At 30.8% G+C, this 135796-nt stretch overlaps 1 protein-coding gene across 1 annotated transcript; it reads left to right on the top strand.

Annotated features, from left to right (window-relative positions):
• Positions 1-21749: 21749 nt before the first annotated feature.
• LOC148284635 (uncharacterized) lies at positions 21750-105556 on the top strand. The gene is made up of 3 exons (XM_088237161.1): positions 21750-22073; positions 91480-91607; positions 103620-105556. The coding sequence occupies exons 2-3, from the start codon at positions 91494-91496 to the stop codon at positions 104709-104711; spliced, it is 1206 nt and encodes a 401-aa protein (XP_088093287.1). The 5' UTR covers positions 21750-22073; positions 91480-91493; the 3' UTR covers positions 104712-105556.
• The last annotated feature ends 30240 nt before the right edge of the window (positions 105557-135796 follow it).

Here is a 135796-nt window from a genome sequence, read left to right as displayed (position 1 = left end):
CCAGTCACTTAGGACCTTCCGTCATCGTCTCTAGAGGCCCACTAATCAATGTCATAGAAATAATAATTAATTGAAAATTGTTCTAAATAACCACAATTACTTTAAATGATTACGAAGGGAAACATACTTACCAAATACACATAACACTCAAGGATGTGTACAATCCTTGCCTGCTACGGTCTGACTTTCCGTCAGCAACTCTACAAGCACACTTGCAGGCTCCAAGATGAAGACTGAAACATGTTACTCTCACACAAGCTTTCCGAAAATTCCCTTCTTTCAATTGTATTTCACAAAAAATAATACTGACATTTTAGTGCCAAACATAATATTACTGAGACCTTTTCAAACTACTAGAAGATTTCTCTTCCTCAATAAATTAAATTAAATGTGACATCCTAGGACAAAAAACAAAAAACTAAGTACGAGACAGTTGCCCAATTCTTTGAAATATTTCATAAAAAATACAAGGGTAAAAAGTACAAAGGTATACACAATACAATAAATATCTCAAGTCCAGTAGAAAACATTTTTATTTATTTTAATTTTATTTTAATTTAATTTTATTTGGGATTTTTACAGCTATTACACAAACAAAATAATAAGAAAAATCTTAACAATACTAAAGCCAATTAAAAAAATCCACTGTAAATATAATGACACATAATATATAAGAAAAGAAGTTTAGTAATTGTATTTGTGTGACGTTTGTATTCATGTGTATGTGAATGTGTGTATGCGTGAATGAATGAGGGAGAGGATACATGTGCGTGTGGGAATGAATGAGGGAGAGGGTGCGTGTGTGTGGGTGCGTAAGTATGAAAAAAATAATGGTTTAAAACTTGTAAATTGTATTAAAAATGGTACAATAAAGAGCTTAGTAAAAAGTTAGAAACCTTTTTGTTAAAATTCAAATGACGAAATGATATAAATTGTATTTTTTTTTATAGTATGTTAAATTTCAAAACCGTATTCTGAAAAAAAAGCATTTTATTTAAAAAAAAATTTTTGTTTTTTTTTATTTTTAATTTAACTGATACACATATACTTTATTTATACATATACTTTATTTTACTATTATTTAACGGGCATGAAACAATAATTCACGATATATGACACTTTTGAAAGAAATGCACATGTTGCAAGGCAGTGCAATAGTATTCGAAATTACTAGTCGGGATACAAAAATAAACAATAAAAGTGTTCTTTGTAAGGCACTATTTTCCTGCCAAATCTTTTAATGTTAATGATTTGAATGCGTCCTTTACAAAATATATTATTTAATACGCGAAATATTGATAAATTTAGTTTTGGCCCGAATACACAGGTTACTAATATTATTTACCTTTGACACAACCGCAAACTCTTTATCCTGTCGGTAAAAACTCAGTAAAGTTTTTTTTTATCAAAGTTCAGCTAACCGAATAAAATCATTTAACGGGTCGAAAGCGATCGTTGCTCATAGCATACGGTTCACTGGTGTAGAATGTTCATAGATTGTAGATAAATGACCCACCTACCTTTGATTCTGTTTAATATTAAAAATTAATTAAATTGTATCGTATTATACTGGACTTATCATTTAGTTATTCGAGCTAAAGATATCAAAACAATATGGTGATAACGTTTTCCATAGCACCAAAGCCGCGTACAATATAATCTCATTATTTAAATAAATAAATTGAAAATTTCTCATACCACTGACATGTAGATATATTTCATTTATTTATTTGATCTTAAAACAGTGCAAACACAATTATGAAGCTCTTAATTTTAACTTAAATCGAATTATTTTTGAACTATGATATATATTAATTGAACGTAGTTATGCAGAAAGCAGCCAGCCATAGAAAAGTGAAACTGAGAAAATAGCACTTTTGTGATACAAGTGAATAATCAAATCAACACAACCGTTAGAATGTTTTTGACTTTAACAAATGATACGCAAATATTACATTAGTTTTTTTTAATATTACAAACAAATACTCAATCTTTTTTTAGACTTTTAAAGCACCGTCAGATTTTTTTAGTGCTGTGGGTGTTTTCTGCAAATTGAGAAATGCCATTTTTGTGATCGACACCATTTTCAGAAGGTGATTATTACAGTTTTTTGTTTGAAAGTGGTCTGACTGTTTTTAGCAGATCATAAAATTGACCACTGCACCCGATAACATGAATATAGCATTTTTTCAAAATTGTGGACTGGCTGCTTTCTGCATAACTACGTTCAATTATAACTCTTTGTAAATCACCGGTTTAGAGTGTAACGCTGCTATATACGCTTTTTAGGTAAATTACGTTTTCGATATCGTTGATAAAATAAACTGCATATATAACGAAAAACAGATAAATCGATATAAAAAAACAGAACACGTTTTTTGAACAAAATGAAAATCGGCTATTATAAGTACCAAGTTAGATCTGCAAATACCTGCTATCTGCATCCGTCATTTTTTATTAAGGGGACCAGAAAGGTTTAAACGGCCGAAAACTGGGCGAGATTCGAATGTCGGTTGTGGACGAACAGATAAACATAAACAAATTTTCATTTTTGCGTGTTTTTTTTATGCATTCTTGATGAACAAAACAGGCTTCGAAATTTCCAAAAACATTAATAATTGGGAGGTATATTTATATCTAAAGGCGACCGAACCACTCACGAACTGCTTTCTTCTTGTCGCGATTCCGAATGGACGAGTTGGAATTTTTTTTCTTAGCGCCATTTTTTTGGTGAGATCTTTTTCTATAGAATAAACCTAAATTTTATAAAGAATCATCAAAATTAGAGCAATGGCGGCTAAGAAATAAAAAACGTTGAAAAATTCAAGTTATCTTTGGTTAAAACGGTATATTTTTTTTTTTTAAATGTAGACATTATTTGATTTATTTTTTATTTGACACTTTTTATACATATACAGTTTATATACATATAAGGGCGGGCATATTGCTTTAAGGTAATTTCTTCCTACCTACCCAAACCGTTCAGTTTGAGAAAATTAAAAGTACATGGACGTATTGAATCTTACAATTTTATGCAAAAATTAAAAATAAAGATTAAGAAAATAAAAATACACAAAAAATTAACACTATTAAAATACTATTAAAAAATTAATACTATGAAGAGAGAAAAGAGAATGGAAAAGAAAAAAGAAGGATAAAGGAACAAATGAAATATTTAGATAGTGACATTTCAATCTTGACTTAAATGTAAATAAAGAAGGGACGTCTCTAACATTAGTGGGTAGATTATTCCACAATCGAGCAGCTACTACTGTGAAAGAGGAGGCAAGAAAATTAGAGCGATGAAAGGGTATTAAAAAGGTTCTCTCGTTACTAGAACGAAGAGATAGTCCGTGTTGTGATAGAGGTTGCAAGAGCTCTCTCAGATAAACAAGCGAAGTGGGATTATTTAAAATATTGTGAAGAAGTGATAGAATGTGAATGTTACTTCTATGCCTGATACTGAGCCAGTGTAGTTGCGTGCGATATTCGGTTATGTGGTCGAATTTGCGAAGATCAAAGATATATCGGATACAGACATTGATTCGGTTTATGTAATACATCTTTGTCTTCAATAAAAAAAAGTCTATTTCAAGTCTACATCTTTAGCCGTTCTTCAGTCATCGCGGCAAAACTAGAGGAAAATGATGTTTTTCAAAGTTTTTTTTCGCCAAAATGTTTTTAAAATATTGTATTAACCGTTGTGTAAAAAAAAATATTTAGATTTTTTCGAAATTTCAAACCTTTCTGGTCTCCTTAAGAAAGTGGTCTTTCAAAATCTTTTGAAAAATAATTTTTCGATTCCTTACCTGTGATGGAATCTCACTATTGCCGTGCTACAACTAACAAAAAATACTTATTGCCAGAATGCTCCTCAAGTGAAAGATCTCGGGTTATTCCATCCTAAGAAAGATTGATGAGATAAATGTTCTGCTTATTCTGTAGGTATGTTCCTGATAAGGACTATTAATAAAAATCATTAATTTATTTAAACGCCCATAGAGCTTCTAACATCTTTAATGTAGAGGAAAGCTTAATCCAAGAATGAAAAAATGAATAATAAACAATCGGAATCAAATTTATTTACAGTAGATTATTCACAGTCAAACAGTAGGTACTCACTGCTCCCAAATCTGATGTTAGTAGATTTACTACAGAACAAAACTACATGTTCACAATCTAATTTTTTAAATTATAACTAATAAAGACGGATCTTGCTTAATTTGAAATAAAGTTGAAGGCAGGGTTAACGCTGAAGAGTTTTTAAACATTTTTTATTTGGTCTTCAAATAGTACAAACATGAATGTCCTAATATCAACGTAAATCTAATTATCATTTTCGTTTATCCGGGATTCTGGTACTATTTCGCAAACACAAAACTGTATTTTTCATCCGTCTGGACACGGAAGAAAAATTACAGAAATTAAATTTAATGACTTGGAATAACTTAAGTCCACATTACTTGTTCATTATTAATTGGTATGAAAAGCTGCCATATACATTTCAATGTTAACTATTTAGGTAGATAAACCTGCTTAAACATTAAAAAGCTAATTAACCAAAAACATCACTTAATATTTAAACTTGCTAATCAGATTATTATTAAGATCAAGATCACACATTCTTTTAAAAGAATTTTCATTTTTTTTTATTGCATTTATATTTAATTTTTCACAGTCTTTTTATTGCCACTCGTATATTTCACTATGGTGTAGATAGCAAAGTTACACCCTAAGCCGACAAAAATATACACAACATACTTAACTCGGTAGTCAAATGGCAGAAGGGACCATCTGTAATTTTTTCCGTTGCTTAGTTTTCAAAAGTTTTTATGAATATTTCAGTAAATGCTCAGAAAGAAAAAAAACAGCGTCATTGAGAAAGGTAATTTATTATTAAAAAATATCACTGAAATATTTTATTTTGTGGAGTAAAGTCTTCAAATTGGGTCTTATTTCAGCTCCCCTGAATTTTTTTGAAAATCACGGTGTTGGGCCAGACGACAAAACTTTAGAGGAACATTCTCTCATTAAAACACAAAAAAACCGTTCTTAAAAAAAGTAATTAAATATTGTGATTTGAAAATTGAGAAAATCCTTAATATTTTGAACTAGCACCCCTTCCATAAACCCCTATTCCTCCCCTTACCCAGCCACTTTCCTAGTCCGCGTCCGGTACGTATCGCTTCATTGGTCAAATAGGTTTTTAATGACAATTATTTTTATGGTTTTAAAATTAAAAAATGCTATTTAAAAAAATACATAGGTATACTGTCTAGGATATTTTTAAAAGTACGCCATAAAAAATATTCCTCTGAAGTTTTGCGGTATGGCCCTGAAATACCGTGTATTTAAAATGAAATTATACATTTTTCTTATCTTATTTCTATTGGTATTTCCTCATGATATAAATGCAAAGCTCGGTGCATCAACAAGCTATGTGTTTTTTCTTTTATGTGAAATTTTAAAAAATAATCATTTGTAGACAAACACAGGATTTGACGCTCGATAGATGTCTGGCACTCAGCCGGAAACCAATGCCCACTGTCATCTGAACTACTATCATCTTAAGGATAGTGCAGAAGATGAATCGTGCATTTCCTGTACGCAAATAAGAAAATAATAAAAAACCTAAAATATTGATTACCTAACACGGATTTCAAATTGCTGACAGCAAGGGAAAAAGAAAATGAACTCAACTCCCCACTTGGAAGTAAAGTAAATACTATGGGCAACTGCTACAAAAGCAACCGCACCCTAATATACCATCGGTAGAAGATCAGTAGTTCAGTAGAGTTCAGTTGATCAGTTCATACAAATCTATAACGGATTCTGTATTTTATTATTCAAGATGTAATAAATACAAAAAATACACGTCGTTTTTTTTTCTGTCATTTTCAACCGGTGTCGGAGTAATTATAAAAACGCTAATATTTATTTTAAATGATTAAAAAAATAAAAATTGTTTGCACACAAGAATATTTCCTTGGAATAGTCCTTGGACTGGCACCTGAAGCGTAAGACTGATCATCATAATTTATTGGAACAAAGATAGAAAACCGCTTTGAGAGGGGAAAAAGGAAGCCTTTGCATTAATTTTAGCAGTCCTGTTTATTACATACACAGTCTAATTTCTTTTGAGCATTATATTAAATCATTTTGTTTTATTCTACGTCTTTTTTATAAAATTGGTTTAGTCTTTATTCGCAAGCCGCAAGCTACAATCAATATGATTCCTAGGGGAAATGAGAACACTTCGGATTCATAAAATACTAGGGATGTAAAAACACAATGCGTTTGAATATAAAGCAGATACCTGGCTATAGGTACGTACATATTCTTTAGCCATATAATAATATATTGAACGAAAGGGCTTTCTGGAAAACATTTCTAGAATACTAACTAGAATAAATTATTGCTCGCTTTCGCCAACTTTTTACGCGAGTCAAACAAACGCATGAATATTATTAATATTTAAAGCATTACTTTTGTGGTCAAACATTTTATCAAATGTTAGTAAATAATTTTACATAATCACATACCGACTTTTTTATGTCTACCGGTTTCGAGACGAACTCGTCTCTTCGTCAGGACACTAATTACACCAACCTGCAAATCCCACTATACACCTTCACCATAGTTGTAGTAGCACAAAAATATAAAACCAAAGTGCTGTCAGGAAACATGCCGTTAGTAGCCAACATCAGTGCGCGTTGGTTACGGTACTCTTATAGATAAAAATCTTGAAAAAGGAAATTTAATGGAGGCAAGTCTCTTTTGTAGTGTAGTGGTAGGTTCCTGGAAAGGTCGACATTAAATATTGGTTTAAAACGCTTACGATTCAGATGCCCTGGGGTGCCAGTCTAAACAACTCTCGCGGCACGAGAAAACGGTTTTTCTCGTGTATTTTGTATGTTAAGACACGATATAATACGGCCGCGAGAGCGTTTGGAATACTAGCCCTGGACTGGTAACGGAAGCGTAAGATTCAGTATCTTACATTTTGTAACAAATAATTGAGATACGCTGCATTTGCTGTACCAATGTAGTGCCCTATACACCATCGGGTGCGGATAAGGATGTGATGATGATATTTGAAGGAATAACGTAACGAATAATCTTACGTTACAGGTGTCAGTAAACATCTTAAATATTACAATAAAATAATAAATACATTAATTTGAAATCTGTGTTGGTCTTACTTTTTGTAATTTTCTTGTGCCTTGTGTTTATTAAAAAGACCGTATGATTTCCATATTAAATAAGTAAAAATCACTTTGGTTTAGCAAACATGCGTCATGCTATTTTTCCCATGGTTCTATGATTTTTTTCTCGACCCTGTCATTCTTTGCTTTGCTTAGGTATACAAACAAAGCTTTTAACAAATATTTTTTTCGTACTTCAGTTGGTTTCCACGTGTCTAGCGTTCCTTTATTATTATTTAATTTCATTTTTATCACCAGGTACCCCCGAAAAGTCAATATGTCTTCCCGCAGGGCCTTGTTTCTTATTACTTCCTCTGGATTTTCAAAAATTACGCCACACTGTGCGCACTTTTGATTGCAGTTCAACCTCTCGTCATCAAACTCGGGACAGTCGTGTAATATACCGAGGACGTTCTTAGAGATAATCTATTTGATGATTGAAGCGAAGATTCAAATTTAGTTAATTTAAATGTCAGCTGAAAAATCCGTTTTTATTTTTTTATTTTATTTTTATTTATTAATAAAACATATAAGACATGAATATCATGATATTATATTCCCAGGAGTTGTACGAGAAAACTCATTTGGGACGGTACATAAAAAAAATAGTACATTTCTTGTAACAATACATAGTATACATTTAAACAATAAAAATTTAAACAAATTTTAACAATCTATGAACTTAATATTAAAAAAGGAAAGAAAACATTTAAACAATCTGTGAACTTAATATTAAAGAAGAAAATAAAAACATTCAAACAATCTGTGAACTTAATATTAAAAAAGAAAAGAAAAACATTTAAACATTCTGTGAAATTAATATTAAAAAAGAAAATAAAAACATTTAAACATTCTGTGAACTTAATATTAAAAAAAGAAAAGAAAAACATTTAAACCTAAAACACAATATATAGACTATTCACAGAAACTGAGCTAAAAACTATCACTTTCAAAAAGATTCAAGAAATAGGTCTTCATTTCTGGTCTTTGAGATTTACCACTCGACATTTCATTTTTAAGGTCATCAGGCAGTTTATTAAATTGTATACGACCAATGTATTCCAGAGACCTTTTGCCGAACTTCGTGGAACAAAATTTAGAAATGTGAAGATTTTTTGCATGTCGTGTATTATAGTTGTGAATTTCATGATTAAATGTAAGTTTTAAATTTGTGTGAGCAGAAAAGTTTATGATGTTTGAAATAGTGTTAGTGATGTCATACAGTGCCATTACCTTGAAAGGAAGTATTTTTGTGTTACGATAAATATCCTTGACATGGGAATCCCATTTCAAACCAAGAATGCTTCTCAGAGCTCGGTTTTGAAGAACTTGAATCTCAGAAATCTGGTTTTTGTTAGCGAAACCCCAAATACAGCATAAATAGGATAGGTGAGAATGTATCATAGCGTAATAGACGGCAAACAAATTTTCGTGATAAAATTATCGTTTCGAGGTGAAAACGTTCATTAAACCAAGAAATTCCATACCTGCAGAAAAACATCATGACGCCACAGCTAACCACCAAAGAAATTCTTCTTTGAAAACAAGCAGACGGTAAACGAAAAGTTTTAATGGCTTCGAATCTTCTGCGTTGCATTTTTATTTGTTTTTCTTTTGGTATCTTCTATGAAAATAGAACTGATTATTATAGAAACAACTTCTTTAAGCTGCTTTTTCGATTGTTAACGAATTCTTTATACTAAATAACAAGGGTAATAACTACCACTTAAAATTCATTGTGTATTGTATTCTTGTATTTATTTATATATTCGCCCAATGGGCATTTTTATGGACACATTTATACATAGAAAATTATTATAAAAAAGTAGAAAGACTCAATGGTTTATAGTAGACTTTGTGGGAGTTGAAGCGGGAGAGAGATGTTTATAATTGAATTTGATTCAGTGATCGTTTGAAAGAAGACAACTTGCTATCAAAGAAATCAAGACTGGTATGTTTGTTGGCAGATCTAAAAATTCTGGGCATAGGGGAATGAAAACCATAGTTAGTTCTATAGTTATCGCTATGAAAGAGTATGTTTTGTCTGAGGTTTCTAGTTGGGATATTTAATTTTATTGAGCCCAGTAGTTCAGGCGCATTAAAGAGTGAGTTGAGAATTTTAAATAGGACTATAAGGTCGGATTTATTTCGACGGTCTTGAAGAGAAGATATATTCAAAGTAGTTTCTAACTCATTATACGTATATTATTATAAATTTAAATACGTATATTATTATAATTGTATATTTATATTATAAATTTTATAATGATTACTTTTATGCTGCAGAACAACGTTAATTGATTATATTTAATAGTTCATGTTATTATTTAAGTTACCCACTAAGTCTGGAGACTTTTAAGTTGGACATGTTTTTTAAAAACAGGCTTGGTTTACACACGTACATATAAAATGCACGTAACGATTCATGGAAAGACATATGATCGATGTTTGTCTAAGAGACAGAATTAAAAATAAAGAAGTAAGTAATTGGAGTTGTAGATATCATGGATCGTGTAGCAAAATTAAAATGGCAATGGGCGGGACACTTGGCTAAGAAAAATGATGATAGGCGGACACCAGTATAATAAAGTGGAGACCATGGGTAAACAAAATAATTATTGGAAAGTCACCAAAAAGATTGGTCTATGACATTGCCCCGATAACCGGTAAAACGTGGATGATAAACGCGGGTAGCAGGAAGGAATGGAGATGTTTGGAAGAGGCCTTTATCTGGCAGTGGAAAGAATAAGGCCGAAGAAGAAGAAGAAGATATAAAACACATTCAATAAAAAACATATATTTTAAGGTGCCAAAGAGATATTTTTTCTTCTTTTTTTTATCATGTAAATAATGGGTTTCGAGAGATTATTGAACAATCTTCTCCAAAGTAATTAAAATCCGTGGAGCGACAAGGAAACCCTTAGTTTTCAACCTAGTGTTGCGAGTATGGGGAACTCTTTTATTACAAATATTTTTACAGTTTAATTTAATATAAGTCAAAACGTTGTTTTACCGGCAAGACATCTCTGAATTTAAAATATGCAATTCGCTCACATGTTTCGCCTCACGGATTACACAATTCGGTACAATCTCCCTTAAGAGTCTCACTTGAATATCATAAACTTTACCCAGATGAGACTGGAAGGTGAGACCCCAAACACGCACTCCGTAAGATATAATGTATTCAATGAGCGAGGTATATTATACATCTTGATGTCGTTTTGCTGTAGTAAATAACTTTGAGCCAGTACTTAAGTCTGTCGCAAATTCCATCAATATGAACTTCTCAACTAAATTTTGAATCAATAATAACTAATCCTAAATATTTATGATATTTACGAATTGTCCCCGGTTTGATTTCTCAAATTGATTTTTCTAAACAGGGTTGTTAAACAAAAGAAAGCTAAAATGATAAACAGCATAATAAAAACTGAAAAGTGATTTTATAATGGGTTTTGCGAGTGATTTCCCAGAGCAAAAATAATTAATTATGAAAAACTAGCTTAAATCCTTACAGTTTAATCCATCCTGATTTGTATCCCGCGGATTAAAAACAGCCGTCTAACTCGGAAGGGATGTGAAAAATCGCAGAGATGTTAAATTGACCGATTTCGGGAAACGATCAAAGCCGAATAATACCGGAGTTGGGAACTCGGGGGATTATGGTCTTAAATCCTTTCTACTTCGGACCTCTTCCCATCACATGCGCTACTTGCTCGGTCAGGATAATAGGATTTGAATACCCAATTTTGGGCTTACAACAAGAAAATCTTGAATAAACTACGGAGGCGCTGTTTTTTGGCACTAGCTTGCATAAATAAACAAAGCTCAGATCAATTTTAAATGTCGCATTTAATCCAAATTCCATTAATTTTTAATATTTTTTATAGTCTACGCTTTATTAACATTTGTGTGTCTGTGTTTTATTTATTATTTATGCAACTTCGTGTCTTCTGTCAATCTCTAACTGGGGTAGGAGCTCCACCAACCCTCAACTGCCAACATCCTACATACGAAAATCAAATAAGAATTTTTCATCCAGTATCAACAATGATTGAAAAAATAAATTAAAGCGACTTTACAGTTCGGACTAGTAAATTAAATTAAATGCTATGTTTAAACATGAAATCTCTTTGTTTTATGAAATTATTACTTTCGCAACAAAGCCAGATTGCATCATTTAGAGACAGTTGGAGTTAATGGTATTCTGACAAAAAAAATTGTCACGTTTGCCTATCATGATTGAAGTCCTGCATTTGATTCTTGCTAGGGTGGACGTGAAATATTTATTTAAAAGGTGGATCTACACTTCAATATTTCATTGTTCCTGGGCTGACACCTGAAGCCTAAGAGTGATCACCTTACCTTCTATGCGCAAAAAACATTGATCAACCAGGCAGCGATTGTAGTACTAATGGCAGTTACTGTTACTGCTGGGTTTGGATAGAGAAATGATGGTGAATTTATTTTAAAAAAAAGTAAAATTTAAACTTGTATTAAATTTTACCCGCGGCTTCGCTCGCGTGGTATTAAGGGAAATCACCTAGTTTGTTTGTAAAAAATAATCATTTTCCCAACAGAATAATACATTTTTTTAGGGTAAAAAGTAGCATGTATCAATTGCCGATCCTCAAACTATCACTATGCAAAAAATACGACGATCTGTAATAAACTACTTTTATGTAAATAAATAAATGAGTATGGCGACGCAATGTTTTTCTGTTTTCCATATATAAATTCATTTTCGTAGATATGAGATTTGTCCCTCAATCTTTCAAGAAGCTTGATCCCTATGATTTTCCAGTACGATTTCAATATGACCGGTTGCTAATAGAACTAAAATTAAACATAAATTGAAAAAAAAATCTAGTTATTGTAACATTACACAGTATTTTTTCATACTTGAGTGTTTATAGGTAATTTATACAAAAAGACAAACTTTCTGTGTAAAATCACATACGTAAACTACATTAAGTTTTTATTAGAAATTGTTTCTTATGTAATCAAATTGTACGGATTTATAAATAGATTATTTAAACACATTTACCATCTATCTACGTGTATATATTTTATGGAGTTTTTATGTACTTAAGAATTTTTAACTTTTCTTATATAATTTTGATATAAAAACTTTCAAAAGAAAAACTTTATCCACTAAAATAAACAATGAGTAGCTTTATCGAGGGCATCATTAAATTGCTATTGTAACTAATATTTTTACGGTACATAATAATTATACGACTTTTATTCTAGTTGTTAGTTATTATAGACATTGTTTCAGACGTCTTTAATAATAAAAATTCGTATTTTTTTTATTGCAAAGCGATTTCTTTATCTTTTAAATTTGCTATTTAGTTATTTCGAGTGTAAACTACATATGAACTTATCGTAATATTTCATTTGAAAATATTTTCATTAGGATATAACTTGTTTAATTTTAAACTAACACCAATGTCAGAGCATCCAATAAAATATTTAATATATAAGTTTAAAATCACTCGCAAACGAGTGGAGACGTATAAAAAAAAAGTATGAGCTTTTTATAATAATGAATCGTCTGCAATTCTATACTCTTTCTGTATAATTTCAAGACACAAAGCACTTATTAATTAATTATTATAACAGTTCTTGCGATAATTGTCATCAAATTAAAATTTTACGCGTCCTTCACATATTATGTTATTTTGTTTATGTTCGGGAGATTGAAAACATCAGTTCTGGTCCTGAAATAGAACCAGAATCCAGGGCGCTCAGGACGAGTGTTTTTAACTCGATGGCAGAATCAAAATAAAGGAAATGTAGTGAAGATGATCAGCCTCGCATTGTCTTGAAAGTCAAAATAATTTATTCCAAATCCAAAGATTAACACGTTGGTAAGACTTATCACCAAATTTCCGGAGAGAGTGATATTTTTCAGGATGAAAAATGATTAAGCTTGTGACTCTTAATACCTCTTCTTCTTCTTCGTTCTTTATGGGCTTTTCACAGATGATCAGTGTATGTCTAAGATACAGAATAAGAAATGAATAAGGTGACGATTCGGAGTCGTAAATATCATGGATCGTGCAGCAAAATTTAAATGGCAGTGGGCAAGACACTCAGCGAAGAAAAAAGATGACAGACGGACACCCAGTATAATAAAGTGGAGATCATGGGTAAACAAAATAATTGTTGGAAGGCCACAAAAGAGATTGGTTTATGACATTGTCCCGATAACATGTAAAACGTGGATGATAAAAGCGGGTGACAGGAAGGAATGGAGACGTTTGGAAGAGGCCTTTATCTATCAGTGGATAGAACAAGGCTGAAGAAGAAGAAGAAGAAGACATAAAGCACATTCAATAATAAACATTTATTTTAAGGTACCAAAGAGATATTTTTTCATATTTAAATTTATTTCAAAAGAGAGGGAAAACGTTTTTAAAAAGGGAATATGGAAGTCTAGGCATTTACAGGGCTTATGACCTGTCATTGGCTGGTTTAAGTGGCCACTTTACACACTGTGCAACATTCACCATTCTGCCCATGTTTGAACATCCACATTTCCTCAACTCTTCCATCTGTTGACTTTTGTGAAGTAAAAGAGCTGAAGCCTTTATCACGTGGGTGAGATTCATCTGGCTGAACCAAATCACCTACTAGGCAACGCCTGAAAACAATTTTCCAATTTTTATACTTCTTATTTTACCAGGTAGTAATTCAGCAATGTTTGAGTATGTCCAAATGCTTGCAGACTGGCTGGATTTTCTCCCTAGGGAGTTGTTCATTTTTAAATTTATTTCAACAACCAACCAATGACAGGTCATAAGCCCTGTAAATGCCTAGACTTCCATATTCCCTTCTCAAAAACGTTTTCCCTCTCTGTTGAAATAAATTTAAATATGAACAACTCCCTAGGGAGAAAATCCAGCCGGTCTTCAAGCATTTGGACATAATCAAACATTGTTAGATATTTTTTCAGTTAATTTTTCTTCTTTTTGATTTCAAATCCTAAGATTAACATGCTGGTAAGACTAATCACATAATTTCCGGAGAGAGTGATATTTTTTCAGGATGAAAAATGATGTAGCTTGTGACTCTTGGTGGCTCTTCTTCTTCTTCTTCTTCGTTTTTTGTGGCCTTTTCACCGCTCAACTCGGGTGTTCTGGCCAGTGTCGAGTTTTTTGTTTTTTTTTTTTACATATTTTCACATGTGTTAGTAATATAATATATACAAGTTAGTTAGTAAGTATATAATAAAACATATTTACAGCTCAACACCATTTTTAAATTTATTTTTATTTTTATTTTTATTGAATATAATAAAAAAGTTACAACATGTTAACAAAAAGAAATATATAACAAAGCAAAAGTACAGAAACAATAAACGAAACGAAATAACACACCAAATAAAAAGCAACCTCTTGTGCTTGCTGTGGGATTAAAACATTAATAATTTAAGAACAAAATATACATATATTTTAAAAAATAAATGAAGGTTTATAAAATACTTTTTTAAAAATAAGTGCATATACATATGCATGCAAATGCGCATGCGTGCGCACGCATGTATAAATATACATACATATACATGCACACGCAAACTCACTCACACGCACATACACTTTCACCCACATACATACTATAACATGGTAAGAAAATAAAAAAAAAGGTTTTCAAGTTACTTCAAGTACTGTAAAAAAATACATTGAAAAAAAACAAAAAAACATGTTTCCTTAATTTTAACATGAAAAACTTAAATGCGATTTAAATGTTTAAAAGCAAAATTTAATTAAGGAGGTTGATAAATAAATATGTTTACCTCATAGAATTAAGAATAGTCCAGAAGGAGCGTAGAATCATATTTGAATACATCGGACTGTATCCAATAATTCCCCCACTCCGGCTTACTTTCGCCGCGCGTATTAAATTTATTGTTTAGTATTAAATTTTGGCATATTAATATAATATTGGCGTCTACGTAAATAACTTAATGTATAGATTTATTTTAAATTCTTTATAGATTTGTAAATTTAAAAAAAAAATGTATTTTGTCAATTGATGGAATATTAAAAATTTGAAATAATTCTTTTGTTGGGAATGTTGATGTTTTTTTTAAAATCACTTTAATTATTAATCTTTGTACTATTTTTACTCAATTTATAATAAGAGGACGGAGGGGATTTGATTTTTTGTAAGGCACTCAAGGAATCCAAACTCTCCGGCTATCCTAATGCAAGAAATCACGTCAATCGGTTGCTCTTTTGCGAAGCGAAAGAAAAACGATTTTTTCCTCTAAGAATTTTCCCGAGGAAGCGATTTTTTTTCGGGATTAAAAGTAGCTTAATTTTCTTCATAGCTCTCTAGCTATCTCTATGCAAAAAATCAAGTCGATCGTGCTAGTAAGTGCGTAGTTGCGACGTGAAGGAAATACAATCAAGCAGACAAACACGCTATCGCATTTATAATACGAGTGTTAGTATAACGTGAAACTTTTTAGATCCTTAAATTGTTCCCAAATATTTAAATATTCCGAAAATATTGTTGATTAATATCAGCCACTGAAAAAGACAAAAGGTTCCTAACGACCCGTAAAATTAATTAAGAAAATGTAATTAAACAAGCCAATTTATTTATTTTATATTTTTGATGCTGTTATCATGTTTGAAGTCGTAAAACACTTTCCGTTATTTCCGAAAATGTCATGGGGCTTGGCATTACGTTGTTATGAAGCAGTTTAAACAAAGTTACTGCTTCAGAAGGAAGCCCATAAAAACCTCCTCATTATAAGCCATTGAAAGTTTTATATTCTGTTTATGACAAACTTTCAGCAGTCGCTACAAGTATTTTGGTGATAAGATATAAATTTATTCTTTACCAACTTATGATGTTGTTCACGATCTTCCTTACCTTTTTACGTAGTTTTTTTAGTAGTTCAGACTGAGTTTTGAAATGAACATTATTTGTTATTTTTATTTTTATTTTTATTTTTATTACGGATAACTCATATAGCGTCTTTTTCGTAATATAATACCTTAAGGGCGCTTTAAATAGTGATTTTATGGATAAATAAATTTTATTTAAGCTTTTAAATTTGTAATTTCATTTAAACAACTTATTTTGCTAGTACATGTTACGAGTTTATTAAAATGATTTAGAGAACAAGTGGGTTTTAAGTTTTTTCCGAAACATCACTTCACTCTCACAGCCTCGCACCTCTGCTGGGAGAGCATTCCATGCCATAGGGCCTGCGACCGCAAATGCGCGTCCATGGAATTTACTGCATCAAAAATCTCCTTGTATTTAACTTCAAAATATTATGAAAATACAAAATTCAGACTTTAAAATTGTCGATTAGTTAAAGATTGATAGTTTATATTAAGAGATTTTTTTTTTAATTACGAAGTGGCTAAAAGTTAATGCACCCATGATGGTTGAACATGAATAAAAACATATATCAAGATTGGGCAGAAATTACATTAAAAAGTCTTGAGAAAAAGTTAAAAGATTTCTTCGTAGTCATCGTAGTCACCTAACCTAACACATTTCTCCTAATATGTAAAAAGTTTTTTCGTTCCATCACTGAACAATTCTTCCTACTTTTTTCGAATCCTGGACTTGATAGCTGCCTTCACCTCATCGTCTGAGGTGTAATGATTACCCTCGAGGTCTCTCATGAGCGGAGAAAAAAGTAAAATTTGCAAGGTGCAAGATCCGAGTAGTAAGGAGGGTGTGGAATCGGTTCAAACTTCAGATTTTGCAGAGACTCTTTAGTTGCGTGCGAGGTGTGTGGACGAGCGTTGTCATGTCGCAAAATTTTACGGTATCCTAATTGATCGATAATAAAGCCGACGCGTTCCTTGGATATTCTTATATAGTTTGCGATACGATTTTGAGTGATTCTCCGGTCATTTTGAATAAAATCGTCGAGGAGTTTGCGATGTTTATCAACAATCATGGCTTTTCTAGGCTTGCAACCATGAAATTTTACTACCAATAGATTTACATTAGATCTATTAATAGCATCGTCACTATAAACAACCTTTTAACGACGGTGAATCTCAGTTGAATTAACTTTTTTAACAGTTAAATATTCGATAACAGCACGCTGTTTAACTCGCACTAGAAAACATTTCCATACTTCTGCTTCTCAAAGTACACTGGATGAAGGCAACGCCTTGAAACCTGCACACGCGTATATAAGGGGAATGTTACTTCCACTTGCTTCCTGGCGTGCTTCTGAAGGACATTTCACTCACGTTCTACACGCATGTGTGCATTAGTTTTCAGCCTACTCTCGTAATAAAGTGAAACATACGTAAATATCAAATCGAAAAGGCACAAAAAAGTAATTACTGTGTCTGACGCTTGTGGTGCGTCTGGCATTCAGATGTGTACTAACATGTTGTAGTCAATCGGTTGGAAAATGGGTTTGAGGAACACTATCAACTCATATAAAGAACGTATGCCCTATTCGGTACATCTCCTTTACTTTTTTATACGGTACTGCGTGAAACGTATCTCCCATGTAAAAATAAATTTTGCTGTATAATTTGTCATCATCATAATTTCCATCTCCGCACCGTACATTAACATTAATTTCTGCAAATCCAGATCAATTTTATTCATGGAAGGTGACAATAAAACGTAGCAACGTAGCAAACCATCTTTGAAACCAATTTTTGTACATCCAACCTACCAAAAATCGAACTAGCGCATGATTGAAAAATGCACTAACCACTAGATAACGAGGCGGATTTATCTGCATTCTATTTCTTGTCTAGGGTTACTTTTCTGTGTCTAGGCAAATGAAAAATACAGTTCTGCATATGAAATAGAATCTACTTGTTTTCGGCTCTCTGGTTGTTACTCTCATAGATACATTTGCCTCGTAGTGTAGTAGCGCTGGAGTGTTCGCTAATCGTGCTTGAGGTTCCGGGTTGGATTCTTGCATAAGAGTAGCCATCGAGTCGAAAACACCCGTCCAGGGTTCTGGTTGTATTTCACCCACAGAAATATATTCTTAATCTACCTGGAAATAGATGTTATTAATAACTATAAAAAATATATTTGATGCTCTTTGTGATTATTTGTTGTAATTTTTTGAAAAACAATGTTTTTAACCACTTATTTTATATTTTATTACCGACCCGTTTTTAACGAGCTTTAACACGAGCTTCCTTGGCAAGGTGTATAATTTTTGGCAATAAATATTATCTTACTTAAAAATCGTAATATTTAAGGGTCGGAAGAATAAAAATGTGTAGGATTTTGGTAGTTTAGAGTTAAAGTTCCTACCCCAGTTAGAAATTGATAGAGAAGACACGATGTTGCTATTTGATGTTTTTTTTATTACATGGCGGATAAATAGTGAATTGTGTTACGCGAGTGTTACGTCGATGGTGGGTTGTAAAGTCTGCACTTGAACTACATGCTGGAACTGAGTGACTTCGTCGAGCCGGACTGACTGACTGAACTGAGCTTGTTAGACTGACTGACTGGCGTTGCCAGGCCCTGTAGTCTTTTTATTGGCGACGTTCCTTTGTAGTTCATTTCTTCATAGTAGACGCGATGTGAATTTTTTAATTTTTTTTATTTTTATTTTAATAGTATAATTATAAATTTTTACAATTTAAAAAAAAAATCACTTGTTATATTTTTACTAAAACTAAAATCCCACCTAGCCACTTTTTGTAGCTTGTACTGGAGAATGATGCTCCCAATTTCATGTGCAATACTGATAGAGTTGCATTTTATGTTATATTGAATTCTATGGAAAATGACGACATTGCTTTCTTCGATCATCGCACTATTTCAGGTAAAACGTTTTAGCACCTGTGCGTTATCCATTATGGCCTATGAACCCTACAAATGTAAGAATTTGTGTCTTGAAGAATTTTATATTAATACTAGTATTGAATTTAAATAAGAAAAGCTAGATATTATTTTGGATAAAAATGATATCACGAACACAATTATTATTAAAAGACGATCACGTAACGTTTTGAAGATTGCAGTTTTAGAATGCATTCAGGATAAGTCTTTAGATTTTTATAAATAGGAAGCTGAGATACGGAACAAAGTACTAAAGCCAATCTTCTCTCCACTGCACTGGATTCTAGTTATCTGCTTGACAAAACTATGTAATACGGTCTTATATCATTACATTATATGGCATTCTTTTTAGTGGTGGGGGTCAGTGCGATGCAAGCTCCTAACGTCACTGCGGCCTGTGATTTATTGTGACGGGGCATATATAAGATGTAAATAAACGGGGTACATATATTAATTACGTTGGACGGTAATATAAAAAAAAGAGCACAAAAAATGGATACTCCATGAATTGAATACAGTTGATTACTGGAGCATAGATTGCCGAATATAATTATAGTACACGCAAACACTAAAAAATACAAAAAACACAATTTGTTTTATAATGTTTCATTTTTTTAAGGTTTTTTTTAACCATTTGAAATGAAGGGTTTGCGTTCTAATATTTGTTAAGATTATTTTACAAATAAATATTAATATAAAAGTCACATGTCTAGTTACAAGATGTAAATATTTTAACTTAATAATTTTAAATGCGTTTTTATTAGATGTAACAACAAAGAGACGATAACTCATAGAAATCAATTAAATCGTAAGCTAATATTATCGTATATTATAAGAATATTATTGGATTCAATTGTATTTTTATAAAAGAATCGTTGTAAGTATATGAGGAAACTTTGTAAATATTTGAGTTAGTTTGACAATGTCCTAACAAGACGCAACGCGTCTGATTGTGTACTTTAGTTTATTAAAAAAAAAAAATAGAATTCTATCAAATAAAACTATTTTATTTTGGATACCATACCAATAATTAAAATGGAATACTGTCAACTAACTGCATTTACAATAAATAAAAAAATAATACGGTTGTTTACAATAATTTAGGTAATCGAATTTAATGTTACATTAAATTAATATTCAGCATGATTTGCAAAGGAACCTTAATTGGAATTTGATTACTATATATGCAGTCCCAAAAATTTTAAGTATTATTTTTTTATATAATGCGCTATATTTGCTTCGATTTTAATATTTTTATTAGTTAAAAAAACTGACCTTCTTTATTTTTACCTGCGTGTTTTCGTTCAATAATTATACTATAATAATATGCAAAGTATTGTGATTTACTTATCTAATTTACTTCCATACTTTTATTTGCTTATACATATCTTAATATTTTTATGTTTTTTTCATGATTTATTTTTATATTTAGTACTTACGGTTATATGGTCGTATTATCATTTCCATTACTTTACAAACCACATCACAATTATCATCTCAATTCCGTTTTTGTATTATTTTCTATCTATTTCAATGATTCTATTGTTTTGTTTATTTGATTATGTCTGTAACTAAATTTTGTATTATTTTTATTTTAGTATTTAAAAATAATTATTTTTTGTTATTTTTTTTTGGATTGTTGTATTTAATTATTTTTTTCTTATTCTTTATTATTTACACTTTATTTTTCTGAATCAACATTATATTGCATCACATATCATTATAATATAATCAATTTTACTATGTTTTCTTTATTCTAGTAAATTATTATGGATTAACACGGGCATATCCTAAAAAGCCATAACAAGTCAATGATATATTATTTATTAATTCAGCATTTACTTTGTGGAACAACCCATTGAATTTATAATTATTACTACTCGTAAATTTTGAATTGATATTACATTACATTTCGAATTTATTATTATTATTATTTTTTAGTTTAGTTCATATTTGCACCTGACGATGGGTAATTTAAAATACCTGAAACTAAACTTCTTAGATTTTCACGGCCGTTAAGATGCACAATATGTTTTTCTGGGTTATTATGCCGTGTGTCGTTCGTACTTTTTACCGACGTTTCAGATCGCGTTACACCAAAAAGTACGAACGACACACGGCATAATAACCCAGAAAAACTTATTGTGTACCTGAAACTAGTTGTGTTATAAAATATTAAACTCTTATGTGGTAAAAATTACTAAGTATTTAATTTTAAATAAATTCAATTAAATATACTTTTAACAAACGTAATTTAAAATAAATAAATAAACGAAAAAAATCTAGATGTATTAAATTGTAAGTCTCGAAATTAAGCATTTTTTTAGAAAAAAATATTAAAATGTAAAAGTCGTAAAAACGTAAATATTTCACTTTTGCAAATTAAAATATACTGACACTTCAAAATCCCCAAAATAAACCTAATAATAATCAACCGAGTTTGTTTAATGTTAAAATACATAAATAGGTAATGTAAATGAATGTTGTTATTCTGTTTTCCTTGTGTTGGAAATCCGAAATAGATCAAATAAAATAAAGGTGAAATGCGTGTGAGGTAAAAAATGTTGAATATATATATTGTATTCTAGCAACGGTATGATATTCCATACAAAACACGTATTCCAATCCGAATACGTAGATACTTTGTATTTTGAAAATGTGTTCCAGGGACTTGCGCAGAATGGGGCAATTCGAACGAATCTCAGCGCGTAGTGGGTATCGTAGCTAGCAGTACTACGCAGACGGTCAGAGGTAGTCTACGCCGAACGAAAGTGCTACGGTGGCTTTACGATATGTTCTCTCCGGGCGCTTGTCATCGTAAAAACTAAACGAATGTCTCTACAAAAAATAAATTAAAACACAAACACCGTACGATGTTTTGTGCTAGTTTTTTCTAACACTCGCTATGGAGATTGTCATTATCGGACTCAAAATGGACTTGAGCTAGGATGCTATGCAACAAAAGTGTTTTGAAACTTAAATGAGTGAGTAATGTTTGGAAAAGAATGTTTAGTTAGCAATTGGAAATTACACACAGACGAATACGGTATTGTGGTGAGTAATATTTTTATGCTTAATTACTTGTGTAAATCAAAGAAATCACAGAAACAATTGAAAAAAAAAATCAATTTTTTAATTTTTTATTTAATTGTATGTTCTATGACAAAAACGCAGATTCAATATTATTCTTATTTGTGGACTCCAAAGGTTATTTTATTTATTAAAAATATTTTTTATGAATTCAAATTCTTTAATTAAAACAGGTAAATATTTTTTTTCTATATGGCATTAAATAAATGAATTTAATACAGCTGTAATGTGATAAATATTTCAGTAATTTAGTTAATAGCTAAATGGTTTAGTTGCGAATTATGTATGCAAAGTTCTGGATTTAAAACCCCACATTACAAAACTGTGCATACTTGTTTTCCTGGGTACTCAAAATAATTATAAATTGTAAAAATAAATAGCTTTTTAGTTAAACAAAAAAAAATATGTAAGGCACTACATACGTATGTTTAAAGTTAGGTACGCCTAAAAAGTTACCTAATAAAGTTAAGAATTTTTCGAAAAATAATTTTAATGATAATTAGGGATGAAATTGTAAAACCTCGAACGCGCTTTATTATACAAAATTCAAGCAGGTCGCATGAAATAAGTTTTGCAGCTACAATTCGTAGGCGTAAGTAAGCCATTTGAATCAAAACCCAAGATCGTAATTTAAAATTATAAGAAATAAAAATATTTTAAATCAAGAATCAAATCATTTTAAGGTGTGACTTATGGAAAAGAAGGATATTTGAAAATCTAGAATAAAGAAATAGTTTATTCAATTTTTTTTTTGGATTACAACAATTCGACACTTGCACCGGCGCACAGAATAAAATCTAACAGGGCCAATAATCTTTTATAACTGTCTTCAGCATGCGAGTAACAAGGCTCACAAGAAAAATATTAAGCAAAACATTTAATAAAACATAAATATTTAAAAGGCGATCTTAAAAAATGTGAACAAAATAAAAACCAAAGCCAGGTTTATACAAAGTAACATTAAAGACGCTTAACGAGTTTAAAGATTTTAAACTTTTTTGAATCGATAGATATTTCAACAAAGACGAAGAACATTTTTGAAGGGCGAATAAAATTTGACGATTTATTTTGACACTTAAGAAACTGTGTACCTAACCTTTACCATTGCACCCATCTGAACATCCATATTGCAGATGTGAGTAAGACCATTCTGCCTATGTTTGATAATCCATTTTTTTAAAAATCCTTCCATCTATTAACATTTGTGAAGCACCTGTGCTAGTCAGGGGAAATAATATATTGCAATGGAAAACCACCTTACAAACAAACATTTCATGTTGACCTTAGCGGAAATTCAACCTAGGCCCTTGAGCATGGTAGGCGAACGCGTCTACCATTACGCGACCAGGTGGACTTATATCCATTCGATTTTATTTTTCAGGATTTTTACCTGAGAGTACCCATCGAGTCAAAAACACTCTGCCTGAACTATTCTTCACCCGACCCGACACACGCGTAATAACAATACAAAAATTTTAATTGTACAGCAAAACTTGAAATTCAAACACGTTTCAAATTAAGGAACCTACTTGTACCCTCACGATTTTTTTTATTGATTTATTTTCTTGTTTTACATGATATTTTTTTCTATACAAACACCTTACTAGGCACAAATCAAGAGAGGCATTCTTTTATATATTTATACAATAGAGAATCGGGTTGTGGTCCCGTGACTAGTGTCTCGGACTCACGGCTCAATGGCCCGTGGTTCGAATCCCACTCTACCCCAACTTGATTTCAATTTCCTAATAGTGAGTTATTTATTGTATAACTCGTTGAAAATGGCCCTGATAATGAAATATTCAGATTTCATCGGATTTTACGTAGTCTGCCTAACTGGTACAACCTATTTTAAGGCAGACGTTTTTATGCGAAATAAACAATAACACGACTACCTACTAGGTAATTTATTATACAGTTATACATTATTCAATTATATTATTTATTATTCAAGAATGTGTTTTAGTAAATTTTCCGATTTTTCTCGACCTAAAGCCAGTTACCAATTTTTTACAAATTTATTGATTGAATCCGAATCATGGTTTCGCAATGTTCGGGTAACATATACAAAATTTTGGGGGGCAAAAACCTGAAATTTCATTGCTCAAATTCAGAGTTTGTGATAGACCTCCTGACCCATCCGTTTGATTCCTGGTAGTGTGGGAGTGTTTCTTGTGGAATTTTATGCCTGAAGTTAATGTAATAGTTTTTAAAATATGTACCTATGTACACACATAAATGTATGCTTACTTTAATCGAAACAGCACAATCGAACAAGTACTGTGCAAATATTGAGTTGAGCAACAAGGCACCTCTACATCAGCAAGTTCCTAGTAGCCCAAAATCTGTACAAATATGAAATATACACGAATACATGACATGTAAAAATGATGTGATATTTAATAAATCACTGTTTTGGTGGGGTGGCCATCTCAAGGCAGTTCTCGGGACCCAAATTAAAAAGCCATTTTTTTTTTACAAATAATTTAAATTGCTCAATATTTTTACTAACTTTTGCAACAGGTGGTATGTTGTTATATATTTCAAAAGCAATGTATACATGACTTTTTTGTCCAAATATAATTTTAGGTGTCACGTATAGTTATTTCATTTTAAGGCGCGTTTCATCGCTAGTATTTGTCTATATACTCCCATAATTTTTATAAGTTTAAACGAAATGTACCTTAGCGTACTGTTGCCTGACGTCCAGGACACCTACTCGTTCAAAGTCCTCCGTTATGGGTGTCTTAATAGGTACCCCGAGTAGAGCCTTGAGTACACTCTTTTGTGACATTTTTAATACATGAATGGCATTTTCCCTGGCCCAACTCCACGCATTTATTTTATATTCTATTAAGCTTTGATACAATGTGAAATACACTTTTATTTAAATCAAAACCTATTTGAGTTAAATTGTCGATTTGACTCGTCCAACCTAAATGAATTACTTCGCCAATCATAAACCCTTGTTTGGAAATAGCAGAAACAATCTTCAAATCACATGGAAAAACTAGAAAGAAAGTATGACGTCATAAGTAAAATAAAAACAGTAATAAACCCTGCCGTCCTTAGGTTCACCACACCTATGTGGATTTCTGGTTTTATTTTTTTTTTAATACTCTAAGCGAGTTTTTACACTGGTTATACTTAAAATCAACTCTCTAGTATATTTTTCTACAGCAAAAGCAGCGCAACGTTATTTCAGAAGATTTTAATGGTTTTTGTTTCTGATAAGTCCTTGAGTGTAAATTACTCAAAATAGCGTCGAGTTATGCAGCATGTTTTTTTTAATTTAAATAAATTGTTTTTTATCCACATCCGCTCCTAAAGGGGGCATACAGACATAACCAGGCGCCTCCAGGAGACCTTAAAGTTGACCAGCACCCTCGCCTCCTCCCATGTCAATAGCGTCGATCAGCGTCCCTTAGTCCAGAGAATAAAGCCGAAGAAATATTGAGTTTTTCCACTGACATTTCTTGGTGGAAATGCACTTTTACTTATAATAATAAAAAAAAAAATAGTTTTATTCCACTTTTATTTATAAATTTTTACCAGTGACTTGGTTTCGTTGTGACCGACATCGTCAGACTATAAACGTATTTTTGTTATTATAATTAAAACCGAAAAATTGTAATCGACGGTCTTCCGGAAGATGGGAGCCCGTAGGTGTGAAGAAGAGGCAACATGGGTTAAGGCTCTTCTGAGGCATACGCGGCACATGTAGAAGCCAGGTCCACCGCCGCACCCTCAAAACACTCGGTTTAGAAGGCTGCTGCGTCCGTTTTTCGGACTTCAATGTTAGCTAGTAAAAGATTATCCATTAATAAACCGGCTTTTACGACATATATTTTAAATATTTGAAATGTATTTAATCATAGCGTAATAATTATTGACTTTTTTTTTTAATGAAAAGGAATTTTTACGTTCTAATGATTTACCCAAATATTTCATTTTGAGGGCCATTTTTTCACTATTAGAAAATGGAAATCAAGTTGGGGTAGAGTGGGATTCGAATCAAGGAACTTTGATCCGTGAGTCCGAGACACTAGCCACAGGATCACAACCCGATTCATTTTATCATTTTTTTACCACCCTTATTTATCATTAAAAAAAATGTATTTCTCGTGGTTAGGTTTGATTTAAGTTTAAAATTTAAATATTATTAATATTTAAAGCATTAACTTTGTGGTCAAACATTTTAATAAATAATATTAAATATTTGTATATAACCACTTACCGACTTTTTTGTGTCTACTGGTTTCGAGACGTACCCGTCTCTTCGTCTAAAAAATCTCTAAAAATCTAAAAAGTCCCTTTACAATTAAAATTTATTATTTTAAAATTTTTATTTAATTTTTTAAAATTTTATGTTTCAAATTATGTCTGAAAATATTTCTCCACTCCATTGATTTTGAAAATACAATTAATTTTTCAAGATCCATTTCACATATTTTTATGGGTAATCGTAGTATGTGATATTTCCTTATTACAGTGGAATTCTATCAAGAATTGTGAATCAATAACATATTTCAGATTAGGTAAAAAATATGTTTAGTCAATTCATCAAACCCGGAAGCTCTTGACAATAAAAACATGGCCATGAAGAAACACGAAAATTCGTTTCAATTAAGTATTTAACATCAATCACTCAAATTAATCGCCAAAACAAACTGAATCCATTATTATAACATTCGTTGAGACATTTTCATGAAAAGTAAAACGCGTTAAAAGTGATACGAAAAATCCAAATATGTTTTCTCTATTTTGTACCTTTAGTGACAAGGGTAAACGGGTGCCATAGAGAAGACAATTTAATAAAAATACTGGAAAAAGACAACGGACGAGCGTCTTTCATTTTCCCGCGCTGTTTATCATTTATTCATATTCAGTTTTTTCTCTATCTACGTTTTTCTTAACAGTTTTTTCTCATTTCACCTCTTGCTTTCGCTGCCTTATACCCGTATGCAGAGACAAACCTTAAGGTGAGGAAAGTACATTCTATTGTCTTCACCTGCGGGTTATTCTCTGCATTTGAAATAAGAATGTACTTTCCTCACCTTAAGTTTTGTTTCTGCATACGGGTATTAGTCTTCGTGAACCTAAATGAGTAATTGAATATTCGATTTGATTTCATGGAACTCTTGCTATAATTAGGAAATTAAAAAAAGTGTGCCACAAGAGGCAAAATTAGCAGTTCACAACGGAGTTCTGATCCGACCCTGATGATGAATGGACTTGCAAAAACAGGGATGAAAGTAGGCTGAATGCTGTCGAAATGGCTGTCGAAATGCTGTCGAAATGGCTGAGACAAGCAATATCGACAAAATCAAGAAAGAAGCTCTGCGCTGGTTTGGACGTGTAGAACGAATGGACAGCGAGAGAACGGCTAAGAATATGTACGATGCGAATGTTGATGGATGCAGAAATAGAGGAAGACCGAGAAAGACATGGCATGACCAAATCCAACAAAGGTCGGAATTATCGGTGCGCGTGCATGAGAAGATGTATGAATGTAGAGGAAGCGAGATCTGTGTTCAAAGATAGAGTGATATGGCGTTCTATCCTCTCTGCCTACCCTTACGGGGAAACGGCGTGATGGTTTGTTGTTGTTGTTTAAATAAATACACAAACATACTATTTACTTATTTTAAAACTCACCTGTTTACATTTTTCGATTCTGTCGGGATATGATCCTTTGTTAGATTATCCCAATTTAACATTATTTCAGTATAGTCATTAAGAAATATATAAGTTATGTTTATTTAATGATACGCAATTATGATAACATACATGAGCTTTATTTTTCACTGAATTTATATTCGGAGGCTGTCGGCGTGAACAAGAGAACGATGTCTTGTATATTTTTCTTTTATAATATATTTACGGCGCCCTCTGTTGGCCGGTTTTAGATATTATATGACATTTAGAAACAGTTCCTCATTTGTTTTAGTCAAGTTTAAAAAAAAATAAAAACCTTTAAAATTATATATACATCTATATTTATATTACATACTATATCAGCAACATTGATTTTTTGTTTAATCCATTAGTTCTCAAAGTTATTTCACTCACGAAAGCCTTTATTTAAATAAACCTTCGCCCCCCTAAACCTCTTCAACGCCCCCAATTTTTTACCTTCCATCGTCCTCCTGAAGGCCTTCAGCGTTCACAAGGGGGCGGTATCACCCACTTTGAGAAAGATTGCTCTAAGCTCTTCGTTTCTCTAAGTATCTGCCTGTCCATGAACCGTAGCGTGTACTTTATTTTTGGAAACTCTTTTTGTCATCTCTAGCTAAGTTTCCATTGGTAATATGCACGTGTCAAAAACCTGCCTTTTACGGCAAATTGGAATATCTTTGTGAAATTAGGACAAACTTTGATAAATTGGAAAAGTTTCTGGTGTCATGTGCCATGAGGCAAAACTAAAATAGCCATTGGCAGGACATTATATGGCTAGACAGGGGAACACTAAATGGGAGCCACAAATATTGATATGGAGACCCTGGGCAAATAAATGGAGTATCGGAAGGCCGCCATAGGCTGACGATATTTTCCAGATTGCTGGTGGTGCCTGGATGCGGATGGGTCAAAAAAGAGATGTGGAAGGAGTTGGAAGAGGCTTATATCTAGTGATGGAGAAGTAAAGGCAAGAAAAGAAGAAGTTATTATGCACAATAAAATATAACGCAATAATGTAAAACTTTCAAGTTTGTTTGTGAAAATTCTTGATGGTAATTTATTTCAGAAATTGAAGACGAGTATACTTAAATTCACAAATTTAGAATAACCAATGATTAGTTTCATTACTTTCGCGACGTCTTTGAGATTAGTATCTTTGCTATTAAATTAAATGCATTTATACGAAAGCCACTTCAAAAAAGATATAAGCTTTTAAAATGTGGTACAAGAAGAAGATATTAAAAATTTCCTGGGTAAACAGAGTCCGAAAGAGGACGTTCTCTGAAGGATGAAAAAAGATAAAGCAAACTTGAGTACTTTGAGCATGTGATAAGAAGTGACAAATATAACATTTTACAAGTCATTCCACAGCGAAGGATTGAAGAAAGCCGCAGTGCAGGTAGAAGGTGCATCTGTTGGCTAAAGAACTTGCGTGACTGGTTCCATCGCAGTGCTCAGTCTTTGTTCACTTGTTCAGAGCAGCTGCCAACAAAGTAAGAATTAAGAAAAACAACTCCACCAGACTTGTTAAATAATCACTATGAACATAACATATTACAGAACTTATCTTAATGGTGAGTGGATCCACCTTGAAGCAACACCACTTGTAGAGGCTTGGAGATTTGTTTTATTGGAACTTCTTAGGCGTTGTCATACTCGTATAGTGAGTTAACAGAGTCATCTTCTATTGTTTATACAGCAAAATTGAATTTTGTGAACGAAAATCTTTTTACTTTTATGATTTTTTATTTAACACATGTTCAATTACATCTTTCCGATGAAAATAATTTATTTTTTATTAAAATATTTACACATTCGTTAAAAAAACAATTACTCGTTACAATACAACCGATTACAATGGGAAGTTAACAAAGTTTTCTTCGACTGTCTATAAAGAAAAATTGATATTTGTGCACGGAAATGAGTATATTTGCATTTACATATATCTTTATCGGTAACCTAGAATTGAACACGTTTAAAAGAAAAAAATGTGTGCATATTCTGCTTTTCGTACAGAAAACTTTATTTTATATGTAGATAATTCCCATTGTAATCGGAGCCCTGGTTCTTTAGTGAAGAAGTTCACATAAAACATGATTTTCCGCTTAAAAGAAAAAAAATATATTTGTAAATATTTAATATTCATTCCTTTACAATTGAAGTTCGTTCTGAACTCGAAACTTCATACAAAACAGGTGAAATATTTTGAAACAATGCTCGACCCACTTGACCCTTCAAAAATTAGTTTGGAAATTCTGAGTTCCTTTAAGGGAGTAACTTTCAGTTTTCAAATACTCCAACGCACTAGACGGAATATTATTCAAATGAAAAAGTTCGATTTAAATCGCGCTCAAATTTGACGATAATGATTTATTATAAACTTTCCGCAACTCATCTCGTTATTTTAATCAACAAATATGTAACTGAAAATAAAATAAATGGCGTTGAACTGTACATACAATAACATTGATTTGAATATTTTGTAAAGAATTAAATTTTATTTTAACGGAGAGGAAAAATATTTATAAGAAGGGAAAATGAAAGTCTAGGTATTTACAGGGCTTATAACCGGTAATTGGCTGGTTTAAGTGGCCATTTTCTACACTGTATAACATTTACTATTTTTTCTGTTTTAACATCCTCATTTTCTCAACTCTTCCATCTGTTGACTTTTGTGAAGTAGAAGAGTTGAAACCTTTATTGATGCGAATGACAAGTCACATGAAAAATGTTTTTTTTTATGTCTCAATATATTGTAATCTTAAGAACTCCCTCGGAAATTATGTAAATGAATTATAAAATATTCTCCATTTCTCTTGCAATATGTAAGTATTATAAAATTTATAAAATTTGTTGACAAACTCAAAATATCGTCGACACCACTTGGTTCTGGAAATATAAACAATTACAAAATATTATCAGGTATTCCTTAGTAGTAGGTGAATAAGTCAGATGAATTTCACTCGTATCAATAGAGCTCCTTAGCTTTACCAAAATTAACGGATGGAAGAATAAAAAAAATACAGATGTCAAAACGTAGGCAAAATTATGAATGTTACACAGTATGTAAAATGGCCACTTAAACCATGAAACGACAGGTCATATCCTGAATATATCTAAACTTCCATATTCTATGTTCACCAAATAAAAATGATCTTTTTTACGCATACATTTTGTACACATTATCTCCCCCAGCAAATCACTTCTTCGTCTAATAATTTTCCACGTAAGATAGATATTCCTCGAATTGTTTCCCCGTTATTCAATCAGAATAATCGGGGTTCTACTGTATTATAGGATAAATATGCTGAAGTATAAATACATCAAAAACAGAGTATATAACTATCCGGAACTTCGAAAAGTTTTGGAGTAATTTGAGAGTGGCTATCATATTAGAAATGGGATCTGGATCACTGAATATTAGATAATAATTGTCAAGACATACAGCTACTGTATAAATCAGTAAGTTGAAGGTCGATCGTCCGTGAAAGCCTGAAACTTTACCAGTTATCAAAGAAAGCTTAATTTCATTTCTTTGTATTCAGATACGCAAATCCGAGCTAAAGGATTTCGGTTCTGTTCGCGTATTGATCAGAATATAATTTGCAGTACTGAAAAAATATTCAAGTAGCAAGCTACAAGACTAAAATGCAATATCAAATAAGTATAAATGAAATTCACTTAACTGAATGTGAAAAAATCTAAGAGGGGTACGAAGAATACTCCAGTTAAAATGCTTTAAATACGACGTGAAAAAAAATAGTTATTATTATCATGGTAGTGTTTATAAAACTGTTTGAAACTGTGTAAAAATTATAATTACTGACGCTGTTTAAAAAATCCGATTTTGAGATATTTAAAAAAAATAATAAAATTTAGTCAATTTGAGAACGAACACATAAAAGAAACATGGTATTGATTAAAACAGATGAACAAAAGCACGTTGAATAAGTAGTCATACGTTATACATTTTATTTAATTGCTGTTGGAAAGAAAACTTTTATTGCGGATTACATTTCCGTCAATTAAATCGCAAAAATTTAGTGTAGTTTTCAAACATTAATAATAAATGTGGTAGCGTCTAAATGTTAACGTACAAGGGAAGTTCTAGCGGATCTCATAATAAAAGTTACCGAGTAGAATGGATACTCACGACATTTTCTCGAGCATTGCTGGTCTTGTAAACACTGAAAACAATTTGATATTTTAATGGAAATACTTTTTCTTATTTCTTCTCGCCGAATACTCACTTTCTCTTTCTTGTATCCGCGTTTTATTGGCGAGAACTTCTCAAGTTCTACGATGATTTATACTTTCTGCGAATACGTTTTGGTTAAAGGTAGTTTAGGAACGGCCGCGTATATGAGTGTCCTATAAACCTAATATTTCTTAGTACCGGTATTTATTATGTTTATGGTACGACTGGGTATATTTGTATCGGAAAAATATATTTCCTAATCCATTACTTACTTCGTAGTGAAATTCCGCTCTGCCATACTTCAGGTAGGGGATATATGATATATTATATAAACGGAAACCTCTGAACAAAACCGATAAATTGTTATATTTTCATTTGAATCGATTATTCCCCGCGGGAGAAATGGTTTTGAGAATTATTGTTCGCATTCATTTATGACCAAAAATGGTGGATCATTGTTTGTGAATCATTTTTTCCACACGAAGAATGTCCAGTGAAATTTCTAATAACGTTGCGTTATTTAATTTAGGTTATTGTTCAATTATACCAGTAACTGGTTCGCCCAGTAAATTTAAGTTCGTGTAGTAAATTTAATTAAATTAATTATACCATGTATTTTTAATTGTTAATTGTTATGGCTTGACACGGGCACAGCCCAAAAAGCCTTATTAAGGCAATTAATATTTAAACGAGTGTAATTTTGAATGAATGGTTAAATGTTTCTACTGATATATTTCTACCACAACTTAGACAATCCACATTTTTTTTTTAAGAATTCATAAATACTGAAAATTCCGTTATTAAATAACTTTTTTTAACCTCTTGTCAGGTTTCCCAAAAACAACTGTACGAAAATAATTAATCTTAATACACTCCCGAGTGAGTTGAATCCAGTATTTGTTTACTAAGATTTAAATATATTCAAAACAATGTTCAATTTTTATTATTGTTGGTATATTTTCCAATTTATATGTATGTTTCATTTTTTAATTATTAATGGTATATTTTCCTATTTATAATATACTAGCGGATCCGTCAGACGTTATCCTGCCCAAACGTTGCTCCTTGGTTTGCCTGCTATTAGATTGTTTACGCACAAAACTTCTTTTAAAAACTTTTTTATGCACAAAAAAACAACATCTTTCCAATTTTTTTGTAAATGTATTCTCCTCGAATGCAACCCTGGTAGATCTACGAATAACATATTTATGCTCCTTTCTTATCTTTTACATATTAGATTAAATATTTTAATATCTACGAACACGCACAGCGCAAACATCTATATTTCTCTGAAAACCGAACGTAAATCGGTTAAGCCGTTTAGGAGGAGTTCGGTGACATCACACGTACAGAGGAATTATATATATAAAAATTTAAGATTTATTCTTCAATTTGTATTATTATCGGAATGTTTTCCAATTTACATTTATTTTTAATTTTTTGATATTATTAATTTTTGAATGTTTAAGCATCATTTAATGAAAAAACGTCCAGAAGGTCCACAGAAACACAGTAATATCCTAGCTAATAGGGACCCGAAACAAAGAACCTCTGTGCATTTTAAAACTGTGAAATAAATGAATAGATAAATCAATAAATAAATGTAGAATATCGATTTATAGAAAAAATCATGTAAAAGGAATTAACGACAATAAAAAAAAATATTTTGTGAATTCCCATAATTTGATAGAGATAATGTTTTATTTGTGAATTATTAATGAATAAATAAATTGTAATTCTTTCACACTACCTTAATACCTTGATTTTGTAGACAGGGCATAGTCCAACCGCAAGTTAAGTTAAGTTACATGGTTTAAACTAGCGATGTATGCGTGTAGATTTGTGCGCGTAGTGTGCATGTGGATGCGTGAGTTTCTGGGTACCATTTGAAAATATTTATAGAGCCAGTGTAGTGCGTTATGTTGCGATTTTCAGAAAAAATGTGAGGCATAACTTGCCAAACATATCTGCACCTTAAAGTTAAAATGCTGGATGTCGCATTTGGTCAATTGTTCGGAGAGCGGTTTGAAGTTGTAAAATTGTTTCAAATGTATCTCTCGAAGTAAAAACACAATTGATTGCTGTTTTTTTGGATTTATAGGCTTTGGAAAAAAAAAGAAAACATTTAAAATATGGACTGTAAAATAACTATGGGACTTCAATGTTTTTTGTTCTAATTGCCCGGCCCGCGTCCTAATTCCTCTTCGGACTTTAGTATGAAAAGTCATGAAGAATATTGAATAAAAAGCAACGTATTTATAAAAATAACATTAGGCAAAAACCTCAAATTACGTGCTATTAATTAGAACATTAATTGTTTATGAAAATAACAAGTATGTATAAATTTAATGACATGTTATTAATAGCAATAAAACAGTAATTGAAAGTAAGCAGTATGTGAAAAAAAGCAAAGTAAAATAATTGAACTACCGGCAAAAGAAATGACATAATGGTTAAATTAATATGGTTGATTATGACAATAAGACTTAATCTTGTCCGTCGCTGCGTCAGAGGTAGTTTGTTATAAAAAATGTAGAATTTATTTGGTATCCACTGCTTTAATGCCAGCAAACCGTTGAATTTTGTTAAAAGCATGATTACTATTACTGCACTTCTGATGTTTTAAAACAAGCTATTTCAGTAGTGGTATACCGGAGGACTCTAATGTTTTTTTAGCATGAAATGAATATGAATATATGAACAAAATGGCATTCATAACTCAATTTTGCAAAAAATGTGACTTCCAGCCTTTCAGATATTACAGTACTCGTACAAATATTATTTTTACGCTTACACAAGTGACATAGTTTCTTTGAAATTTATCAAACGTGCTGCATTACTGGCAGACAAAGCACAGTGCCTCGTCTGCTTGATCTCCAAATCAATATTAAAAAATTATTATAAAAGCAATTATTGAACCACACGTTAACTACTGTAGTAGCATTTTATTATTATCAAACAAAGAAAACATAGATAAACTAACTGTATTACAAAATAAAGCCTTAAGAATCATTTTGAAAAAAAACAGATATACGAGGGTAAAGTCGATGGTAAATGAAATGAAATTATTAACATATAAACAAAGAATATTTTACAATACAATGATATTTGTTCATAAAATTATAAACTCTAATAAAAAAACAGAATTTTGGAAAAAAATTGATCGGAACCAGCATGAACACGATCACAATACTAGAGATAAGAACAAAATTAGACTTCCATTTAGGAAAAAGGCAAAGTCACAAAATTCAATTTTATTTAAAGCAATTAAAAAGTATTACGAAATGGAAAAAAATATTTATGAAGAAAAAAACATATCAAAATTTAAAATAATGGTCAAGACATATGTGATAAACAATTTATAAATTAAATATATTTGCAATGTTATTATTAGAACACACATAACAATATGTATAATATGTGTGCCCTACTTTAAGATTTAAATAAATAAATAAATAAAATAAAATATATTTATAACTAATGTATCATACTATGTACTTCTAGATTACCTTCTTTTCGCACAAAGATACTTACAAGATTACAGAGATCTTATTTGGGCAGTTTACTTCGTTCGGAAATGAGTATTTTTTTTCTTTGTATGTGGGCACCGCTAAGGAGTCGAAAGTCCTTAAATGCGGTGCGCGGTATGTGCTGGGCAAGCTGTATATTCTGCGTTATCTATAAATATGAAAACTTTGACAACAAAATTTTCAGCGTTATGAGATACATATTTTTTTATCCACTAAATTTATTCAATAAAAATCATACCAATAATATATATTATATCACCTTTTTTATATGGATACCTAATAATAAAATGGCATCAATCGTATAATTCAACTACAAACAAAAATATTTAAGGGTTTGTTTCAAGATTTTTATCAAACGAAAACCTATTTTTAGAAAACAATGTACACATTCATTGAACGAAAATAAAATTCGTGAGCAGAAAGATTTTATAAAGCAATCCCACAGTAAACTTTGTATTTGGGACGTTTAAGTTTTCATTCACAAGCCGAAAGTAAAAAAAATTAAAAAAAACTTTGTATGAAATCGAGTGGAAATAAATCTATCTCGTCGTTTAGTGGTTGATGCGTTCGTCCACGATGTTCAGGTTGATAATCTCTCGTCTCTCTCTTTCATCTCTCATGATCAATGGTAGGGTGGACGGGAAATATTGGTTTTAAAATTGAAATCATTTTACCTTCTACTTATCATAAATAATCCAGATATGTTGCAATTGGATCACACTGCCCGGGCTCAGAAAATGTTTCATTCTAAGCTTGTTGAAAATTGAACCTAAGGGCAAATTGAACCCAAATCGAAACAATAAAAAAACGTGGGTCTTTTCACATTTTTTATTGTTTCGATTTTTAAATTAAAATATTACTATGGTAACGGTATTAATATTTTTTTCGTGCGATGTCGGATAAATTTTATACAAAGGTTTAAAATATCCATATTTTGAATTACCAGAAAGCAAGACGTTTCGCGCCCTGTGGGACAAACGGCACGTATGACGTTTTAGCGCCTAATATGTTCACAACGTTTAGAAGTGCAGCCCGCGGGCATAACGCGTGACGTAAAAATGACGTGATGCGAATTGCGACCCGTGTGTGCTGATTTTTAAACCCGAAAATTGAAAATAAAATATTGTTTTGAATACATTGATAGTTATATCGTAAAAATACTCTACAATCTGCAAAAACGCACTAAGTCCTATCTACACAAAAAGTCGAGATAGTTTCTGTAATAAGTCAATATAACATAAATACGTTCAGAGAAAAAGCACCAAGGGACAAGGGACGCCGTACAGGTGGGCCATCAATAACAATATTTCGGATGTATTCAGCGGAGCTTATGGAGCAGTACTGACTAGAAAAAAGGCGAGATTGTTGGTCGGCGACATGATATCCTGGAGATGTCTAATAAGTGATGTCCACGTGCTTCGCTCAGGGGCAAACGTGGCAATAATTATTTTATTTCTTTCTCTTTTTACTTATGAATTATTATTTTACCTAATGTAATACTTACTGGACATTAGATAAAATGATTACATAACTTTTTTAATTAATGAAAAAAAAACATTTCTCACTAAGTGACTGTAGTAGGTACAATGTGACTTCAGTTTGAATTTTTAACTGTGGTATTATGTATCAGCGAAAATGCACTAAGTCATATCAATCCATTTTATTTTGAAAAAAATGTTCTGAAAGTTCAGTTATTATTTATAACACTATCGAATAAAATGGAATAAATGGATCAATTTACAATTTCTTTAAGTTGGCTAACTAATGTTTAGCATAATTGTATATATTTTGACTTGTATGAAGACTCTCCTTCCTTTCATAGTTTAACTTCCCTTACTAATTCGAGTTACCTACTTACGTAGTACGACGTGTTTTTCTGATCGCTCCGTTAAAACTGTTTTAAATATTGTTAATTTGTGAAGTTTTGATTATCAGAGGTGATTTTGGGATAGATTATATATGCTTGCAAATTTTCAAGCAAAGCATTAAACAGAATAATATAATCTTTAGCGTTATTTCTGTGAGTAAAAAGTTTTACTAAGTGAATTGTCACATTTTTGGGATTTATGACAGTTTGCGGGTATGTCTGTTTTGAATTAAATAATTCAACTGATAAAGCAGAGAGTAGATAACGCATTTTACTGCCATCTATTGATAAATATAAAAATAAAAACAGTTACCAATTTAATACTGTATTATAATTACTGAAGGAATAATATCATTAGTTTTTATTTAATATAATAAGATTAAAAATGAATCCACATACTTTGCTTGAGGAAACTAAAATAATAATTGAGGAATTAATACTTGCCACACAGGATCCATCAAAAAAATTTAGCAAGGATCAACAAAATATAGTGAATTTAAAAGCAAATAAAATACTTGCTTTGATGGGTCACATAGCTGTTGATATGGGAGAAAAAAATAAACAAATTGAAAATATGAATACGAATAAAATGCTCGCAGAAGATAGTTATGCAAGAAAACTTACTCTAAATATGGGTACTCTCAATAGGGCGAAGGTAGATAAAAATAGTCTAAACTTTCGAAATGACTATTCTGTTTTAATAACGCCTACAAAAATAAATGAAACAGCTGAGAGTTTACAAAAAAAGTTAACAGAAGGCGTTAAAATATCTAAATTCGGTATAAAAGTGTATGGAATAAAAAAAATATCGAAAAATCGACTAATTGTTAAGTGTTCTAATAAGGCTGATGCTCAAAAACTTAGTGAAATTATAACCAAGGAATTGGATGATGTCGAGGCCCAGGAGATGAAGAAAAGAAAACCTACAGTGATTTTGAAAGGTGTGTTTAATGAATATGATAAAGAGCATTTATTCAATGATTTGATGGGTCAAAATGAAGAAATAAAAATAATTAAGGATGCGCATTTTGAAATAAAGAAAATTATTAAGAGTAAATACAACGATACTTCAAATTATATTGTAGAAACCGATTGTGCATTGAGAAGACTTTTGGTAAATAAAGGTCAATTATATTTGGGCTATCAAAGGATATATGTTGAGGATGCAAACCCTCTACTGCAGTGTTTTCACTGTTTATTCTTTGGACATTCGTCTGCTAGATGTCTCCACAAAGATAATACAAAACCTAAATGTTCTTTTTGTGCCGATGATCATTCTTATAGAGAATGTATTAAAAAAGACAAAAGCTCACCAATCTGTCTTAACTGCTCTAAATACAATGAAAAAAATGATAAAAAAAATGCTGTAAATCATCAAGCAAATGATAAAACATGTCCTATATATAAAAAAATGCTCTTATTTGCGCAGCAAAAAATTGAGTACTAGATATGGCTTTTTCATATATGGATGAAGATATTGAAATCAATTATACAAGAACAACAAAAATAGAAGACTGGATTATGAAACAAGATGACACAGTCACACACTTGACATGTGTCCAAATTAATATTCGATCTGTTACTAAATATTGGGAATCATTCATGATATATTTTAAAAATTGTTTGGATAAAATTGATGTAATAATGCTGTGCGAAACGTCTCTAAAAAGTGAGTTAGTCAACTTATTTAATATTCCGGGCTATAACTCGTATAGTTTTTGTAGAAATAAAAGATCTGGAGGAGGCATTTTGCTTTTCATAGATAAAAATATTGTTTTTCAACCTGAATTAATATGTTCTGTAAATTTTGAGAATATTTTTGGCACACTAACATTAAAAAATAAAACCAAAATTAACCTACTCGCTGCATATCGACCTCCAAATATGAATAAAACTTATTTTCTCAATGAAATAGATCATATTCTTAAAAGTAATTTTCAACATGTGGAAGCAATTCTTATGGGAGACATAAATTTAAATGTGCTCAATACTCAAGATCCTGTGATAATATCATATGAAAACTTACTTGCAAATAACTATTTTATAAAGTGTATAAATGATGTAACTAGGGAAGCGATTGTTAGTGGCAAAATTACTAAGTCTTGTATTGATCATATTTATGTTAGATTGATAAGTGAAAATAATATAGCTGCTTGTGTCACCGACACGATGATTGCTGATCACTTTATAACAGCAATTCAAATTATATTTGATAAAAATAAATCCATGCCTCAACAAAATAATTTTAATCGTTTGTCTATATTATCTCAAAAAAATATTGATTATGAAATAAGGAAATTTAACTGGAACTCTCTTATAGAAGAATCAAATTGTCTTATACTTTATGATAACTTATATGTCTGCTTCAATGAAATTTATAAAAAAAGTAAAAAAAACATACATTTTAAACCAAAAACTAGACCCTATGCTATTAAAGAATGGGTCACAAATGATTTATTAGAAAAAATACGAAATAGAGACATGTTTTATAAAAGATGGAAAAGTACTCCTACAAATAAATCATATGAAAAAGAGTATAAATTGTTAAGAAATAATGTTACTAAATTAATTAAGATAAATAAAACTGCTTTTTATGGAAATAAATTCAAACATTGCTTCAATGATACTAAGAAAACTTGGGACGAAATAAATAAGTTGTTAGGGAAAAGGAGTAAAAGCAGTTGCGATGAAACCATAAATAAATATTTAATAAAGAATGATACTACTCCTAAAAATATTAGTGACGATTTTGTTGATCATTTTACAAAAAGTATAAATAACATGCTACATCATTGTAATAAAAAAACAATTGATGCGTCAATTGACAAACAACCGCAGAGCATGTTTTTGCCTAGAGCAAAAATAAAAGATGTCGTTAATATAGTTAAAAAATTTAAAAATAGTAAATCTGCTGGATTTGATAATATTAGAATGTTTGATGTAAAAAAACATATTGATTTATTAGGACCAGTATTAACACATTTTATTAATTGCATTATACTCCAAGCGGAAATACCAGAATTACTTAAATATAGTATAGTCAGACCCATATATAAAAGTGGTAAACATTCAGACATTAGTAACTATCGACCAATAAGTATTTTACCTGTTTTTGAAAAAATATTAGAAAAATACATAGCTCAAAAATTAATTAATTATTTATCAAAATTTTCTATAATTGATCAATATCAATATGGTTTCCAAAAGAAAAAGAGTACGGAATTATTATTACAAGATTTTTCAAATGGAATAAATAATGAACTAAATAAAAAATATCACACCTTTGTTCTATTTATCGACAATTCAAAGGCATTTGATACAATTAACCATTCAAAATTAATAGACACATTAAATGACATTGGAATCAGAGGAAACCTTTTAAAACTTTTCAAAAATTATTTAACTAATAGAAAAATATGTGTCAAAGTATTAGATGAAAATAGTAAAATAGAACATGTTTCTTCGGGGGTGCCACAAGGATCAATATTGGGCCCTACCTTGTATATAATATATGTGACAGTCATGTATAAACTATTTAATAATGTCAAACACTATGTATACGCCGATGATACTGCTTTAGTTGTGTCTCATAAGGACCTCAAAACTGCAGAGAAATTATTGCAAGAAGACTTTTTAAACCTGCAAAAATGGTCCCATGATGCAGGGTTAATAATTAATTCAAAGAAAACCAAACTTATGCACATAAGATCACCGAACTATAAAACTCACACAACACCGTCAATTTTATCACATAACTATACGTGTATCCATAGTGATATTATGCAACCGTGCATGTGTGAAAATATTGAAAATATTGAGCAGTATGTTTATTTAGGTTTAACTATAGATTGTAATTTTAAATGGGATGTACATATTAGAAAATTGTGTAAGCGATTAAGAGCAATAAGTAATAGAATGTACATATTAAAATATTATGTCCCTGTTAATACTTTACGAATTATTTATTTATCTCTCTCTGAATCAATTATACGATACGCCATAACTTCCTGGGGGTTATCAAGTGAAACTAATATTAATTTTATTCAAACCTTGCAAAATTCTATGATCAAATTGCTACTACATAAAGATGTATACCGCCAGAGACACAATATTTCAATATCATTAATGTATAAATCTGTAAATAAATTATCTGTTAGGGCTCTACTTTGGTACAAATTAATTTGTCAGCATGCGTCGCACTCCGAGTATAAACTCAAGTTGGTACATGATTACAACACCAGGTTTACTAGTATGGAAGGGCTAGCTGTTCCTAGATACTGCAATAAATATGGCAAAAGGACACTGCAATACAGTATACCTAAAATATTTAATATGTTACCAAACAATATTAAAAATACTGAGTTAAATACAGGAGTTCGACGTTTGCTCAAATTATGGTTATTAGAAAAAAGTTTTTTGTATTAGTGATAGTTTTTAATTTTTCAAAATGCAAAATGTAATCTGTAATTGTTTTTCAAGTAAAATTATTGTTAATGTAGGCTAAGTGTAAATAATTAATGTAATTTATAAGAACCTGCTGACGAGTTGTATGTATGCAACTCAGCAGGACTTTAATTAAGAATTTTTTTGTAAATATTTTTTGAAAAAATAAATAAAAAAAAAAAAAAAAAAAAAAAAACGTAGAAGCATTTCTGATCTGTCTTTCCTCTTCAAAATTTTAAACAATTTTATCGATAGTCCATATCTCTTGGAACGTATTTCAATGAATTGTCCCGTAAAGTCAACATGACAAGTTAATTATTTTATAATTCATTGCCTCAAAAAAAATTTGTTCAAAACTCGTTTATTTATCGTAGCTGCTCAACACAAAATTTTGTGACATCAAAAAAAACTTTTTGAAACACTGTAAAATGAAACATTTGTCAGTGTGTAATAAGTTAATGTTCCTTTAAATATGTTTATTTTACTATGATATCAACATTTTGAATTGGTCAACTATATTATGAAAATCCCTCTCCTTCACTCCTCCACTCCTCCACTCTATTTCTTCATGCCTTAACCTTCTTACGAGATCTTTTATTTTTCTCTCATGTCTTATATAATATATTATTTTTCTCTTTACTGTGTAACATGTTCTTTCATTCTATTTGTGAAAAACTTTAACTGGGTGTGTGTACTATTTTTTATATTCTGTATTCTTATATAACAACTGTTGTTTTTCCTTAATAAATAAAAAAAAGTTATTTCCTTACAAACTTTGAATTTCAATTATCTCAGAAGCAGTAATTTTGATTTAAGGCTTTTTCGCAGAATACCCACGATATTATCATTAGAAGCGTAAAAATCCCCTCTTGATACGTATTATATTTTTAACTTCATTCACAACTTGTGAAAATATCACACTGGACTTCAAGTATTTTATCTACTTAACCGAGTTTATCACTGCAACATGAGGTTAAGAAATATTTTAGTAAATCTATGTAAAGTGCGTTAAAACTCGACGAACCGAAAACGTTCTGTCACCCACACAAAAGCGAAGTTTATTAAAGATTTGAATGGACTGCAGTACATACTGTACTTTTTCCCCACAAGAGCAAACGCTTGTCTGTTGGTTACATTGTTTTTCTAATATTTCATTTCAACTCTAAAAGGTCAATTGTACCAGAATATTCTAATGTAAGATTTCAATCATTACCACTTTGAAAACAAACCGTATGGTAACTAGCTTAAAGTGATTTTAAACGGCATTAATTGACAGTATAATTAGGCGATTCCGACTTCGTGAGATGGGCCATTCGCATAGACCGTGGGGGAAAGGAGTTACGAAAGGATGTGATAACGCCAAATGTCACTCACAGACCCGAGCCTACTAGAAGGGCCTCGAACACAGCCTTCGTCTATTCACGCACACAGATTTATACCATTGATAAAACAATAAATTTAATGAAAGTGCCCATGATGTTATTCCAGGCGGAGAGAGATAGCGCTTTGTTGAAAACTTCATCCTATAGATAGGTAGTAGGCAGTTTCGCAAATTTACTTCAGAATTATAGGTCATATTTTATATAAATATACAAGTTCACTCTCTATTCGGAGAGTATAGCGTCCACAAAACGTCCCCGGGCTTCCCTGTCAGTAGCCTATTCCGTGCATTTCGCCTAACCAGTCCAAACCTCGAAGTTTAGACGTGAACTGCAGACAAGCCATCGGCAGTGCACGCTCGAGACTAGAGATCCTGAAGTCCTGTAATGTAGGCAAGCGTGGTCAATGCTCATCTTAAGAGGATATGCGGTGACAGGGAATTTTGATGAATAGGTATTTGAACATTGTTTTTCTGTCATTCTCTCGCAGATACCTCCCCGATACTGTGCGAACAAGACAACTGCACGTCGCACAGTGGGCCCAAATTCACAAAACACGATCAAAATTATTTTTTGGTAATTTATTACTAAAATGTAATATAATAATATTTGGATAATTTATACAGCGTCATTTTTGTGAAGATCACCTCAAGGGCGCTGTACAATAAATAAATATCCTAACACGTCTTGCTGCTACAGAGCGTATGGACGGTTGGGATTCTAGCTCCTCGTCTCCAATTATGATATATTACAATTATGATATATATGAGCTAAATAACAGAACGTCTTGCAGCTACAGAGCGCATGGACAATAAGAAATCTAGCCCCTATTTACATTTTTATTTTCAAATGTTTTATTTGACAATGAAGTTTAGAGTTTAAGTGATATTTTAAAAGAAATAAAAAGAAAATTTATGAAATTAGAATTTAGATAGCAACAAGTCTTGCAGCTACTGAGCGCATGGACGGTTGAAATTCTAGACCCCATTTACTATATTTAGATATTTGATAGTTGATAACATTTACATAATATGATAGCTAACATCACAAAAAGTCTTGCAGCTTCAAAACGCATCGACAAATGGAATTTCAACAACATAAGAATGATTTTAAAAAGTTAATAATAAAAATAATTTAAGAAACGCAATAATAATACATTGAGCAAAGAACTAGTAAGTATGGCAATTAAGTGAACATGTAACAGCACAAAAAGTAAAATATAAAAAATTAAACAAAGATACCATTCCTTAACTTATTATTAAGGTTAACAAGACAATAGAAGATATTCTCAAACTCGTCCCTGTTTTATTTTGGTGTGTAGTTAACAGGATAAAAATGTTATTTTATTCGTTTTTAAGGTTCTGTCATCAAAATAGACAATAAATGCAAGCATAAATATTTATTTTTTATGTATCATAATTGATATTGCTTTAAATATTTATAAATATATATATTTATTCACTATCTGCTGCTATCTTCAACACTAGTCTCCATTTCACAATTAACATGTTTTAAGCATATATTGTTATCTGCATTTTGTGTTCCTTCGCAACTCTCTATTGTATTTCTAAAATATGGAAGTACAAGCAACTCATGCGTTTCCGATGATAACTATTGCTTTTTTTTCTTTGGTGAATTTCTGAGTGAAGATAAATAAAGACCCGATGATATTAAAAGCATATTTAATAGGATATCCTAGTTGGTAATGTTTTTTGAGGATTTCTTCGCAAAACCTCTACGAAACGTTTCATGTCTTTATTTCTTGTTTCTTTCTTGCTTTTCTGAAAATTCTCTGATTAGTAACAAAGTCAACTCGATCACTTTAGGACCCTGAGAATATATAACGGTAAAAAAAAGCTATTAAAAATAAGAAAAAGAATTCTATAATTACCAAGAACATAAATTTAAAATATTTTCACTGTTTCGTAGGCACGTATTCTAAACATGTTTACCTCAATTTGATGTCCACTTAATATTTTTGTAATAGCATAAGCTGACTTGGACATTGACGTTTTATATATATATATTTTAGATTGATCGCTGAGATCTAAAAAATCAGATTGAGGCCGCCCTGTTTTATTCTGATTTGTACTGGTTGATTGAGGCAAAAAATTCTTAAGCTCCATTCGATGTTTTACTATTACTCTTCTTTTTCTTTAAATATATTGAAACTGTAATGACTTGAAATCCATTTTGTAAAATAATCATAATTCGAATTGTGACACATTAAGATTTCTAATACAAACATAATGACCCCGTACACAACTTAGGCTCCAGTGCGTATCTCCAATATTTTTCGTAAATACCTACACTGCTCTTGACAACATTAAAAAAAAAACTATAAAACTGTAAAGCTCTTTTTGAGACATATATATAGTGGTGGTATATAATGTATAAATGTGGAAGAGGCTAGGATTGTATGCCAGGATAGACGTATGTGGCGGTCCATTCTCTCTGCCTACCCCTATGAGGAAATGGCGTGATGGTAGTAGTAGTAGTAGTAGTAGTGGTATATAAAACTGTAAGAAAAAAAGAACGAACAGAGCAAAAATTCATAAACTTTGATCTGAAGAAAAATACATGATTACAACAAATTAGAACGACTCTTTTACGTAAAAAGTATTTCTAAAATCTGGAAAAACTTAGATATAATATTGATAGGTTTTTTAATAGACAGAGCAGGGGGCGGAGGAGTACTATAAATAAACCTGAACAATTTTTTTCGTAAAAAAAATGGTACCAAAATTTGCCGATATTTGAATAAAATATTTCTTTTTAAATATAAGTATTCTGTTTATTATTACTTACTTTATATTAATAAAAAATAATTAAAAAATATAAGCGGTGAAACGCCAGTATATGATAAATGCTTCCGCCCACAATTGGACTACAACTGAAACAACGGGTCAATGCGTGATTTCAGTGTTCCAGCTCCCACTACATGACCACCATTTTTGGTTTTAAAAACGCACATTTTATTCAAAATTTATCTGTGTATAAGATGAAAATTATAAAAAAAAATTATTGAATACTTTACATTTTTTACTTTTTATCGTGAATTATTATTTTGGTTCCACAGTGCGTCGCGTAGGGCTGTTTATTTCTAACTGAAATCGAAAAAGTCAACGTTTTGTTGTCCCGTTTTTAACACCTCAAAACCGATCCGATTTTGTTGTTTTTTATTTGAAAGGGTATTAAAATAAAATTTTCTGTGTCGTTCTTTTTTGCGTTTTTCAAAAATAGTTGTTATATTTGTATGCCGTCCATCCGAAGACACCTGATAAATAGGTACTTTTAAGGGTTTTTGGATGGTTCAACTAGAACGGATCGGAACTACCCATAATAAACGATAAATTAAAAACACAAAACGATAGGGACATGCCAATTGTAAATATCTATATTGTTGAGGAGTGGACGAGGTGTGAAGAATACCTCGTCCTAGGAGGAGGAAAATTGAGTAAGTGGACTGTTATGTTAGGAAAGAAGGTTGCGCAACTCCACTAACCTGCCGAAGATGAGGCGTGGATAAGTATTGGAACCTGGCAAAGCTGGCGGTCGTGGGACGCTAGCACAGCTTGTATAAAACTAATGGTCTTAATGGACGCAGGCACAGCTCGCTACATGAAAGATTTTAACGAAAGAAAACTCACTTCACTCGTATAATGTTATTTGTGTACTGATAATATAATGTTTTTTCCGGCACTGACGTAGAATTATTGAGCTAGGAAATGAGAGGGACAGGTAGGTAGGTATAGATTAGATTGAGGGTTGGTCCGAACATATGTTTTGTAAGAAAAACATTGCTCTAGTGCCATAATCCAGGGAGAAAATACAGGGATAGGTATGGCGTTTCCTCAATCAATTAAGCTATTGAACCAAAAGCGTTTATTTGATTATTTTATTTAACAATTTCAGCCGTTCAGGGTGTTCATTCAAATTTACAAAAAAAAAAAGATTTATTTACTCACATACCTACTGCAACTCGAGGCGGTGAGTTTTTTGTCATAAATTACAAGTATCACTAAGTAAGTCTCAACTTTTTTGCTTACGTTGGTAGTCGAGATTACACAGAAAAGTTTGTTTGAAAAGTTTTCTGTTATTATTATTATAGACATGATACGGTGAAATTTCATTTTCAGATATTTTTTATTATTATTAGTTGCCGCGCAGTATCAATGAACATTTAAGTATATTAAATCTAAAATTCCATTTCATATAGGGCAGTAAAAAAATAGTATGATATGGAAAAAAAACATTTATGAAGAAAAAAAAATCCATTATTTAAACTGAAGGTTAAGAATTTTGTGTAAAACAACTTATTAATTTAAAATATGTTCATTGTTATTATTAGAGCACAAATAATAATATGTTTATGTGAGCCCTACTTCAAGATTCAAAATAAATAAATACATTTCTAGGAAGAAAAGATTTGCTTCATTATTTAATGATCTTGAATTTTGCTTGGACACTATATGAGTTAGAGAAGAAAAAGACATTAAGGATTGGTATTAAGTGGGTGCTTTGAGAATAAGAAAGAAGAGGTAAACCATTAACTGATGTTTTTTTTCTGGGAGGTATATAGATGCGTTAGGACTATGAAGGACAATGAATAGAAGTGACGACTCTCCGCTGTCTTATTTTAAGCCATTTCAATTGCATACGATGGTCAGAAATATGGTCATATTTCATATGACCAAAAATATACCTAATACATGTATTCTGAAGTTGTTTAAGTTTATCGAGTTGCTCGCAGCTGAAATCAGTCATGGAAACATCAGATTAATAAAAATGAGTAGTAATAATGCTTGTTCGAGTGAACGTTTGGTATTAATGGGTAAAAATTAGTGCCTGGTAATAAAATACAAATATTAGCATCGAGACTTTTTTATGAACTTTCATTCCGTTTAAATAGCTTCTAATAAATGTGTAACTAAATGTTAAATTGAGTATGAAATAACTCCGAAATAACCAGCGTAATGTGTCTAGGAACAGTATTTTCTTTGCCTGTTTTGGGAGGTAACACAATATTTTCCCACTGGGGAAAATTTCCATGTGAAATTATAAATCAAGAAAGGCAAACACACCATTGTTGATCGTGAGCCAGACAAATCGGAGCGACAGAATGAACACAAGAATTAAATAAACATGTCGCCCAGACCTCCTTCTCACCCCTGTTTTTCCGTTACCCTCCCATCCTCCGCACTCCTGTCTCGTGTCTCGTGTCCCGCCTTTCTCTCCAGTTCTTATCTCCTCTTTCTTATCTTTATTCCCACGTTTCATTCTCTTTCGTTCCCTCCTACCTTCATCTTACTGTAACTATTCCTGGCCCGAAGCTTCTGCGTCAAGCTGCCGAGCTGTACACCTTCGAAGATGGTGCTTGTTATTTATATCTAGTATCGAAACATGGCAGATTATACGTAAAGAGAAACATATCATAAAAATACACGCCCTCGATAAATATTTGGAGCACTTGTCAAGCAAACAAATTTTTGAACAAATTTTTAATCTGAGTCACATCGAAATATGCTTTAATACAACAAATACATATATAAATATATATATATATATATAAATATATAGTTGGGTAATTTATATAGCGCCATTTTTGTGAAAATCACCTCAAGGGCGTTGTACAATTAATAAATATCCCAGTACGTCTTTCAGCTACAGAGTGTATGGACGGTTGGGATTTTAGTTCCTCGTTTTCAATTAAGATCAATCAAAACTTATAACAGATAGGAACTAGATTACAGAACGTCTTGTAGCTACAGAGCGCATAGACAGTTAGAAATTTAGCCCCCATTTACACATTTAAAAAATTGACGAATAAGTTTATTGTATTGATGATATTTGAAAAAAATAATAATATGAGTAATAAAAAGGAGTAAGATTACAACACGTATTGCAGCTACAAGCGTATAGACGATTGAAATTCTAGACCCCATTTACAAAATTTGGGTACTTTAAAGTTGATATATGAAAGCAAGATAACCAATCATCGTGCAGCTACAAAGCGCATGGACAAGTGGAATTCTAGCAAAGTTAAAATGATATCAATAAATTTACAAAAAATAGAGCATAGTAGGAAATTTATCAAGTGTTCATGCCAAGAAGTAAGCAATAAAAAACTAAATAAACAAAACACTGTTTCAACTCCATGGTTAATAAAGGGAGATAGATGTCCGAAGAGAAGCTTTTGTAGATAGTGGGTAGATACCGTCGCCATGTGATAATTTCTGGAAACGCACGTGTGTAGTTACTGGAGGATTATGCCTATTGTTCCAACGACTTGGTGTCCATTTTGGTCCATATTATTTCGTTTTATGAGACGCAACATTTTATATTTCAACTCCGAAGGACTTCTATTTTGAAGAGTCGATATGGGACATAAACATTGATGTCAAGTTTGATGTCAAGGAAGATTTAAATATGAATGATCATGGATTACGGATGATTTGACCAAATGATGAGAAACGGCAAAAAATTGGGCAAATTTTCTCATATACCATAAAATTCTATTTCAGTATTTACCAATTTTTCTATAAGGGGTAGTATTTGATCAATTATTGTCATTGGCAATTTGGTGTTGGCACAATTGAGAATAATTCATTTCCGCGAGTAGATTTTTTTTTGTGTTATTGTAAAATAAGTAACAAACCTATGGTTTGCCTGACAATTGAACGTTGTTATGCAGAAAACAGCCAGTCTACAATTTTGAAAAAAATAGATATTGGTGTTATCGGGTGCAGTTAAGTTATTTCGATGTTTTGCTAAAAACAGCCAGGCCGCTTTCATGAAAAAACTGTAATAATCACCTTTTGAAAATAGTGCAGATCACAAAAACGGCATTTCTAAATTTGCAAAAAACACCCACAGCACTAGAATAATCTTACGGTACTTACAAAATTATTGAAACTGGTAAATAAGTAATAAGATTCTTGTTTATAATATTTCCAAAAAAACCTAATGTACTCATTGTTTATCATTTGTCAAAGTCAAACACATTCTAACTGTTGTGTATATTTAGATAGATACCATTTTCACAAATGTGCTATTATCTTAGTTTCACTTTTCTATGGCTGGCTGCTTTCTATATAATTTAGTTCAATTACAGTTACTAAACGGTTGAATGAATTAATTTACGTATCTAAAGATACGTTTGACAAAACAAAAACGTATCCCTAACTCCATGAGACCAAGAGCCTTGTGTTGAGATGGGATACAACATAACAGAAAGTAGAAGCATGCATATTTTTAAAGAATACTACAAATAATATTAAAACTTATAATTAGAAATCAAACACTGATTTGAGTCTACTGAACACTTTATTTTATTTTTACAAATATAAAATTGTTTCGCCTTATTAGGGCATTTTTAAACGAATGTGAAGATTATTTGGATTGAATGTCCTTATATAATTCAAGGTACTTAAGTAGAAAATAAAAATAATCTTATGAACTATAGCATGTACATTAATCATAATTGAGGGAAAAACCAATGGTTAAGGGTGAGGCTAAGTGTTTAATAGGTAATGGGGAATTTAGGTATTTATATTTGAATTTCGGGGAAAATATAACAAAGTAAGTATTTATTGACATTCAAGTATGTATTGTGAGATAATTAATGAAGCTTTATAGTTTTGTAAATTTAGATAATTGTTGTCGAAAAAATATCAATAATATTATAATAGGTTGCTGTTCATTTTAATTTTAAAACATGATTGAAATATTATGAGGAAATTTATACAAACATAAATGTATTATTATACAATATTTATATTTTTATATGTTTATATTTGTAAAAATAAAATAAAGTGTTCAGTAGACTCAAATCAGTGTTTGATTTCTAATTATAAGTTTGAATATGGAGTTCTACAAAATAAACACCAAATCAATCAACAAATAATATTTATTACGTAAACGGAAATGTCAAAAAATATCTGGACAGCACGAATAATAGTACTGTATATAAATCTATGTCTAGCAGCAGTCATCTGCAATGGTCTCGTCCCTTAGACAATATCCAGACTTGTACACTCTTTCTGAAAATGGTTTTCGTTTTGGAAAACTTGGTATGTTTATCCAGGACATTAAACACTCTTGGGGCTACAAATGAGATTTTTTTCTAAGCGAAAGTCTATTTATCTCATACAATTTGGGCATACAGAATATTGATACATTTAATTGCACATTTTATCGTTAAATTCATATAACTGTTTAAAAATAATAGTCATATGGATAAAAATATACAAACATACTAAGCAGTTCACATATTTAAATGTCGAGCTGTGAGGGAGTTGAGGTTGATTGGAAGATTTAATTTTGAGCATTAAGGTAGCAAATATACTCTTTATTAAAAAATAAATAATGATGCCTTTAATGGTTGCTTTTTGCACAGAAACCAGGGCCGGTCGTCTACGGAGTACTTCCTTCCTTGAACGTCGAGTGGATATTTCACCTGTCAGATTTTGGCCAAAAATAACAATTGCTTGATTTCATACTCAAAAGATTGATACATTTAAGATTTATGATATATTGCCTGAATCGTCCGATAGTAGAATAAGGTCTTTGGTAAAAAAATAGCGATCGATGTAACCGATTTACTAAAATTATCGATCGACTGGTTTTGGAAACAACTGACTAATGTTCTTAATTTTTCAGACATAAAATGCTGCTTTATATTATACACCTCTTCAAAAGGTTAATAATCCCTTCGAGCTTGTAGAAAAAGGTTATTTTGATGGAACCAGCAGCATCTTGTTTTATGAACGATGTTATTTTAGATCTAAATTTATTGCAAGAAAAGAAAAACATTTTTGAGAAGGCAACATGGAAGTCTAGGTATTTACAGGGCTTATGAGGTGTGATTGGCTGGTTTAAGTGTCCACTTTACACACTGTGTAACATTCGCTATTCTGCCAATGTTCAATCATCCACATTTCCTTAGCTCTTCTATCTCCTTTGGGAGAAAATCCAGCCTGTCTGTAAACATAAATGAAACACAACAAGTAAAAAATCCGGATAATTAACAAACGATGGTATTAAATGTAATTGATATGACATACCTTAAATTATTTCTAAAAAATACCGTATTAAAGTCAAGTACGGGTGGAATAACAATACAAATAATCAGAGACACGATGCAGATAATAGGAAAAAAACAGAATCTCAAAATTAAGGGCATTGGAACCAAAGATAGCAAACTCCCGTTTTGGTGTTCGATAAAAATAACAAAAACTGCTGCACTAACTCCAAAGAGAGTCTTTATGTTAGAAATGTTATTTTCACTAAACTTAAACTTTAAGATACTAATAAATTATCTTTAATAGAAATACGAATCCTCAAAACATTATTTAAATTTCTATGTCACGGTCTTTTCGAAAATTTAGTTCTCACGCCTGTCATTGGTCGAATAAAATGCCTGATGAATATTGCTATGTTTGCTTTCAAGCACTTTTTTCAAACCATCAAAGGTATGATTCTAAACTATATTTGCAACTCAACTCATGATTTTAATTATTGTCATTCTGTAGTTTATTAACAAAGTTGATAAACTACAGAATGACAAAACAACTTTTTGTTTTGTTTTTGAGGTTTCTATCTTTGCTTCCGATGCCCTCAATTGGATTATGTAAAGGTTAGAAAATGTATGAAGAGATGCCCGAATATATGAAGAATGAAATAAGTTTGAATGAATTTTAAAAAATATATTATGTGTACTGTAAAATTATTTTAATAGGTATGTAAGTAAAATAAGTGTAAATTTTGGTTTATATATTATGTATTGTAATATAAGCAAACTTAAGAAATAAATAAATAAAAAAAACATTTGGACACTCTCAAAACATTGTTATTTTGTCTCAAAAACTATCATTTACCCTTAAATTATGATGAGATTTTTGTGAACAATTTTACGGTTAAAATATCTTGGCAAAGGGCCGTTTGGATGTGGACAATACCACAGATATAAGTCCCAGCTCCGTGAACAGCCTCGACCGCGCGGAATAGATCGCGGGGACAGGACGAAAATTGGGCCGCGGTTTACACGCGAGCGATGCGAAAATGAATTTCCGACGGTGATTGTTATGTTATTCACGAAAAATATTATTAATTTTATTTGAAGATGTATTGGAATTGTCGAAGGACAATCATATCGACAAATAATAAAAAAAAACATTCGGCCGTCATTAGAAGATTTTTTGTTTTGTTTAGGAGCGACACATTCACGTCAAGCAAATCGATTTTGTCGCAAGGTCCTCTTCGTACGCGTTCACACGAGGACAATTTTTTATCCTACAAATTTCTGTTTCACGTGGCGAATGGCTAAGTCATAGGACAAAACAATATTTTATTGTCTTCGTGTAAACGGCCTTAAAAGGTGTTACTGGGTTAATTAAAATATCATCTTTTGGCTCTAAGGGTTGATCATTAAGACTTCTAGGTGGTGCAATGAATGAAAAAAAAAATTTTGCTTGCTTTAGTATCTACGTGCAAAAAGAAAATTATTTCTAAAATAAAAATTAAAACGAATTATTTGTTCAATAAAAATGAATTGATTGGTCATAAAAAAATATCTTTAAACCCTAACTTTCTATAATAAATCATCACCGAATCCTCTTCCTTTCCCCTTCTAAACTCTTAATCCGATCCCACTTCCCATGCATTCCATTTATCTCACCGTAAAAGTGTTAGTTAAATACTCATACCATGATACCAACTGTACGTTGTATGTTTTTATCTCTTTTTATAACACCAATGTACATACTGTTTTTTTTAAAATCATTAAAGAAAAAAATTTAATTCACCAAAATAATGGCTTTTTTGTTTTTTGTCAAAAAAGTAAAATATTATAAATTCGTTTATTGATTAATATCTTTCAGTTATAAAAAATGAACAAATTAAAATAAAAAAAATCATACCTTAAAATCACAGTGTAAAGAAACATTCCATTTTTTAAATTCAAGGCAAAATTATTACTATGTAGTATATTTTTAATACGTTTTCCACTTAAATACATAAATCGTTAAAAACGTGATAAAATTGTCATACATCCATTTGTCGTTGTGTCCAGTTTCCAGTACAAAAGCAAATAAAATTTGTCGATGATTTAGAAAAATATACAGTAAATATTAAACGTAGAAACACTATATTGTCGTCAGATAAAACCGCTTGTAATGAGTTATTAAAAACTTCGTAATGGCTTTGTAATTAGCTAGAAACATTTATGTATCTTTTGACAATTGCAATTTTACTTTTACCCTTGTACTTGCCCATTTGATTGAACCTGCTTTTGACATTACCATACTTGAGATTTCGGTCAAGCCATGTTTTTCCTGGCCATCTTTGTCGTACGTCATTATTCATTCCCACCATGTACTCGTATAAATGTTTAACAATTTTTTATTTATTTATTTTATAGAAATATGCAGTCAACAATGATTAAATTTAATAATAAAGACAAGGTTGAAAGACAGACCGGCGAAGAATCTAAATAATAATCATACATATTAAATATGGTACATTCTATAATGTTATAAATATGTAAGTGGGCGTGTTTGTTTGTATGAGAGTAAGTGTTTAAGTTTGTGTAAGCGTGTGAATTATTAAAAAGCAAGTGAGAGTGTATCGCAGCCAGATAGAAAAAGTCGTAATTTATTTTTAAATAAATGAACGGGCATGTTAAATATATCAATAGATTTTCAGAAAAAGTAGATATAATTTAAACTAGAACGATAGAGAAAAGAGTGTTGTGCATAGTTAGTGCTAAAGACTGGCAGACGGAATAAATATTTATTTCGTGTCACACAAAAGGGGTCATTAAAATTACATTTGGAGGGTAGGTTTAAAGGATCTGCTTTATTATTGAATGCAAATTACGGTCTACAGCACGCAGCGAACGCGACTTTATGGTGCCTCAAGACACGGAAAAATGCGGAAATGCCTCTTAAAAACAACAGCATCTACTAAATCGGGTCGTGGTCCCGTGGCTAGTATTGCGGACTCACGCATCAGAGGTCCGAGGTTCGAACCCAGTCCACCAGAACTTGATTTCCATTTTCTAATAGTGAGTTTTTATACAATTCGTTAACAATGGCTATCAAATTTGGAAAAATATATATATATATTTAAATATCACAATAATATATGTAATATCCTCTGAAGCTTGGAATTAAAGAGAAGTTGTTGAAGAGACAAATTATGTTTCGAGGAATCAGAAAATACGATGATTAAAAAAATATATGTAAAATAAACACGGGAGTTTTAAATAAATCTGCAGAAGCTAAGATAAAAAAACCAACTGATATTCTATTGTGGCAGCCCATAAACTAAGCGACCTCGCTTTTCTTTGAAAAAGGTGCAAAAAGTTTGTTCCATGAATATTATTGCATAATGTGTTTTTAAAGACGAAAGAAATTTATGCATGAGAATACCACGGCTGAGTGACTGGTTACTAAAATGCATTAACAGACCATAAATGTTAAAAGGAAATTCACCATAATTTTAAACTACGCCATAAATGACAATTACCCATTTATTGCACTGATAGATTTTTAATACCCCGACGTAAAGAAAAGTTTTTCTTGTCCTTATCTTTAGTGACATCAATGTAAGTGTAGGAATCATGAATCCATAAAAAATTTAATAAAGCATTTTATGATAAGACAATCTAATAATAATTCATTAATAATTTATACGGTAATGGGTAACTAAGTTAAATACAATTTATTATTATTCCATAATCCAACAATAATTTATTTGATTAAATTTGCTATTTTACAATTTATGGTTAATTTTTTTTACATGGATGATAATCAACATCATTATTTTCCTATCCGCACCCAGTGGAGCATAGGGCACTGTAATATTTTACATCCACCTTGGCAGGAATTGAACCCAAACCTCGACAATGGTCGGCGAATGCACTAACTACTTCATATCGAGGCAGGTTTGCAATCGATATCCTTATTCAGGATTTTTGTCTGAGAGCAGGATTTTTTATGTTTTTTTTATTTGCCGTAACAGACCAGCAGCCCAATAACAGTGGTCAAATACAACATAGAACACCCAGGCTTGAGAAATATCACTTGACATTTGCGTGTTCTCGCCGGGAACGGAACCCGGAACCATCCGCGTGTGAGTCAAATGTCTTAGCCATCACACCACGAAGGCCACCAATTTGATATGGAAAAAAAATTGTCCACTAGAAAACAACCCTTTAATAGGAAAATATAACTATTTTTGAACATTTAAAAAATAATAAAGGTTTATAAAATACTGTCTAGTAGTCAAATATTTTTTTGTTACTTATTGGTAGGATTAAAAATATTTTTTTATTTGTAATTTTTAACTCCAGCAAAAACGGTCATTCTATCGGCCAAGCCCCTAATACGCCACGATTCATGTTTATTTGTTCATGATCATTCAAATTTGCTTAGAACATTGTCACAACTATTGAGGGCAAACATGTCGCGTTTTTCTAGTGACGCATTTGAAAGAAATTTTATTTTTAAATTTATGTATGAAAACATTTCTCCACAATATCCATATTGATTTTGAAAATAAAATTGATTATTAAAATACAATTGATTATTCTAAATCCATTTAATATATTTTTATCGGTATTTGTGGCATGTGATATTTTCATTTTGTCTGGGATTGATTTTACATTTATTTTTCTCAATTATTTACATAAATCTTTTTATGGTCGCAAGAAACAATTCCGTCGGAGGGTCACGACCCTCGAGTAACGGCTCATCCAGAGCTTTGGTTCTATTTCACAAACAGAAATGTTGAACTGTATTCTTTTTACTATTTATAAAATATTATTTTTATTATATTCGATCAATATTTAGAGATTGGGATTCGGTTCTTCAAATAAAAACAAAGGAAATGCTTATAACTGAAGGATAATGACACATTTGAAACAAAATGTTATCTGCGATACTGAAAACGGAATAAGTAGGACTTAGGGATTAAATTATGTATGGACTGTCCATGTATCACGACAAATGTGGCATACTAAATTGCTTCCGCCCGTGTTCTAATCGACTTTATTTAGTATTTACAATACTAATGTGACAATTTTACTGTCAAATAAAAGTTATAATAACAGACTTACGTCATCTACTTAACGACAACCAAAAAAGCACAAACAAAAAAACATATTATATAATTTATGAGACCCCCCATATTTCATTCCTTTGTCAAGAGTGCCACAAGTTGAAAATTGATCGGATTTGAAATAAGATTCCTATAAAGTTTAACAAGTAAAAAGTTTATTATACTTACTTAAAATTTTATTATATTTAAAAACATTTTTTTTAAATTGAGAAGTAAATTCAAATTCATATTAATTTATTGATATTTGAAGCATTTACTATGTGGTCAAACATTTAAAAAAATGTTATTGAATATTTGTAAATAACCACATACCGACTTTTCTATGTATACCAGTTTCGAGACGTACCAGTCTCTTCGTCAGGACACCAATTAAATCAACATGCAAACCAACATGCAAAATCCACTATACACCTTCAACATAGTTGTTGCATAAAAATATAAAACCAACACGACATGCATTTTAATAAACTCATGCACTGATTAAATTAATAACATTGAACATGTCAATTATTTTACAAAAATAACATTACAAATATTTAGGCCGCTATAGAACAACACATTAAACTAGGAACCCTCGAGCAATATTTCTATATTAGGTCTTATACCTCCAATAGCTGGAGTATTTGCCTCTTAAATAGTGTTACAACGGAAGTGTCAAAACGGAAGCAGAAACGGAAACCGATGTAAAGAGTACATTTTAGCGGAAATAGAAAAAGAAAAAAAGTACGATTTTTAATAAAATTAATATTCAAAATTAAGTAGTGGTGAGTTATGTTTTATAAAGAGTCGTTTAGCCGCTTTTACGCCTAACAATCTGTTCAGGTGTTCTTCATACATAAGACCAGCTCCGCTAAATAATTGCTCACTGGCGACGCTGCTGGGAGGAGCTAATAAGATAAATATTGGCGCACTAATGGCAAAATATTAGTATATTTGTATGAATTTAGTTTCCACCTCATAAGTAGATGCTCATGTAAAGGCAATCGTTTTTTTTTCTTGCACTCCTGAAGCACAACTCCAAAAATAGATTGACAATCTCGTTATTTGTAACCGAGTCTTACTCGTCTTCATTCATTCTTAACACGGATTCTAACTATTGATTGATTTGGTGTTTATTTTGTAGAACTCCATATTTCAACTTTTAATCTTTATATATAAAATTCATCTGTACGTGTGATGTCACCGAACTCTTCCTAAACGGCATAACTGATTTACGTGCGGTTTTCAGAGAAATATAGATTTTTGCGCTGTGCGTGTTCGTAGATTTTAAAATCTTTAATCTTATATGTAAAAGATAAGAAATGAGCATAAATATGTTATTCGTAAATCTACCAGGGTTGCATTCGAGGAGAATACATTTACAAAAAAATTGGAAAGATGTTGTTTTTTTGTGCATAAAAAAGTTTGATTTTGAATGTTTACAGACAGCATTTGTTTTTTTATGTATCTCAATCGAATTCTTTTTTCGTATCTTCACATTCATTTGAAAATGCCTAACAAGGTGAAACAATTTTCATGAAATTTTTGTTTTTATATACATATATAAAAATAAAATAAAGTGGTCAGTAGATTCAAATCGGTTATTGATTTTTCCTGAAAAGTTTGGATTATAAAATTTGTAATGATGAATTCATCATTGAAGGTGACGTAGGTTGGACTTCATTCTCAATTTGAATTCAACACCACGGGGGAAGGTATGCCGTCATCTCAAGTGGAACTTATGGTCTCTCTGAATTCTCTGGTTCCGCTGATCGTCATGTTTAATATTTTAGACTCAACCTGCTCCGTAGTGATGCTGGTAAAAAAAATAAATTTATGCGTCGCAATTGTGTATTTGTCGTCTTTAGTCAGCTCTCCAAATTTTACAATTGAGTTCAATTAATCACTTAATTTTTATGCTAAGTTTTGGAATTGTTCTGAAGTATCAAGTTTCATTAGAACAACGTATTTAAGTATGTTAACAAACGCGCACGTAATATATGCCATATCAATTTGTGGGTAATTGCCTTCCTTGCCTTCCTCCTGTAACGGACGTTCGTCATGATGAGAAGCGACACGACGAAGAATAATGTCAACGCGAGTTAGGAGAAAATGCTTTGTTTACATTGAAACTATGAAAAACAGTACATAATATATAAATATATATATTTATACAGAGTTACATAGAAATAAAAATGAAGTAAGGAAATATGCACACATCTGTGTTACATACGAGTAAATAATTGCATGTGTATATTGTTTTGCTTTTTTTTTTTAATCGTTGAAGACAAAGCAATATTAGTATAAGAAGCTTGTACAGGAATAACGTATCGTTTATTCATACGTCAGTTATTGAATAATTGATTTATATTTCATATAAATCTGTGCCAAAAGTTGCAAATGTTAAAATTTAGAAACATTGTACTAAAATTCAAATGTCGTTGCTTATGGCAGATCAGTCCCTAGTTGAAACATAAATAAAGAGTCCTCTTAAAAATGCTGAAGTGTACCAAAAACGCTGTATATTTGTCCTAAAGAAGGCTCCGAGTAGCTCTGGCAATGAGACACCTCTCACTCAGGGTACTGTCATAGTCAAAGGCCAATGTGCAGCTAAGGGGTTTAATATTCACTATGTGGAAAGCTCCAGTCTCAACAGTGAACCTTTTAAATACAACGTTTAGTGCATATTTAGGAACAAAGAAAAGACACACAATAATGATAACACACAAATAAGATCAAGTAAACAGACAAAGTCAGTTGGAACAGAATCATATCGGGTAAAATAAAGTAATATTTGCTCGACCCGGGTAATCAGTTAAACTATAGTACCTAAAGCTTTATTTCTCAAGCGGCGCGAAACAGGCCATACATTTATTTAAAATAAAACACTTCGTAATTTATACCACATAAGAATTTAATATATAATAACACAACTAGTTTCAGTTATTCAGAATTGCCCATCATCAGGTGTAAATATAAACTAAACTAAAGTATATACACAGATTAGTACTGAGGTACTGTTCAGATCGAGGGAAAGGGCAAGGAAATGTGTGATGGAGGGGGTTGGGTTTTCCTAATTATGGGGAATATTGATAGCGGGGGTGAAGAATTTTAGAATATTATTATTAATGAAAGTTTTCTAATAATTATTATTTTTCGGATTTCAATATTTTCTAAGTTTTTCATTATAATACCTTTATTTGTGCCAGAATGTGAATGTTTAATTTTATGTGAATGAAAAGAATGTATTGTTTCGATAATAAGGTTTGCAAATACAGAAAAAACTATTGCTACAAAGTTCACGGCGATGTTTGTTAACTCCGTGTGGACTTTTTAGCATAAGCATTTCTAGCAAATATAAACACCTGGTGATTCAGAATACCCGAGACTAGTTGTGTTAACTCTTATGTAGTTATTATATATTGAACTCTTATTAAATTACCAAGTTTCTAAATTGAAATAAATTCAAAAAATCTTTCCACAAAGTAAATGCTGAAACAATAAATATAACACGCAAAACATATTTTCAATTTTTTTAAGAAAACTGTTTTGACTGTGAGTTGTTAAATTCTACGGAAAGTTTTTTGCAAAATAATAATGTTCATATCAGCCGTCAAATGGTGTTCAAATTTTACGGAAAATGTACTGTAGAACTGAAATATTTACAACCAAAACATTCTACGTTCAAAAAAGGGTAGGAATTAATAAATTTTAGCTGCTTATTTTTTTATTTATTTAAAACGACAATTGAATGCATAATTTAACCGAGAGTTTAAAATTTTTTTTTTTCTTTTTGTAGTTTTAAATGCTTGTATTTATTTTTGAAAAGCAATTATTTGTATTATAACAACAACAAATCATTTTTACTTTTTATATTTTTTATAAATTTACTCTAAATTTTAAAAGGCGTAATTTGCCGGCCAAAAAGTAATTATACTAAATTTTTCAGTATATTTTTTATCAAACGTACCATAAAAAAATATTTTATTTATTTAATGCTAATTTTATTTATTTTTTCAACTGCACGATTTCAATAAAATTAATATGACATATTTTAATGGCTTAATCGTATAATTTCCTAACTTTTCATCAAACTAAAGCCTTCAGTTACGAATATTTACTAATTAAAAAAGCTAGATTTTGCTCTCCTGCAAAATCTTTCTGCCAATTAACACAGTGTACTTCTGGGAGTGCATTTGTTTGGAAAATAAACTAATTAACAAAATATTAAAAAAATATTTGTAAATAAAAAATATTTATGCGGATAAATGAACAATATACCAACACTGATTCTATATCACTTTATTAACCAGAAAAATCTCTGGTAAAAAACGGGTAACGTGTTTTTCGTTTGTTTCAAACCTCATTTCACCAGCCTATTATCTACGGCGCCCATCTAAGTAACTTATACAATTACTTTAATCTTAATAATCTCACGCTTTCGAATTTTAAATTAGATTTTTGTTAGAGAAAAATGTCGACAAAAAACGACACTTTCACACCTTATCAAAAAAATCCAGGAAAATTCTCTAAAAATCAGGAATATCTTACCTTCAAAATTAAAAAAAGTAATCTCACGGTACGAATTTCAAAGGTGAAGACGCTGACGTATGTTAAATTAAACGACACGTTATTCTTTTACTATCTACCACATTACCTTCGACAACTTGAAACAACTAAATAGCAAATTACGGGACTCGTGAAAACATTCATCTTAGAAAGAGATGTAAGTACATATTTCCTAAAACCGTATTTATTTATGTGTAACGCGTTACCATAGATTCGACACTAGCTGGCAGCTACCAGTTTATTATTTATATAGTTTAAAAATGTATCTATTAAAAAAACCATTTATGAAGATCTTTTCTCATTTTATGAATGTAGGTATGTTTTAGAATCATTTTTCATATTTCCTTTGAATTTTTACCCAAAAATTGATGTGAAAGTATGTACTATTATGAATAAAATAAATAATACACTGACACTCCGGAACGTGCCTGTGGGCCAGTGGATAAAAAGGAAATTATATTGAATGTACCTATTGCATATACTTTTTCTTTTGTAAACTTTGTATTTGTATTATATATTGGAATTAATAAATAAATAAAATCAATAAAAATATTAAATAAAAAAAATCTACTAATTTAATGAATAAGTTAAATTTTTGACTAATTTTGTTTTGAAAAAATAAATATATTTGTTTCTATTCACTTGTTTTTATTTTTTCTACATACCGGTTTCAAAGGTAAACAAGTTTCTTTATAAATGTATACTTAACTAATGAATTCTATTCAATTTTATTTTTACAGTGATAACTTAATATTACATTTTTGATAAATACTATTGAGCTAATGAGTCAAGTATTTTTGTCATGTTGTTCTTTTAATGACGGAAAGTGTGAAGTAGGATGGATACGATCTTTAAAACTAGACAGGAGTGGACTAAAGGAAATATAGTTTTTTTTTGTTATTTATTATTTTTTTCTTAATATCAATCGCTTTTTTGATTTCTAAGATTTCCAAGATGTCTAACTTTAATATTTTATTATCAACATGAAGAAATTTTAATCCAGTGTCCTTATTGCAACTATGATTATTTTATATTTTAATATTAAAATTACACAGCACCGTAACGCGATGATGTTTTCGGTACAGTAGGGGAAGGGTTAATTTACAAATTATTTTTATCATATACATACATATGTATCTCGTAACGTTACAAATACATAATATGAAATACGGAACACGTTAACTTTTTTTTCATTTTGTTTAACTTATTTTTAATTTTGTATAAATGCGAGCGTCCACGAAACTAGTTCTTCTGTTTACCGAATTATATCCAAACCAGCAAAAAATGGACGCTTTTTTGTACAACTAAGTTTAGGTCAATTACCGGATCGTAAAAGTCCTGACCGACAAAGTGTTGACCGCACACTGGATCTAGAGACATGTTCAAAGTATACCGTATAACATTACAATTTTCATCATGCGCGCTCTAATTACATTTCCATAACTCTGTTAATATGCAAATGGTTACATACGGACATACACATGCCTTTAGAATTTGAAATTATGCATTTGGCCTGTAGAAACTGCCGTTTTATCCCCTCGCTACTCACACTTGGGACCGAACCTGTCAAGGGAAGCTGGCGAAAAATGATTGGGTGATTTTACTGAAAGACGGGTAATGAACAAATTATGCGATGGGAATACCAGCATTAAAAAAATATTTAAAAAGTCGCCTTATACTTAAAAACTTCTCTGTTTCCAGGCGGACGAAGAATACAGTACTGTATGAGAAATAGAACCAGAACGATTTTAATATTCAAATCAAACTCTGATTTCAGTCCATTTAAAATCATTTATTTCATTTTTAGCACAAAAAAAAATCGGACAAATTTTTCGCCGTTTTAGTGTATTTTCAAATAAATGTGAAGATTAAATGAAATTAATGTCAACATGTTTCTTTTTTGGGTGATACCGTGTGTGTTGGATTTGTTTCGGCTAACATTGCAGGAGCCATCTTCAGGGTAAACTGAATGTCCTTTTATAGCTATATAATTCTAGGTACTTATTTAATAATGAATTGAACGTATTGAGATCAGCATGAACATTGATTATAAATATGGGAAAAACCAATAGTTTAGGGTAAAGCCAGGTGTTCATTTAGTAATCGGGAATTTGGGTACTTATATTAATGTTTTGGAAATGTTTATAATATTTAAAAAAAAAAACTGAAGTATGCATATATTGACATGTATTGTGCAATGATATTATTCTTCTTGCGGTGTCTTTTCAGAAAACATATCGGTCCTGCGCTACTCCGAGGTCAGAACAATTGCTTGTTGGATGTACTCGCCATAGTGGTTCCAGTGAAAAGATGACTAGAGTGATTTCCCGTTGCTTTCTCTTGTGGATTTTTCTGTCAGGTTTACCTTCCCTTGGCTGGATGGTTCTGGTTTGGAGGCACCAGAAACTCGCCTTTCATCCTCTCGTTATCTGCTGTGATCACTCCGTTATGAGTGTGATCCCATTGCCCAGGGTTCGCGACGTGGACGCTAACGATTAGGACTAGTCAGTAGTGTTACCGGTGAACTGCAACTGGGCATTCGCAGAATTTAATAGAATCACACCCTCCAGCAAGATGTGACTCACTGCGACCCTACTGACGGTTCGAACCCCGAAATAATATTAATGAATCGATAAACCCTTAAATAATTACTGTATGCACTGTTTATACATTGTTTCTTAGGGACATACTTTATTCAAGAAAGTTTAGGCAATTCGTAACGCGTAAAAATACAAATAATGGAATAAGGTATTTCGTCAGTATACAGGTTAAACCCTCTTAATTGCATTATTGCCAATACTAAGAAATATCAGTTTCAATCTTTGACTCAGCAAAAGTCTTTTCCGGTCTTCGTTTTTCATATTTCGTTTTTATATTAAATTTTTAACAATTCAATGTCTAAATACTTAATCGATAAGACGGTGTTAAACAAAAAATTCATAAGTATATTACTAGAAATAAAGTAAGAATGAGGCTGCCATTAAAAAATAAAACAGAATCCCAAAATTACGTTTTTTGAGCCATGTATATTGCATATGTTAAAACAACATAGTCTTATATCTCACTTTATATATTTTAAGTCAAGAGTATAAGTTTGTCTATTCTGCCTATTCTTGATTTCCTAGATTTTCGTAGTTTATCTTTTTTCTCTAAAATAGTTTTGGGTAATTTTTTATTTTGCTTATGAACTAGAAAAACTTGTGTATCTCTGTATAAATTAGTTTCCTTATAGGCTTGTTATGTCGTATTATATTTATGTACTATGACTACAAAGTAATAAAAAATATTTAAAAAAGGAATGGCCCACGCTCCGACGTTGAAGTCTTTGTGAGCATTTTTTCTAAATGAGGAAGTTCAGTGAATTTTTTTATTTGTTATTAGACTATATAACTCAGCCAAACTTTTTTTTTCTTATTTCGTAAACCCCATTATAAGCGCCACGATTTTTTCACGAATTTCTGAAATAACTCCGCGTGTGACGTCAAAAGTTATTTTTTGCTTATTTTTGATCAGTTCTGCCCATTGGTCCATTTACGGCAAGCAAACCGAAAATCTTCCATAACTTTCTTATCATTGGTTGATTCATATGAACCAGTGACGTCATTCAAAGTAGTTCATTTTTATTTAAATGTTTTTTTTCCCGTACATTTTGTGGAAACATTGCTGTTCAATTTTATGCTCCAATTTTTACCGAGCGCAATAAAACATTTACTGTATCCAATTTCCCGTAGGGCTAAAGTTCCTCATTGCTGGCTTTTTATTAGTTTTTAAGACGTATTTTTTTGTAATGTGAATTTTAATTGTTGATAGTAATATATTAGAGAAAATTTACAATGTATATGTACTTCGCATAAATAAAAAATAAAAAAAGTGTCAAGAGATGCCTGAATGTATAAATAATGAAAAGAGTTTGAATAAATAATTTTAAAAAAAATATTTCATTACTTATAAGAAACATACAGTACAATTACATAGTTTTGTAGAACAAAAAAATAGACTTTATTCTAATAGACCAGTAAAATTTCCATATTATAGTAAATGCTAAGGTTATCAATTAACTATTTTTATTTTTTCATGTACCATTATATTACGAGTATAAGTAGAAAAAACATAATTGAAAGTAGTTTAAAAATTAAATTTTAAAAAAATCAAAGTAAAAAGTGACGTTAAAAGTATCTAGTCAGTATTTGTCAAAGTGGAAATTATATTAAAAATGATAAAACTTACTGAAAGTAATTAAAAGCAAGAATTTAAATAAAAAAATGCTCAAATGCAAAAAAAAACATTTTCAAAAAGGAAAAATAAATACATATATATTAAAAGGAGTAAAAAAAACAACAAACGTAGATCTAGATGATTCCCCGGGGAAGAAATCCAGCATGTCTACAAACCTTTGGTCATACTCAAAACATTGTTGATTAAATTTACTGGGTTTAGAAGAAGTATTAAAATTGAAAAATTATTTTTAGGCGTTGCCTAGTAGGTGAATTGGTTCAACCGGATGAATCTCACCTCCATGATAAAGGTTTTGGCTCTTTTGGGGCAGAATGTTGAATGTTACACAGTGTGTATGTGGCCACTGAAACCAGCCAACAATAGGTCATAAGCTTTGGAGATGCTTAGACTTCTATATTTCATTTAAAAAAACGTTTTTCTTCTCTATTGCAACAAATTTTGTCAGTAAATTAAAGTTATTTACAAAACAACTTCAAAAATAATAACATATGTTATTTTAAGAAAAATAAAATATTATTTTTGAAAGCAATTCTAAAAGTAATTATAACTAGTATAAAAATATGATTATTGTAAGATGATGTGAATAGTTATATAATTAAAGTAAGTATGAATATTAGTTTACATACTAATAGCTAACTTAAGAAATATTTTTTTTAATGAAACCATCTTAGTTCCATTAAATTGTTTCGATCGATGATATTTCGAAAAAAAAATCTAGTAAAAAGAATAAACGGTTTTCATCAGGAAACTTTAAGTGGCTTTTTATACATGCCAACCTTGAAACTGAACCTCGAAGGATTTAAAGGATTTTCTCAGTTGATAAAGCTCGAAAGATAACGTATACGGAACTGATTTTTTAAACTTGTTTTCTAAAATTGTTTTATTTAGAGGAGTTTGTAAGTATACCGACGATTTACACAAATCGAGAAAAGCGTTCAAAATATTTATACTAGAATATTAATTGTTCTAATAATATAATATAAACCTAAACATATACGAGTAACACAAGTTTTCATTCGTAACTTTGCGTACAAGTTGCGTACAAGTATGGCATGGTGACGTAAAACGTGCCGTTTGTCCCATAGAGCGCGAAACGCCTTTCTTTCAGACAGTTCAAAACGTGCTTTTTTAAACCACTGTAGAAAATTTATCCGACGTCGCACGGAAAAAATAATAAAACCATTATCAATGTAATTTGTTGATTTTAAAACAATAATGAAAAAAACGTAAAAAAACACAAAAATTATTCTTGTGACCATCATACGTAACAAAAAGAGCATAAGAGACTGAGGGCGGCCTCAGTCGTGTGGTGGCTAAGACGCTTGACTTACGTGCAGAAGGCTCCGGGTTCGATTACCGGTGAGAAAACAATAATTTAAAATATGATTTTTCTCAAGCCTGTGTGTTCTGTCTTGTAATTCACCACTGCAATTGGGGGCCTTCTGGTCTGTTGTACTGAAAAAATGGCGAATATCTATGAAAAGGTTTCTAACGTGGCCATATAAAAATCCTAACGAATTGCAAGAAAGCTAGAAGATTGGTTTTAGACTTTTTTGTTATTTATTCATGTTTGCTGATTTTACTTGACCGAGCCATATCTTGGACGAATATTTTGGATACTCCGAAACTGTTCAATAGGAATAAATAATTCAGAGTTTTACTGAATAAAATTGATGCAAAGTAATTATATTAATGATCTGTTTGACAGTTATCAAATGTCTAAATTTAAGAATTTAAAAGTTTATACACAGCCATACAAAATCACGGTTGCAAAAATTTTGTGTTCGGTTCGATTTTATGGCCTCAGATATTTTTTTAGTCAAACTCCGAGTGTATCAAACTTTCCTTTTGAAGTTTAATAAACTCAAAAGCATTACGAAGTTCTTCTAAAACATTTTAGTCTCGATTTCAGTATGAAAATGTTATCTGGGAGCTTAAAAATAGAGATTAATAAAAATGAGAGAATAAACAGATAGATTGGACAGATTGATAAAAACTTTATTTAATTATTTTCTTAAAGATCGTTTTACGACGAAAAGATTTGATTTTATTGAAAAAAAAACAATTAATGCTTGTATATTTAAAACTTTGGTTTGATAAAATTGAACGTATTATAAAAATAATAATTCGTCACCAAGTACAAAGAAACATAACTTGTTAATCAAAAAGTAAAATAATGACTATGACGTGATGTAAAAGGGGTTCCGACTCAACCATTTGGATAGTGAAATTTCAATCTTGATTTACATGTAAAAAAAAGGGGCGTCTCTACCATGAGTGGGTGAATTATTCCACAATCGAGCAGCTACTACTGTGAAAGAGGAGGCAAAAAAATTAGAGCGGCGAAGGGGAATTAAAAGTGTTCTCTAGTTACAAGAGGAGAAGAGATAGTCCATGTTGTGATAGAGGTTGGAAGAGTTCTTTCAAATTTGGCACTTTTTTTATTAAAAGCCTATTAAAAATATGAGAGAAAAATAAGTAAATTTCGAAGTCAAATTGAATTCTGACATAACTGTCAGTTTGAAAATGAACGCCTAGATGTACAGATAACGTGGCTAGACTCTGCCTTGTTAACATGTAAGAGCATCTAGGCGTAAAATATTATCACAAAAAAAAACAAATTTAGTTATTATATTTTGTTCATCTATTTTCCTATCTCCTGAGAGTATGTATCGAGACGTTAAAGGGGCCGGCTTTGTAATCGCTCGGTAGATAAATACAAACGATCGTTGAGCATGCCGTCTTGGTAACTGTCAAAAGTCATATAAAAATCATGTTCAAGCGTAAAGAGTATTTTTTGCTTGAATTGGGATTTACAAAAGTTTACAATCGCTTTGAAGAAAGCACATTTTATCACATAAGCCAATTAAAAATATAATTAGGAACTATTTTAAATTTTAATGAAGTAAGGAACGCGGACTAATTTAATTTTGCGGTCATTCATTGGTTGGATTCGATCATATGACGTCGAGATGACAAGTCGGTAGAACATACCGAGATAGATAGAGATAGTACAGAAATCGCGGCACTGATCTTAACAAACTCGTCAAAGTAAATTCAAGATGTATTTAGGCTTACCATGGTCCCGGCCGTTATGGCTTATTCTCATGTATAAAAGCGAGTGAAATAAGTTTGAGAACCTATGGCCAAGAGCGCTTTCATAATACAGTTGTTGACATATAAATACAGGTCGCAGTTATGCAGTCTCAATTTGGTTTATATGAAATATTGATTTAAAAATGTGTTTTTCCACAATAGTGTTTTATAGTCCCTGGATTGACATCTTAAGCATAAGACCGATAATCTTACCTTCATGTAATAAACATGATAGAAACACGCTGCGGTATGTGTACCCATAAAAAAGTGACGTTTTTAATATGTGATCCTTATCGTTTTCCATTTTATATAAATAAAAAATAACAATGAAATATTTCATTTCGAAAACGAATATTTTTGTCCTCCCACAAAAGAATTTGACTTGCAGAACAAATACATTTAGAATAGAAACGTGATAATGAATGTTTTGAGTAGAACAACATGAGTGATATTTTTATACATATACTAACTCGAGACTTGGGGGCATGGAAAATAATTCAAATGTTTAGTTCGAAGTAAAGTTTCAGTAACCGAATCATGAAAACAATTTAGTTCATGGTTATATAAATTTCACCCTTCAAGTTTGCTCATCAAGTTTGACCAAATTTTCAGCTAATTATGGCTATAAGTCTTATGATTCTATCTCGTTCTTTCACACAGCGAACGTACAACGTTCCGTGTCTAGCTATTATCATACACTTCAGTAGCAGAAGTTACCACGAACGGTTTATAAATCATATTAGGAGTGACATTTCCTGGATGCCAAATCTCTGTTCATACGAAGTTTTCTTGAACGACCAATTTGTTATATTTCAGAGTGAGTACACACTAGGAACTAGTAACCAGAGATTAACGTCGTTTCAATCATTGCATATTTCATTTCATATATTTGGATCCTTTATCTTTACTATGAACTTTACTTAAATGTCGACAAGTGTTGTGTAATATCATTTAAAAGAAGTAAAAAACCCATATTATTCGATTACAACATTAATAATATCAATCTGGGAAGAGTTACACAAATAAAGGATTTGGGGATGGTTTTTGACGAAAAATTGACATTTATTCCTCACATTGATACCGTCACTAATAAGGCGATGAAATGTCTAGGATATTTGCAGCGATCTGTAAAGGATTTTCATTCCATCACTAAAGTGCTATTTACTGCCTTAGTTAGAAGTAATTTAGAATTCAATTCAACAATTTGGTCACCTTATTACAATGTTCATATTTTAAAGTTAGAAAGAGTACAACGTAAATTCCTTATATTTATCAATTACAAACTTAATATACCCACTGAAAATATCGATAACGATAATTTATTATGTACACTAAATATGTCAACTCTTTCTAAAAGAAGAATTATAAATGATTTATTAAATTTATATAAAATAACAAATGGCGTATTGGACATCCCGGAATCAACTAGTGTTATCAGCTTAAAAGTACCTGTTCGAAATACTCGGCAGCTAACGTTATTTTTTTAATCTCCTGACAGTCACAATTATTATTACAATTCACCAATACCTAGACTACACCTGCTAGGTAACGAGTATAATGAAGTTGATATATTTCGTCTGTCTTTATAGGTTAAGTATTCAAAAGGTTATAAATTAATTTGTATAAAATTTCTTGATATTGTTCTTTATTTACTATTTTTTTTTTTCATGTATCTCTATAATAATGCATAAACTAATATGTATGTATATGTATGTGCATGTATGTATGTGTATGTATATGTACATGCATGTATGTATATGTGTGTGTGTATGTATGCATATGCATGTGTGTGTATGTGTGTATGTTTTCATATGTAAATTTGTTAAATGTTTTTCTATGTACCCATATACCTATGTTGGTACATTTCCTTATTTTAACTTATTATTGTATCTTTTAGTTTTTCTTATGTTATCTTTAATTTTAACTAAATTTACATACTTATGTTTCACTGCTGTACTTGAATGTAATTTTTAATATATGTAAAAGCCCGTAGGGCGTGTAAATGAATGAATAAATAAATAAATAATGCTCATATGTATATATACAAATGTGACATTGTATAGTTTACTTGTTATTTTATTCGGCAGTAATAAAGTACTTATTAAAAAACATACATTCTTTTAAGAATTTTACAATAATAGTATTTGACATACGACATACCCCGCCCAGAAATTATTGCTGAAACAATTTGTAACACGACGCTTGCTGTCTGGAACTGTAATCCATACTCGGTCCAAACTTCTAAGTTTTGAACGTACTCAAGAAGAATATTAGGTATACGGTGGTTTGATTTCATTACCAACATTGAAATCCAAGAGCAAATGTAACAGCCTCCTATATCGAGCGTCTTCAAAGGAAAAAGCAGCGGGGGGACCTGGCTTGGACACGTGCTACGGATGCCACAGGAAAGCTTTAGCTCGAGTTGTCTCTTCTTCACACCTGCGGGCTCCCGCTGCCTAGAAGGCCATCGATGACGATCTTTTGGCTTCGTTCAGCGGAAATAAGACACGCGGAGTTGACGTGGGAAGAGACGAGAGTGTTAGCTTGCAATAGGGTCTCCCGGAGGCGTCTGATGATGCCCACATGCTCCACGTAGGAGCGGATGTGGAAAAGAAATAAAAAAAAGTATTTTTGATGTTATTTTAATACACAAATAATTACATTTGGAACTTTGGAACGTCTCTATGGGCCAGTGAAGTAACTAGACATAAAACATTGATATACGAGTTCCAAAACAAAACAAAAGAGTATTTATTTTAAATCTTGAAATAGGGTACATTGTAACGGTCAGTGTAGGTTGAAATAAATTATTTGGTCCCAGGTGGGCGACATTATAGAGGTAGGTTATCAAAAATCAATAAGCAAATTTTTAAGATTAAGAAGAATAATGCAGATAACCAAATAAAGTACCTACAAACAACTCACCATTCACCAGTTTCGCTCAATCGGCAAGAACATAAGAATTCTCCAAAAAAATTAGATTATGTTGTATAAATTTAATTTTATGAACTGAATCAAAAACGTTATGTATAAAATACCTTACTGTAAAATGGAACAAATATGATTTCAAGATCTGGATTTTATGAAATAAACAACTCGTTAGTGAAATACAAAATTTTAATAAAAGAAGCAATTCTCTACAAATGTACCAAGATTAGTTAATATTTATTCAAAATTTATTCAGAATTCTGCCTAGCTAATATGAGTAAGTGGTTGACAATAAATTTATCTAAGAAATAAATATTCGTAACAATAATAATGACAAGTGAAATAGATTCTTGATTTTTTTCTTCTCTAGAAATGATATGAAATAATGTTGATTTTACAAAATAAAATCCGCAGATGGAACTCGATTAACGATGTCTTCGGTTGATGTATTTTTATTCGTGGTTAGCTCAGTTGATGATTTCCCAGAAGATTATTTGTCGACATTTTAATTCAGTAAATAATCGTCTGCTTCCTTGCATTTGTAAATTTGTGTCTCATGATCTTGAAGAAAACTTTAAGATCCGATATCGACTTTTCCAGGTATTTAAGAATAAACTTCGTAATAATTAGTGATCCATTCGAATCATGGAGTAAATATACTACATTGTAAAATCTTTGTCATCAGACACGGTAGATAAAAGGTAGAGTAAATAAAATAGAATAAGGTGAAAAAATGGAAAAAGATAGAAAAAGATAGAAAAAGGTAGAAAAAGGTAAAAAAGGTAGAGAAAAAGGGAACTTGTGTAAAATACAATCTCATTAGAATATGATATCTCTCTCTACAAGAATTTCGGTAATAAATTTAAAACAAATAGGCTTACGTTACGTTGAACGTTCCTTTTCTTGAAGGACTATATTTTTGAAATGTGCGATCGCCTCTCTTTGAGTCTTTGCGCGACAATTGGACTGTTCGTCTCGAGTTTTCAAATGGAAAAAAATCTATTTCTAATGCACGGATATCGTATGGATGAGTTACTACCGCGGCCGTCAGATGGCGCTAAATCAGGCAACTTAGAATTATAATCCAGTACTAAAATGCTTTCAAAACGGAGTACGTTGGACTTGTTTTTTTACAACGTTACAATATATAAACATATTTTTTTGTGTGCTCAATAACAATGCACATATATTTAATTTACAAGTTATTTGACACATATTTCTTAACCTCCTGTTTGAATTTGATTTTTTTTCTTCTTCATAAATATTTTTTACCATTTCATAATATTTTTGAACAGACTTTTGAAATTTTTCAGAATTTTGTGTCTTTGGCTTTTTTCTAAATGAAAGTATGATTTTTACCTTTTCTCTTACTCTTGTTTCTCTTACAACATTGTGATTATGTTCATATTGGCTTTGATAATTTTTTCCAAAATTCTGTGTTTTTAAAAAATTAATAATATTATACACAAACATCATCATATTATTACGTTGTATTTGGTTATTTAAAAAAAAAGATTTATTACAGGGAAATTATGTCGTCTTCTTACATTTCTATGTACATAAATAATATACAATATTTACTGATTTTGCTTGAGCTCTTAATTTAGATTTTTTCAGTAGCGTTTTTGTACGTACCAATCGATCAACAATAGCAAAACCCCTTGGGTGGAAAGGTATGAAACATTCCGAGCTTCATAAATAAATGTTGGGACACAATTTCTAAGTTGAACTATAGGAGGGGTATTAAGTTTAGTACTCCATTTTTCTAATACCTGGCAATTTTGGAACATAATAAGACGCGTAATAAAGTATAAACCAAGCAAAAAAAGGAACAAAATATTTTGATTGATTTTATTTTGTTTTCCCCTAAATAATTTACTTAAAGAGATATTTTTTTGTGTAATGCCACACTTCAAAAACAGAAAACTAATCAGTCTTTTATGGCATAAACGAAGAAACAAAATTTTTGAATATTCCCATTCAAATCAGTTCGTGTTTGTAGACAGAAAGAGAAAAACCCATTTACCATTTTTTCAGTCCGATGTTTTCAATTCACACCATAAATAAATACAATAATGTTTTTCCTAAAAATATTCACAATTTCAAAATACAAAACGCAAATCTCCGGATGAGACAAAATCCACGTATTGTTTAGAGAACAGAAGACTGACATAATTTTAATACGAATCTGGGACATAGAGAAAATGACATACAAATTGGATTGGAAAAGCATTATTCACGCACAGCTGTATTTTTCTTCCCTCTACCTGTTATTATTGTTATTATTACTGTGAGAGAATGATCGACGGTGGGAAAAAAAGATTGTTTTAGACAGTAAAGAACTGTGCGCCTAAAGATTTCTACATTACTAAATTGCCCCACGTCTTATTTATTGCAAAGATAACGACAAAATAAAGAAGACTGACAAAAAACAACAAAAAAAACTCCCTTTCAGATAAAATATAGAAATTTAATTTCATTCATGTTTAACTTAGATTTTAAAAATAGTTTTAAAATCTAAGTTAATGAGCATCGTTTTCAACCACTTTTTTTTTTAAAAGAAAAGGACTTGAGTTCTTATTATTCAGTCAAATATTTATCAAATATTAAGGCCATTTCCTAAAAGGCGTAAATAACTTGTGCTGGAAAAATGGAAATCGAGTTTAGGTAAAGTGGGATTTGAGCCTCGGACCTTTGGTTTGTGAGTCCAGGGGACCACAACCCGGCTTAAACTTTACTTATTTTTTATTTATATATACTTAAGTTTTAGCTTCAAAACCGTTGAGGAAAAAAAAGTGGTTAAAAAACAAAGTACTTTAATTTTAATGTACCACAAAGTTAGCGCTTCAATTATAAAAAAAACTGAAATAGCTTTAGATTATTTAAATGTTTTAAAGGCCGTAAATAATACCCTTCGGCTACTGCGGATAATAAAAACCTATTTTTCTGTACATATCGGCAGTTAAACAGCTATCTGCTTCCTTCTATTTACAGTCTGCATTATGTGATGGGTTAAACAACTTGTAGAGTAATGCAGACTACAATTGTCGAATACTATAAATAATTTAAAAAAAAATCTGTCCCAGGACTCGTAGGACAAGACATTGTTCCTAGATATTGTCACGGAAATGGACGGGCAGGCTATCTCAGCGGAACAGTGACTACCCCACCACTGCGTACGGCCGCATTGTCCTTGTGTGAACGCGCACGGATAGGGCGTTATGACAACAGCCATTTAATCGACGCGTACGTTCGCTCCCACGAATTTATTCTGCTGAAAATGGAGGCAAAAAAATCTTTTTTATGATTTTGTTTGTCCTTTAACAATTCTAATACATTTTCGTATAAAATAAACATCGAAACTATTTTATACATATACAGGGTGTCCCAGAAATCAACGTCAACCCGGAAACGGGTAATAGGCCAAGTCGTGACAGTTATCAGAAAAATGTAAAAAAAATAAATTGGTAAAGCACTTTTCAAATTATAAGCATCAAAAAAAATTTCGGAAAAACGGAAAACCTGTGATGATCTTTCAATTTCTGTGAATACAAATATTAATTTTTCAAAGATTTTTTTTTCTGTAATGTAACCTTAAATTTAAAAATAGTTAAGGATTTACTTTTTATTTTTTATATATTTTATTTTATTCAGAAAAGATACAGTCACACATAATTAATATCAAAACCAAGATTTTCAACATGTTTCTGTACAATTTAATTATAGCTAATTATATAATTATAAGTAACTAAATTAGGTCGGTACATTATCCTCTATACTACTGCTATTTTAATAATGTTTAAAAAAACTTTTTTTAATGCATATTATTTTATTATGTAACATTCCTGTTAATATCATTCACATTTTTATTGTGCATGATTTTCTTTGCAACAGGCCTTCATTATTAATTTCTACCTTTTTTATATTAAAAATATGTTGAAAAAAAAAAAAAAATGCAGCAATCAGGACGCGCAGTGGTTTTTTAAATATTTTTTAAATTGATAATAGAATATTAAACAAAGCCAACTTTTTTTTTCTTATAATTCTTATATACCGTTCTATAGGCGCAATGATTTTCAAAGTATTGTGTCTCTGAAATATCTCTGCGTGTGACGTCAGAGGTTCTCTTCCGCTTATTTTCGATCGATTGATCGATCGACGGCAAGAAAATCGGATATTTTCCACAACTCTCTTATTATCGGTTCATTCAAATGAACCAGTGACGGCGCGGCGTTAAAAGTATTTTTAATTCTTTTTTTCTTACACATTCAGGAAACTTTGCAGTACAAATAAATGTTTCATTTTTTAACAAGAAAAAAATTATTGTATTTTATTTCCCGTTGGACTGAAATTCCTAATTTTTTTCCACTGAGTAGATCAAAATTACAGGTGCCCAAAGAAAATTAACAAATTATTTTTGTCCTTAAAAGGACGACCTAATATGTATTTATTATACTTATTTTTTTTATTATACAGTAAAAAACGTATTTTAACTGTGGCAACCCGTGCCAAGGACATTAGTTGTTTTACAATGCACGAATTGAAGGGATGTAAATATGGTAAACTAATAACCTATTTATCACCCTATATACATTTCAATATAACATAATATTATATCATTTATGTTCAAAGCATTAATTTCGTGGTCAAACATTTTAATTGATGTTAGTAAATATTTGTGTTTAACCACTCACCAACTTTTTATGTCCACCGGTTTCGAGACGTACCCGTATCTTCGTCAGGATATGTATGGACATAGTGATGTTTGAACCCCCTTGAACTCTGCATGTAATTTTTGTATTTTACCGCAAATACTTTGTAAAATACGGTGATGGTAAAAGTGAAAGTTTATTTTAGTATTTGCACGTTGGTGTAGTGAATGTTCTGACGAAGAGACGGGTACGTCTCGAAACTGATAGACATAAAAAGTAGCTCAGTGGTTAAATACAAATATCTACGCACATTTATTTACACAATATTTATTATCCTGCTAAAATAAAGAATTTTAATATTTTTTTCATTGATCTGCGAAACCAATAAAACTTTATTGTAGAAACAAATTGTTTTTTGTTTAACAAACGGTTTTTACGATTTCTTTGAAAATAGTAAAAATCTACCCTTACTCTCTTTATCAATGCAAACACCTATACATTTTTTTACTACTCAATTACTCCCAGTATTAATCATTTTACATTTTGTGAAAAATGGTTAACACCACCACCTTTTTATATCTACAGATTTTAAATACTAACCATCTTTATCATGAAATATAAGAAACATGTATTATATTGCATAGATACTATAATTCCAGACTAAAATTTTATTCATAAAAAAATATTAAATCACATTGACAACAAAATATGTTACGGTTTAAGGTATGTATTACCATGGTATCTGTTTTATAGTGACATTTTCTCACCGTGGTATTTCCTTAGCGTGATTTTTGTATCACCGTGATATCTGTTCTACCGTGATACGTGTATATAGGCGGAATCCATTTTAACGTACTATTTATTTTACCATGATATGTATTTAACTGTTTACGTTATACTACTGCAATATATTATATATATATATATATATATATATATTTTGTTAAATTTATAACAAAATACATAAAAAACATTTGATAAAATAGTAACCTACAAACAAACATTTTCAAAAAAGAACATTTTCAAAAAGGAAAAACATAAATATACACATACATATTTTATGGGATTAAACGACGAAATTGGACTATTCTATAAAAATCAAACAGACGTATTAACAAACAATGACATAAAAAAAGACCTAACTATGTTGACTAAATGGACAAACACAAACTTACTTACACTTAATGAAAAAAAATGCAATATTGTCCATTTTGAATCTAGAAAAAAATGTCATAAAGTAGATGCTTACATAAATAATGAACGACTTACTGAAATTGAACATGTTAAATACTTAGGACTAACAATAGACAGACAATTAACATGGACAATTCATATCAACAATTTAATTAGCAAAGTAGCGACATTATCGAGTCTTTTTTTAAAAATCAAAAATTTTGTTCCAAAAACGGAAAAAATTCTAATGTATGAAGCCTATGTAAAAACTAAAATATGTTATACGCAACTACTTTAGGGAGCAGGATATCAAAATGACATAAACAGACTGCAAAGACAACAAAATAAAATATTAAAGTTAGTATATGACCTTCCCTATTTAACTGCAACTAGAGAAGTTTTTAAACAAACTAAGCAATTAAATATAACTAAACTCTTTCAACTAGACTCATTAAAATTTATCCATAAATTAGCCACTAATGTAATTGTAGACGAAGAGCTAAAACTTGTAAAAAATTGTAGTCAACATGGACATAATACGAGAATATCAGACAAATACCATATCCAACTTTCTAAAACAAGACAAGGACAATCAAGACTAATGAACCAGGGACTGAAATTATACAATAAACTACCAGACAAAACTAAACAAAAGACTCAGACAAACTTTTCAAAAGATGTAAAAAATATTATTTTGAACAACAGAGTATGAATGAAAAATGTATATATTATTATATGAGAAATGAATGTAATAATCCGTAAGGGTTTATAAATAAATTTTCAAATAACAAAAATAAAAAAAAACGATGAGAAAAAGATGATGTTAAGAATGATGAGAAGAAGATGATGATGATGTTGGGTTTCCGGGGTATTTGTATTACCATAAGTTTGTTTTACCATGGTACATCTTCATATTACCATGTCTGATAAAACATTATTGTTTTCTTGTAATATTTGTATTACCATGCTGTTTTTTTACCGTGATATATATATTGAAAAAAAAATATATTTTCCATTTATTATGTTCTTTTTTATTTTTTTACAAGTTGAATTATACGGAGTAGTTTTAACGGGTACGCTTTTTTTCTTTTTTTTTTTTTTTTACATTGTACTTACTAATATATATAAAACTATAATTAGCTTATCATGTAGGTTTATTTGTAAATATTGTATGTTTTTTGTTACAATGGCTATTGTATCAAAAGATACGCGATTGTATCAAAAAATAAAATAAATTACGATTATGTCTGTTTTACTTTGGTAAATATTTTATTACCATTTATGTTTTACCGTGGTGTTAGTGTCACTCAGTAGTCACACGTATGGAAGTAAATAAAATACTGGTAAAATTATATTCCAAGAACAAATGCCGGCAGTCAAATATTAAATTGGGCAATAAAACTAGCATTTACAGAAGTAAGTGGATATACTAAAAACACGACAAAATCTAAATACAATCAATAAGCTTGAAATAATATAATTCTAAGAACTTTCCGCCCATTTAACAGTAATCAAATAAAAATGAAACACGAACATTTAAAAGCGAACCGATAAAGTATGCGAAACTATAATTTTAACCACTAACGCAAAAAGGGTTGAGAAATTAACTAGTAATTATTTAACCAGTGCTTAAAGGGGTTGTTTGCGAGCTTAGTAGCGAGATAAAGTATGACTTAAAATACCGCCTAAAATATAATTGGTCATTAATGTATTGAGATAGATATTTAGTGAAAATTTAAAAAATGTATTGGGGTCAAACTTGTTGGTTGACTAAAAAAAGTATTTTTTTTGCTACATTCATTATTTAAATTATAAATATTATTTCCAACAAGACAGTTATAATTTTTTCCTGAAAATACAAATGTACATGAACATATTTTTGCAATGCAGTTCCGTTAATTTAAAAATTATTAATTTTTAACAATACCCATTTTTTTTTCTCAATAAGATAAGTTTTCCATAGAAATTTTCTTTATAAAGTATCATAACCTATTTGAACTAATGTTTTAATATTCTTTACAACACGCATTTATAATATAATATACTAAAATTCCATAAATCACAGAATAACACGACTCAGATTAAAGAAAAACAAAATTGCCTTTTTATGTTTTCTTCGGCAATCAAATATTCAGATAATGTAAAATATTTCAAGCGGAGGTTGCAATCTTTATGCCCGTTATCGGATTATATGAATTATTTTTTTAAATATGTTATAACACATAGCTTTTCACATAACGAAACAAAAACAGAAATAAAATTTCATAGAACAATCAAGTGAGTCAACATGTCCTACTGTAGGACTTTTTATTAAGAACTTCAATAATTTTATTATGTAATATTACTTTTTCTTTTGTTGAGCATATTAAATTTGTGCTTGTGTCCGAAGTGAATTTATTTGTCATTAAAAGGAGCGCAAAGCCGTTCACGGCCTTCTTTTTGCAAAATCTCTTATCAGTCTAAAGTTCCTTGATTTCAAACGATTATTAGCTCAAGGGAAGTTAGCCACCATTTTAATTTAATTATATTTAGAACATTCTACTCCACCACCTACTTTGCAACAGACAATTTTTTTCTCTTTATTTTATTTTTATTAAATAAATAAATGACACGTGTTTTTTTTTCTATTACTATCTTCTTTAATAATTTAAGTTAATTAGTATTACTTGAGTATTATTTTCTGTTTCTTTTTGTTTCGTATATATTTTTTTTGTTTTCCCATGTATATTTGAAATCAAATTACAAAATAAATAAAACAGTGTATGTCACTCTCCAAGCACAAGAGTTAGACTTTTTTTTGGAAAGTTACAGTTAAAACATTAAAATAGAATGTAGTGTATACTCAGGTTAAAAAATCTTCTTTAAATATACTTTGAATTTATTTACCGGTTTATTGGTATTACTAGTTTTTAGTTCATTGAGTAAATTATTCTAATTTTTTATTGCGTTGAAAATAAAATTATTTTGACCAAGACTTGGGTGGAATTTAGATAAAATTTTTTATGACTCTATTATATTTGTGCGTGGTAATATAAAATTTCATTTATTAACTTTATTTGACGCAATTATAAATATTGGAATACTCTAGACGTAAATTTTTCTAAAGTTAAAAATGTTTTGGGATAAGATTAGTTGGAAGACTATTCCGATTTTACAACCGAAGTGCATGTATGACAAGATGTACAAATGTGGAAGTAGCTAGAATTGTATGTCAGGATGGACGTGTCTGGCGGTCCATCCTCTCTGTCTAGCCCTGCGGGAAAATGCGGTGATAGTAGTATTAGTAGTCGTAGTTAAAACATAATAAAAAATACGGTTCTTTTACTCCAAGTCACAAGAAATCTTAAAATATCAAATTAATGTTTTAAACTTTGATAAGCATCTTTTCAAAAAATTAGTATCGCAAAAATTGTTTTGATATTGAAATCCGAAAAGTGTTAGGTATTTGTAAGCATTATACTAAATTAAGTACATGTCGGTATGTATTTATAACGTTACATGCCAAGAAATCGTTTGGTTGTGTTTATACAATAAATAAACCGAAGCCATTTTTTGACGATTGTACACATTTCTTATGGGTCATAAACAGAAAATGTATAAGAGTATGACCATTACTTTTAATGCAAATAAAATATTACACCGTGCTGTACAAGTTTTATCACATAATTGTGTCGGACATTTTTGCTGCACGATATATATTTAAAGTCATATAAAAAAGATTTAGAATGATAAGGATCAGATTTGGAGATTTTATTATTGCAAAACTGACGAAAAATGTTGAAAACAGGCATTTTGATATTACATGGAAAACAAACCTCCGCGCTTCCCTGTAGGCATCGGCAGAGAGGATGAAATACCACACCTTTGGACCTTAACACACAGACCTAATTTCCTCTGCATTATGCGTCTTCTCATGCATGTACGGCATGTACGCCGATTATTCCGACTTTTTACATGTCTATTGTAAAGTTTTGTTGAACATTCAAAATAGGTAGTAAAATTTTAAATGACTAAGAGATATAGACTATCGATAAAAAAGATGAAAGACAAATCAGAAATGCTTCTAAGTTTAAGTTAAACTATGAAAGGAAGAAGAGTCTTCGTACGAGTCAAAAAAAGTATCAAATTTACGACCCAGAAGTTTAAGGAATCTATTCGGTTTTTTATCTAGTTGTGATATAATTGTATATCGAGTATTCCAAACAACACATGCAAACTTAAGATGGCTGCGAACGTATGCATTATTTAAAATTACGAGGGATGCGGTTGTTTTGAATGGTGCGTATAATAAAGTCATCATAATTTCATCCATAATCACACCTAAATCTCTCAGCTCGATTTTCCGGACAAGAAAATTTTCGTTTGTTTCATAGTTGAAAATAATTATTTTTTTGTTTCTAGTGAACAAAATAACGAAACATTTATCAGTGTGTAAGAATAGCTGATTTTGGTAACAGTAATCTGCTAGTTTATTTAGGTCGTTTTGTAATTGCAAACATTTATTTTCTAACTTAACTTTTTAAAATAATTTAGTATCGTTAGAAATAATAATCAAGTGTGTCAGCGATGACACACTTGCCACGTCCGCCTAGATTATGCCATATTTATTCCTTTTGTTAATTATACCTTTTGTAAATTTGAATATATTTTAAGACTGTTTAGATTAAGTATTACTCATTAATGGCAATCTATTAGGGCTTACTTAAGCCTGTTAATTGATTTGAAAAAAAAACATGAGAAAATGGTAATTTTTCATAAATTTGCCAATGTCATTTATGTAAATTAAAAATAATAAAGGTACTAAGTGGGATCCTTGAGGAACCCCAGATGGAATGTAGATGCTATTTGAGTTGAATCCTAACACAGCTACTGTTCGTACTTGTAAACATATAATGTTCCTGTTAATACATTATGAATGATTTATTTATCTCTCTTAGAATAAATCATACGACGTGCTATAACTTCCTGGGGGTTATCAAGAGAAAGTAATTAATTTTATTCAAACCTCACAAAGTTCAATGATCAAAATTGGTACTACATAAAGACGTATATCGACAGAGACACAATATTTCAATATAATTACTGCTGTTTTTTGGTACAACTTAATTGGTCTGCATGCTTGAAATTGGTACATGATTAAAACACCAGGGTACGTATTCTGATGGGAAGTTAAAATTTATCTAAAATTTTATCTACAAAGTAAAATAAGGTTTTCTGTATGAAAAATAGCATATGTTTATAATTTTTTTTTCTCAACATGTTCAATTACCGGCCATCAACAAAGAAACTTTGAATTGTCATACAAATATACACATTTTCGTATTTAAATATCGATATTACCGTTTGAGTATATACCGATGAAAATAGCTGTTCATAATTGCGGCCCAGAATCGCGATTACAAACGCTGTTTTCATCGTTACATATAGAGACGGTATAAAGTAACATATTTATTTATGTACGAAAATGTGTATATTTGTATGAAAATTCCAAGTATCTTTGTCGGTAACCTGTAATTGAATATGTTTAGAAAAAAAATTGTTAAAATATATTTTTCATATGAAAACTTAATTTTAATTTTAACTTCCCAATAGAATATATACCCAGGTTAACTATTATGGAAGGGCTAGCTGTTCCCAAATATTGTAATAAATATGGCATAATATCAACAGTGGTGAACGTATCCACCCTGCAGTGGCTTAGAGAAGCGTGTTGTTGGAGCTTTTCAGGCGTTTCCATAGGCTCCAGGCTCTTTGGCAAAGTAGGGCAGATAAGGTTTTTACCCGTCCAGCTATAAGCATTTCGTCATAGATGTGATATAATATGTATTATGTTTTTAAATCAAATTATTATTTATGTAGATTAAGTATGCAGCATTGAAACAATACATATGCAACTGCTGACGAATTGTATGCTAACAGTTTAGCAGGACTTAAATATTAAGATTATTAAGTAATTATTTAATGAAAATAAAAAAAACTAAAAATTAAAAATATCATGTTACGTTTATTACGGTTTGTGGTAGACCATTGAACAACCATGCAATATTGCAATTTAATGTTCGTTCTCGTAAAGTAATTTGTAACTCTAAAAAAGACCGGGAACTCTTAAATATTAATCTGGTATTTTTATATTTTTTATTTACATTAAAAAATATATGTTTATATATATTACAGGACTCACCAAGCCAATTTATATGGGTTGTCGGTGAAGATCCTTTACTATGCTAACAAGAAAACAAATGATCACACTACATAATTGTATAATAATAATAACAACTTACTCAACTAAGGAGTGAACACAAAAATATATATTCATTAAAAAAACATGTATTTATAAAAAATATTAAAAAACTATCAAAATAAGTACACGATAGAAAATAAATACAAAACCAGAATATCAAAATTTAAAACAGAAGTGTGTACATAATTAAAGAGGATAGAGCCTTTTTAAAAAAATCATCATTTTTTTTATATATCTATGTCTATATCTATATCTATATCTATATCTATATCTATATCTATATCTATATCTATATCTATATCTATATCTATATCTATATCTATATCTATATCTATATCTATATCTATATCTATATCTATATCTATATCTATATCTATATCTATATCTATATCTATATCTATATCTATATCTATATCTATATCTATATCTATATCTATATCTATATCTATATCTATATCTATATCTATATCTATATCTATATCTATATCTATATCTATATCTATATCTATATCTATATCTATATCTATATCTATATCTATATCTATATCTATATCTATATCTTTATCTATATCTATATCTATATCTATATCCATATCTTTATCCATATTTATATCTATACAAATATATATGCATATTTATAGATGTATATATATATATATATATATATATACGTACATATATATGTATATATCTGAATATATATATATATATATATTTGAATATATATATATTCATGACCATATTTTATATTTATATTTCTGTTGTGAGTTGTTTTACCGGCAGGACATCACAGAGCCTAAAATATACACCGTCGCCTATATGTTTCACCTCACAAATTATGCTAATCGGTACAATCCCCCTTAACAGTCTGATCTGAATATTATAAATTTTACCCAGATGAGACTGGAAGGTGAGACCCTAAACATGCACTTCGTAAGATATAATATTGAGTGCACCATTGCCCGCGTTCTCGGCATTTATCCTCCTTTCAATATCTTTCTCTGTATTTTCATCCCATCCCACTCCATAACGCTTACTAGTTAAAAATACATAGTTTGCATTCTAGTGTCAAAAAATTGATTTGAGTAAAAGAAATTTACTTCATAGAAATATTCGATTGAGTTGAAGAAAAGCCGTATTTATCTAATTTAAACTTTGTTTTCTGATCAGCAAGAACTTCTGATTAAAGAAACGATCATTTGATGATTAAAAACCAGAGAACATCGTTCTAAGAACAAACGAGAAATTGTTCCAAAAGTCCTTTGCCGAAAATAAACGAAATTGACATTAGAGTATTGTTCTCGTCCCACGCGAAACAACAATCGATGAATCCAAAGCTTGTAAACAGAATCAAGCTCCGCAAATTGTTTTATTTAAGTATTTGCGAAACATATAATAAAGCAGAAGATAGTTAATGAACCACTAAGATACATTTGATTGCTTTGTAAGTACTCGAGAGCTCAGTCAGTGAATCGAAATCTCTAAAGAAAATTGATTTACCTCGTTTGAAGTGGCCAAAACGATCTGGAAGGGATTATGTTATTGGAGAGTGGAATAAAAGGGTTGGACAAAAGGACCGCCAGGGAAAATCGTAAACACATTACCAAATATCCCGAAGATAGCGTTTGTTGTCAAACTCGTCCTGTTTTACGGGAAAGTTGTAATACTCTCGTGATGTAAACATGGTTAGTACGGGTTGGCGACGAGAATTTATTAGGTGTTGGACGAAATTTTATTTTGACATGACATGCTTCTGGCGTATTTGATCCCTATCTGAAGCTCGGAGACCCCCCTAGCAGCCTTCGTGGAACTAACAGATTAAAACTTTTTGATCGTGTGAACTAGACTGAATAAATCAATAAAACTAGCTTCCGTGGGGTTGCTGTAATTTTATTTCAAATAATAAACCCTTCAAACGAAAATATTACCTAGATAGCTTAATTTAAACGAATTATATATTTTTAAGTAACAATTATTTATTGTTAGTACAGTCAAATTTAACTCTAGGTAAGGAAATAAGAGAACAGACGCAGCAAACTCCGGTGAAAACTGTCGTCAAGCGTAGGCTGGGCAATTATTATTATTGATATATTTGGATGATCTATATAGCGCCATTTTTGTGAAAATCACCTCAAGGGCGCTGTATACTAAATAAATATCCTAGCACGTCTTGCAGCTACAGAGCGCATGAACGATTGGAATTCTTGTTGCTCGTTTAAACCTGACATGGGAGGGTAGCTTATAGAGACACCAAATGCTAGAAGTATGGAGTGGACAAGGATAACATTTAGTTTTTTTTCTTCTCTAACTTATCTTTCATTCTTTTATGATATTTCATAAGATAAAATATAATCATAAAGCTACTTATATTATAAGAAAGTAAACCCCAAAAAAATAGTAAATGCCTTAAGATATTGATCGTATTCATAACATATTTTTTTTAAATAAAAAATCAATATTTGCGTTTTTATAATTTACCCTAATTTATAAATTTTGGTTGCATAAAAAGTCATAAGTAATTGTGCTAGAAATTTGAGATAAAGTTGTAGTTGAGATTCAAACCTCGGACGTTTGATCTATGAACTAGGGACGAAAACACTACTGAGTAAAACAAAGTTGTAATAAATTATATTTTAAAAATAAATAAAGTTCAATCTTAAGAAAGTTTTTCGATACAACTTTTAGGACAAATACAATTTCGTATTTGAAATAAATTTTCTGACACGGCATTTCGAAGATGTCGTAAACATGATAGAACTGTTGGGAAATATAAACAAGAAGTGGCAAAAACAGATGATTAAACGGACACATCATATTTGGAACACGCCTTAATCATCTATATCCGTCACTTGCGGCACGGTTTCCCTGAAATATCTGCCTGTTGTCTTCTTACTAAGCACATACAGAGTTTGAGACCAGGGGAACATAAATTAGTACGGTGTAGTGAAGTGTATTTGTGTACTGGATAGTGTACATCTGGGTAGAGGGAAATAAGCACCACACCAGCCAGGGATGGAAAATATGAATACTTTGATAAATATGAAAAATTAATTTTTAATTACAAAACTTTGTAAGTTTTATACGTTTTTGAAGATATTGATTGACACTTCATTTTAATTTGATCAATTTTTACTACAATAAGACTTGTAGATATAAATGGTATAAAACACAAGTAAATGAACAACATATAATTAAAGAAATACAGCATAATGGGAAAAAAAAGTACAGTATACAAAAATATTATGATATAGAAATATAAATAAATGTAGTACGCCGTATAAAAATTTGTATGAGATATAAAAAAAACTAGATAAACAAATTAAATTGAAAGAAATGCAGCTTATTGAAACACAACGAGAAATTTGAAACAGGTAGATAATATTATTTATTTATTTATTATATATACGGCCTAAGCCAATTACAACAGTTATATAAAGAAAAATATGCGCAAGAAACAAATACTTTAAAAAGTAACGAATACCAAAAATATAATATAAACATGAAATGTTCGGTTTTATGAATAAACAAAAAAGTGTTTTGATCTTCAATACCCAAGGGTATTAGGATTTCGAAAAATATATTTTAACTACAACCTACCCATAAATTATTCTCCTGTGCATAAATATCAATGGCTTCCTATGCTAGGCTAAACATAGTTGTTTTTAAATATGTTGCAACAGAGAGGGAAAACATTTTTGAGAAGGGAATATGAGAGTCTTGGCATTTCATTGGCTGGTTTAAGTGACCACTTTACACCGGATAAATCTCACCCGCATAATAAAGGTTTCAGCTCATTTTCTTCACAAAAGTCAACAGATGGAAGAGTTGAGGAAATGTAGATGTTCAAACATGGGAAGAATGATGAATGTCACGCAGTGTGTAAAGTGGCCACTTTAACCAGCCAATGACAGGTCATAAGCCTTGTAAATGCCTAGACTTTCATATTCCCTTCTCAAAAATGTTTTCCCTCTTAGTTGCAATAAGTTATCATAAAATACAATTCCAAATTTCGATGGAGTCTGTTAGCTCTTCCCTGGTAAGCGGATCCGTGTGATGCAACTCTTATAAATCATCCGCCAAGTACAGAGAGTTATGATTTCTAAAGCAACGGAGTATTTTCAAACGGAGAGGAAACACTTGTTATCTCAAAGTGCATTTCTCTTCAGTGAGGATTAAAATCATCTTGTTATTTATTTTAATGCTTTTAGTTATCTCTGCAATTCGAGTGAATATTTCCAGAATTAATATAAAATTCTTCTTAGAAGTTCAGTGATATTGGATATAAAGCTGTCATCGAACAAATAAAAATTATGTCGTATGATTGCTTTAAGCATTTGAAAAATCGGAAAGATAAAATCGATACTGTTAAAAAATGGGTACCGTGGAAAACCATGATAGTGATGATGTTTGTCGTGATATTAATATCATACTTGCTTCTTAAATGCATATCAAACCGAAATGACTAAGTCGAAAGATATGAAAACAATTAAAGAAGAGTAGAAAATAATCCGACCCACACAAGGAGGCGAAGAAGTAAAATTTAAGAAGTGAGATGAACCAGGACCTCTGGTTTTGCAAGGATGTCCCTTGTTATATCAAGGCCATTGTTGAATGCTCGGTTTATTTGTACAATTTGTGTAGGTTCATTAAATAACATATGTTTTTATTATTATTATTTAACTCATTTTATATGCATATACAATTTATAAATATATAAGGGCGGCATATTGCTTTAAGGCAATTTCTTTCTTTTTTATAATATATTTGTTGTTATATTTAAATCAAATGTAGTTTTTAACTTTTAGTTTGCTAGATGGTTGTGCTAAAAAAAATTCAAATAAATCTTAAAACGAAAGAAAGAAAGAAAGAATGATCTCTTACGAGCATTAAATTGTATGGCGAGGTTTCTTGAAAATGTATGAAAATAATAATAAAAATGATTTTAATAAAAACGATTTACATTAAACGACATCACTAGTTCTTCCAAATCAACTAACGATAGAGTATTGTGATATATTTCCGGTTTGCAAGAAGCCAATACACCAATCAGCAGAACTCACCGAAGTTACTTGTTAATATAAAATTGCTATTAAGAAATGGATAGTGGAGGTGGGTTACGCACGGATCGTTGAGTGGATCAAGCTAACTAGGTAAAAATTTGTGTACTGTTTACAAAATTTGGTCGACAGGTTTTTTACGATTATTTTAGTTAATATTTCTTAGTATGTTAATGATAATTAGGTTAATTAGATTGATTTCGTTTTTATTTTATTATTATGTTAACTTTGTTAAATAACTAATTGACGGCATGTTTCATTTATTGTAAAATGTTTCCCTCGGCACGAAACACCCCAGTGAGGGAACATTATTATGTATTAATAAATAAATAAATGTCACACGTGGAGTAATTTTAAAATTTCAAACTTTAATAAATCATAGCGCTAACATGTAAGGTTGATAATACGAAACATATTTTTTTGGCTAAGCTTGCTTGTTTATTAACAAAAAAATTACTGAACTTTCTCTTTATTGTTTTCGGTAAAAAAAAATTTTTTCTCATTATTATTGAAATAAATATTGGTTTCTTGAATTAGCTTATATTAAATCGCAGTATGCAAACGTATATTTATGCTAATTATAGATCCATCATCATCATTATTTTATTCTCAACAGTTTGTGTAAAGGGCACTGCATCAGTAAATCCAATTCAGCGTTTCCAGTCCAGACAATGAAAAATTTCAATAAATAACAACGAAATGAAAATAAAAAATCACTATTCAATAATAATTTTAATCACTCAGTGAGAGATCATAAGAACTATAAATGCCTATACTTCTATATTCCCTTCTCAAAAAGATTTTCTTTCTCCGTTAAGATCTGTTTATCATTCATATTTATAATTATTACCCTATCTGGACTAGTAATCATCTTACATAGATTTTCAATGAAAATGGGGGACACTGTTTTAAGTTATCAAAGCCTTGTTTTTCTCGGATTCAGTGGAATAGTATTCATAAAACGAAAAAGTTACTGAGTGAAATAAGCTGACGCAAATTTTTATAGACTATCTTAATAAAAACTAAGTGAAAACGACTTTCGTATTTTGAAAACAAATGGAGGGTTATTTTGTAATCAAAAGATAATTTAAAAATAACAGAATTTTTATAAACGGATATAAGAATAAAGAGACACATTATTCGAAGACCATTAGCCCTTTCCTATTTATTTATTAATTTATCGACGGACACAGTCCGATTCCATTATGACACGAAATACAATAAAATAGAAAAACTTCAATGAGGACAATTAACAATTAACAAAAAGCAAATTTACAGATGTAAGGTTAATAATCAAATCTTCAATATCAACCAGACATATCTTTAGTTGTTTCTCAAAATATCACACGTCTGATAAAATAGTAATAACTCAAAATAGCTAAAAATCCAGAAGAGCCTAAAAACTAAACAAACACGTCTTAAAACCAAAGGGTGGCGACGGCTTCAGTATTCCCGAGTTCTACCAGTTTACTAACAAGCAAACATACCCTATCACCGCCAACATTAGATTGATGGTTACAGACAAATTTACTATAATATGCACTAAAGTGCACTGACAGTGATAGAAAAATTGAAAGCAAATGTGAATTCCGAATAACATAAATCTTTTACTATCGCAGAACATACCATTAAAAAAAGTAATTGACCATTCATTTAAGTTTAAAAATTGTTTTTGCAACATGAGAAACTGAAAAGAGGCGACAAGATTTCTAGAATGGATCCGGGTAACTGGTGGGAGCTTCCAATGCATTATTTTTACCAAAAAGAGGGTTAACCTCACGTTAAGAGAATTCTTTAGAAATGGTTAACAGTATTTTAATTATCATTTTTAATTATTATATTGTTCCCAAGACTACTTGAAATCTTTTCATTATTCGTTTTTATTTCGTTTCCTTATGAAAGTATTCATAAATTAATGAGTTTGTGTCTGAAAATGAAGAAACTTAAGTTCAAACTTAGGATGTTATGCCTTTGAAATACTTTATATGATTAAATTCAGGCTTGCCTACTGAGATTTAGACATGTTATTGATGCTTTATTATCGTAATAATAATGTACATATATTCTAATATGAAAATAGTATTTTATTCGCTCACCTTTAACGGGACGTGTCATAAATACGTACAGTGATGTTCATCGCGTGTTTGATGAAGTTTCTGATCGATAAAATATGATGATTACGTATAGTTGTGGCTATAGGTAATAATGATGAATGATTTCAGTGGTGCCCCTTGCGATGTGGCAGTTATTGATGACGCTGAGTTGGATAACTGTCACACTGTCGGATCATTTCTTCACCACATCTCCCTCCTCCTGTCCTTCTGAGTGCATCTGCTTGTCACAGTCCCAGGTAACCTACTAATTTTTCTTTATTTAATTTTAGTAGACACTTTAGAATTTGGAATAGATATAAAATTAAAATCTGCAGTCTATAGTAAAGTTACAAAGTCTATTAATCTGGCGTCAATAAACCTGGGTGTGAGGCACATTTTAAAATTCTTACTACTAATAGAATTGACAACGTTGCAACCCCTTACATTCAGTAACTGTAGCTCAATCACAAATAACTATCGACGTGATAACAATTTCTCACCATGGTTGTTAATCGTTTTAGCGATCACTATGGAACATCCGTGAACACCTAATACGTCAAAATATTTACGTTTCGGAAAATATTCCAAAGCTGCTGTTTTTATTTATTTATTTATTATGTTGTTTATTGCATTTAGCCGGCGGTTGGCTAGCTAAATGTCAAAAAAAGCAGTCGCCATAGAAATTGTAATTTAATTTTCACTTTTTTTGTATTAGATAATCCTTACTTTTTTGCAAATGCAATATATTGTATTATTTTTTACAGTAAACGCTGATTTTTCGCCAATGGACTGTATTTATTGACGAGGAAAACAAAAAACAAACAGACACGAACGTTGACTTAAGCTAGGGTTTCCTAGGACAGCGGTGCCCGTATTTTAACGGCCGTAGTGAACGGTGATGCAATGGACAGCCGTCGTAAAGGTGACTAGAGTGTGGTTTTCTAGGAAAACGGTGTTATCAACACCATTTAACACCGTTTTCCTGGGAAACCACTCTCTAATCACCTTTACGACGGCTGTCCACTGCATCACCGTTCACTTCGGCCGTTAAAATACGGGCACCGCTGTCCTAGGAAACCCTAGCTTTAGAGACTTAGTTGACTTATGACTGCGATAACTTAAGCATGTTCATTATTGTTAACTGTGATAGCTCAAAAAAATAATATGCACAATGTAAAAGTATAAATAAATAAATGCTTAGCATGTTTTAAAGCACTTCAACAGTTATTTGTGATTGAGCTACTGGAGTGGAAAGACTGACATATCGATAGCTTGCTTTGTTTTAGTAGTGTCTTGCGCATGGGCTGAGATAGGTGGGTTCAAAGTGCGTTCGTGTGCCTCACACCCATGTTCATGGTTTGTGTTACATTTTCGGCATATATAGTTCGACGCCGGGTTAACTCTTTCACTGCTGAATATACTCCACTATCTCTCCGCCAGTGCAAGACTTATTTATTTATTTGGTTTACAAACAATGAAAAATAATACATGGGATACAGATATATTTAAATAAAAAAAAGGCACAACTTATTTTTCATCAATTACAACATGTAAACAATTATAAAATATATATTGAAATAAAATTAACAATATAAATGAATAATATGTATTTAATTTTTGTGAAAATTAATTCATAATTGAATGAATGCAGAAAGCAGCCAGTCCACAATTTCGGAAAAATGAGATTCTGATGTTATCGGGTGCAATAAGGTCAATTCTATGTTCTGCTAAAAACAGCCAGACCGCTTACATATAAAAAACTGTATTAATCACCTCCGAAAAAAGGTGTCGATCACAAAAACGGCATTTCTCGATTTGCAAAAAACGCCCACAAAACTAGAAAAATCTTATGGTACTTTAAAAATCTTTTAAACTGTTCAAATAAACAATAAGATTCTTGTTTGTTATATATATGTATTTATTGTTTATCTTTTGTTAAAGTCAAACACATTCAAGATATTGTGTAGATTTTATAATTCAATCTTTTTTTTATTACAAAATGGCTATTATCTCAGTTTCACTTTTCTATGGCTGGCTGCTTTCTATATAACTACGTTCAATTGAGGGTACTACTTGCAAACCCGGCAAAATCCAAAATCTGAAAAAAGTGAGATATTAATTAAAACTTATTCAGAATATAGTTGTTTACAATAATTATAACATTATCAGTTAAACATACGGTTTTAAATGTAAGAACTTGACTTTTAAATTATCGGGTATTTTGCAACCATGGCAACCTCTACTTGAGTATTGTAAAGTTGGAATGAATAAAATTAATTTTATTATTTCACTACTGTTTCTTGACATAATCATGCATATGTCATCACTGCTTACGTATAAAATATTGACCGATTTTAATAAAAAATTGAAGTTTAAAAAAATGTTGAAGTTAAGTACTGTATCAGTCTTTTGTGATTTGCTCAAAATAAAGAAAGATGGATTTTGCCGGGTTTGCAAATAGTACCCTCAATTTACTGTTTTTTTTATACGTTCTCCCAAAATATTACAAATAAATATGGTGGATGAACGCTAAAATATTTTATATTTTCGAAACTAGTTAGTTCTGGTTTGGAGGCTCCAGAAACTCGCCTTTTATCCTCTCGTTATTTGCTGAAATTCACGTTTGTGCGTTTATTGATAACAAGATATTTAAAATATAAATATATGAATTACGAGTATTTTTAAATATTTTTGCCAATGTGATTTAAAAATAATTTTCAAATTGTTAATATTGATAGGGTTCGACTAAGCTTGGTTTGAAAATGTTTTAAAAAAACTGTAATCAACAAAATAATAGCATATTACAACAGAGATGAATAACATTTTAGAGAAGGTAATAATAGAAGTCTGGGCATCTACAGGGCTTATGACCGGTTATTGGATCGTTTAAGTAGGTACTTTATAGACTGTGTAACATTCACCATTCCGACCATATTTTAACATCTATATTTCTTCAATTTTTTCATCCCCCAGGGAGTTGAATCTAGTCTTTGTCTACAAAAATTCGGACAAACTCAAAATATTGTCAGTAGCCACTTTACACACTGTGTAACATTCACCATTCCGTCCATATTTTAACATCTATATTTCTTCAATTCTTTTACCCCCCAGGGAGTTGAATCTAGTCTTTGTCTACAAAAATTAGAACAAACTCAAAATATTGTCAGTAAAATAACACTGCATTATTTCTTAGTTGTTTTATATGCTTCATTAAGTAGAAAGTGACAATTACATAGAATGGGTATATGTGCAAGCAAGCGAAAAATGATTAATTATTTAATTAAAAGTATTTTATAATAAATTCGTAGAAGACAAATGAGTTTATACGCGTCAGGAAAATTTCCGAAGCAAAATATAGCGGGGAAATAAATGCACACCTCTCGCCATTTGCCAGACTGAGCTGGGGGGCAATTACAATCGTAAGATATGAAAGTCATACACTTACCATGACGGTATAGTTAAAGATAAATTCTCCCGAGTGATTACGAAGATATACTTCCGACCCTGTATAATCAAGTTTTGGATATAAGTACATCGATATGTACCGAGGGCTCAAGTACCCCACAATACGCATATCTATGCATTCAAAATGACAAAAATGTTGTTCCGCCGAGCAAGTCTGGCTTTAATTTCGATTAGTTGAATTTGGAGTCAATTTAGGGTGGCTATTTTTTTCTTAAAACTCTGTTTAAGATACGAAAGAGGAATAAGTTCATTTAAAATTGTCATTGAGGGCTGATTAAATTTCGACAGTTTCGATTTCGATCAAGCAGTGAAGTTTGAAAATTCGGGATAATTCGAACGCATGCGTAATACCACGAGATCTTTGAAATTTGAAAAAAATATCGCTTGTTTGAAATATTTTTTTTTTCTTCCGACTTCTTAGGAGCGCATATCGACATATCGATAGAGCTAGGCTTTGTAATAGAGAGAAATAGTTAAGCATACGGTTTTAAGAATTGCAAAATGTCATAAAATCATGTTAAAGTAAGCAGTTTTTGCTACAATTTATTTATTTATTTAAACTTTTTATGTATCTATATATACAAATTACAGACATATACATAAGAGCACGCATATTGTCTTGAGGCAATTTCTCTCTACCTACCCAAACCGATCAATTTGAGAAAATCAGTGGTATATCAACATATTGTTGGTAGATTATAATATTCTCATTATAAAATAAAATATTGATTAAATATAATATGAAAAGATGAAAGGGTAAAGAGTAAAGGAAAGCGGGAGGAGAAAGAAAAAACTCAAATATTCAGGAAGTGCCATTTCATACGCGATTCGAATGTTAATAAAGAAGGCGTCTATGAAATTAGTGGATAGATTATTCCATAATCGAGCAAATACTGCTGTGAAAGAAAAGGCAAAAAAATAGAGTGGCGAATGGGCCTTGAAAGAGTTCTCTCATTACTAGAACGAAGAGATATCCCATGCTGTGAAAGAGGTTGGAAGAGGTCTCTCAGATAATTGGATTAATGTGTTTAATTGAGATAATTTTTTTTTCAATTGTTTTGACTAAGCTACTTTTAATCATAGAAGCTTTCATAAAATATGAAAAACGAATACTTTAATTTTAATTGAGCATTGAATTTGGAGTAAAGTTTCAGCGCCACCTATTTGTGGAATTTGATTATATGACGTATAAGATAATAAAAACACGTATCGATGTGATCAAAATTTGCCATACCGAGGTAGATAGAGATACTAAAAAAGTGAAGTATATCGTCTCGATATGTACCGATGAAGATAGCGTTTGTAATCGCGACTCTGGTGTTCGTAAAAGTGGAAGGCTTTTCCAGACGTAATAAAAAACGTTTCCAAGAATTTTATTGTCCTTATTTAGAATAATATTGTTTCCAAACAAATTACTTTAATGTAATATGCTACGTATTCTTTCCTCGTGGATATTTCAGTGTATTTTATGATTTTGAAAAAATAAGTAAATGTATATTTTTACCTTTACTCTAAACAGTTGTATATTTATAGTTGGATAGTAAATTATATTGATTTCTTACAATATTTGAGTTTGTCCAAATGTTTGTAGACAAAAGACTGGATTTCACGCCCTCGGGAGTCACTAAAATGAACAACAAAAAAAATCGAACCCGGGACCTCAAAAATAGTAGGCGAATGCGCTGACTACTACACTACGAGGCGCATTTATCTCCACTTCATTTTATTTCTTGTATTTTGAAGATAACTAGTCATTGGGTCGAAAACAATCATCCAGGATTATGGTTCTATATCACATACACAACTTTATTTTTTATCCGCCCGTACACGAACATTTTTTTATTTTTTTTATTTAATATAAAAAAAATTACAATATGTTAACAAAAAGAAGTACATAATAAAGCAAAAGTGCATAAACAAAAAACGAAACGAAATACCACTCCAAGAAAGAAGCAACCTCTTGTGCTTGCTGTGGGATTACAATATTATAATTTAAGTACAAAATAAACATATATTTAAAAAATATGATTTAAATGTTAAAAATCAACATTTAATTAAGGAGGTTGAAAAACAAATATTTTTAACTTTAGTTTGAATTTTGTAAAGACATTTGTTATGGAAATTTATTCTCCGATATACATAACTTTTTCCAAATGTTTAGTATGAAATTTTGGCATATTAATATAATATTGGCGTCTACGTGAATAACTTAAAGTGTAGATTTTTTTTTTCTCTTTAAAGATTTGTAATTTCGTATTTTTTTCCCCGCATAAAATCTTAGTGAAAGTATTTTAGTTTTATTTTTATTACAGTATTTATTTTTTCGTGCATCTTAATATTTCTTCGTTGCAAAGACTCTCGATCGATGATATTCTAGGCAGTCTTCTATTGCACCACATTTAAAATGCTTTAATCCTCTTTGTGGTTTAATTTTTATTTTTTTACGTTTATTTATTTATTTAACTTTTTGTACATAATGTTATTTGTACATTGGCGGGCTTATTGCCAAATGGCAATTTTTTCCAACCAAGCAATAAGATTATAGTTTTGTTTTTATAATTCAAGTTACATAACATATTTAATAGAAAATAAATATTAAAAAGCTAAAGATACATAAAAATAGAAAAAAACGTATTTGTTTATAAATGACCTTAAATCAAAACGATCACTCAATGGGAAAAAGGAAAAAAAAGGAAAGAGAAAAGGAGGAGAGATTAAGGAAGAGAAAGGAGATGTTTCTTCAGACGTGATTTAAACAGAGATAATGTAGTAACATCTTTAATGGTGGATGGGAGATGATTTCACAGTCGAGCCGCATGGACATTACATTATATTATAATGGTATGAGATAATTTATCCTGGAAGATAAAAAAAGGCTCAAGCACATTTAGTATTTATGGGTATGATTTCTTGGTCATTCAACAATATTAGTATTGTATCTTTATTTTCATGTATGTGTACCATTAAACAACAAACTTTACATCAAGATAATTTTTAGTTAAATATTATTTTGTACACCCAATTAATATTATTTAATCAAAGGTTTAATTAATACCAAGGTACGCATGTTATCTGACGTAAGAATTCCGTTATGTATTTCAAATAATTAAGTTTATTGACCCATGAGTGTTTTGATGATAAAGGTAACTAGGTAGATAGCACAGGGAGAAGGGAAATTAGTTCATAGCTGTCTCAATTGATAAATGACAAATAATGCCTTGAATTGCAGAGCGTAATATAATTTAATTGGATTTGAGTACTAAACAGAGTACCTCAATAATCAAAATACAGAATTTGCCAAACTTTAATTTTAAATCGTTTATAAATCATCATAAATCAATCGTTTAACAACAAATTGGGTGGTGGCCCCGTGGCTAGTGTTGCAGACTCACGGTTTAGAGGTCCGGGGTTCGAACCCCACTCTACCCTAACTTGATTTCCATTTTCTTTTAGTGAGTTATTTACTACTCTGCGAAAATGGCCATCTTCATTGAAATATTTGAGTAAAGCATAAGAACGCTAATATTTCTTTTTTCATTAAAAAAAATAAAGCTTTCTGAAAAATTAATGGCATTGTACTCGAGTCTAGTGCGAAAGTTATGTTTTGTTTAAAACATATAATCTTCAAGCAGCCTTATTTAAAGCGCGCTCGTATGAGTCTTTTTATAATAAAAAACAAGTTATACCTTTGAAATTACATTATTAACCTACAAAAGAATATTATTTAAGATATATTGGAAAAAAATGGTAGTAAGTGAAAAAGTGGTGGCAGTTTAATACTGGTGGACTTTTATATTATTTTTTCAAAAATGTTTTCCTTTTTTGTAGCAATAAATTTCAACAATAATTTTTACTACTATTTTCAAATTTAACAAGCGCAATGGCAATTATTTACCTGCAAGTTTAAAAAATACGTATTTATAAGACTGTTAACAAATCAAAAACAAAAAAATATTTCTATCAAGAATTATTGACAAAATAAATTGTATCTGTAACTAACTTTTATAAATTTCTTAGTATTTGTTTTTAATGTCTACTCTTTATCAAGATTTATATGGACGTGTTCAATACACTTCCTTCTAAAATTAGTTTGTAAAAATAATGTACCAACGCTTTGTGCCAATTTAAGCCTTTACAAGTTAGTCGTGAACAAGCGCGTTGAAATGACACACCAGATAATAATAATTGTGAAAAAAACATATCGTAATATCAATAGATTGTTATTGCCGTAAGGAATTTGAAAACATGATAAATGAAGTTAATACAACAATGAATGTTTAAGAAACTAAAGTAATGAGTGAGCAAACCAATAATGTGACATCTTGGAAAATGGACGAACCTTAGAAACAGTTATGTAAACCTAGGACACGAAATACACCTCGGAAAAGGGAATCAAGGGGTGGAAATAAAAAGAATACTAGGCCTAGGATGCCTTGCCTTTAATAAGCTTTTGTTTTTCCTGAAGTCTCCGAAGTACCCACATTAATTAAAGAAGACATTTTGGATGCTTGAGTTCTTTTTGTACTGACATATGGCTGTAAAATTTTTGTGTTCACGAAAAAAATTGCTCGAATTAATATATAAAAAGTCATGGAAAGGAGGATGCTGGGTTTTTCGTTGAGAGACAGAAAAACCAACACATCCATGGATAAGAACAAGATCAAAGGTCAACCGATGTGGTCCATAGGGTTGCTAACCAGAAATGGAGCCAAGTTGGTCATATAGCCAGAACCACAGACTCTAGATGTCTAGACGGACTAAAAAAGTCCTGGAATAGGGAACTAGAGCAGGGAGAAGGAGGTCTAATGACGTAAGATGGGTTGCAAGAAGTGGTTAGATGCGGTCAGGATAGGAATAGGTGGGAAGATTCAAGGGAGAGGCCCATGTTCACCACTGAAAGAGAGAGGGCTGATGATAATGATAATGATGATTACTGTATCATTAAAAAATAATTTTGCTAAAATAATCAATAAAAAATCCTTGGTCATTTTGTATAAAATAGAACTCTACAAGAAGTTTTTATTGATAATTTTATCAAAATCATTAACTATTAGAGAAAGAAATATCTCCAAAAAACAAGATTACAATAAAAGTGTACATTGATATAACTGTGTAAGCTCCACAGTAGTTTTATGATTCATCAAACTAAAAACTTCAACAAGCGCGGTGATAATATGTATAAAATATATTACCCTGACTTATTTTTATTTTCCGAGTTTTATTACAATTAGATGTTAACAATCACAAATACACGCAGAAAACTTATACCCGTATGCAGAGACAAACCTAAAGGTGAGGAAAGTACATTCTATCGTATTCACCTTCGGGTTATTCTCTGCATTTGAAATTAGAATGTATTTTCCTCACCTTAAGTTTTGTCTCTGCATACGGGTATTAATATCGTAGTAAACTATTCGGTAATAATTAAATTGATCACAAAAAATCAACATTTTGAAAAAAAAGTGATCGAATTTAAATATTTAATTCTTTAAAAAAGGGAAGAAATAAATTGGATTGTAGTTTTGTAGTATAGTGTCACATTGCAGATCAGTCCGAGGTTCAAACCCCGATTTACTACAAATCGATTCCTATTTTCTAGCATAGATATATACGAGCTTAAAATGTCCTCAAATGTTAATGTTTGGGCAATAAATTAGAACGCTAATATTTTTTATAGAAACAAATAAGAGATTTTTTAATATCTATTTTTTATTTTTACAGTTATAACATTTACTAAGTGAACAAAAGTAGATTTGTATTAGAATAAAAAAATGTACCATTTAAGAAAATACATTGATTAATAAAATAAATAATACATGTTTTTTTGTTTTTTCTATCACAATCTTCTTATATTTTTTTACACTATGACTAACTTTCCAAAAAGAAACAAGCTCTTGTGCTAGGAGGGTGACTTACACTTTTATATTTATTTAGTAATTTGAAGTTATATAATTTTGAATATACATAAAAAAAAAATTACACGAAATAAAAAAAAAAACAGAAAATTATTATACAATCATACGTTCATGTTTTATAGCATTAATTGTAGTTCCTTTACACTTATAGATTACGTAGACAGGGTATAGTCTAAGCTTATAACCGAGTTGCACAGTTTAAACCCGTGCTGTGCCAGCGGGTGCCCTGCAAGAAATCGAACCCTCCCTATACCAAATTAAAACTGAATTAAGATGTTGACATTGTGATCAAAATTTATTTATATTTTTGAAAGAATACACAGTAAAACTTAGACAGAAACACGACAAAAAAGAGTGTTTGGTTCTAATTCTCATTATGAAAATTTATTTAAGGGACCGCATTTCATCTTTTTTATTTTGGGAAGGAATTGAATTTCTGTATTTGTCAGCCTGCTTTTATTTTATGGATGTATCTATACTGTCAATCCTCCTTCAAGTCCCCTACATTGAGTTTGAAAAAATCTTCACCTACGAGGATACGATAAATGTGATCGGCTTAATGTATTTACGCCGTTTAAAATGGTGGTTGGCGGTTTATCGATTAAACTTAAGAATTTATCGCCGAGAATAAATTGTTCTTCCGTGCTCGCAAAGCTTAGCTCAGGACTGAGCGTGTGTCAGGGACATAAATCATCTAGAATTACTGTGATGATCGTTAATTTCAGTTAGAATATCAAATAACACAAATATAAAAAAAGTAATATCAGATATATCCCTATAATCGGATCACGCACGTTGCTATATTTTTGTCTATTATCCTAAGAGTACATTCCCCGCCCGCTCTTGGGGCCGTTAAGCCAACCAATACTGAAGGTACATGAAGCTATTCTGAAGATTTTTAGGGTAAAGCCACCCACGTGAGAAATTGTTCGAAAAGGTGCGAGAAAGCTAATATATTGCTAATTTTAGAAAGCAAAAACGGATCCTTCGATGTGGTGAAACATAATTTTCATTAATTACCGTTTTGTACAGCGTCTTTACTTTTTAACTTTGTACTATGGATAATACTACACCGCAAAAATATTAAAATTTGTATGGTTTACTATTGGTAAGCTATTTTTTATGAATAACTTATTAACAAAAAATAGTAGCATGTTAACTAATACGTAATGGAAAATACCTCTAATCGAGACATAATTTTAATCGGGTTGTGGTCCCGTGGCTAGTGTCTCGGACTCACGGCTCAAAGGCCCGTGGTTTGAATCCCACTCTACCCCAACTTGATTCCCATTTTCAAATAGTGAGTTATTTACAACTCGTTGAAAATTAAATATTTGAGTAAATATAAGAACGCAAATATTTCTTTAAAAAAAAAAAAAAATTAAAATATGATATTTCATCTCGACGTGGTGGCACCATGAAATTGAATGGAAAAACTAGTTTCCTTCACCAATATTTTGAGTTTGTCAAAATTTTTGCAGATGAATCTCACCCACATAAATAAAGATTTCAGCTCTTTAACTTCACAAACATATTTCTTTTAATAACAAAAAAAATATATAAATATGATATTTTATCTTGACGTGGTGGCAGCATGAAATTGAATGGAAAAACACTTTTCCGTCACCAATATTTTGAGTTTGTACAAATTTTTGTTGATAAATCTCACCTGCATAAATAAAGGTTTCAGCTCTTTAACTTCACAAACATCAACAGATAAAAGAATTTAAGAAATATAGATGTTCAAATATGGGCAGAATGGTGAATGTTACACAGTGTGTAATGTGGCTACTTAAACCAGCCATTGACAGGTCATAAGCCCTGTAGATGCCTAGACTTCTATATTACCTTCTCTTAAATGTTCTTCATCTCTTTTGTAATAGTTTACTTCACCATTGAAAGATTTTTATTTTCTCAAATAGTTAATGCGTTTGTATTTCGGTATGTTAATTTCATTTGTTTGAGTATATTTTTTCGTAGAAAAGATAAACCTGTAGTGAAATTAGATGTGATTAAATGAAATACAACACTGAATGAATTAACCGTGACACGAATTTACATGATGTGGGTATTTGTAAGTTTTAAAGAGAGAGAGCAAAAGCCAACTGAACCGAGGCAGACCGAGGACACGCAGATTCTGGCGAGGTTCGATCGTGCCGATGTCGTGCAGTTCCAGTGTGTCTTGCGCGGTGTTGTTAGTTGTAAAAATACGGCGAAATTGCGTTCCCATAAACCTTTTGTTTTATATTTTGATAATCGTTTACGAAAATTGATAATTTATCTATAGTGTCGCTCTATACATCCAATCAGTATTACTAATTGCCTGTGGGTATCGATAAATCAATAAGTGATTGCCGCGCTAAATTGTTGTTACCTGAGTGTGGCAGTAATACAATATGCAAACATTACATGTTACCAAGCAATATTAAGAATAGTGAAATCAATACGGGAGTGAGGCGTATGCTCAAATTTTGGCCAATGTAAATAGGTTTATTTTATTAACAAATACTCTTTATTTTTAACGAAATATTGTATAATATGTTTTGATTTTCAAATATAATAATTATCAATGGAACTTAAGGTTAAAACATTGAAAAACAATATAAGAAACTTCCGAGGTATTGTATACTTTCATTTCAACAGGACTTTAATTTTGAGATTATTGGGTAAATATTTGTTTAAAATTTTATATATGTGTACTATATAAATCATAACTTTGGTATTACACATAAACAAGGTGGCTTGATCGAAATTGTTTTTCAAAAGTGAGAAAAAATCTATTGGTTACGACTTTTTTGTTACGTTATTTTCTTAAAATAAAACTGTCTAAAAAACTATGCAATTAATAAAACTACCTTATGTTTTAACTATTTTTTTCATTTGTTCAAGGTACTCTGCAACACCGGAGGTCTGCTGGAGATTCCTCTCCGCTCTCTTCCTTCCACAGTAGAACATCTCTCTTTAACCAGAAACAACTTCAACGTCATTCGAAGTGACGCCTTCAATGGCCTGAAACTACTCCGCAAGATATCGCTCGATGGGAATAACATATCAGTCATTAAACCTTTTGCCTTCCGAGGGTTACCTCGCCTTAAGGAACTATCCATCCAATATACTCCACTCGCGACTCTCAACCAATTTGCCTTCGCTGGACTTCAGAATCTGTCATCCATCTTCCTTGGACACAACAAGATTACGCAAGTAGAAGCGTACGCTTTCGCCGGAACTAATTACCTCAAGTCTATTATGTTAAACAATAATCCGATACATAAGATAATGACAAATGGTTTTTCGGGATTAACAAACGTAGAACATATTGGATTTCCTTCTGGGATAAGATCTATCGAGCCCGACGCGTTTTCGGGTTTGGACATGGTCGGTCTGATTAAACTGGCGTTCATGGACTTGGCTTCTTTACGGCCGTATACATTTAGAGGAATGACACACATCCACACTCTCTCCTTACAAGAGTCGGACTTGGGTATCATCAGAATATCGGCTTTCGAGGGACTGTCGTACGTGGATAATTTGAATATTCTAAACAACAAGATAGACGCCGTGCAAGAAATAAACATAAGCTACAACAACAGCGTGCGAGTGTTCAGATTACACGGTAATCACCTACTCGAGATCCCGGCTCCGGGGGTGGTGACGGTGGAGGGGGTGGAGGTCCTCAGCGTGAGAGGGAACCACTTCCCCTGCGACTGTAGAATCCATTCCCTCATAGAAGGTCCCCTGGGCAACGCCTCGTCCGGCGATTTCCTCACCACGAACTTCTGCATATCGCCGCTGGAAGTACACGGACACGTCTTGGCGGACGTCAACGTGGATGGGATTGGTCGGTGTCACGAACACGTGACGAAGGAGAATTTAGACTCTTCCAAGAATAACGTCATGAGTAGAGCCGCCGTACAGACTTATGTTTCTCTTGTGTGCGTAGTTATTGCCGTAACCTTTCAAATAATTGACAGTTGTTTGTGACAAACAATTTTCGACATGTCTGTTAGACGATTCGTATGAAAAATCCGCGTTAAAAGTTAAATTGATATACGGGATAATATTTATAATCGCGATTCGAAACTGAGTTTTCTACTTTCGCTGTGTGTTTTCGAGTAAATAAATAGATAAATGTGCCAAAACTTTAGAAAATTGAGTCGAAATCAATCAAAAAGACTGCGGGAACAATAAATCATCCAATCTTGTGAAGATTAATGTCTTGACAGTTTGGAAGATACTTGTATAATAATATATGAATTTTATTCATAACAGTTTTACGTAGCGGGCTCATAATATAAAATGTAGAATACAATGTTGTACCTTTAAGGACGCCACTTCTTGTATACGATTATTTTAGGAACCATTGTTTAAATACGTATATCAATTTATTGTTATGTTTAAAATTATTGCTTTTAGATGTAAATGAAATAATATTATATTGTAAATAAAACGAGTATTGTATGTTCTAAACTAACTTATACTGTGAAACGAAATATAATGTAAAAAGCCAATTTCAAAGAAAATCAATTATCTATTATGTTATGAAATATAGAAGATTTCGAGTTTATGTATATTAACTATATAAAACGTTTTTTGTTGATTTTGTAAAATAATTGTTAAAATAACGTCAATCCGCTTTTTCGAGTACTGTATAATCATTCCAAACATATCGGTGTTTTCATTCAATGTAAATATATATTAATATGCGATTAAATGCAAATCTTTGCAGCCACGTCAAACGCATTGCAAATTCAAATGAGATATCTTCACTGGACGTGTTGAACTAATGAAACTGAAACATGTTTTATCATTAAAGAAAAGTGAACTTTTAATTTGCTTTTTATTTTTTTTTCCCTAACGTTTTGAGTCCAAGGTACTATGGTCACATTTGGGTTCATTCGAGGACAGGACGATTGGCTGGAGAATATTATCTTGTCATAGCTGTGTCAACAGTCTCGACCACGCAGGAAAGGACAATGGCACAATACAACGATTTGACCGTAGTTTACACGCGGAACGCTGCGAAAATGAATCCACAACGACGCGCGTTACGAGCGAGTTCGCAAATTATTATTCGTATTTTTCATCAAGATGTATCGGAAGTGTTGAAGAATGAACTGAATAATTTTAATAGCTGACATTTCGATAGCTGCTACAATCATCCCCACCGCGTTTTCTGCTCTGCACTGTTCGTCCCTATGAGTGAGGTAATCAGTGCGCCATAAACAGTCGCGTTCGTTATAAAGGTATACATATTTACATTGCAATTTCTTCCGGATGCGAACGCGCTGAGCGATTGGGTATTGTCCCACTGTCCTATCCTTGTGCGTTCACGCGAAATCAATGCGAGGAGTAATCATATGATAATAGCCTTCCCGTCACAATAGATCCGATGCCGGGACAATACCGTATTGTCCTGTCCTTGTGTGAACACTACTTTATGCCGATGACTTAAAATCAGCGATAATAGAACAACGCAGACGACGAAGAAGAAAACGAGGCAAGTAACAAGGGTAAATAGCTATAAATTTGATCCCCGAAAATAATGAAGCCATTACAAGGTAACATTAAACCGATCTCCGAGATTACTATATTTATAATAACCAACCCCTTCGCTTGTGTACGCCTTACATTTTCGTTCGATGGTTCAGAAATTTGAAAAAAGTATTCTGATATTGCCAAGCATTTTTACATAAATTGATACAATGTGATACAACTGATATTAAAAACATAAAAAAAACTCTTTTATAAAATAACAGAACAGGTTGTGTTTAATAAGCTTATTCTAGTGATTTATAATCTTATTAAAAGTTAGAAATCACAAATTTACCGTTTTAAATGAGCCCATTGCAGTTAAAGTGAACCGTAAAATGACGCAAAATCAAAATTTTAACTCCGTTAGCCTATTTTTTTTTCCAAGCCATTTTGATAATCATAACTAACATGGATGTTTTGTACACAAAGGATCAGGAAAAAAAGGTTTCCGGATTATGCTGATCACAGAAATGTAATAGAAATAAATTTACTTCATCTTTAAAATGTCACTTGACTTGCAATGGGCTCAAATATAGGTTATATATACAAATAGAGTTCCTCACCATTATCCCCTTTCCGCATTTAGTGGTACATAGGGCACTGTATTAATATACAAACCGCAGTGCAAAATTTTTTTTTTTTGACACAAAGGTAAGATAATCAGGTTTACCCCTCAGGCGGCAGTCCGAGGACAAATGTTTTGTTATAAAAACACAGTTTTATATAAATATTTCATTTCAAACATGTCGGATATCGTGCTCAAAAACTCTTCCATAGTATTCAAACGCTCTGACCATTTTAAAACGAAGCGGATCTTAGCAACATAATATTTCCTTGATTAGCAACCAATTTAATATTTAGTAGACACTGTGAAAATAATAAAATAGGAAAATATTTATAATTTAATTTGACCTTGATTCTTTAGCTTGTGTAGCCACAAAACCGGTCGGTGATAAAATAAATATTAAATAGTTTTATTATAATTTTGTTTTATTGTCTCAGAAATTAGGATTTTATTCACAAACGTAACCGCAAATCACACAAGACCGGACCACAGTAAAAAGGAATAGAATCAGTTCGTTAAAAAATCCCGCTATCAAAAAAGAAGTTGTTATTTCATCAAAAATGATTGAAATTTAATTAAAGCGGAGAATTCTTTCATGAACGCAGCACGACATAAATGAAATGTTTCCAGTCGTACATTTCCCGGCATTTTTATTAATATTTATTTCTCTCCCAGTCGACAATATTCCGGAAATAATTTCTGTAGAATAACTTGCTAACAACTAAAAAGAATTACCATTAATCTTGAAAACATATTTTCATAAACATGTGAGAGATTCGCGAAACGCGGCGAGGCATAGTTAAAGAAACAAAATAAAATGTTATTAATAATGAAAAACTAGCATTATCTGAGTTTTAAGCTTTCAGTACCGTTGAACAAGGAATAAATCATCTTGTTCTAAGGTTCAAGGCTTCAAAACATTTGATTGATACGTAAACCTATTTTGGTTGTACGTATACCCTTTTAGCCCTGACAGAATAATGCGGAAAATAAAAATGTAGACGATATTACATAATATTTTCATGAAACAATGAGCGTAGGGGGCTAAATTTCATCGTCATGTATTATTAAACATAAATTTATTGTTGTTGCGTGTGAAATATTTATAAATTTTTATCATACGTCTATTAGTCTGAACAACGTATATATCGCGGGTGTACTGGAAAAAAACGTTAACTCGAAAATATGCGGATTTGACCTAATGATGCAGTTTTTTAAAGTTTTTAGCGCTCTAAAAACTGGCAAAATACACTAAGCCATATTAAATTTCATATATCTGTAGTTTTAAAAATAAATTTAAGGTTAAGTCGTATACCCGATATTTTATTCAGGCTAAAAGCTTTAAATAACTTAATATTGACTCGATGTAAAATTAAGAAACGGCAAAATTAAAAACATGTTCTTAAATGAGCACTTAACATTTTACTTTATTTAAATAAACAATATTTTGAGTTTGTCCAAATTTTTGTAGACAAGGACTGGATTCAACTCCCTGGGGAGCTGTTTATATTAACATATTACAACAGAGATGAAGAACATTTAAGAGAAGGTAATATAGAAGTCTAGGCATCTACAGAGCTTATGACCTGTCAATGGCTGGTATAAATAAAAGTTTCAGCTCTTTAACTTAGTAAAGAGTAAATAGTAAAGAGACTCCCGGACGAAATAAAAAATAGTGAATAAAAACAAAGTAAAATTGGTTTTAAAAATCTTTTTCTTAAATTCTAAGTTTAGTCTATAAAAAAAAAAAAAATATAAAAAAATGGGGAAACCAAACAATTTAAAACAGTGTCAAAAAAAGTGTTTGTTTATTATTTTTTATATATTTCGTTTTCAAAAAAGACTTGATTAACTTGTATTTAATTTTTTTTAAACTTTTATTTTATTGATATTTTTAAGATTTTTAAAAAAAAAAATTTTATGTAAACATTTATTATATTATGTTACAAAAATGTTTAAAGAGAGAAATCCCTGCAAAAAAACTGCTTCTGCAGTTTGGCGGGAATTTAAAAAAAAAAATTGTTTTGAATTTAAAAAAGAAAAATAAATAAAAAAAAAAATAAAAAAAAACTTCACAAACATCAACAGATGAAAGAATTGAAGGAATATAGATGTTCAAATATAGGCAGAATGGTGAATGTTACACAGTGTGTAAAGTGGCCACTTAAACCAGCCATTGACAGGTCATAAGCCCTGTAGATGCCTAGACTTCTATTTTACCTTATCTTAAATGTTCTTCATCTCTGTTGTAATATGTTATTTAAATAGTATACAAAATAGTAAAATTGGAACAAAACTTAAATGCTTGATTTCTCAAAACAGGGATTTGAGAGTTAAAGCTTTTTGGCAGTATAACCACGATATATTGTATGTACATACATGGAAGGTCATGCATAACTGTTAATTTGACGTATTTTAATCAATAATTTTAATATTTATATCAAAAATATTACACGCGAGGTGATTTGTGTGTTTTAATCTGGAGAAAAGAGAACAGTAATCAGTTACCATTTATTAAAAAATATTTTGCTCTTTATGAAAACAAAATGTCTATCTCATTCATTCTAACAAGATTCATGTCGTTCCCAGGCATATATTTAGTTCGAACTCGTTATCAATAACGGAACGAGGAAGTTCAATTCTACAGGAAATTGGATAAAAAAATGTTTTCTCATACGCGGACCATAATGGTCGAGTGTTGTGATAGATTTCCATTTTACGGAAGCCAACTCACTAATAAGCAGAACTCTCAAAAGAGAACTTGTGATTGCACGTGCGGAGTAATTTTAAAATTACAAAACATTAAAAAATAATAGCGCTAATAATACGATACATTAATATTTTTTAAAAACCACTAAACTTCCTCATGAACTCTATAAATTCAGTGTATTGATTAAAAATACAATTTTACATTTTCAAGGCGAAGCCCTAGAGCTTCTACGATATAGCGGACTGTATTTTTTATGAATATATATGGTGAATGAATATCTTTGATATTTGGTATGCAATGTCAATCAGTCACAACTCCAACAAATGAAATGGATCAGGAATGGAAGCTACTAACCTGGTTCGTTCTAGGACAGGCCCCCGATCTGGAGCTGAACACTGGTGGTTGGTGGAAACAAATAGTGATGCGGCACACGTTTGGCGAAAAAATAAACACGACACGAGGTCTTGCTGTGGCGAGTTTTCAAAGGATACTGGAGGTGGGAAGTGAACAGTTGTTGTGGGTAAAGGATATTGAAGTGTAACAATAATCGACAAATGCATACCCACATAATTTGCCACCAAGTGCAAAAAAATACATTTTTACCGTCTTAATTTCTCTATAAATCAATTTTTAAGTAAGAATAAAAATATTTTAACATTTAAATAAAAAATATCAATAGCGTTTTCAACAGTATTTTATGTATAATTTGACGTATCAAATCGATATTAAACATAATATTATTATATAATTGTTAATATATTAAAACACAGTTTGTGAAAAAAATACACCATCATGATTGGCTCTACAGTTCACTGTGGGTTTTGACCTCCTCCAACATTCGTCATAATCTCCCTTTGCATGTTCTCCTCCAGCTCCTGATGCCAATAGCATCCACATCCCGCTGCACTGCATCCAGCTATCAGAGTTTGGGTCTACCAACGCTACGTCTATCTTCACGGTAAAGTATCTTATTGTCATCACTCTCTCTTCAATATTTTTTTTCTACCTGATCCGCCTATCGGATCCTCTTTATTTCAACTAATTGTACTATATTAGACTCATTGTTTATATTGTTGACTTTTTCGTTTAGCCTAATTTTTAAACTTCATTTTACTGCACAGCTCTGAATATCTTTTTGATTATTTTTAGCTCGATTATGAGGAGAGTTGACTGATCTTTTTTACTCAATATCCAGTATTCAGAGTCATTCGTGAGTACAGGACGTAATAGTGTTTTTCTTAACGGATTAAAAAAAAAAATATACAAATTAGTTTGGTGATATAACATGTCGTATGCAGGTATTAATATTGCCTTATAAAATTGTTCACCAGGGCTAACTTTCAATTTGTCATAAAATAATACCAAATTAGTTTTTTTTTTTTTTATATAAAAAATAATATTTGCGTTCTTATGATTTACCCAAATATTTGATTTTGGTGACCATTTTTAACGAGTTGTAAATAACTCACTATTAGAAAATGGGAATCAAGCTGCAGTAGAGTGGGATTCAAACCACGGACCTCTGAGCCGTGAGTCCAAGACACTAGCAAAAGGACCACAACCCGAATCAAATTATTGGGGTGAGTTAGACAAATAAATAATACCCTTTAAAGGATATGCTATAGGGTAGGTAAGAATTATGACAAACAGGTATTAAAATATAGTTTTTCTGTCACTCCCTTGCAGATGCTTCCCCGATGCAGTGTGAAAAAGAACACTTCATGACAGTGATGCAATGTGAGAATTGAGTTTTTTGAGGAGCAAAACTTAATTTATTTCGAATACCCCAATCGGATACTTTATTTAATGCATTAGCTGCGTCACCCTTCAGAGATCTGCGGCTATTGCCCTCAATCAAAATACATCATTCATCGGCAAAAGCCTGAATCATACATGATGAAGGAAGGGGAAGTTCGAGAAAATCATCGAACAATATATTCCACAAAAGTGGTCCCAAAACAGAGCCTTGAGGACAGCCACATGAAATCTCACGCGATAAAAGTGTACTGCCACCGGGATACACAACGTTTCGATTTGAAAAATAGCTTATTATAATTTTAAATAAGTTTGCACGTATTTGTCGAAGTCGTAGCTTGGAAAGAATCATTGGCCACCAAGCATGGTCGAAGGCACGACTACAAGAGTAAGTTTATTTGACGAAATAAAAATTAAATCGTCAAACAAAATATTTAAAATCGATAAACTTAAACAACAGATGAACATTTTTGTACGTGAAATACAATCTGATCCCTGGTCGAGTGTTTACGACTCCATGGCTATTCTCAGGTGAAATCTTGAATAAGGAAATCGAGTGAAGATAAGTCTGTCTCGTTTTGTAGTGGTTGATCCATTCGCCTACCATTTATGAGTTTCTAAATATTGATTCAATAAAGATTTTTTTTAAATTCAAATTTATACAAAAATTAACAATATCGAGGTGGCGCTAAACTAACAATAAATGAAAGTTAAAAGCGCGTTTCTAGTACAAATAAAAATAACAGGAAATTATCCTAGTAATCAAATAAACACAAAAATAAAACTGAAAGGTAAAAAGTAATACTTAGAATTTATAAAAAGGAAGATATATAGTTAACACATTTTTAGACCTTTAAGTTTTGATTTTCAATGATGTATTCATTTAATCGTCCGCTTTTTTGCTCGAAACTAGTTGAGTTCTTTACCTAGGCGGGAAGTTTGTTAAACAGTCTTTGTAAAAGAAATTCTGTTGATCGGCTTGCATAGAAATTTCGTGCTTTAGACTTTACCAGTTTCATGGCTGAAATCACCCTTAAACAGGAACATTAAATTGTGACGCCTGAAGCGTAGAACTAATCACTTAACCTTAATGTATCAGATTATTGAAATACGCTGCATTTGGTTTACAAATGCAGTGCCATATGCACTGGGTGTGGAAACAGGGAATGATGAGTACCTTAAAACAAATTTAATTTCCATTCTAAAAGATATATAGTTTCTGAAAGACCGCGATGCAATTTAATTTCGTGAGCTCAATTTAATTAAAATTGTCACATTATGATTCCGTGCAAAGTTAACGCATGCAGGAATAGGGATCTAATTCAATGCATTATGAATGGAAGAAATATTTCACCACAGGCTAACATTACGTAGTGACTAATGAATGCAAAGATTCATTATGGTTGGAATATATTTCTGCTTTCATTAGCAATGCAGGCGAATGTAAAATGGCCGCCTTTGCGTTCGCCATTTAATGACAAAACGGAAGCAGAATCGTTTTCTGGTTTACCGCGGCTAATTGTGACAGATGGGCAGTGGGCAGGGGGCAGTGTGCAGGGGGCAGCGGACAGTGGGCAGGGTCAGGCCGATACAGGCTGGTCAGTTTGCAGGATTAACTCGCTACATTTGCGAGAAAAACAGCGCTATTTCGACATTATTTAAATGAAACGGATGTTGGCAGACAATAAAAAATATTTATGATTTAATTCAACTAATGAAATAATATTGAAAGTTCAGAAATTTCACTTAAAAAACATTAATATAGAATTTATTTTATTCAAATTATTTTACTTAAAATTATATAAAGTTTGACAACGACAACAAATAATATACTTTATAAGGCAAAAGGTACAAAAAGAAATAATGTTTTTTTATGATAAGAGATGATATATTTTTACGATAAAATTTTTATACAATAAGAAGTTAATATCTCAAATAAACAAAAAATGATAATAAAATAAACAGGTACTTCAAAAGATTTAACTAATTATATAAAAAGGGGAAGTACAGCATACATTGAAAGTCTCACCCTCAAACCACCCATTTATCCGGACCCGTTTTAAAGGTCTTTTGGCCCTTTTTTCAGATCTGCACACTGCAAAACAATTATTTTTATAATGAACAGTAAATAATTTTTTTCAAGAATTCTTTGTTTGCAAAAGATCCGCAATTTTAAAAAAAAAATACATTTACTGCTTTCAATGCCCTTATCGCCGTCAAAACAATTAGTACAGCAAGCAAATGTGCAAGATATTTTGTTTGTAAATAAATAATAAATTGATAGTGTAATCATGGAAAATAATGAGAGAATCGTTCTAAAAGCCAAATGTTAAGCTTTGCTCTAGTGAGAAAAGAAGGTTTTTTTTAAATTATTGTTAGACTATCTCTGACAAACATCAAAAAGCAAAATGATTAGAATGCAGTTTAACTTGATCGAATAAATACATAGAGGAGATGTACAGATTATGGCATACGTCCTTAATATTAGACGTCGGTATTTCTCAAAAACTAAGCAAGAACACCCTCAATAGCCTAGCGTACGCTCTTTCTCACAGACTCGACCAACTAAAACATGCCAGACGCACTACAAGCGTCAGAGACATTGACTTAATTATTTGATATAAACGTATGTTTTACTTATTGTTTTTTAATAGTTTTTCTCTTTTACTGATCGGCAATATTATAGCCCAAATTTTATGTTTTCAATTATTAATCATATAACATTAGTTTTAAAGTTAAATTCATGTAGATTTTGTTAAGTGAATATATATATAATTGGATTGATCATATTCCTAATATGAGATATCTTAACGACTCTAATATCGAATACTGTCTTACATTAAAAACATTGTTTCTTAGATTAAATTCTAGTAGAACTAAATTTATTTATATTTTCCAGGTTTATTTATTTATTATTAATTTGTTTATTTTTCATGCGAAATTACACTAATTTAAATATTTATAAACTTATTAAGGCTTTTTAGGCTATGCCCGTGTCAAGCCACAATAAATAACAATAAAAATACATAGTAAAAATAATTAGATCAAATTATAATGACATAGAATAATAATCTAGAAAAAAGGTAAATGTAATAAATAATAAAATTTCAAAGAATTCAATTAAAAAAAGATAATCAGAAATAATTTTTAAAATATAAATTATCCAAATTAAGAATCACACATAATCAAATATACAAAATAGTGGTATCATTAAATTAGTATTAGGTTGTATTCATATATCAGACCGGTCATTGCAAATGGTGCCGAATGCTGGGTTATGACGAAAAGAGATGAAAACATGGTATTAGTATTTAAATGAAAAATATGAATTAAGATATTTGGTGCTGTCAACTAAAATGGAGTGTGGAGTCGACAGTTAAATCATGAATTAGAGGTACTGTATGGCGAACCCAACATTGCACAATTTATAAAAAGAGAAATACAATAGCCATGTGCACAGAATGAATGATAACTGTACCCCAAAAAAGATTTTTTATACCACTCCAAAAGGTAGACAAAGCAGAGACAGGCCAAAACTAAGATGGTTTGATAATGTGGAAAGTGACATGAGAGCAATTGACTTAATGAACTGGAGAAGAGCAGCAGGGTGCAGGGAGGAATAGAGACATGTTCTGGAGGAGGTCAGGGCCTACAACGGGCTGCAGCGCTACTGATGATGATGATGATCCATATTCCATACTCTTTAGTAAACAGAACTAGAAAGCTTGCAAAAGAAAAAGATCGTAGTGAAAAAAGCACAAAATCAAAGGCAAAAACTGGATCCAGTGCAAAGCCTGCCATCGTTGGTGCCATATTGAGTGTTCGGTGGTTGATAATATCGATTTTATGTGTGATTATTGCACACAAAAATAAAAAAATCTGACGATCTTACATTAGAAGATTTTTTTGAAAATGTTGTTTTTTATGTTTTTTTATTATTTTGATTGCTTTTTGTTTAAAATGACGTCATTTGTACATTAAAAAAAAAATCAATGGCATTTTATGTTACATAATTAAGTTTCCAAAATTTTTGATGTGTAAAACTTAATAAACAATTTGATTTTAATGCTATCCCATATTCGATATATCTCCTCTCGTATTCAACAATAATTCTCAGAAAAAAACGGATAATATTTTCAGAGAAAATAATTCATGAAGAAATGTATAATTTGTTTGGCTTTGCATTAAGTTAATGTGTTTCGATTACCAAACGAAGAGTAAAGAGTTTAAAGACTTTGTATCGAAAATTGCCGACAAAAAGTACTTCATTCTGTAAAACGGCCTAAGTATATAACCATAACCAAGCGCTGTATAGGCTTTATTCCCACGAATGCGATGAATATATTTTTTTGTTGTACCAACATCTAACAACAAAGGAAATTGAAAACTTTCTCCCATAAAAGAGTTTTCCAAACGGGGGAAGAAAAAAGTTCCGAGTATGAAGTTGTTTGTCAACATTTTGAAGCAGCCATAAAGTATGGTGAACGTGATCTTATTAAAATTTCAAAATGATTCATTGGGTACATTGAATATTATTTGAAACGCGACAAAAAACGCGAAAATTGTGAGAAGAAATAAAATTATTACAGGGCCTGTTTCCTGCAAAACTTTATAGGCATATTTTCCTTTACATTTTTTACATCCTTGAGCATTTTAGTCGTATTGAAATAATGATGGTGCTTGAAGTATAATATATAACCGTATACATTGAAAAGAACTAACACAAGTATTATATTTGTTAACATGGTATTTACATACTTACCATGGAGAAATAATTCACCTACGCTTATGGACGCAAGTCACACTACGATTATACAAAGTACCGACTCGTTTACAATACATAGTAATTCTTTGTAAAAAAGTAGTGTGACTTTCTAAGAAAGGAACTTAGTTATACATTATAGCAAAACAATGGACTTTAAGCGGCGCTGGTATAACAATAATAAAATATTACTAGGTGAAACAAACTCATGAAAAACATTCAGGGTTGTTTTCTTTCACTTTTATCAATAAACAGACCGAAAAACGCTTCTACAAGCGGTAAATCATGTGAATAAAAAACTCCAAGTAAGGGCGCGTTTACAAAATAAATCGATTCTTTTTGAGTGTGAATAGGTAATCTGATAATTTTTGACGGGTATTCGAAAATTGTAATCGATAGATTTGAAACGATACACGGCTGATTTTTTGATACCCGGATTGTTGTTCTATAATATTGACGCCTTAAAAAGGTTTTACATTCATAGTAATATTTATATCACATATTTAAAAAAATGCAACAAAATTTATAAAGCAAAACATGAAAACGGCTTTCGCTGAAATTTAACTGTTACATCGCATTAATATCATAAAAAGGTAACCACATAATATTATCCAATCATATAGAATCTCTATAACAGTAGAACATTTATATGCTTTATTTAAAATGAAAATATAATCTTAAAATTGGCTAAATTTAACTGTGTTTTACAATTAAAAAAAAGATTTAATCATACGGAGAAAGTACGTGATTTAAATTATCGATGAAAATAGTTTATCTACGTCACGCCTTATTTGATTTTAGTGTAAATTATAAACTATTATTTACATAAGCATATCAATTATATTATTTGTTTCTTTACATGCACAAAATTTAAACGAAAACGTAAGCAGTCAATAGGGAGTTGAGATATATCCAACAGGCCCAGAGCCATACTGTGAGTTACCCAAATGGGCTCTTCGGAATGAACATCTGTCGTGAAAGTTCTGTTCCCGGAAGCATAGCATAACGCTCTAGAAAAAAGCACCTAGTTAGCATCAGTAAAGAAACTACTAAAGGGTTACTGGCAAAGGTTGGCTCTCAAGTTAATGAAGCTTAGTCAAAACCAAGTATGGGGTTATCACTCGAGCCTCTACTGGGGACTGCAGATTGAATAAACTTCTTGCTAGAATGAACATTTCTGAAACTTCTAGATGTAGGTTCTGCAGTGCAGATAAAAAAACACATATTCATATTCTGGGTGAATATGATGCGTTATATTACAAACGATACCGTACTATCAGGGGACCACAGGTTAAACCTGATGATGTTAGAGTTAGGCTTGGAGGGGATGATTTAGCAATATAAGAACACTTGCCCTCCACTGAGTAGGCAGGCTGTTTAAAGACCTGGGCTTGGAGGGCGAGAACTAATTTACCTCAGGAGCTTATTTATAACCGTATTTGTCAGAATAAAAATAGACAGTCATTGAGACATTTTTGTTTTTTTTATTTTCTACAAAATTTACATAATAGCGCACAAACTAAAAATAATCGATGGGCACTTGCAGCATTTGCAACAATTGTAATACCGGGTACCAAGCCTGACAACGCAGCAACTCAATACATCACCAGCAGCTACACAACTAAATTTAGACTCTCTTTGTCCAGCGCTGGTTTCGGTTGTCCCAGATCGACAAAGTTAACGACTTTTAACACTAACGAAAATGATTTAATATAACACAGTTAGATTCAGCCGGTATTGTCAGTATTTATTTTATTACGTTTTTCCTTTGTTATAGTCAATTAAGTTAGGAAAAACATCACCTAAATATGTAAGATGTACAAATCTATTACAAAATGTATTTATTAACTTAACTTTTAACACATATTTTATTACCTGCTGGTATGTACCGACCATAGATTTCCCTATTCGATAGTATGTAGAGTATATTGGTAAAACTACAAAATATTCAGCCCTTACACGATATGACTAATCGTTTTAAGTACCTAATCGATATAGATTACTTCTACTTAAAACGATTCTTTGGTGTCAAATGTTTCATCGTATCGACCTGAAATAGCCTTCTACAAAGTCACCGAGAATCATAAATAGTAAATATATAGCTGGAAAGTGGCCACTTAAACCAGCCAATGACAGGTCATAAGCCCTGTAGATGTCTAGGCTTGTTTATTCCCTTCTCTAAAATGTTCTTCACCTCTGTTGTAGTATGTTAGCATAAATGTATGTTGGTATAATTAATTTAGTTAATTCTTTAGTATTCTATAAAAGACGGTAAGCCATGTATAATAAAGGAACGAAAATTTTTTTTATTATCGCATTCTGCGAACGGATGATGGGTCAAGCTACATTTTTTATCTTCTATTGTAATATATGGATAGATGTCTAGTTGTCTATGTTGTAATATGCTAATGTTAACAGCTCCCAGGGAGTTGCATCCAGTTCTTGTCTACAAGAATTTGGACAAACTCAAAGTATTGATGATAAATTCACCTGGTCCATGAAGAAGTATAGAAATTTAAAAATACAATTTTAAGGCGTTGCCTAGTATGTAGGTGAAATAATTCAATTAGATGAATCTCACCCGCATAAATAAAGGTTTCAGCTCTTTGACTCCACAAACATCAATAGATGAAAGAATTGAAGGGATGTAGATGTTTAAATGTGGGCAGAATGGTGAATGTTACACAATGTGTAAAGTGGCCACTTAAACCAGCCAATGACAGGTCACAAGCCCTGTAGATGCCCAGACTTCTTCATTCCCTTCTCTTAAAAGTTCTTCATCTCTGTTTTAGTATGTTAAATATATAACTGTTATCGTAATCATAATTACCAGTTCCAGTCTCTGTGGTGCAATGGTAAACTAAATGCATCGTATTTCGATCATTCGTTCAATAAACGTAAGGTGACCAGTCCTAAACATTTGGTGCGAGTCCAGAAACAATGAAAATTTACAGTTTTAACAATCTCCAGAATCCGTATTTTACTTAAATAAAAATAAAACAACTTTATTTTTAACCATTTTTTTTAAAGTTACTAGTTTTAAAGCAACATAAACTTCCTTATCAAGGTGTAATTTACAAGAACAAAGGTATTTTATTTTAATTATAATGAATGGCCACAAGGTTAGTGCTTTAAATATACATTTTATATTTTACGTTCACTCTAGGAATCGAATCCAGGTCTGCAAGAATGGTAGGCGAACACGCCAACCACTACACCAAAGAGGCGAGATTATTTCCACTCAATTTCCTTGTTCAAGCTTTTCACCTGAAAACAGCCATCAAGTCGCAAACACTCGTCCGTCCAGGGTTCTAGTTCTGTTTCACACAAACACATACAAATAAATGCGGGATTGAGAACATTCAGACATCGGGACTTATTTAAACTGCCTTTTTTTTCAAGTTATGCTACATACCACACATCTATGGCCCGCATGTGTCGGGAATATAATTCATTTCATTCATTCAAGTCATTTTTTATGATACTCTCTCATCTTTTTCGAATAACCTCTTGGGAATAAATTATAGTTAAAAAGTTCACACGTACAGCTTATTTTTTACTGAATGTGTACTAGATAATAAATTAAAAATATATATAAAAAGAAAAAAAAAAAAATTTAATCCATCTTTTTTGTGTAATTCTAAATTTGAAGATATATCATATCGTCTGACTAACTTGCAAAACTCCAATCTCCAAAAATATCATTTTTTCACCTGTTTTTTTTTTCTTTTTGGAGATTGGAGTTTTTCAAGTTAGCCAGACGATAAACATATATGCATGAGAAATTGTATCGACGGATACCTTCAAATTGTTTGTTTTCTAGTATGTATCTTTGTCGAATTATCTTATAAATGACTTTTTTTTCGGTCTAGCTTTAATTTTATTTAGTTGTATTTTATTTCATTTGTACTTGTATTTAATATAAAAAAATGTGCGTACCATTGTTGGAATAGATTGTGTATGTCCGTCAATAAATAAATATATCAAAAAATATAAAAAACTGTATTCTTCATCCATCTGTATACAGAGTATATACTCGTATATGTTGACTGTAATTTATAAATTTCGTATTAAAATTATTTTCAACTTCCTAGAATTCCATTCGTCTATGAGCTTTGGAGCTGTAAAACCATAGAAACAAGAATAGTCCAGAAACAGCATACAAGCATCAAACAGAAGGCGACTAAACTATTCATAAATGAGCAGTTTTACGTTTTTACCCATTAGTTTCTTTGTAGACGTCGCTTAGTACGCAATTCCTGATTTAAATTCAACTATGCCGTGTTGTGTCCTTTTAAAGTGTAGAAAAACTGCTAGGATCTTAAAGAAACAGGATGGGATCACATTTCATGTGTAATTAGCAAATGAATGTGTAAGTAGCAAATCCATGATTTAAAAAAAATGAATTATTTTTCCATCTGTCAGATTGTCGAAGAAAACGAACATTTCGTTAGTGTTGCTAGGGTAGTACATATTTTACCCTACTTTGCTCATCTTATGAAAGAACTAGTGAAAATTGGACCTCGGATTAAATAACTCTGTGGTGGGCATTAAACCGACATTATCTTCGAAACACAGAATATTATTTACATGATATAAAAATATCCGTTTTATGTAAAATAAAATTTGTTTTATACTTTAAGTTTAACGTTCATGAATTCAATTATTCTTATTAAATGACCCTTTACTTATCTACTTTGTTGTGTCAATCAATATTTTCGCGTGCACAATAAAATTTTAGAGAAATTAACAGATTGCTTTTTTTTTTTCCTTACATTTCTGTTATGATTGTATTTTTTCCCATCGTGCAACATTACGCGGCGACATCACGAATGCATGCAGCAAAAGAAGAGCATAGGGGGGGGATTTTTGGACACAGTTCGATGTATTCAAATATGATTCTACGCTCTTTCTGGACTATTCTCAATTCTATTCTATGTGTAAAATGTTTGTTAAGGTAAGCGTCCACATGTCCGCATTGCACGCATCGGACGGATCGTATGAAATGGATTTTAGAATTCTTTGTATAGTTATTCATACAAGTGCGTTCACTGATCCGCATCAGACGGACCGCACTTGTATGACTAAATATAATATACGTAAAAAAATCTAAAATCCGTTTTATACGATCCATCCGATGCGTGCGATGCGGACATGTGGGCGCTTACCTTAAATCTACATAGCTTCCGTGTGTAAATGTCATCAGCTATTAAATTATTTCATACTTAAATGTCATAAATAGGGTCTAACATATTTAAAAAAAAATATTATTGTCATGGAAATTCAGAAGTATTTATGTGAATTTATGAACAAACCTTAGACAAATGTTTGTATGAATAGCCAAAATGACAAAACAATGACTTTAGTTAAAGTGTGTTATTTCTTAAAAGAAAAAGGATAATGTGGTTCTATTATAAACATACTTCCCCAAATCACACACAATAAGAGACAGATTAAATAAAAAATATACGAATTGGGTAGAAAATAATAACTTAACTTTTGTAAATGTCGCAATGGGAAGTCTCAATGTCTTCAAAGAACAAACACAACATGTTTGTTCTCTGAAGAACTTACATAACTGCTTTAATATTAGTGAATATTCACTTTTTTGTCTTTATATCTATTTTGGTAAACACGTTAATAAAACTCTAAGTTAGGCTCTTTGCTTTTCTCCGATTCTGATTTTTGGGAAATATTTCATGTAATTTTTGGCAATGGTCCAAGGTTGGCACCTCTCTCTCCCAAAACTTGATTCCCATTTTCTAATAGTAAATTATTTACAATTTGTTAAAAGTGGGCCCCAAAATTGAATTATTATGGGAAAATCATAAGAACATAAAAATGGATAGTGGAGCTAGTTAGAAGTAATATGTATGGTCTCATTCGCCCAAATCAATATTGAATCAACTGCTCCACAAATGTATAGTTTTTGTTATGTTTTTGTTGTTTTATTGTACGCTTTATTATATAAATAATATATGTGTACTCGTACATAAGTTACATATAAACTTAAATTCGTTTTGTTTAAAACTGTCCGAACATTTTGTTAATTATTATGTCTGTATATTAAGTCTTCTTTGTTTATTTTAACATGAAAAAATATTTTTAAAAAGTATACTGTTAAGTGTCCTCAGCATGAATAACCCTAGTGAGGTCACTTTATTTTTATTATTAATCTTCGTTTATATATTTAATGGAAAAAAAATAATTAATAAAAAAATTTAAAATATTTAAAAAAAAAAAAATAATGTTATCCATATATATTTATTAAATTCACTTATTACCCGCACTCAATGAATTGCAGATCAAACGATAGTAATCAAGATTTAATTTATACTTTGTCGTTGACGATAAAGTCCCGGGTTCTAAAAAAGAATCTATTGGAAATTGATAAATAATTTGGTTTTTCCTTTTGTGTCGACCTCGTGGTGTAATTGTGAGCGCGTTTGCCTACCATTTAAGAGGTCTCGGGTTCGATTCCCGACATGGTTGATATGAAATAAGGAAAATAAATGCAGAATTATAAACAGTCTCCAAATGGCTTAAAGCAATAAGCTAAAACTAAATGTAGGAAAAACAAAATGTATGATAATGGGTAAGAAACGCTGTTTTAACAGTGATCACAGTGAATTCGATGGAGAAGTTCTTGAGAATGTTGAAAGCATAAATTATCTAGGAGTTTGGATTGACTCTAAATTATCTTTTTCAAAAAATGCAGACTATACGAGTAAGAAAATCGCAAAGAAGGTATCCCTGTTAGGAAGGATAAGGAATAAATTAGACATTAAAACCTCTCTGCTGATATTTAAAAGTATTATCGTTCCCCACATTGATTATTGCTCCAGTATTTTATATTTAAGTAATGAAGGAGATCTAAAAAGACTCCAAATAATACAAAACAAAGCGATGAGGATAATATTAAGATGTGGGAGAGGAACAAATGTTAAGAAAATGATTCAACTTCTAGATATCATGACAATTGATCAAAGAATAAAATTCAATGTTGCCAATGAAATAAACAAAATTATTAAAGGAATAGTTCCGAGATATTTTTAAAATAAACTAAAAAATAATGAGTTCTTTCATGACTATGCAACAAGAGGATCTAAAAATATAAGACTGGAAAAGAAATCAAAAGCAATGTCCCAGACTGCCTTATGTACAAGGGAATAAAACTATTTGAAGAAATTCCAGAAAGCATAAAAAATGAAGTTAATGTAAATATATTTAAAATTAAATGTAAAAAGTATATATGTGAAAAATATTAGGTAGTATAAAGTGTAAATAGTGAATATAATTAATGAAAATGTACATATGAAACAGTTAATATTATAAATTAGGATACTAAGTGTATAATAGTGATAAATAATGTTAGAATAAGTATAGATGTAAATATTGTGTTGTAAATATATATTAGACTATGTTACATAGAACTAAATAAAAAAAAAAATAAAAAAAATATTGATTAAAAAGGATGTTTCCACACTAGAATGTTTCATAGTCCCTGGGCTAGTACCTGAAGCATAAGACTGATCATCTTACCTTCATGTAACAAAAATGATCAAGATACGTTGAGGTTGGTGTACCAATGCCATGCCTTATGCACCATTAGGTTTGGAAAGGGAATCATAAAAAAAATAATTAGAGATATGAATAAACGAATGAAATTACTTATCGATGATTAGTTATTTAATGAGTTAAGTAATCGAATAAATCAATTGAATGAATCATTGATTTCTGTTATTTCACAGATGATACAGATGGGCGTAGAATTCAGATGAAAGTAAGTATCTTCAAAATTAATGGGCACAGATTTGAGTAATGTCAGAAAAATGATTTCTAATGTAATTCAATTACTAACTCGTTCAGTCAGTACAATTTCTAATTCAATTATTTAATAGAATTACTAATTCATTCGAATGAATTTAATAATCGAATGTATTCGACTTAACCTTTTCACATACTTAAATACAATACAAAAGCAGTAACAAATTCACCTATTAATCGTGCCCTGACCATGTACAATCAAATGGATACGTTTGACATCGAGATCTTACTAGACTCTGCAACATCTTTTAAAAATAATATTCTGATGAAATTTTAAACTGTAATCATCCCACTTACATTTTTTTTAATGATATACACACACACACACACACACACACATATACTCCCTTCCACCCACCCTCTCTCTATCACACACACACCCTGTTTTGACATACCTAGTAACAAATTTAGACTGATTGTAATACAACTAACATGACATTTTATACCTAAAAATTATTCTATCAAACTGTTGTTTTGATATATTTGTTGTATTGTATTCTGTTGTCTTTATAAAATATATAAAATACATAAAATAAAAATAAAAAATGAATCTCCACTACATTTTCTTTTTCAGGATTTTTACGCGAGAGTAGCCATTGAGTCAAAAACACTCATCCAGGATTCCGGGTCTATTTTTCACTCAGCACTGTATTCACTAATGCATATAAATATAGGACCAACGTGCTGATAATACACATGCTATTAGAAGCTTACATTATAATAAGGTTATAATTTAGATTATAACAAAAATAATGTTTAATCTTGTGAGGTTATTTGAAAAAAAGAGTATCAAAGAAAGGTGGGAAAATGAATTTTCTTGGTGTAGTGTGACCATCACAATAGAAAACCGTGTAATGGGCTTTATTGAAAGGTTATTTAATTATTGACCATAAGGACACTATTTTTCAAAGCCTTCCTAATGTGAAATATTCCAGATTTAATTTAAGCCTTTATTATTTGTAGGTGAGCTTTTAACTTGTGGCGGCCTCTTTAGTGTAGTGGTCAAGACGCATGACTCACGCACGGAAGATTTCGGGTTCGATTCCCGGTGAGAGCACAAAAATTTAAATGTGAATTTTCTCAAGGGTATTCTGTGATGTAATTCACCACTGTGATTGGGCCTCCTGGCCTGTTGTGGTGCAAAAATAAAACAAACAAATAAATAATAAATATCTTTATTAAAATCACTATTGGAAATGGTGGGGTGGTTTGTGGATTCGGAGAACTTATTATTGCAGAGACACCTGTGTTATTTAATCACCTCAGTACCTATACATTGTATTAAGTGTAAAATACTTCCACAATGAAATTTACATAATTTTATTGGTGACTCATAAAAAGTTTAATAAACCTAAATCAAGAGTATAAAATTTTGTCCTGCATTAACAATTTTCCAATATTCTCTAGAGAATTCATTAACAATGAAATAATCAATATATATTTGTAAAGGTCGACTCAACTCACTGATCGGCTTTGTATTAATATAAATGATTTGAGATTCATTTATTTCCATTAAAGTGTGATTGAGCAACTGAAAATAGGGAATGAAAAATCAATCATGATTTGCGGAGGTTTTTATGTGATTTATTTAGTTTGATTAAAACACTAAAAGAAAAATATTTTTGGTAAATTGTTACACATCACCACAATTCGACAAATAATATCGTTTGTTAATTTTTAAAATAAAAAAAACATGACACGAAATCAAACCATAGCTGATATAGCAGCACACCTCTACCCTGTTTTTATTGCAGTATATTTAAAAGTAAATTTTAAGTATATTTTTCAGGATATATTTTATCAATCTCGGCAGTCATGAAAAAATAAATTGTTAATGGATATTATAAGTTATTTTGTGTTTGTTGCCAACTTTGTTGTTAAATGTTTTGTGTCTTCTGTATAAGGAACTTGTGGACTGTATGTTTGTTTTCCCGATCAAGCAGGGAAAAAAGTATATTTTTAAGTCGTGAGAATGTTTTTCTTTTTCTGTTTTTTGTTTGTTTTTCTTTTTTTCCGTATAATTTTGGGAAATTTTTTCTTATGCTTATCAACTTAAATAACGTATGTTACTCTGGAAATTTGTATGTCGTTTGTATGTATATGCTTTTATTTCACATAGAGTAATACAAAAATAAATGACCTACGTTCAGACGTTTAAATTTTTTTGGGATTTTTTTCTAAATTGCGCTTTCTGACTGTGATTTGAAGCTGTATTTTTTGTAATGCGTATTTTTTTGTTAATAGTATTGTTTTTTTTTCAAACGTTGTGATGTACTGTTGTTTGTAAAAAATATACAAATAATATATTAATTTACATGTATACTCTTATTGTAAACAAAAAACGGACAAAACACATAAACGGACTCACTAAAGTAATGGCATCACTACATAGTCTTTTCTACAAAATTAAAGATTTTATACCAAGAAAGGAAAAAATTATGATGTACGAAGCCAATGTCAAAAGTAAATTGAGTTACATGATCCCCTTCTGGGGAACTGGTAACAAGACAGACATAACAAGAATACAAAGACAACAAAATACAATTCTTAAACTAACATACAACCTATCCTACCTGACCTCTACGACTGAACTGTACAAAAAAACACACCAGTTTGACATAAACTACTTGAATAAAATTAAGACCTTAAAAATTGTGCACAAAATAACACTGGGAAACACACAAGACGACGACATAATATTAGTCAAAAATGCTGACATACACAAATATAACACCAGACAACAACAACACTATCATATTGAAAAAGCAAAGACAAACACAGGACAGTCAAAAATACTACATAATGGACTTAAACACTACAACGACCTACCTTACTACTTGAAAACTTTTACTGGAGACAAATTTAAAATCAACCTGAAAAAGCACATGATGAGTGAACTAACTAGACTAGACGAGACATAAAATAACTAGGCAATATTAAATTTCTAATGTAACCCTAACGGGTTTTTTAAAATTGTAAATAAATTTAAAAAAAAGAAAATTATTATCAAATTTTGAAAGTGCTCCCCTAAAAGAATTTTCACTATCATGAAATAGGTTAACATCCAAAGCAAAGAAATCGCTCAATAAACAGACATATACATTGGCGTGTTGATTCTGCATTCTGGTTAAGGAGACAAAATACATAGCTGCAACAAAAAATGTCAAATACGTATGGATTAAAAATGGGTGCATCTAAATACTCAAATCTGAAAGGGAGCGATTTTTTCGAATCAAATGTGAATCATATACATCAAATCTACTTTTATGTCTTTTATCCATCTTTTAACATTTCCTGCCTTTTCATGATGAGTTTGTGTATTTCTTATCTAAAAAATCTGAGTAAACCAAAGATATATATTACACGGTCTCAAATAGGTAAGGAATATATAAACATCACTACAGAATATAATATGATCCTATAACAATATACTGTCTCGGCATTTAGGAAGTTCCATATTGTAATGATCTCGTATTTTATATTTTAACTAATACTAGAGACCGTAACATTAAATATTTACCTGCGAGTATTTGGATAATCCTATATAGTTGCAAAACACTCAAATATCTCGCCAAAGCAACTGAAATGTAAAAAGTACTGTAAAGAGACCATACGCTCCTAAAAAACACTGATCTGAAATTGTTTCTAAGATATTTTATTATGAGTATTCTATCATTAGTTTTGTTCTCACTCTATTTATTCCAACGTCCGCGAAGTAAGAATTAGTTGTTGAAGTATTGTTGCTAGCTTTGGTTGTCACTTGAAATCTCACACGAGTAAAAATAAAATCAATGAAGGATGGCAACTTTATCATAGGACCATCGATATTATAAAATTAAAAATGACCATAAATAATTAAGTGTCAATGTTATTTAATTTTATTATCAAGATTTTTTCTAATAGGCCAAAATCTGTTTTATATCTGAGCAGTGGTTTTAATAAAACTTGTGTAAAATTACAACTAATTCAAATATTTTTTTATCCGCTGACATATTATTACTGAATGCTAATTGATTCGCTTTTCTGTTATGCACGTATTTAATGGATTATTAAGTTATTATTTCGTCATTTTAACACGCTTCTACAGTGATATATGACTATGTCATGCTTATCCTATTGTTTAATTTTACGCATCATAATTTTAGTTTGTACAAATCTTTACATATGGTGAATTATTTTTATATCTGTATTTATAAGGTTCTTTAATTTTTATCTAAATTCTTTATTGTAAGAATCTCATTTTGTGTTGCATGCAGGTGCCTCTTTTCTTTATATTCAGATTTCTTACTACTTGGACTTTTATTTACTCAAATAATAATATAACCTTAATTACTTATGATTCTGAACAAATAAATTCATGGATTGTAAAATTTCTTTGTTATCCTCCCTATGTTTATAATATTTCAACTTTCATCTCTTCGTTATGTACATTAAAGCTTTACTATTGTGTAGCATGCCTATATTTTTTTATCCTTATTTTTTAACAATGCTTAAAGTGTCTTATTTTAATATTATGATAGCTATGAAGACCAATAATTTTTATTTTATTTTTTTACTTTTAAAACCACAGTTTTTAAATTGTTCTTTTAACATGTACTTTTACTCTTTATCAGTTCAATTTTTTTATGTTTACTCAATGACAGTCTTCAATCTTCACTAAGACCTATTTTAAAGCGTGTTTATTTGTCTCCACTAATAATTTTACATTCCAGGATTTTTATATTTCATTTTATATACTTTATTGTCACAGGGGTAATAATTTTAATGATTCAGAAATTTATTGTGTTTTGTCCAGCGTCTATTTTATTATTCGACATGACAGAAATCAAAGATATGATTGAAAATTTTAGCCCATTCCCAAAATTTCCATGTGTTATAGCAAATGAGCCTAAAAGCTCAAAATCACATTGTTAGAAAAATAGTGCATCAGAATATTTTCTCTCAATATTAAAAGCCTAAATAGAAACTCGATGAACTTATGGTCCTGCTATCTATCCTTGAATGTGATTTCGATATTAAAATCTTGTATGAATGCTGGATTTATAGCAACTATATACCGAAACACATTGATAAATATACCCATCACTGTAGTTGTTGTTTTCATTAAAACTCAAATGTCATGTACAATAAATAAAACATCAATTGTGCAATCAAACTGTTTGGAAATTGATTTACTCGTAGGTAATTTGACAAAATTTTTTGCTACAGATCTCCGAGTAATTAAAATATAACGCTATTCTTAGAAAGTTAAAATATTTTTCTACTAAACATCAAATCTTCAAAAAATATCATAGCAATGGGAGACATTAATATAAATACTATAAATAATATGCAATCCCAAGCAAATGAGTACCTCAATTTACAATCTTTTCATGGACTTTCTTCCTCAATTAATGTTCCCACCCGGGAAGTAGGAACGTCCTCTAGTTGTATTGATCACGTCTTTGCCAAAACAAATAACAATCTCTATACTTTTATATATAAATTGGTCTAACAGATCACTACGCAATTATAGCAGCAATATAACTTAAAAACCAGAATATAACATGATTACCATTAAAAAAAATGTTGGAAATGAATCTCTAAATCGTCAGATTGCACAGGGAACTTGGAGTTCCGTACTAAAGACACCAATATCTCGTGCGCGCTCTTTATTGATAGTTTAAGCACCCATAAAAACGATACGTCTTTTAATTCTAAACCCCGTCACTCTAAACCTATAAGAATTTTGAAACCATGGATAACTATTGGGGTAATAAGATGCATTCGTAAGCATGACAAAATTTATAAATTCTGTAAATTAAATCTATTGGATAACCAATCTAAAGTGTTTTATAAAAATTATAGGAATATTAAAAAAAATATATATAATAAGAGCAAAAACTATATACTATAGAAATAAAATCATGGAAGTAGGAAAAAATAACAGAAAAATTTGGAATATCATCAAAGAAATTTCTCGTACTCAAAAACATAGCCAGCCAATACAAAATATTGTCGTTGATGGAAAAATGAGTTTTTGTTGTTTTGACATTTGACATCTCACTTTAATGGATTAATAATTAAACAAAGACTAAACAATCCATTAACAGGTATTCTTAATAACCATACTCATTATATTACATAGAATAACCATAAACAAACCACAATAGTATTATTATAATCTGTGAAATAGAATGGATTGCGCTAAATGCAATAATTGTATTCACAAAATTAATGGGATCCAATGTTGCGTACGTCAAAAGGAATTTAAATTCTACTGTGGCAATATGAAAAAAGTAATTTCGGTAAAATGATTAGTTAAAATCGTAACAAATAGAAGTGGGTTTTATTTAAAGCTGTTGAATTACTAAATAAATCCCCTATAACTTTATCAAATTGCTACACATAGTATGTCCAAGTTTTCAAATGAATCACTGAACGAGTATCCAATAATGAATATGCTTTAAGCAATACAAAATAGGATGGTTGCAAATGAAGGTGAGTTTATAGTAATAAAAAAATACCTTGGAAAATTGATAATTTTTGAAAAAAATTATGAAAAATAAAATGAGATAAACGACAAGTTAGTCACAATAGAAAAATAAAATAAGAAACTTTAGATTAAATTGGCACGTGTCGAGGAAAATATTAATACGCAAAAGATGAAGGAAGAATTCAAAAACAGACAAAATCATCATAGTCTGGAGGAAAACCGTGAGGATAATGCTGGAAGAATAAATACTGGTGTGTTGAAGTTGGAAAAAGTTGTTCAAGAAATTGATAAGTCTATAAACAAATCATTGCTTAGATGCATGAACATTGGGAAGAATGATGACTAAAGACTAAAGCTAATAAAAGTTATATTGAATGATAAAAAACAAACACGCAATCAACTTATTAATAAGGGTTCCTTTCCAGAAAATCTCAAAGTAGCTGATGATCTTACAGCTATGCAACAAAATCCTCTGAAGCAATTGCGGCGTAAAGTGTTTGACAGAAATCAGAGAGGAGAAAACGTGAGGATCAAATATATTATGGGAACTTCTAAAGTTATATCAAACAAATGGACAAAAAACTAAGATGCTTTTATAACAATATTATAATAGTTTTAAAAAAAAAAAAGGTTTCAAAAAATAAATAAAAAGGTTTCAGCTTTTTAACTTCACAAACATCAACAGATGAAAGGATTGAAGGAATATAGATGTTCAAATATGGACAGAATGGTGAATGTTACACAGTGTGTAAAGTGGCCCCTTAAACCAGCTATTGACAGGTCGTAAGCCCTGTAGATGCCTAGACTTCTATATTACCTTCTCTTAAATGTTCTTCATCTCTGTTGTAATATGTTTGCATAAATGTATGTTGGTATAGTTAATTCTTTAGTATTCTATAAAAGGCGGTAAACCATGTATAATAAAGGATCGAAAAAAAAAATGTTTATCGCATGCTGCGAACGGATGATAGGTCAAGCTACATTCTATATGTTCTATTGTAATATATGGATAGATGTCTAGTTGTCTGTCACTGTTCCTTGATCAAATAAATAAGATATCGCAGTTGAACCGATCCACCTTTTGTATCAGTAGATCCCCATATACATGTTTCATATCCACTTTGCCAGAATCGAACCTAAGACCTCAAGTATGGTAGGCGAACGACTGGCATCTGAGGCGTATGACTGATAGCTTCACCAGATATATCAAGTGATTGAGATACACTGCATTTGGTATGCAAATTCACAACCCATCATCTGGTTAGAAAATGCAAATAATTGGCTGACAAAACTACTTATTAAACCCATGTCTACTTCCTAGGTGAAGCAAATGATAATCACAAAATCTCTTCAAGTTTCCGTACCTGCGAAAAGCTCCCGTGTGTCCCCCCAAAGTCAGGTTCGCGTCCCGTGGTTCAGACGTGGACTGCTGACAAACTGTCAGCAGTGGACGTCCAGGATCTCGAGAATCTGACGCCTTGTAAAGTAAACAAGCGTAGTCAAGGCCCCAGGAAGGTATCTGTAGAATATATATATCTATGGCAAAACTAACTTAGCTAAAATTAATAATTTGCAGTAATAAATATGAAAATAACACGTGTATACATGCAAGTGCTATTATATTCGTTGTAGTAAGAAAAGTATCTTGAAAATAATTAAAATATTTGCGGTCGTGTAAAGGCGGCGAAATGTTTTTCAAGCATTGCACTTAGCGAATATAAGCCTTGTGTACCTTTAACAATAAAAGCCACAATACCACAAGACGTGTGTAAACCAGGCTACACACACCCAGGATATTTCATTTTGGTTGTTTCCAACTCGTAGGCTCCTGCGCAATAGTTAGATCGTCTAGTAAAGTAACCGCATTACTCCCTCTGAACGTTGATGTTTCGCCGTATAATTTGATGTTCGTATTATTAGGTCAAAGAAATCATTTTGAAAGTACAATTAAGAGTAATATTCAACCACCGCTCTGTGTAAGTAAAAGTAAATAATTAAAGAAACGATTCTTTAAAAATAACCACTTATATTTCGACTCTAAAATTAAAGGTATCACAATTTCTATTTCGAACACGAAAGAAACACCCCCGAAACTGAAAGGTTTTGGGTTTTGTAAAGTATGTTTAGTGAAATGATATTTTAAACTTTTAATTTGGACAGCTATCACAGTTGGGACAGCTTTCATCCCTTGGATCGAAACAAGACCCTTTTATCTTAAAGAAAAGATACTCGGAGATATTGGGATACTCGAATAGCGCTAAGATCACTTCCACGAAATTGATTGAATTTTATAATTAATTTCAAGCCATATTGTTTTCAATAGAAAAAAAATTAGTGGCGTTATAATTTACCCAAACATTGAATTTTGAGAGACTTTTTAAATGAGTTGTAAATAACTCACTATTAGAATATGTGAATAAAGTTGGCGTAGAGTGGGATTCGAACCACGGATCTTTGATCCGTGAGTCCAAGACACTAGCCACGGACCACAACCCGATTCGCTAATAGATTACAGTTTTATCGTCGGTAATGTTTAAGTCAGTGAAATTCAATTTAATTATAGTGGAAAAAGAGAAGATTAAATAAGCATCTTTTCGATTACTAAAATAATTATTTGTCAAATATATATTACAGTAAAAGCAAAAATCCTATTGATAGAAATACGCATTTTTTGTATAAACAATTTCGAAAGTTGTATTTAGTTGAATTTTTATTATTTGTATAAATTTTTTATAGTTTTTCCGTATTTAAAAGAAAAAGATTTATTGTAATTCATATTTCAATTTACATTCACTCAATCGTATTAACATTTTTATCAATGGCATATTTAGGTATGTAATGTGTTGTTTTTATGACCAATATCGATGCTGATGTCAATAATTTGTTAGTGGGGTAATATCTAAGAATTAAATTTCTTTATTAACATGAAATATCATGTTTCAAAAGTCTCATGACGCCCAGAAAATATTTTTTTTAGAGCTTGTTCTTTTATAACAAACTCCGAGTGTTCGAAACACCACAGTAATCAAATAATACAACAATAAATAGATTTCATTGTCGATTTTGATCGACATAAATTTAGTTAGGCGCTTGAAATTTGTAAAGTTTGTTTTGTTTTGTAACTAATACAAATAACGTTTTAGTATTTGTAACTGCACATACGCACGCAGTTTGTTCATAGATGTATGCAAAAATCATGCATGGTCAAAAAATTCATAATGGAATAAGCTTAGAAATGAATAACCAATTGACTGTTTAGATATTAAATTATATTATAAAAATGGCTTAGTTACAGTTATCCATAAAAATAAATTTGCAGTAAAACTCCAATTATCCGAACTCCGACTATATACATCATGAGGCTAACTAATCCCCACTCGATTTCTTTTAGTAAAATTTTCACCTGCGGGTAGAAACTAAATAAATAAAACCACAAAAGAAAATAATAAATATTTATCCACCCACCCTAATTTTACCGGACTAAGTGGGTTGGAGAACTGTACTTATTTAAAAAGGTTTTACATGCTTAATTTTTTGAGTACTTTTATATTATATTTATTTTATCTTGTTTGAAAAGAGAAAGGATCTGGGGTTACGTCGCGCCGTGTGGATCCGCTGGAAACGAAAGAAGACCGACTTAACAAAAAACTTGTTTATTTCATATGTTCTATTTCATTATTATTGTTGTATTTTATTTTTTTACAATTGGAATGATACGAAGTAGCTTTTCACGGGTACACTTGTTTTCTTATTTTTTGACATTATATTTAGTTATGTATAGAAAACTGTAATTCGCATATAATATTGTTTTTTTTGTAAACATTATTTTTTGTTATAGTGACTATTGTTTTCTTTTAATAAATAAATTAAAACAAAAAATTACAGCAGGAGTGGACTAAAGAAAATATTATTTATTTGGTTATTTTCTTTTCTTATTATGAATATCTTTTAAAATTTCTAAGATTTTCAAGTTGTCTAATTTTAATATTTTATTTTTAACATAATGAACTTTTAATCCAGTGTCTTTATTGAAATTATGATTATTTTCTATCAAATGATTCAAAATAAAAAAAAACGAAAAAACAATATTATTTGGTCCACTCCTGTCTAGCTTTAAAGATAGTATCAATCTCACATTACGCTTCTCATCCCTACAAAAGAAAAATACTTGATTTATCAGCTCTATACGCAGTATAATATTTAGTAAATATTTAAAAAATAAAATAGGATAGAATTCATTAGTTAAGTACTTGATAAAGAAGCTTGCATAGCTTTGAAACCGGTCGGTACAAAAAATACAATATAAGCGGTTAAAAACAAATCGGTTTTTATTTATCTTATTATTTATTTATTTATTATATATACGGCCTAAGCCAATTACAATAGTTACATGAAGAAACATAAATGCAAGAAACTGAACAAAAAGAACATAAAACTATTGAGCAAAGACAAACAAGGGCAAAACAATAGTTGAATCATAAAAACGGAAGACCAAAGACTTTGAGCTAAACCATGCCAATCCATCTTCATCCCATACTGTTTAGTCGCGAAAAGATCTACAAAAAGCCGGAAGATCTATCCCAAAGAATTCCAAGTCGTGTGATGAATTGATTAATCTACACATTCTGGACATTGGGGCATAAAAACCAAAGTTGCTCTTAGAAGATTTTATAAATAGTAGATTTTGACTTCTGGTGACACGGTTGGCAACATGAAAAGAAATTGATTGCAACAGAGATGAGACATTACTTAAAGGATTAAGTATTTTGAAAATGCATAAAGGTCCATCTCAGTTCTACGTCTCTCCAATGAAGACAGATTAAGAGATTGCTCTACTTCAAAATAGGAATAATTACCCCTTTGTAATCCGTGCAACCATGCCACTTTTCTTAGAAAACGGTGTATTGAATTATATCGAATAACCATTAAGTGAGTGCTTCAAATAAAAAAATAAAAATAATTGTGTAGTTAAAAAAGTACTTTTCATATTTTTATTTATTTAAAAAATATAAAATCAATTTATAAAGTTTTACTTAAAATAATTTATTTTGTAAGGCTTCTTCCGAGCAAGTCTAATAGAAAATAAAATTCTACGCATTGCGTTTTCAAAATCCGATTGCTTTGCATGTATTTATGTCATTCAACCCGGTATAAAACTGATGATTTGGCGACTTGTTTCAATTCGGTATTAACAGGAAAAGTTCCGGGGAAGAAATAAGACATTCGCTATTGTTTGTAGCGTCACGAATGCTCGCATGTTCAGATAAATGCTTATTTAACGCCAACCGAAATAGGTTTAATGTTTTATTACAAAAAAGCCTAATACAACATGAAAATAAAACATATTCACTTTGGTTATTCTGATTCCTAGAAGCGCCTACGAAAAATAAATAAGATAAGCCAAACGAAAGCCTATTTGCAAATACATAGAGCTGTAATA

Source organism: Micrasema longulum, unplaced genomic scaffold (genome assembly GCF_059751315.1).
Source record: "Micrasema longulum isolate JH-2025_06_02 unplaced genomic scaffold, ASM5975131v1 h1tg000101l, whole genome shotgun sequence".
Lineage (NCBI taxonomy): Eukaryota > Metazoa > Arthropoda > Insecta > Trichoptera > Brachycentridae > Micrasema > Micrasema longulum.
The sequence above is the reverse complement of the archived record's forward strand: the minus strand, read 5'-3'. Positions and strand labels throughout refer to the sequence as shown.

What these genes read in the sequence shown, in the direction of transcription:
- LOC148284635 (XM_088237161.1), top strand. Translation starts at nt 91,494, where the DNA reads ATGTGGCAGTTATTGATGACGCTGAGTTGGATAACTGTCACACTGTCG. An exon ending in TCTGCTTGTCACAGTCCCAG is followed by an intron (nt 91,608 to 103,619) that starts GTAACCTACTAA and finishes CATTTGTTCAAG; the next exon opens with GTACTCTGCAACACCGGAGG.